This window comes from Hydra vulgaris, chromosome 08 (genome assembly GCF_038396675.1).
Source record: "Hydra vulgaris chromosome 08, alternate assembly HydraT2T_AEP".
Taxonomy (NCBI): domain Eukaryota; kingdom Metazoa; phylum Cnidaria; class Hydrozoa; order Anthoathecata; family Hydridae; genus Hydra; species Hydra vulgaris.
In genome coordinates, this window is record NC_088927.1 from 60580001 (window position 1) to 60710000 (window position 130000).

At 27.5% G+C, this 130000-nt stretch overlaps 3 protein-coding genes across 3 annotated transcripts; all 3 read left to right on the plus strand.

Moving 5' to 3' along the window:
- Nucleotides 1–3946: 3946 nt before the first annotated feature.
- Nucleotides 3947–7026, plus strand: LOC136084036 (metabotropic glutamate receptor 3-like). Its single transcript, XM_065804077.1, has one exon. The coding sequence runs from the start codon at nt 4089–4091 to the stop codon at nt 6744–6746; it is 2658 nt and encodes an 885-aa protein (XP_065660149.1). The 5' UTR covers nt 3947–4088; the 3' UTR covers nt 6747–7026.
- A 26812-nt stretch (nt 7027–33838) lies between these two features.
- LOC100206884 (uncharacterized) lies at nt 33839–91852 on the plus strand. Its single transcript, XM_065804078.1, has 22 exons — nt 33839–34251; nt 34322–34484; nt 43801–43875; nt 49819–49894; nt 51087–51130; nt 53223–53342; nt 56750–56801; nt 57488–57516; nt 57980–58309; nt 60685–60739; nt 63259–63335; nt 73722–73847; nt 74656–74736; nt 77263–77721; nt 79999–80092; nt 80211–80463; nt 84348–84404; nt 84492–84563; nt 86445–86534; nt 90599–90652; nt 91105–91165; nt 91306–91852. Exons 1-22 carry the CDS (start codon nt 33887–33889, stop codon nt 91384–91386), a joined length of 2814 nt encoding a protein of 937 aa, XP_065660150.1. The 5' UTR covers nt 33839–33886; the 3' UTR covers nt 91387–91852.
- On the plus strand, nt 65415–67376 carry LOC136084137 (uncharacterized). The gene is made up of 3 exons (XM_065804283.1): nt 65415–65569; nt 65656–65715; nt 65929–67376. The coding sequence occupies exons 1-3, from the start codon at nt 65415–65417 to the stop codon at nt 67001–67003; spliced, it is 1290 nt and encodes a 429-aa protein (XP_065660355.1). The 3' UTR covers nt 67004–67376.
- Nucleotides 91853–130000: the final 38148 nt, after the last annotated feature.

Here is a 130000-nt window from a genome sequence, read left to right on the forward strand (position 1 = left end):
CAAAGACTTCTACGAATCTGAATTCGAGAACCTAAACTACTGTTCAATAGAAAATAAATTTTCTTCAAATACAGAAAAAATAAAGTTCATCTTGTTTCATTACAACTAGCAGAAAATAATATATCATTACTAATGATAACATAAACATAAAATAGTAGAATCTATTTAAGATTTATCAACGTAGTTTGGTTAAAAAAAGTACAAAAATTTTTAAAAATCGTACCACAAAAATTTATTTTAAAGCCGTTTTAAGTCTTTTTCACGATATAGTCTATATTACGCAATACTTTACACGCTATTTTAAAGCGTTAAAATAAAAAAACGACGAACGTTAGCTGATGATTTTACAAAAGTATTCAATTTAACAATCTTTTTACAACCAATAGCAGTCTATATAGAATAGCTATTCATTGTAAAAAAATTTTAACTCGAATACACCATAGTTGATAACAAATATATTATTATCTTAAAATTTTATATCAAAATTAATATTACAAATAGACCTTCCCAAAACCGAGTTTTATTATGCTCAATTACAGCAGAAATTTAATGTAATTATATATTAAAAATACAGTACACACTTGTTGAACTTCTTGACGAGAAAATCAACTATTTAGAGAATTGGGACAAAAGTTTTCTTCTACATTCAGAATTGCCTAAAATAACCGCGAAGAGTCTAAGATACTGGTGTTATGAAATTTCTTAAATTGGCTTTTGCCAAAAATGTTACTGAAAATCATGCATATCTTCAGATTCTCATTAAGAAAATATCAACAATTCAAATTTCTACTTGGCAGCAAATGTTAAGCTTAAAATCTTGAGCAGTTAAGTGAGGACATGGAAGTAAATACTCTTGTTAATATTGCGTTTTAAAATACCATTGCATAGTATGTTAATTTTGAGGAAAATAATTACTGAAAATGAAGTTGAATTAAAGAATTCTTATTTATAAACATTTTATGTAATAGAAGTGCTATCGATTTAGTTTTTAGTTTTTACTTTGATTTACAAATCCTAAATTTGTGTAAAGATTTATTTCAGCCACGATTTTTCAATGAGGTGGAAAGATTATATTATGAATACTGCCTCATTATTTTCTTTAACAAGATTAGAATGCTATTATGAGTGTTTGCTGATCAATGTTTAGAATCTGTTCATCACTACATGTTTTAAATTCATATTAGAGTTCATCATCATATTTATTCTGCTCATCACAGCTTGTTAAAAACTCTGATTAAATTCTCAACTTTTGAATCTAAACTAAATCAGGAAGAACTTTTAAGAAGAGTGGTATTAGAATACTTAAGGATTAGATATTAAATAACATTATTAGATCAATAATTAAAAAATCTCAAAACAAGGGAAAGATTGAACGATAAGTTTTTATGAATTTCTTATTTGTAATATATACTGATCATATTATATTATAGCTTGTTTTGTCTATTATATATAGACATATTTATCATTTTAATTCAGTGAATTTGTTTGTATGTTTAATACTAAAAATATTTATTAATGGTAAATATTTTCATGTGAAGCACTTTGTTGGTTTAACTTTATATGTTAATATGTAAGTACCAAAATATTTTTTAAAGAAATGATATAATATTACAGTATTGCTCTAAACTATTACAAAAACTTAAAAGAGGGGGTCAAGTTTGCCCCAATTCTCCAAAAAATTTATTTTCTCTTCAGGGTGTACCCCAAACAATTCGTTCTCTTCATAGATCATTCTGCTTATTACTCAATAACATTATGTAATTAAATTTTATGAAGAAATCAAACTTTCAACCTAAACCTACTACATTTGACAAGTGTGCATACCTTCCTCTGCCATATTTAGACGTTTAATTTTTTAAAACTGAACAATTTGGTAGTATAGCCGGAACAGCAACAATCACGAACTTTCGAAACCTTTACGAAAAAGGTTTTCGAAGCCTTTACGAAAAATTATTTTCCAATCTCTACAATACCGCCTATTTTTATAATTTTTACTATATTAAATCAATGTTCAAAAAAACATGAGTAGTATTTAAAAAGGCAACCGGAAAATATTTTTTATAAACTTTTTTATAAAAAATTTTAAATTGTAGAATAAAACTTTAGATTTCCAATAAGTAAAAATAAATTTAAAACAAAATAAAATTCAAACAGCATACTTGAAATTAAAATTTCAAGTATGCTGTTTAAAGTTGATTTATAACCAAATTATTTACATAAAATAGTAGAAAAAAATCATAAAAAACTTGATATTTTCATAATAAATAACTTTTTGACATGTCCCTCGCTTCTATTATTAATGATGATGTATATTAATGTTGAACGTAGCCGACGACACGAGTTTCGAAGTGAAGGGGGGGGGGGGGGGGAATGGATCTCATGGGTAAATTTCAAAAAAAATTCCTCTATATCTATCTAGAATTTTCTTGGGAAAAAAAAAGTAGGGGGGCAGGGCATGTGCTTTCGCCCCTTTCTCCCCCCCCCCCTCCTCCCCTGGGTCGTCGGCTCTGATGAAGTGTATTAATGATGATGTTGACCCGCAAACTTCAACAGTCAATACAGTTAGTGATGTACAAACAAATTCATTGTTCATCAAAAAACTAAATTAAGTTAGGGATCGTCCGTAAACCACGCAACGCCTAAATTTAGTACTCGGCGTAGTTAAGGCAATTTTAAAATATTATAGCGTCTGTATGATACTTTGTTGACTAAGGCATATTTCCATTATATGATCAGGTCTATGAACCACGAAAAGACGAAAAAATTAAAAATGATAAAATTTGCGGTATTATAAAATATAAATGTTTTTAGCGTTTCTTTTTTTTTTTAAAATCTTTTTAAAATCGCAATCGTTCGTCCAATTTGAACAAGATTTAAAATAAATACTTTAATTAGGTAAAATTTTGAAGTTTGATAAAACAAATTGTTTTATCAAACTTCAAAATTCAAATAAAAGAAAACCTACAACAGTACTTTGCAACAGTTGTTGCGACAAAGTCTGGTATATTTAAATCTTTATCAAAGCCAGAATCTGCATGCAAAATATTTAATACTTTGTCAGTTAAATACATAGAGATTATTTTTGCATTTTATTTTAAAACTTTAAAAAAAGCGAGTATAAAATTTCTCTTCAATTACAAACCACGGCTTAAACTTTTAAAGTTTTTTAGCAATAAAATACTTAATAGCTTATCATCTTTTTTAATTCATTTTAATTACAATAAAATTGCAGCGTAATAAAGTTATCATACATGCCATAATTGATTTTTTGCTGCAAATTTTTTACTTGTTTGTAACAGAAACCATAACATTATTTTAAACCAGTCATTGTTTTACTGCTTTTTGTTAACTTATTCAAAAAGTTAATAGGTTTTTGTAATTTCAAAACTGGTTATGAAAATTCTTCGAATAGAAATTCAATTTTATTCTAATTCCACAAAAGTATGTCGAGAATGTAAGATCATTTTAATATTAAGCATAAATCTGACAATCGATAAGTTTTCTTTCTATCTTTTTACTCTTCAAGGTCTCTTTAAAGGGGTATTTTAACTTAACCGTTAACAAAAAATAAATAGGCTCCAGTAAATATGTTTTAAAAAAAGTAATTTTTTGTTAACTATCAGAGTATTAACGGTGTCATGTCCCCATGAAAGATGTAGCTATTAACATGTTCCAATTGAAAGATGTTGCTATTAACATTTAAAATAACTTAACAAAAAGCAGTAAAATGATGAATCTTTATCAATAAATCCACGTTATGGTATCTATTACAAATAAGTAGAAAATTTGCATCACAGAAAATTTTTTTTGATTGTTTTAAGACAGAATATTTTTAGATTAAACAGTTGACTGAATTTTTTTTCATTCAAACCTTATAATGGGCACATTTCTATTATATATATCTTATGAATACATTTCTATATTGTCCTAGTTTTACGCCTCATAATCCGAACTTAACTAATATTATTGTCGATTCACGTATAGCAGTAGTTAAATCAGTAAAAAATAATCTCTTTCTATAAGAATAAAGTTTTTAGCAGCCGCTAAAAATAGTTGTAAATTTGGCATATAAAAATTACTTTTGATAAATGTATTGGGAGTTAGCTTTAGAATTTTTTTGTATGTTTGTTGGTCTTGCTTTAAGTAAATTGTGCATGGAAACAAAAGTAGAAAGTGATATAAAAGGCAACTTCATAATACCAGGCTTATTTCCATTAAGATGCTCCTCGTTGGATGATATTGATATGAGAACTGTTGCATGGATAGAAGCCTTAAAATATACAGTTGAAAAAGAAAACAAGAGACAAAACAAAAGTTTATTCGATTATGTAGTTTATGACACTTACGATTCCACAAATTTTGATAGGACGTCGTTTGCTATACTAGACACTTTAATGTTTTCCCCCAATAATAAAATTGCAACTTGTGCATGCGATGACTTTGTTCAACAAAACAATATATTAGGGTTTTTAGGTCCATCCGAATCAGCTAACTGTATATACGCTCTCGCACTAGCAATGCCTCATACAAACATTCCAATCATTAGTTATTCTGCAACAAGCGTGGAGTTGGATAATAGAATTTTGTATCCAAACTTTTTTCGTACGGTTCCCCCTGACAACTACCAAGCACTATTTATTATAGACATTTTAAAAAATTTTCATTGGACATACGTCGTTGTAATAGCAATAGATAGCTCATACGGCAGAGCAGGAATTGAACAACTTGTAAAAGTTGTTGAGAATGATGTATCTGGTGATAGAATTTGCTTTGCTTTTACAGCAATACTGCCTCAAGTTTATGACCCAAGTAAATATTCAACTGTAGTAAAAAATTTGATAAAAGAAATTGCAGCAAACGTCATAGTAGTTATTGGAACATTCAATCTTGTACAAAATTTATTAAAAGAAACGGATAGTCAAAATTTAACCAGGCGAACGTGGCTATTAAGTGAGGCTACTGGTAAAAACACTTGGTTTTTTGATTATAACAATCATGTTGGGAATAATTTTCTTTTTATTGTCCAGACTGAAGGGGCTGATGATTTATTTAAAAAATACTTTTTTGGCTTAACCTATCAGAATTCAAGTCCATGGTTAAAGGCAGTATTCGAAAAATATGGGGTTAACGAAAGTACAAACAACTTTTCTACAAATAATATATCACAAGTATTTGATCTCAGTATGGTTTCATTTGTTCAAGATGCTGTTAAGGTTTTAATTGAAGCTTTTTATCTCTATCAAAACACATTTTCCACTAACATCACGCAAAAAATTTATAATAGAACAAAGTTCAATGAGCAAATCAAAAAAGTAAATTTTCCTATTTTGAATAATTCTAAAACCTTCAGCTTTAATTCAAATCAAAATCCTGAGTCAGCTTATTTTGAACTCTATACTTTAAGCAATTCTACGTTTGTGAATATTGCATTGTGGTCAAATAACCTTAGTTTAATGTATTTAAAAAAAAACACGGAATTAAATACTATAAAATCAACGTGCTCAACACCTTGTCTTCCGGGAGAAAGAAAGCTAGTAAGTTCAGTCAGTTCACTAAAACAATGTTGCTGGACATGTATTCCGTGTCCGGATAATTCAGTAACTAAATCCTCAAATGATCAAAATTGTACGGTATGCGATGAAAGTATTGATGAATACCCAAACGAAGAAAAAAGTGACTGTATTAAACGCAAACGCTTCTATTGGAATTTAAGTAACAGTCCACAATTACTGCACCAAGTTTTAACTTTAATATTTTGCAGCATAGGGGCCATATTAAGTGCAATTTTTATTTATACATTTGTCATTAAAAAAAAGACTCCGATCATTCGATCTTCAAATTATGAGTTGTCGTTAATTCAGTTGTTTTTTCATTTGATTATGTTTATTCTCCCACTTTTAACATTTCCAGAGGAGACAAGCATAAAATGTGCCGTTAGAATATATTTAGGGAGTTTATTGCACGTGGTTGTAATTACGATTATATTAGTAAAAGTTACTCGTATTGTTGCTGTTTTTAATCTAGTTAATCATCGTAAACTGTCAACAAAAAAAACATTTTATATTCGATCTAAAATCGTTTTACTGCTCGTATTCTTTCCTTGTTTATTTATTGTATTGATTTTCGTTGTACACAAAAGCAAATATGGAGTATATCTTGAAGATGATAAAAGAGAGCCTTTACAGAAATATTGCAATGCGCACAGTTTCTGGTTATTTCACTTATGTTACGTGCTCCTTTTATCTACCTTGTGTGGCTATCAAACATTTAAAGGTAAAAGTCTACCATGGAAATACAACGAAACAAGCAAGATAGCCTATTCTTTATTTTTTTCTAACATAACTTTGTGCGCATTGGTTGGACTTAACTACAGTAGTCTTGATACAAATACAAGAAGATTTACAAGCTGCATCCTTATGAGTGTTTCAATGTTTTTTTTGATGATAATCCTGTTTTTTAGTAAAATTAAAGTTGTATGGTTAAACCCAGAAAAGAATTCCTTATCTGAGTTCCGAAAAAATTCTTTTAAAACTGTGTACTCAAACGAATCTCTTCGTTCTGCATCATCGAATCAAAACGATTTTATTCCGTCTAAATCATTCAATCAAGATGAACATCTTTGCTCTGCAGTATCAAATCAAGACGAATCTTTTCGTTCTAGAGTACTAAACCAAGAGGAATCTCCTCAATTTATAGCACTAAATCAATTTACTATTGAAGATTTGTTAAATATTGAGGCTTGTTAAATATAGTTAATAAAAGTGAAGTAAATACTGAATAATGGAAACAAACAAAATCTCCATAGCAGTAACAGAAAGCCCAAATTTCTTACGAATGTTATACAGGCGCAGATTTTTTTTCAACGGGCGCAGACCCGTTAAAAAAAAAAAACAAAACAACAACAAAAGGAAAGTTTATAAATATTTGTTAAACTTATATTAGTTTGTTTAATTTCTTTTCTTTTTCTTTTTCCATTTTTGCTTTTAATTACACTTTTTTTGGTTTATTAAAAAAAAAAAAAAAAAAGACGCGCATTATTATTTTAATAATACATGCTAAGTTTTTTTTTCAAAAGACAAAATTAATATATTATTAATGAAGAATATTTTTTTAATTTTAATAATTTTTGCAATTTTATTGTAAAACTATTGCATTTATTTTAGTATACTTTGTGTAAAATCCAAAGACAGTTGTTTAACTCCAAAACTACTTATTAAATTTATTTGATGTTTGAATCCTACTTTAGCAACTGTATCCAATATTTTTAACACAGTATTAATATAAAGTAATCTTGAAATATTTGAACAATTTACAAATTATTTTTTTATTGTAAAATTTTTAATGTAAATTTTTTTTTGTAAAATTTTATTGGAAAGTTATTGCATTCATTTTAGTATACTTTGTGTAAAATTCAAAGACAGTTGTTTAACTTTAAAATTACTTATTAATTTATTTGATGTTTAAATCCTACTTTAGCGACTTGATTGCGTCCAATAATTTTAACACATAGTATTAATTTAAAGTAATCTTGCAATATTTGAACAATCCTCAAATTATTTTTTAATCGCTCAATTACATTGAGCAATAAAAAATAGTTACGAATGAAGATATTCGGAGAAATGATTATACAATTTGAGTGTAATTATTATGAAGTGATCACGAGAGCAATTGAGCGTAATCACGAGAGCATTTGAGCGTAATAACGAGACCATTTAAACATTTTTTTAATTCTTCCACGCTTTATAAAAAACTACGCGAGCATTAGTTTTTGTTTAAAGTTTTTTTTTTAAATATTTAAAATAATGGTTAAAGAATATGTAATATTTTCTGCTACAAGGTCAATGTCAAAAACAACAAAATAAATGTTAAAAATGACTAAATGTATCTTAAACGTTGTAAGTGAAACAAAAAACAATTTTATATTATGAAAATTTACCAGAGATCATCAAGTTAAGAGGATCTTCTTACCCAGTGGGTACACCAACGTTGGAACAGCGTTAAACAACGTTGTTATTTAGGTTGTAACAACGTTGGATTAGCGTTGGAAATGGAAAAGATGGATAACGTTAGATTTTCCAACGTTAATCAACGTAAGACTTTTAAAGTAAAACGTATTTTTTAAGTAAAAGTTGGCAGTCATTGGGACTTGAACCCGATCACCCGTCTCATGGAACATCACGCTACACATAAGCTACACATTCATACTAAATATGGAAATATTTACTAATATATAGTAAAATTTTATAAAAAAAAATTTAAGCTTTATAAAATTTACTTTGCTTAGTGGAAAGTTAAAACCATTAAGGTAGATTAGGGTAAAATTAATACCTTCGTAGTTGAGCATTTTTAAAGATTTCTTAGATATAAGTAGTGAAGTCAAAGTTGCTTTGTATTTTTTGAATCAACTTTATGTGGTAATAACAGGAATCAGTACAATTAGCGTAAAGTCATATGCAGTAATTAGCGGCTATCATATAATTAAAATGTTTTAACTATACGATTGCCGCTAAATTTTATGCGTTGTTAAAATAATATCTTCGCGAATGAAATTTTGGCGCTGAAATTAAAAAAAAAATAACTTTCATAAAGAAAAGCTAAGGTAAAAATCCAATCCATTTTTGTTTGAAAAGCAATGCATAGAAGAATTTTGTTTTGACTTTATTTATAGATGCCATTTTTATGTTATGTGTGCAGTAAGGTGATGCTATTTTTTATTTTCTAATGAAACTTTTTCCATAACATGAATAAATGTATTCTAAGAACAGTTTAAAAAAAAGTAATTGAATACTTAAAAATTTTATTAGGTCAAAAAAAAAAGATTACTTTATAGAAATGCAATAAAAATACTTATCAGGATTACTTAACTAAAATTTATCCTTTATTAGAGAATATTTATATCGTTTTTAAATTAGATGAAGTTAATAGTTATTATACTATAAATTTAGCTTAATTATTATGTTCGGAGTAGAAGCAAAGTAATTTTATTTAATTTGGTTATAAATTTATTTCCGTAAATATGTAAGTGCTAATGGAGCCTAAAAGAGAAAGGCAAACAACTCTAGACCACCGTGTTCAAAAGAATCGAGGGAGCTTTTGCTATTAGCTGCTCCATATGGATTACAAACGAAAAGCTTGACTAATTTCAGAACTGTTCTAAAAGTTCGGCACATTTTGGCTACTATCACCATTTAGAACTGTTATAATATTCCCACTCCACATTAATCTACTATTTTTAGAGCTGGTAAAAGGTTGCAAATCTTAACTCTTTGATGGGAACGCTGTGGCACCGTATAATTACGGTATTAAGAAAATGGAACGCATGGTTATTGCCCTTCAATTTGAGGGACCAATTTTATGGTACATTAGCCTTAAAACACTTCATACAAATGGAACTTCTAAAAATCTAGCAGCTATGATAAAGGAAACGTTGTTAGAGTATAATGTTATCGATAAAATATCACGTATCAGATGCAACACCTGCTCTGTCAACATTGGTTCCTAAAGTTAATATTATTATTTATTTATAAATATATAATTACATTTTGTTATAGGTAGAGCTTATGATGGTTCTGGTGGAATAATAGGCATTTTACGAACTGAGCTATTTAACTGACATGATCCGTATAACAGGTGTAATGCTCACATTTTCGACTTTTTTTAAAAAAAAGAAGGCAACTTTCTATTTACCCACACCATCAAAATCACTTGCTCTAACTGATTTTAAGTTTATAAAGAAACTAAAAGATAAGTACCCACAGTTAATAGAATCGTGTAATGTGCTGCATGAAACGCCTCATCCTCTTTCTACGGCAAAAACATGGAGAGATGATTATAGACTATTGGTTAGGTTTGTTTTATTAAACTTTTTTTTTTCAACATCAATTATATGTATGCATTATATATCAATATTGTGTATGCATTTTTTTCTTTAGGTTATGCATTGCCTTTAGGCATTACTTGGATAAGAATATTTTACACAAACTGGAACTACCGACTAAATTGCGATGTTCTCACTCACCAAGATGGAACAGCAATTTATATCTTACTGGGCTACTTTCTAATCTTCGTAGAAAGGCAACCATTGAAAGAAATAGCTAAGTTTATTAGCTTTTCTTGGTCACATGCATGGTTTAAAAGTAGGGGGGAACCCAATTAGGTGAACCTGAAGGAGGCCACATCAGCCTGCATTACAGCCCCAAGAAGCTCTGACCAGACATATTCTTGGTGTTGAAGTTACATTAAAAAATATGCATAGAACGAATGAGGTTGCTGAAAGAAGGCTTCGAACTCTGGATATCCGAGCTTTCCGGGCTAAGTCTGATGATGGATTTGAGAAACTATTCTTAACTGAAATGTTTATTAAAATGTCTAATCAACAATAATCTAACTTGTAAACTTTGTTTTTAAAGATTGAACGGTAAAAAAAAGAAAAAATTAAAATTGGATTTTTTTCTTATTTCTATAAAGTAACCTTTTTATTTGACCTGATAAAATTTTTCAAAATTCAACTATTATTTATTAAATTGTGTTTTGGATACAATTATGCATGTTTTAAATAAGCTTTCACATAGTATTTTAAAAGAAAGTTATTATAACATCACCCTAATCATCATGCTCAAATTACTCAGTGTTTTTCATTGAAATTACCTAAAACAGCAGTGATTTTAATTGCTTTTTAAATTTAAAAAAAAAAACGTAGTAAAAAAATTCTAATATTTTAACAATACTAAATATTTTTTTGTAATTTAAATTTAAAAAAATTAAAATTTTATCGTTCAAAGGATTGAGTTAATAAAATTGAAAAAATAACGAAGTAATTTTTTTTATGGTTGCGAAAACGTAGTAGTATTGTTTCAACAAAAAGTGGTTTAAAATTTGATCTTTTAATAATAAGTTTTGTTAATAACAAATCATTATACTCCAAAAATTAGTTCTAATTGTCATGTTGGTATTTTATTACATAATTAATGTTCTTTTTTTGAGCTAATTTAAAGTGCTCATATTACCAAATGGTCTGGGTACTATGAACACTTTTGTTACTTTTTTAAAACCTCTGTGTTTATAAGAAAAAATTTTGGGTGCCCAAATATCTAAGTGGATCATAAGTAGGTATACCTAAAAATTGTTTATTCGCAAAAGTTTTGGATCGAGCATTGTTTTTTTTGAAAATATTCCAATATTCGCTCAAGTTGCTCATATTACCCTAATTTACCCTAGGTATAATTTAATATTATACTTATTTTTTGAAAATTAAATTTTCAAAAAATTTGATAGCTCAAGATAAAATATATATACACTTTTAAATCACATTAATATTTGCCTTGTCAAATAATAGACGAAATCTTCGTCAAATATATATATATTTATATATATATATTCATTAAAAATAATGTAAGTATAGCTATTATAACGTTGTAACTCGGATAAAATGTTACGTCAATATAGCCAACATCATTAAAACGTTGTAATTCCAATCAAAAATTACGTTAGTATAGCCAACGTTATTACAACGTTGTTATTCCGAAGAAAAATAACGTTAGTGTAACCAACGTTATTCACCTTGGACCAGAGTGACCGCTAGGGTAAGTTGTTCTCCAGATCTAATTTTTCTTTTCCAAAAGGTAGATATACAGTAGTAAACACTTTTTTTGGAATTTAGAACCTCTGGGGTAATGACAATTTAAAAAAACTTTTGCTCAAAATTTAAGTTTGCTAAATCAAAAAATGTTTATAAATTTTTGACAAAAACCGGTAAAAATCCGCGATAAAGTTTGTAAATAGTTGCAAGTTGTTTTTATAAAACGTGCCCTGTTTGGCTCACACAGTTTGGCAAAGTCATCTAAAAGTCAAAAAAATACTCCTGCAGTTGAAAAAAACAAACAAACTTCAGACTTTTGTCTGAAACCAGTAAAATTTAGAGGTAACCAACTATCCTAAAGTTATATAGTAATAAGACCAAGATGAAGTACCTGGGGAAATGGATAAAGAAGATATCTACAAAAAAAATCTATGTTTTGGTTTATCTAAGCTTTGTTTTGTAGTTTATTTTTATTTTTTATTATTAATTTCTAATAAATAATTCTGTTTTATTGACATACATACATTTTCCTATTTAAAAATATGGAACTAATTAATTATTTAATTAAAATAAAAAAACTAAAGGTTTCATAATAACATGTACGTGCTGTTAAAAAAAATCCTACAGTTTTCTCAATGCATGAAATTAAATATATATTTATATACATTTTTATGCATATACAAATGTTTATTCATATACATATATTTGTAGTATAAACATGATATAGATTGAGACATTTAAGTATATAAGTATAAGTATGTATATGCATGAACATGTATTACATAAGTTATACATTACTGGTATATACATGTATAATATACTTACGTTTTTGATGTATGTCATACTTAACTGTACATTCAAGTGTAATGAGATTAAATAGGATGAATAGACTTAATCTCATTGTAATCTCAACACATAATATAGATTGAGGCATTTAAGTATATTATATATCTACGTATATGTATAAACATGTATTGTATTAGTTTTTTTTACACAAATATACATATACAAAAAACTTAAGTTTTTTTAATGTTTATCATACTTAACTGTTCATTTAAGTGTAGTGAAATTACATAGATTGAATAGACTATAACTAAAAGAAACCATAACAGTAACCTTTGGAAGCTTATTGAGCCTCTGAAATTACTAAGTGTAATGCATAACGTTCCATTTGATTTTAAACGCACAAATTTAGTGTTCAGAATAAGTAGTCATGCTGGGAAGTAAGGTTGTTTTTATTATGAGTGATCCTGCACTCTAGAGTCTGGAAAGAAGTGAACTCTTAGTTCATTAGATAAACACAACAGCAACTTCCCCTTGACGGAAAAAATTTAAATATATCACACTTTAATAATGTATAAATATAAGACTTTGTACAAAGGGGAAGATTCCGAAACTCATCTTGAGGAGTTAATTCCTGTTCCTGAGCTCAGTGTTCTAATGGAAACAGTAAGTAAACTTGCAGTTTGCTTACTATTTTCATTAGAAACAAGTAAAACAGTAAGTAAACTGCAAGTTTACCTACTGTTTCTAATGGAGTAGCTTATTGCCTTTGTTTGAGAAATGGTGAAACATAAATTGAATTATATTTAGAGAATAACAAAATGTAGTATTTGATAAAACAATGCAAGTATGTGCCTAAAATTGGTAGATATACGAAAGATATATAATAGATTAATAATAATGAAAAAAATAATTTATTTCTAGTTTTAAACTGTCTTAGAAAGTTTAAATACTCTCTAAAAAACAGAAGTCTTACTCTGATACTAGAAGATAACATTGAAACTGCTGTTTGGGAGTTTAAAGTGTCCTATCTAAAATTTAATTGAGTATGAAGTTTCCATATAATACTGAGTGTTGAACTCAGTATTATATGGAAAGTTTGCATTGCATAAACTTCTTTTTCTTAATTTATATATATATATATATATATATATATATATATATATATATATATATATATATATATATATATATATATATATATATATATATATATATATATATATATATATAAATTATGTTAGTGTATTCTACAAACAGAGTGCTCCATGTTCTATAAGAATATATATATATATATATATATATATATATATATATATATATATATATATATATATATAAAGCCGAGAGAAATTTCAGGCCCTGGGGAAGTTTTCTTAACGGGCCCTCAATATGATCAATCATATACCTAGGACCAGAAAGCGTGCTCTGGTCATTGAAAATTAAAAATGAAAATTAATTAAATCTTTTAAAAATCAAAACTATTTAAATCTTTTAAAAATTAAAGTTAGGAAAAAGTGTATAAAAATAATGTTAAACACTGTTTCATAATAGAACTTTGCGAGCCATTCGACTCGCAAACAAATTAATACCTTTTTCAAAATTAATTTTCATAGCCATTTCGGCTTCAATAGGTAAAAGTCCTTAGTCATTTAAACAATTTTGTGTAATTGATGATCTTAACACGTTTTTTATTATTTTCAACATGCTAAAAGATCTTTCTGCTAGGGCAACTGTCACTGGAATTGTGCAATATAGCCTTATTGCAATTATAATGTTTGGAAACAGAACATCCAGTTGTTTTTTTTTAATTTCATTTAACAATTCAACGGGCTGAATAAAAATATTTTGTATATTGGCATCATAAATTGATTTTAAATGTAGTATTTTATCTCTAAGATGATCATCAATATCATTTTCATACATTTTTTGCAACTTTTCACACTTATTCTGTATTTCTTGATCATTTAAGTCACGGAACAACCATAATACATTGAATAAAGAATCTATTTCTTTTGCTGCATTAATTCTTCTTGTCATATTTCCAATAATGTTATCCATGAAAACATTAAATACATTAATTCTAAATTCTTCTGCCAGTGTCCTTTTTAACTCGTGTGTTGTTTTTTTTCTTTTAACATAATTTTTCCCCGAAATTTCTATGTTTATCTGTAAAGATGTGCCCAAAAATCTACATTCCTTTAAAATAGTATCCCAACTATCTCTTATCGTACTTAGTTCAACAAGAAGATTTGAAAAATTGGTTATTTCTACATCAATTGTTGCATTGCGAGCTTGTAAAACAGTACTTCTGTAGTTTATAGCTGCAAGAACTTTGTGCCATATTTTTGCCAGTACTAAGCATTTAAACGATTCCATATATTTTTTTATTCTGATAAGATCTGATCGAATTTCTGACGTTAAGTTTAATTCCAAATAAGCGTTTATTGCTATTTTAATTTCATTAATTTTTTCAGCAAATGCCTTAACACTTTCAATTCTTGCAGACCACCGTGTATTTGACATAGTGTGCAAAGAATATCCAGTATTATTTTTTAATATTTCCCATCTTTGTGGGCTATTACTAAATATATTGTATAATTTTTGTTTAGTGACGAGAAATCTTACAACATGAATATGAGATTCATGAACATGAATACAAGATTCTGCTGCATAAACACCACATAAATTTAAACTATGACATGCACAAGGAGAAAAAATGGCCAATGGATTAATTTGCAAAATGCGAGCTTGTGCATCTTTATATGATCTACTCATGTTAGATCCGTCATCATATCCTTATAGGATATGAGTCACTTTTAGGAATATTATACCTTTGTAGCGTTTCAAGAATTAAATTAGCAATATCTTCTCCAGTCTTCTTATTGTCAAAAAATGCAAGAAATCTCTCCTTAATTTCGAATTTGTTGTACTTTTGTAGTAACGTACCGTAAAATAAATATAGTTTGTTCTATATGCGCAGAATCGGGTGTTGTGTCTACAATAAGGGAATAATACTTCATAGTTTCTCTTTCCTTTAAAATACAAGTTCTCAAGTAACCTGCACAGCATGATATGAATTCATTTTGAATGTCTGGTGATAAATAATGTACTTGCAATCTCTACTTTTCAATTTGTGTCTGCTTTACGTTTTTTAAATTTTCTTCTAAAAGCGGATCGTAATGACTTAAAAGTTCTAACAATCCTAGAAAAATTTCCATTGTTCGAATCTCCAATCAAATAAGTGACACCTCTAAAGGCCGATCTACGCTCAGCAAGAAACAAAATTAAATCTAATAATCGTTTTAATAAATCTTTCCATTTCTGTGTCTCATTTTGTATTTGTTTTACTAGATAGCAGTCAATTGTGGTATGCTTATTAATATTTTTTTCTAAATTTCGCCACTGGATATAACAAGATTTATGATTACTAGATTTTTCATTCATTCATTCTGTCATATAACTTTTTGTACCCTCTATTAGCCTGCCAACCATTTTCTGTAGCAAAAATTGATCTTTGCTCATGAAATTTATAAAATAAACAACAAGGAAAACAAAACAAAGCATTTTTAGATTTGCTTCAAACTAACCAATCACGAGGAACTAATTCTTTATTTTTTAAACGAAAGCTTAATAAATAGGTAGGGGATTGACAACCGTGTTTATCTACAGGAAATGTTGTTGGGTGTGGTTCTGGACCTCTTAGAATGGAATCTTCTACGTCTTTTGGTGTTACATTTACTTTTACCACTCCAATATCGATGTTGGCAGAGTCGGTATACAAAGAAAGTGTCGAAATATCAGATTGTGCGGAAATTCCAACAAATTCCGTTTCATTCCTTGCGCTTAATGGGTTCAAATCAATGTTTCCATTATCGCAATAGTCATCGTTCTGTGTTTTTGAAGTAATTTTAAACCCCAAATTTTCTAGTGTTCTCATACCTCTAGAACTTTCTTCATTTCCTTTTTGGTCGCTCTTTTTGTTTTTCGTATCCAGATTTATGGCGAAAAATCATATTCTGTATTTCAGAAATTAAAACGTAGCACTTTATACAGAATTTATAAATAAATAATGCAAATTAAAGTTTACGAACTATAACATTTTTTTAATAATATTAATATTTGAATAATAATATTTTTGTATTTAATGCAATTGTAATATTATTCAAAAGTTTTAATTTAAACACAAATATGTTATTTACAAAATGTAAACTAAAATTAAAAATATAAACTTACAAAAAACATCAGCAGTGTCTAAAGTGAAAATTTTAAAATGTAGCATTAACGAGAGATCTTTACAACTGTTAACGTTTTAAAAGAAAATTAACAAATGAAAAGTTAACAGCTATTTCGTCGATTGAAAATATAAACGTCGATTGAAAAAATTCGAATTTTAATATTACAAAAGAAAAATAGCAAGAATAAAAAGAAGCATATTTGTTAAAAATATTTTTTGTCTTTAAGATTTTTTGAAAGCTTTAAATAAGATTAAATAAGTGATGAATAAATAAGACTTCATCAAAAAAAATTATTTGTACACACACGGGGCCCCGGGAATCTTTCCCGTCGACCCCCCTCCCTTCCTTTCGGCGGCCATATATATATATATATATATATATATATATATATATATATATATATATATATATATATATATATATATATATATATATATATATATATATATATAAAATTTCTTCCGAAAACTGTAGTTTTAAAGAGAGCGCTAATAAAATTTATTCAAATGAGAAAAGGTATAGGGAAGAATATCTGGAAAACGTTTTAAGATTGGATAAGACATTTAAAAAAACACATCTAAACTTTTTACAGTATTTGTGTTAATAAGAAGTTTTCTTTTTCTATCGTTTGTGAACGGACGTGTTTTTATCAATCTTATTAAAAAAATAAAATATGGATCTAACGTTAAAAAACATCGAAAAGTTAATAACAACAAAGCTTGAAGAACAAAAAACTTTTATACTATCAGAAACAAGCAAATTATTATAAGAACAAGAACAAAACTTTATATTAATAATAAGTGGAAACTTAAAAATTCTCGCAGAACGACTCGACAAACTTGAATATGAAGCAAAAGAAAGCAATTCAAAAGATGCCATCATTGAAAGACAAATTTACGAAATTAAAGAGAGCTTGAACTTTCAAGAAGAAAATATAAATAAAAAATTGGAAAAAATTACAACAAATTTAGGGTATAATATAAACTATCTAGTAAAAAAAACAGTGGACTTAGAGAACCGCTCACGCAGAAACCATTTAAGGATCGATGCTGTAAAGGAAAAAGAAGGTGAAAGCTGGGATGATTGTTGAAACTCGATAAAGGAATTAATTAAAAACAAACTTAATATATCTGATGAAATTGAAATTGAAAGAGCCCATCCCATTGGAAATACAAGAAATGATAAGTTACCAAGAACAATAATCTTCAAACTGCTGAATTATTCAGATAAAACTAAAGTTCTCAATAACGCAAAAAAATTAAGAGAGACTGGCCTATACATAAACGAAGACTACGCGAAAGAAACAATAGAGCATCGAAAGAAACTGTGGGAGGAAGTTAAACGACTTCGTAAGGCTGATAAGTACGCCATCATTAAATTTGATAAAATTTATTGCAGAGATTTTAAAAAATAAACAGCTGTTTTAAGCTAGCGCATTTTCTAACAAGTTTTTATTTTCTAAATAATCGTTATGGCTTATGAAACAATAGACTTTGAAACGCTGCGTTTAAATATCTTTGAAATTGCTAATAAATTTTTACCACATAATCGTTATGACGACTTTAGCTTTTTAAACGAAAAATACTCCGATTCTGCATATTTTGACATACAAAATTTTAAATTTGAACTAAAAACCACTATAAATAACTTTACGGTAATACACATAAACATCAGAAGTTTACTTATTAATATAGACAAATTAAAAAACTTTCTCCTTGAATGCAAACATGCTTTCAGTATAATCTGCCTTACAGAGACTTGGTGCTCTGACGAAGCAGCAAAAACAAACTCTGACCTCCAAATTCCAAACTATAAATTATTTTTTAAAGGAAGATCAGTTTGCAAAAGAGGAGGAGGAATTGTGAATTATATACGGAATGATCTAAACAATAAGATAAGAAATGACCTTTCAAACTCTGATGGCAATAGTGAGGTCTTCACAATAGAAGTTATAAACACTGCCTCAAAGAACTTTCTAGTTTCTACGTGCTACAGACCACCTGATGGTGATACTTGTGAATTTTCAAATTATATTAAACATATAATTACAAAAAATAGAGAATAGAAAAAGTTATTCATAATTGGCGATATAAACATTAATATTTTAATGTACAACAAGCATGCTATTACTAAAAATTTCTGTGACGACATGTTTCAACTTAATATCTTCCCAATTATCAACAAACCTACCAGGGTAACTTCCAAATCTATTACTGCTATTGACAATATATTAACAAACTAAATACAAGATCCTTCTCTAAAATCAGGAATAATAAAAATAGATATTTCAGATCACTTTCCAATATACTTCTCTCTGTCACAAAATTCCAAAAAAATTGATAATTCAAAAATCTTATGTTATAAAAGAATTATCGATGAAACGTCTACTCAAAAATTTAAAGACTTGCTATCGGCAACAAATTGGCAAACTGTCTACCAAGAATGTAATCAAGGAAACACAAACTCTGCGTACATTTACTTTATAAATTTATTTATCCTACAATATAATAAAAGTTTTCCAATTCAAGAAAAAGAAATAGAAACAAAATATTTAAATTGTCCATGGATAACAAAAGAAATAAGAAAATCCTCAAAACAAAAACAAAAACTATACGTAAAATACTTAAAAAATAGAAGCGAAGCAAACCTTTCCCTTTACAAGCAATACAAAAACCTATTTGAAAAAATAAAATAAAAACACAAAATTTTATACTATTCTAATCAAATACAAAACTTTAATGGTGATCTAAAAAAGACATGAGACATTATGAAGGAAATTATTGGTAAAAGTAAATTTAATGTTAACAAAATGCCTTCTAGAGTAATAATTAATGAAAGTGAATCAAACAACAAGCGAGATATTTCCAATGAATTTAATAAATACTTTGCCAACATTGGTTCTGATCTTGCATCGAAAATTCAATGCCCAAATAATACATTTAAAAGTTACTTAACAGGCTCACACTGCTCTTTAAATTTCAATAAAATAAATCAAGACGAACTTGAAATAACTTAAATTAAGTTAATTAAATTAAATCACTTAAAATTAAGTCCCCAGGAATCGATGATATCTCTTGCAAAGTATTCTCAGATGTTTTTGAGGAAATACGTAATCCAATTTACCAAATATTTAATTCATTAATTTCAACAGGTATTGTACCTGATAAGCTAAAAATCTCTAAAACTATACCAATCTATAAATCAGGAGAAACCAATTCTTTAAACAATTATAGACCAATCTCTATCCTTTCGGTATTCTCAAAACTCCTAGAACGAATAATCTATAATAAATTAAATGAATATTTAAAAACTAACAAAATTATCACTAAAGGTCAATATGGTTTTCAAAAGCTACACTCAACTGAGCATGCAATCCTTGACCTCTCAAATAGGATAAGTAGATCATTAAAAAAAAAAATTCACATTAGGGATCTTTATTGATTTGTCAAAGGCATTTGACACCGTCAACCATGAGATTTCACTAACAAAAATGAAAAACTATGGTATAAAGAATCAAGCTTTAAATTGGTTTAAAAACTACCTTGATAACAGGCAACAGTGTGTTATTATAGATAGAAAAAGCAACTCAAATTTACGCCTCTAATATCTTTAAAACTATAATGTTTGCCGACGATACAAACTTATTTTAATCGTCAAAGACAATCGAAGACCTCTATGAAAAAACAAATGCTAAACTAAAAAAAGTTAACATGGTTTACATCAAATAAACTGTCACTCAATATACAAAAAACTAAGTATATACTATTTCACTCTAATCAACAAATTAAAAAAATACCCCTGAGCCTACCAACAATTAATTTAGAAAATATATCCATCAAAAAAGCTCTGAATACAAAGTTTTTAGGAGTTCTGATTGATGAACACATCTCCTGGAAACCCCACATAAACTACATAAACACAAAAATAGCAAAGAACATAGGTTTACTTTACAAGGCAAGACCATTTTTGTCACAAAAAACTCTCAAACTTATCTACTTCTCATTCATACATAGCTATTTCATGTATTCCAATATAGCATGGGGCAGTACCCACAAATCTAAATTACAACCACTTTACTTACGTCAAAAACACGCTTCAAGACTAGTATACAACAAAAGCAAATTTACTCATGCTCAACACTTACTGGAACAAATGAACGCAATAAATATATTCCAAATAAATATTTTTCAAAATATACTTTTCATGTTTAAATATAAACTAAGTCTGGTTCCAGAGCATTTTACAGCACACTTTTTTAAAAACAATATAAATAAATACAATACAAGAGCAACAGGCAACTTTAAGATACCTTTTGAAACAACAAGACTCTCGAAATTCTCAGTTACATATCGTGATCCCTATTTATTTAACAAATTAGTTTCCAGAAACGAATCACTATTAAACTTAAACAACGAACACTCTCTGAAAAAAAAGCTAAAAACTACAATAATTAAATTAAACAACTGTAAGAAATTTTTTTAAATTTGAATAAATAAATAAATAAATGTAACTTAACTTTTAATACAAATCGATAATAAAAATAATATTAATAACAAGGTATATATGTAACACGTACATATATACCACGTATGCAACTGATTTTTTATGTGAGTTACACGTCTAAGAAATAGGTACTCGATGACAAGACTGACTTAAATCTTCTGCGAGCTTCCTATGACTACAAATAAGTATTTCTTCTTATCAATCTTACACAAATTTTGTTTTTATCATATTTATACACTAACATTATCTTGAAATGTGGTAAATTAACTTATAGTTATATACATCTATATATATATATATACACACATTATATTATATATTATATTATATATTATATATATATACATCTAAACTCTCCTCCAAAAAATCAGCAGATTATTTTTATTTATTGTATTTTTTATTTTAATTGGAGTAATATAGAGATATATTTCTCGGATAATTTTTACTTTAACGTTATTATCTTGTTGTAATTGGTATTCATGTCTCGGAGTTGTAAGCAACTATATTTTTATTTACCTCGTATATTTTGAACTTTATACTTATGATTTAAATTTGTATATCTTTACTGCCAACCAGTGATTGGTAACTTGTAATTAATTTGTAGTTGTAAAATAAAACATGTATAAAAAAAAAAAAAAAAAAACCAGACCAGATAAAGTTTAAAAACTTAAGTAATTTTTTTTCTTCTTAAATAATAGATTGCCTGCCCTTAACAAACCCTCAGTAGATGTAGCAGCACTTCGTTGTTAGTCAGGCTATAAGCTAGTCGATTTAGCAGCACTCCGTTTCGAGTCAAGCTATCAGATAGTCGATGTAGCAACACTCCCTTGTAGCAGCAGGCTATAGATAGTCGATGTTGCAACACTCCGCGCATGTTTAAATAAAATGTTTATAAAAAACAAAAACAAAAACACATTAATTAAAAAACTTTCTTGTCATTATTATTGCAGTTTTTTAAAAAACAATAAAACTTAATTTGCTCCCGGATTATTGCTTTGACTTTTAGACGAATTAAAAATGTAGCTTATTTGTTGAGGTCACGTAATTGTTGTTAAAAGAGACTTTATTTTACTATAAAAGTCTCTTTCGACTACGAGATAAGGATATATATATACAGCGTGGATAATAAGAAATCAAAAGCGAGCGGTCAACTTCACCGGCTAACACGTGCAATTTTTTACTTTGTTTAAATTTTCATCTGACTAATAGTTCTTCATGACTGAAACTAAACACACGCAAAAAACTTAATGCTTGCAAATTAACGAACTTGTATTCTTTTTAAATTAATAATTTTAGATAAAACTTTTAAATTTAAAATTTAAACTCGCATTAATTTGTCTAAAATAACCCTCGTGCACTCAGATTTTCTCTCAATTAAAAAAAAAAGGTTTGAATATATCCGAATAACTTAATGTTGAATTTTATTTTATATATCAATACAAATTTTATGCAATATTAAATAAAGTTTAAACTGAATACTTAATACTAAAAGAAATTGTTTCATGAAATGCTATTGAAAAATGAAATTGCTGTTTATTTGCCTTCATAAAGATCGGTCGGTGTCTGATGATTCTATTACAATTCAACAAAAGATAGAAAAAAAAAGTGTGTAAGCGCGCAATTGATAACTCGTCGTTTATATCAATCATATACTCATCATTTGACTCATCATTTGATTCAAAGGGGAAGTTACAATTTTCTATACTTGCAGCCGGGACAATCAAATTCAAAACCTCAACTGAAAATATTTTGCTTTTTTTTGCAGGCAGTTCTCTAAGTGAATTGATAACAGGGTCTGATGTTATTAAGACCATATTCAGCAAACCTATATTTTTAAAAACAAGTGACTTTTTCCTAGTATGATGTTCACAAAATCTCTTATAATCTTTATTTCGTGCTTCTTGAGATTCTTCTGAGAGCTGGCCAATCGGAAGAATACGCGACTTTATAACTTCCGTGCTATGCATTAAAATTTTATGCTCTGTAGCAGGCATGTAATACCACGAATATAAATGTAAATATAAAGTCTTTGTTTCAGAACAAAGTTTTTCAAATTTGACACACTCAATGTCATGGCCAGAAGATAGCGTTCTTGATAAAACGCTTAATTTTTTAATTAATTCGACGTCTAATCCTGTAATGTCTCCACTTTTTTCTGGATTTAAAAAAAACCTGCGCGCTGTGTTGCCATCATTTTTATTGCCATTATGAGGTTCGGTCTATCCACAATAAGTCCCATTTGTTTTCAATTTGCCACTTTTTAATGTCTAAAAAGTAGCTAATATGTGTTGCAATCATTCAAAAGTTTATATCCAAGCATGCAAGGTAGACAGACCAAAATTGTAATTTTTTTTTTATCAACAATACCTTTTAATTCACCATTCATCATTTTTAGAGTAGCACCACAAATATAACATTTTTGTGTAGAGCGCGTATCGGTTAAAGCATTGCATACTTTTCCGTCTGTCATTGTAAGTAACAGATTGTGTTTCGCAATATATTAATATTAAAATATATTAAATATATTAAACAACTTTTTTGTTACTATCCAAACAAAATTAAACAAAATATATTAAACAAAATATATTAAACAAATTTTTTGTTACTATCCAAAACAAACTTCATAACAAAAACATACCTTCAACATCCAAATTTACTGACTATTTCAACTCTCCAAATTCTAATACGTTCTTTATTGATTCTGTCACAGAGAATGAAATCTCTGGTCTTATTAAAACCACTCTTAAAACTGGAAAAAGCTTTGGTCCTAATAGCCTTCCTACATTCCTTCTTAAACTTATTCCAGACATAATTTCTAAACCTCTCAGTATTATTATAAATAACTCATTTCAAAACGGTTTATTCCCAGATGCTTTCAAAGTTGCTAAAGTCATTCCAATATTTAAGAAAGGTTCTATAATGGATATGTCTAACTACCGATCTATCTCTCTTCTTTCAAACCTAAGCAAACTCTTCGAAAATGCTATGCATAAGAGGCTCTATGCATTTTTGAATAAATTTAAATGCCTTTACAAACACCAGTATGGGTTTCGTGCTAATCATTCCACGACTCACTCACTTATTAAAATTACTGAGTCAATTAGAAAAGCTCTTGATAATAAAAACTTTGCATGTGGTGTCTTTGTAGATCTACAAAAAGCTTTTGATACAGTAGATCATTCTATCCTACTCAAGAAATTAGAATATTATGGAATCAGAGGAATACCTCTTAAATGGTTTACCTCCTATCTTCACAACAGATCTCAGTTTGTCTCAGTCGGTGACTCAAAATCTACTCAAATAAAATGTTCCAACGGTGTTCCTCAAGGCTCAGTATTAGGACCACTACTTTTTCTTCTCTATATTAATGACCTCAATAACTCAATTAAGTATGCAACTCCTTACCACTTTGCTGATGATACTAACTTGCTCATTATCAACAAATCTTTAAAAAAAATTAACAAATACATTAATCATGATCTTGCCAACTTAATTCAGTGGCTTCGCTCAAATAAGCTTTCCCTCAACTGTAACAAAACTGAACTGGTCATATTCAAATCTAAAAAAACAAAAATCAATAAAAATTTAAACTTTAGATTAAGTGGCCAGAAAAATCATTCCTGTAAACTCAATCAAATATCTTGGAATTATAATTGATTCCAACCTATCGTTTGTATCCCACCTCAAAGACTTAGCCTTAAAATTGAGCAGATCAAATGGAATGCTGGCTAAAGTTCGCCATTATGTCAATCTGAAAACATTGTTAAACATATATCATGCCATTTTTGGCTCGCATATACGATATGCTTGTCAAATATGGGGACAATCTCAACAGCAAGAAGTTTTAAGGATATCTCATCTTCAAAACAAAGCTTTAAAAATAATACATTTTCAGAATTACAAATCCAATCCTAATGTGCTTTATCTTACTTCTAAGATCCTTAAACTATGCGACCTTGTTCAATTCTTGAATTGCCAGTTTGTCTGGAACCACCAACACAAAAACCTACCTCTTACCTTCAACAATTTCTTCCCAAAAAATGCAAATAACCGATACTATCTTCGATCAACTGATAATCTCAATCTTGCAGTCTTAAATCATCGTTCTGTTACTTATGGATATAAGTCCATAAAAAACCAAAGTATAAAATCTTGGAATAACCTTCCCTATGACCTGAAAGCTCTCCATTCAGTTTATGTTTTTAAGAGTAACCTATTCCATTCCTTCCTAATCAAATACAGTTTATAAATCCAAAGATATGCGTATCTTTGTATAAGTGTTTGTGATAAGCGCATGTGAGTAAGTGTGAGTGTATATGTATGTATGTATATATGTATACATGGATGTGTATGTGTGTATGTGTATGTTTGTATATATTTATATGTGTATATATATATGTGTGCGTGTGTATGTAAGTATATATATTTATATATATATTTGTGTGTGTATGTGTATGTGTGTGTATGTGTATATATATATATATATATATATATATATATATATATATATATATATATATATATATATATATATATATATATGTATATGTGTATATATGTATATATATATGTATATATATATATATATATGTATATGTGTATATATGTATATATGTATGTGCGTATGTATATATGTGTGTGTGTGTGTGTGTGTGTGTGTGTGTGTGTGTGTGTGTGTGTGTGTATGTGTATATATATGTGTATGTGTATATATATATATATGTATATGTGTATGTATGTGTGTGTATATATGTGTGTTTATATATGTGTCTATATATGTGTGTATGTAACATAATGTGTGTATGAACATAATTTTATATTCTGATATTTTCATAATTACTGTCGTGTAAGGTTTTTATATAACCAACTTTATTAATATATTTGATTATCTATTTGAGTTTATAAATCACAGTATAGTATAAATCACATTAACAAAATATGATAATAAAATAAATCACATTAATAAAAGGTGTATGTGTGTGACTAATACTAAGTGACTATTATTCTTTTTATGATTATTGTAATTATTTTTATTGTTGTCATTTTATTTTTATTATTATCATTATACTTTTATCATTGTATTATTATTATTTAACTACTACCACTCTTATTATTATCATTATTAGTATTTTACTCCTTTAACTTTTAATGTTTGCTTTGTTACAGCTGTGGACGAATATTACTATTAGCATTAACAATATATTTAGTAGCTTTTATTTACAAGGTTTTTACTTAAGATTAGTACATGTACTATTTGTAAACTTCCGTGAATGTAACAACTATTTCAGAATATATGAATTGATTGAATAAATTTAAATTCGCCAACAGTACAGTGTTGGAAAAAGTTCAGATATTTCTTTTAAAACCTTGTCAGGTTCTATTACAGTAAATTCCTGTTTTTTTTTGAAAATATGAATTTAATTGGTCGGCAATAAAGTGTTGACGATGGCCGAGGATTTTGCCAAATAATAGCATTAGAGTCATCACTCAATCTCAACGGGACAAACGCAAACACAAACAGAAACTCATCATTAGCATCGGAGTTCTCAAATCTTTGTTTATAGGTACTGTGGCCAGAACATCCGTCACATCCCCATTTGCTTAATGTAAACAACAAATTAGAGAATGCATTTTTGGGGAATTGACTTAGTGTTTCAATTAAACGATCAGTTGCTTTATTCAATATGGCTTGAAGTTTAATTTCAGCTCGTGTTTCTGAGATAGAAATAAATACTTCTGGGGTAACACAACCTTTTGGATTTACATAAATTATAGTAAGATGGAAACACTTCATGCCCTGCTTTAATTGGCCACTTTCTTGTTTGTTTATAAGAGTGACTAGAACACTTGGAATCTACATAATAAGCAAGTGCCTAACCGCTACTTAACTGGCTGCTACCACAAACAAGATCAGCAGATTTTCTTCGCTCTAAGGTTTCTGTACTTTTTTTAATAAAAGTAGCTACGTTTCTTTGAACCGAAAAACGATGTGCTATTTCAGCAGCTGTTGTTAATTCATTGGCACTCCGCGATTGCAATAAGTCTTTAACTCTACGGCTTTTGGTTTTTAAAATGAGTTTTTAAAGTTTTTTTTTTGGCCGACTTCCTTCAGATGTTGTGTGAGCACGGGACCGATTAAAATTTATTTTAAATTCTAAATTATGCCCTCTAATTTTTATTTTTAATTAAAAAATGATCCATATGTCCAACTTTAATTTTTAATTAAAAAATGATCAATATGTCTATTGGCTGCGTTCTTTGTTTTGCGCAAATTAAGCGGATATGCTTGCCATTTTTAATTATATATTTTTTTCAAATCACTAGTAACATCTTCTGTAGTATAGTATTTCTAAATAAAGTCACACAAAAGAGAATTTTGTCCTTCCTTTGTATTTTTTTGCCATTCCTCAAATAACTCCAATTTTGTAATAGAATACACACGGTCTAAAAAAAATCAAATATAAATGAAACGGGCAGACGCGGGCAGCCAAATTTTTATATTTAGACCCCTTATTGTTGTGGTTATAATATATAAAACAATCAGCTTGGATATATTTGGATAAAATTAGTTACACGCTATGATAATTAAAAAAAATAAAAATAAATATAAATTTTAACATCTACAGAATATCATTTATGCCTATTATTTTAAATAAGTTTTCGATAAAATACAAAGTACAAACCCTACAATGTAAAACTCATCACAACAGAGTTAATTATTATTCACAATAAATTAGTTATACGTTATTTTTACACAGCAAAAAGTTAAGTCTATATGGTACTTTATGTGCTGAAATTAAAAATAAAAAGGTTCTCAAAATATTACTTCACAATACTCGACCGCAGATGTACACAATAAATACAACAAAAATTTTCATTGAATAATATAAAATTTAAGTCTTTAAAATAAAATATTAAACATTTTCTGAATTTCAGCACATTCTGCATATATCAGGGAACACTTGGTCCAAATTTGATAGAAAAAGCTTAAGCACTTGTTTCACAATCCTTGCCAGAAGATCCAAAAACCTTGAGTGGAGAAAATCAAATATAAAGTCAAAAAACAAATTATATTAAATTTAAAATTCTCCTTGTCCATAAACTTTGTCTTCTTTGTCCTTAATTTTGTCATCAAAACCTTTTCTAGTTGCTCTCAATCTCTTTCTTTGTTTTTTTCCTTTGTCTACCTAACTAGCTTTAATGTTCATTTTCTGAATGCGAGTTTTATTTTTCTGATTCAAACCGCGAGTTGAAAAAACTCCTTCAGAGACGTTTAAGTTTTTTAAAACTGACAAAATACCAACTCCTTCATCATTGAATGTCAAAACAGCTGATGCAACTGCTACTTCAATAATGGTCTTACCAACATAAACATTTTTTGGGGCTCGCACCCACACTAGGTTATTTAGCGATTCATTTGCATTTTGTGTTTCTTCATCTAGACATCGTTCAAGTAAACCGCCAGCACCTAAATCCTTCTAAGAGAAAATAGGCTTCATTAACTCACTCATAGCTTTTGGTATGTTTATTGATTTTTTATATTTAGATGTTTTCATTAGTTGATCTAATTGGTATTTACACCAAGTGTTGTTATCCCTTGGGCAGTATTTGTGCCGGTCGTCATCATTATTGTTTACTGAACAGTGATGGATTAGTGCTGCAATTGATTTTTTCATACCATAAAGATTACTTTTGTTCTGTCTTTTGCATATTCCATAATAATTTTGAATACCTTTACCTGTCAATTTCTTGCCATCACTCAACAACTTTCCTTTATATGAATCCTTAAGTGCTCTTAACCGTACACCAACTCGTTTTTGTACATGTCCGACACACTCAGTCTTTTCAATTTTATAACCTGGATATGGATTAGCATCTACAATAGCTTTATAAGATTTGCTATTTCCATCACCTCGATACTTTATATAGCGTAAATTGTATTTTGAAAGAGAACGATTAAACATTTCAAGCACTCCAACAGATTCCATTGCTCCAGAACTACCAAAATGATTAATTGGGCATGTATGAGATACAAACCATTCACTGTACTCTGGGGATCCTTTCTTGGACTCCCAATATTTACAAGATTTACAATTTTTAGCTAAGGTTTGTGTCAATGCATTTATTATTAGAAATTAAAGTAACGACTCCATTTAATGAAGAGAATCCGCAACGCTGCCAAGTTCCATCAACACTAACAGTTACATTTTTTATTTCATTCGCTTCATTGTTAAATGATGGATCACCTGCAAAATTATTGTCAACACATTGCAGAGATGCCACAGACATTGATTCAGAACAAGCTTTTAAATAAGCAGTGTGCATTTTTTCTACAATATCATTATACGTTGGTAAACTCATTGGTGGTGGAATATTCATGACATTACAAAATGTCTCTATGGCACTATGTCCTTTACCAATCTCTCGAAAAGCTACAGTTGATCTAATATTAACATCAAAGGTTTTTCTTCCTCTCTTTGAATCAGGATTGGCAATCTCTTTAGAGCTATACAAGTTTTTTGACCATTTACATACAACACAATGCAAAACAAATAAATGTGACAACCCTTTTTTAGATTCAATTTCATGAGCAAGATTTTTGATTGACAACTGGGACATATTCCAACCAAATTAACAATTGTTCGCAATATATCTGTGTTAATTAAAACATAACATTCAATGTCATCTACAGTTTCAGTTTATTTTATAATTGACGAATCTGAATGCAGCTTCCTGGCTGATGCTGAAGCGGATATGATGAGTGGTGCTGTTATTTGTGTTGATGTTTTGTTTACATCTAGAGACGATCCTGTTTCTGAAGAAGATATATCTATTGATTTTTTACGCCCCCAATACTTTCGAACAGACGATCTTTTTTTTTTCTCTTCTTTTAGAAGAACCCATATAAAAATATTATACCAAGAAAAAATAGTTCTTAAGAAATACTGTTTCTTTAAAACTAACAAACGTGATTAGTGGTTTAAAATTATATCGTTTATTCATTATGTAATAATTTTATATAAAGCTACATACACACTACGTTTTTATAAAGGATAATAAATACAGAATCAATAAAATAAACTACTTTTTATAGGGTTAATGTAAGGTAAAATGTTGTTGCTAAGGGCGTTGCTATGATTTTAAAATAAAGTTCAAAATAACATTTTATTAAAAGATATTACGATAAATAGAATCTAGAGTAAATTTTGAATAGAATAAGTATAGTTTTCAAAAATTGGTTATTTCAGTTTTATATACCTATGTACCACCTTAAATGACATTCTAAAAAGTATATTTTATGAAAGTCTTGATTCCTTCATAGAAGTTTAAAATTGAAACTTATCAATATCATATGAAAAATAAGTATTTAAATTACTTGGTTAATTATACGTATTTGATTCATAAAACGTAGTTAAATATATTTATTATGCAGCGTTTCGTAAGTTTTTTTCCGATAAGAACTGTGGCGCAAGTTGCGGTGCGAAAGAGTTTCGTTTCGAAAGAAATTTGGTTTTTTTTCATTGTTTAAAAAAATAAAACCTTAAAATGTTCATATGTTGCAATACTGAAAACAAAATTTTATTATAAACATTTTGGTATATAAAAATTTTCTTTTTTACAATTATATCCGTTTGACGAACAAAATTTTTTTATAGACTTCAAAACGTCGTTTAGCGAAAGAGCTCGTTTCGCAAGTGCAACTTCCGTAAGCGCTACTTTCTTATGTAGCATAGTAGTTTTATTTCGTAATTCGACTTGCAAAAGGCTGCATTTCGTAAGTTGCATTTGCGAAATGAACATTAACGGTTTTTTTTTTCGTAAAATTTGGTACGAAAAAAAATTTTTTCTAATTCTCAATATCCTTCCAAAAGAAATTTATTTATCTGGAATTGTACGAAATCTTCCGGTAAACAACTCTAATTTAAATATGCTTTTATGTTATCGGAAACAGTTAGAACAAGATTGAAAATGATATTTATTTAAAGTTAAAGTACTATAATACCGATAATGAAACTGACAAATAAACACAGTTTCGTTCAACAAAGCAAAGTGAGATATGTAAAAATATCATCAATTATAATTATGATACAATATTTAATTTTTTAAGTATATTTTTGTGAGGCTCCTTCAAGCGCGAGGCCGTCGGCAGTCGCCGACACCGCCGACGCCTAACGCCGCCACTGAGAATAAACATAATAATTTGGAATTTTCTCCATATCTGGAAGTTAGCTATCTCAAAGACCAAAAATGCTGAATCCGCCCCTGTTTGTAACAACATTAAAATATAACTAATGTTTTGAAAAAGTTGCAATAGTCTTCTCTATCATATTGATAAGTTTATAAATAAAATCTAAAAAAATTATTATTTAAAATTTAATTTAGAGTATTATAATATAATACTTTAAACTAAATTTTAAATGATATATCTCCAAAAAAATGATTTATCACCAAAATTTATGATATATTACCAAATTAAATGATATATCACCAAAGTTTATGAATCGTGTTAATGTACATTCAACTTGTTTGTCGTCTATTAACTTCTCTTCTTCTTCAGTCGAAAAAGCACTGAGAGCACTTAAACCCACCATTTCTACTGGTCTAGATGGTATTCCCAATGTTTTCCTAAAGAATTTTGCTAATAGTTTATCGATTTCCTTTAGCCATTTATTTGATACCTCATTTAAAGATGCTGCTTTACCGTTAGACTGGAAAGTAGCAAGCGTTATTCTAATTCACAAAAGGGACCAACAGTTGAGCCATCTCCTTGATATCTACTTGTTGTCGTGTAATGGAAAGAACCACTTATAACAAAATGATAACTTATTTCTTACTCAATAACCTAATCACAAAAGAGCAGCATGGTTTTATTCGTAAACGTAGTACATGTACAAATATTCTAGAAAGTCTTCATGGCTGGACTTTAAATCTTCAGTGCCACGTTACTATAGATACTATTTATTTTGATGCATATTTTTATTAAGATGCATTCGATTCAGTTTCACATCCCAAGTTACTAGTGAAATTACCCGCGTACGGAATAGTTGGCAATTTCTGAATTAGCGAACTAATTTTCTGCACATGAGATCACAGGTGGTAAAATTAAACAACGTTACTTCCCACGCTATATCTGTAACAAGCGGTGTCCCAGGGAAGCGTTCTAGGACCTACTCTTTTCTTATTATTTATCAATGATGTGAGCCACATTAATAATGAGCTCGATGTCAAACTTAAACTTTTTGCTAATGATATTAAATTATATTCAGTCTATGATGTACGTGGCCCCCAGATCTTCACAGAGCTGTTAATCGTTTGTACGAATGGAGTTGCACTTGGCAACTCCAAATAGCAACTGAAAAATCCTTTGTCTGTACAATTGCTAACCAGAGTCAAAACATAACCCATCGTATTTATAACTTAAATAACTATGATCTTGCTCATATTGACTGTATAAGAGATCTTGGAGTAACCGTTAATAGAAATCTTAAATTTAATTAACATATCAATCTTATCGAACATAAAGCCATGTTAAGAGCCTATCTTATTTTAAAATCTTTTTATTCGCGAGAGAGATTGCTGGTGGTTAAAGCCTACTGTACTTATGTACAACCTATGCTTGGATATTGCTCTCCAGTATGGTCACCTTACACTGTATGCCATATTAATAAAATTGAGAAAGTGCAGCGTTTCTTTACTAAAAGAATTGCTGGTCTGTGGTAAGTTTCCTATGATAACCGTCTAACCATATTAAAGCTCAATACGTTAGAATATCGAAGAATGTTTAAAGATTTATTTTTATGCTGCAAAATTCTTAGCGGTAAACTGGACACTGACCTATCAAGTGTTTTTATTCTTAATTCTTACTTGGGTAAGCGTGGTCATAACTTTAAACTGTACAAACACCATTGTAACTTAAACAGCACAAGTATTTTTTTTCTAATAGAATTGTTAATGCATGGAATAGTTTATTGGAGAATGTGGTTTCTGCATTGTCTATCTCAATGTTTAAGAGCCGTCTTGCTGTACTGCTTCGTTCAACATGAGCTGTACTGCTTTTTTCAAACTTGTTCCATCACTTGATACAATTTAACATTTGAGTAAAAAAAATAAAAATAATTTAGCGTATACTCCAGTATTAGTGGCCTTTGGGTCCTTCTGTTGTTTTCAAACAGATAAATAATTTTTTTAGATTTTATTTATAAACTTAATATTTATAAACTTATTTATAAACTAAATTATATTATAATTTAGAGTATAGAATTTTTTTCAAAAAACACAAGCAAATTTCGAAGCCTCTTATTTTACATTTTATTTTCGTCCATTTATAAAAGGACCACAAGGACTGTGTACCTTAAATAACTAGAAAAAACAAACAAACAAAACGAAACAAAAAAATTAAAACAATACTAAAAAAAAAATAAAAGCATATTTTAGTTGCTAAGATTTGTTGTTCATTGGTCATATATCTTTAACTAAAAAAATATTGCGAAAACTGTTATTATTTACCCGTAGGTATAACCTTACTATAAAGAAATAAATACCATGTGGCTTTTTGGAAAATGAAACAAAAATAAACTCGTCGTATAGATAAATTGATGTATGAAAAATGTTTATCACTAAGTTGTTTAAATATCATAATATAAAAGAATTTAAAATTATTTAGATTTGAGTCATAAAAATAAAATATTAACAGAAATATTGCATGACACTGTAAATAGACAGACAAATTTGCTTAAATCTGACTGTTTTTTATTTCCTTTCAGATTTAATAAACATAGTTAATATGGAAATTGGTATTGAAAGTTTGTTAGATGTTGCCTTAGGAGGACCTGAAATTGGGCCCCTTAATATGTCGGTTCTACATGGATTATTACGAGAAGTTTTTCAAAAATTAAATCTTTTAAATGAAACTTTATTAATTAGTGAAAATGATTCAGACTTTAGTGAATCATTTAACTTTATTAAAAGTAAGTTTGATGCAAATAAAAATCGACCAAGAACTCCACGAGGTAGTTTCAAACTAGGAAGATCAAAAGTCTCTGTAATTGTTAGTGATTATTTTCGCAATCCATTAGGAAATGCAAATCTCTCTGAAAACAATAACAATACCACATCATTAGCTTCAGCAGATGTAGAAGATAGAATTAGGTAATATTGTTTTAGTGTGAATAATCCTAATACAAATTAAAACTTGTTAAGCTATTAACTTATATTATAGATACTTAGAATCACAATTAAAAGGATTAAAAGCATTTCCCTCTGTTAATGAACTACGAGAATGGGCAAGAGATAAAAAAAATCCAGACACAATTGTTACTGATTTATGGCATTTTGTCAGTCTAAATCATAGAATGGATGGGGTAGAAGAAGGAATGGGAAAGGTAAATACTTTTACTTTGAAAATAGGTATTGTTTACAAGAAATTTTTTGAATGATAATGATTATAGAAATAATGAGTTATAAATAGATCAAGTGGTGAAAAATAGAAAAATAAAAAAAAGTGGTAAAAATAGATCAAATGTGAAAAAATTAAAGAATTGTTTTGTCTTATCAGTCAAATTTTCAATCTGTTTAAATCACTTATATGAAATGCATTAAATAATTAAGGTTCATCCATAAAGTAAATAACCTTGTTCCTAGGGAGTAGGGAAAGAAGACTATTGTGTAAGAAGAAATTGGGTGTTTAAGAAATGCTACATAACAAAAAAAAAAAAGAATTAATTTGAGTTCATTTTTTTATGGTATCTAACAAAAACGCAAATAATAAAAAAAAAATTCTGGTATTTTATATCTGGAACAAGTTGACCATTGATCATTTTTCTATATGATGTTTAAATAAATTTTATAGTAATTAGCTGGAAACTATTTTTTTTATACAATATTATGGCAAAAGAATTAAAAAATCATTTTATTAAAAATTTGATTAATTACTAATCAAAAAACTGAAACTATTTTGTTTTAAATGCCAAAAATCATTCAACAATCCCTAAATTGACCAAACCAAGATATATCTTGTTTTCTACTAGAATGCAGTGTATGCTAAGTTTGCATTTGAGTATTTTTGCAATACACTGAAAAATTGGTGTGCGTCTCACCACAACAGCTAATTTGGATTTATTGTTTTGATTGATTGGTAATATAAACCGCTGTTATAGTTAATTTTAAAAATTACAAAAATTTAAATTAAAATTATGAAAATTTAACTCCCCATTATGCCATATAATGGAGTTATGTATATATAAACTTCCAAGTTATAAAAACTTTTTTAGGTCTTTTCACTATAAAAATGACAAATTTGCTTTGAAATCAAAAAACCAAAACTTAGCTTCCTATATACTTTTTTACTTTTTATGTTATAAATAGTCTGGTACAACAAGTTAAATCTAGTATTGATAAATAAAGTATTGATAACCACAGTAATGGTTTGCAGATTTGTCTAGTTAATAAATGGATAAAATTGGTTGAAGTGTAAAATAATGTAATACTGCAAATGTAAAACAATCACTTAAATTTGTGAAAGTATGTTTTTTATTTCAATTACTAATAATGACTTAATTAAGTTTACTGAATATAAAAGAATTGTGTACAAATATATTTGAACAGAAAATGAAACTTTTAATAAAAGAAGGCACTATGAAAACTAATCATCAAATGATAAGAAAAGAAATTTATTTTTGTGTCTATTTTTATTGAATACTATATAATTTATCTTGCCCCTCTTGTTTAAAAGGTTTTCTCTTTTTTAGAATAATATTTTGAAATTTATATTTAAGCGAAATTTATAATTTTTTAACCCATGGTTATATGGTTGACAATATTTTCCACTCTTTGTTTGATAGTTTTTTTTTTAATTTTGTACTTCATGACTGATGAATGTTGTCAAGTAAAATATGCATCTTACTTTAAGTTTTATGACAAAAATATTTTGCTACATTCTAAGTATAAAAGGCTCTAGTGTTGATGGTGAATCCAGGGTAGTAGGGTATTTACTTTCAGGTGGTGGATCTAGGGTGAAGTAAAGTAACTGCTAAAAAAACAAAAGGCAGCTCATAGTTTTTGTTTAAGAAATGGAAATGCTGAAGTTATAAATTGGGTGCATGAAGATGGTAATGGAAATCATTCCAAATAAGAATTTCAATGAAATCGTAAAGCCTTTTGTCACTTTAGATTAGCTCTTAAGTTTGCCGTGGATAGATGATATTTTTCAATGATGAATATTCATCTTTTTTTTTGAGCAGGGGACATGATTTTTTGAAAATGGTAATATACTTTAATTATAATGATGTCTTTGACATTAAGGTTTCTTATGTAAGACTTCAAAAATTAAAAAGCCACAAAATGACTATTAAGGTAATTTAGTAAATACATTTTTGGTTGACTAACAAGGTCATATCATTAAAAGATATCGTTAGTCAAACAAAAACTTGTTTATAATAATATAATATCTTTATAATAATATAATATAAAATTTATAAAAGAATTCTTCTTTTCATTCAAAATTACTTGTTAAAGTAATTTTCAATGGAAAGAATTCTTCTATTAGTAGCACTAAGTGGATTAGTATTGAGTTCTATTCTTACCACAAAAAATCTTATTGGATCCTATCATTTTTTCATTCTTCTTAATAATCATAAGACAGCTGTGGAGAACTATTTATAAAAAATTTGCTGACAATGAAAACATTCGACTAGTAAACAAAAGCTTATGCTAGTACTAAGAATATTTTTAGAATGTTTCTTTACCACTCCTATTAGAAAAATTTCCACCTTCAATATTTTTATTTAAGTTTTTAAGTTTTTTTAAAGTTTAATTTTAGCCTAAATGATAGATGAATATGGATGCTTACTGACATTGATCAATCAATTCTATTAGTCACTAGTTCTACTATTTGCTACAAAGTGCTACTGGTTACAGGAAGTAATGTTTATTAATTTTTAGAAATCTTTCATACCAACTATGAGTTTATCAAGACCGCCATAATCCCCTTCCCCCTGTCACTCTCACAATTTCTTATTTTTATTTGTTATTAACAAAGAAACTGTGTAGCATCTCAAAACAGAAAAACCTTAAGAATAAATCAACCTTAAAAATTAAAAAATATAAACTCATTATTAGAAACAAATTCTTTCAGTGTAATCTTTGAAAATCATAAGCTTAGTTGAAAATGAGCTTTTTCAGTTACTTCAAAAGCCTAATATTTAGAAGTTTATTAATTTAAAAAAAAAAGTTCTACCTTTTATTATAATACCCTGTTCTTAAGATCTGGACAAAAATTCCTACCCACCCTTTTGTTCCCACCCCATCTTGTATTAGGCACCTGAGAGTACTTGTACATTTATTTAGATGACTTTCTGCGCAACATCACATCTTTTTGTAAATAACATGAACACGTATACTTGTATGCAGAAAACATTCAAACTTTATAAGAATATATTCATAAGTTTATATAAAAACACACAACAAGTGTTTTTTGCATTTCTTTTCATTAAATTTCAAGTAGTTCTTCTGCAAATTTTAAATTCAGATTGCTCTCGTAAAAAATAAACAATAAAATTCTTATAAGTTTTGTAAATTTTGTTTTTTGAAATTCTTTTAAACTTAATTAAATAACATCATAAGTGAAATATTTTATTCTGTAAAATTGCTAATTGTTACCACGAGTAGTGACAAATCATAAGAAAATGTTAGGAAAGTTTACAGCATATTCAAAAGACCTAGTTTTGGAAAAACTATACCATTATAAAAAATTTTAGTAATTAAAAAAAAGACAAATTAAAACTATTACCCTCCTTTAAATATATTAAAATTTTTAACCTGTAAAAATGCTTTTCTATAAATTACCTTCTAGAAAAGCAAATTGCTAGGCATTCTGTGAAATTCAGAGAATTAAATAATTTTTGCAAAAGTCAAGGAATTTTGATTGATTTCAACGGAAAATTAGAAAATTTTTGTGTCAGGGAAAGTTCATGGAAAATGAACATAAAAATTTGCTGGCCACCCTGGTAATATATATTCAAATTAATTAACTACACCCACATTATAATGAACATTATTATATTAAACACGGATTTATCTAATAAATTGAGTGCTCCACACAGTCATAAATAATGGGAACGTTTTAAACATCAATTTCTTCTATTCACTTGTGTACGAACATTAGAAAGCTGTCTAGATTACTTTGCCTCCAGATAATTATACTCTTATGTAAAAGCTATGATTTTTAATGTTGCCCTTATTGCCCTTTAATATTAAATCCTACATGTAGTCAATCAATTGTAGTAAATTAAAACTCAAACTGGTATAGAAAACTTTATTCAGCAAGTTAATACAGTCAAATTACAAGATACAGTCAAATTATTTTAGATAAAAGAAACACAATAGTTATCAAATAACAGTAGTAAGCAATAGGAATCAGCACACTCTGGAAGCAAGTATATAGCCACTAGGTTTAAGGTTCTGATAAAAGTTCATTTTGATATAGAAAACTGTCTGATGCACAACCACTCCAGCCAGCTGATAATAAACTTTGCTTCAGCAAACTAATTGCTGTTTTTTAGTTTTCAAATCTTTTTGAGTAACTAGCTACACAACAACTTCTTTTTGTTAAAAAATTAAACAGTGAATAAATTTCCTAACAGAACATACAAGTATCACATGTTTTTACTAGAAAAATTTTGAATATTAATTTTTTCTGCCTACAAGTATGTGCATTCATCTTTTTTTAAAAACAAGAATGTAAACAATCGCAAGTCATTTATAGTTTAAACTGATCACTAAGTGAACTAAATCATCTACTAACTTTTAATGAGACAGAATTTTGTTTCTTATTTTTTTTTTATTTTATTGGTAATTTTTTTATAGTTTTTAACTGATTTTATTTTATCTAAATTAATAATAATGCCGAATAAATAATAATACTAAGACAGATTTTCCAGTAGGCTATGTTTATATTTCAAAGTTAAAGAGTTGAGAGAGGTGAATAACATTAAAAAAGATGTTTTACTTCATTTTGTAAACAAAAATAGAATGTAAAAATTTTAGAATTTTTGCATATTGCCAAGTTGTAAACTTTTGGTAAATTCATTTAACTTTAGAATAATAGTATTTGTTTCTAATTTTTATTAAAAATATTATTCAAATATTATTAAACTTATTGTGCAAATTTAAAAAAAAACAGTTACAATGCAAAACTAAAGCATCAATAAACTTACCTATTTTTTAAAAAAAATAGGTTTAGTGATGCTATTCATTTAATTCTTTTTCTCTTTAATTCCTTTGAGAATTAAATTCTATATAAAAAATTCATTTCGATTTTAAATCAAATAAAAAACTTTTTAATTTTATTTAAAAATAAGTCGTAGAGTAAAAATAAAGTTTTCAAAAGAGGCAGAAAGTTTTCAATATATCAAATATCATGTCCAGTTTTTGAAAGCTTCAGAAAGAGGCAGAAAGTTTTCGAAAGCTTCAGAAAGAGGCAGAAAGCTGTTGAAAAAGTTGTAAAAGAATACAAGAACAAATGTACACTGGAAGAGTGTGGCTTCGATAAAGTTAAACACAAAAAAAGGCGTCTAATAACTATACGTCTGACCAAGTAGTCAAGATACAGGTTTACAGCTTTATTTTTTTATTCACAATCATATATTTTTAATTTCATTCCAAAATATAAAAATAATTCTTTTTTAGAGGGACCATGCTACCAACAGCGTTGACGAACCGTTGAGTCCAAGAAAGCCATCTTCCCCTTCAAATTTTGCAACGGTCACTGAACAAGATGATGATTGGGTGAATTTGGGACGCATTCTTATTTTATGAAGTTACTGCAGATATTAAAAACATACAAAGGATCCGAAATCAAGAAAAAATGGAATCAAGAGAGATCGAGAAAAAACTCTGTCAGAGTCAAGAAAAAATCAGAGTTCAAAATCGATAACATTTTGTTATAAATTAAAAAATTAAACTATCTAGTTCATAATTAAACATTGTTCTTTGTATTTTTTTTAATTTGGATATTTCGATGTATAATTCATTATGAATCTTTAAAAAATTTATATTTTTATATTTCTTAGTACTTAAATATTTTTTTTATCACAACTTTTTAATGAATAAGTTTTATCTAATAAATGGGTTTCTAGCCGGCATTGGTTAAGAAGAAGGCGTGAGCTTTCAGTTTAATGCCCTTCCACTGTGCTTAAATATGGTACCCAATTTCATCATCCACCTACAGCTGTCCACCTACAGCTGTCCATCCTACATCCACCTACAGCTGTCCATAGTTTTACCTGTAATATCTTCACTGTCTTTACCAAATGCTTTTAATTTTTCCATATCAAAATGTTTAATGTTTCGGCAGAACCAGGAGATGGCAATTTTACCATTCCTAAACAATACGTTTTGTTGTGGTGAACATTTAAATTGTAGTATCTTTTACCTTATGTATTGTTACACCATTCATCACCTGTTATTCCAAAGTTTTCTCCTTTTGCTTTCAATGCAGCCAATTCAGTGATCATTAGATGTTTGGTTTCAGCATGAACTATCCTAATTTTTTCTGAAATTGTGGACACTGACTTGGGCAAATTATGCCCATAATTTTCAAAAAGCATTCTTACTGTTTCAGATTGAGTTATGGACATAATCAAATATCCGTCAAAAGCTGTCAACTTGGTAAGAAGATGGTCTGGAACTGGATGGTTTTAAATCTATTTTCTTGCAACTTTTGACTTGTCCAGTTAGGTTGTTTGTGCTGCATCCTGAACAAGCAATTCTTTTATGACATTTTTTGCAATCTCCGTATTATTCATCATTTACCACAACTTTATCAAAATAATTCCAGGCTTCCGAAACCATTTTCCTCTATGAAAAAAAAAATTATCAATTTAATTATGACCTCAGATATTTGTTTTAATTTTATTTTAATTGTGATAAGTTATCACATTTTAATTAATAATTAAGTTATTTAATCTAATAAGTAAGTATACTTTAACATTAATTATTATCACTTGTTATCACTGATAACATTTTGTTACACAATTTTGACACAATGCAGTGGGCCAGATTTAAGACTTATGGTGGACAAAATTATTTTGATCGTACGATATACGACACTACTTGTACAAAATAAAAATATTACATGTTTAAAACTTACCTCGTTCTTTTACGACCAGTTTTTGTCTATATTTTAAATAATTAACTTGACTAAATATTTTTTTTTGTAAACTATTGAATAGTTAAAATATATTAACTAATATCACATATGCATAATATTTTAAAAGTTGCTGTTTAATATATATCTTTGCTTAAAAATTAAAAAATTCTTTTTTGACAAAAATAAGATATTTTATTATGCATTACGTTTTATTATACAGAAAATAGTTTTTGTGGATTTAATAAGATACTATTATTAAAAAGGTTTCATTATATTCAAAAGACTTTTTGAAATAGTAAAAGTACAAGTATGTTTTATTATATGGTTTTGAATATAATAAGCTTTTTTTTTGAGGATTTTTCCACAACCACCACCTGCATTACTAATTGCTTTGGGATGTAAATTAGTGTTGTTATTGAACAAAGAGAACACTTACATTTGAAAAAAACTAGAACTATAGTAAAAACTGCTTAGAAATAAAATAAGAATTTAATTATTTTACCAGTAAAAAACTGATATTTTCTAAAAACTTTGTTGAAGTTTCGTCGAAGTTTCTTGGTTTCTCTCGAACTCCGAAACTCCAAAAAAATGAGAAAAAAAACGAAAAAAGAGAGTTTTTGAGCTTTTAAACTAAAGCTGCAAAAGCTTTTGTTTCTTTTCCCTGCTCTATTTTTGGTCAAAAGTATAGTTCTGGCCCTGGATTTCAGTCTTTCCTCTTGATGTGTAATGGCAGAATAAAAGATAATTGGGAAAAGCTAGGTGAAAAGATTAAAACATTGTAATATTCAACACAGAAATCACTATGTTGTCTGGAAATCAGCCTTTGAAGCCTTGAAAAATCAGAATAGGACTAATTGAGAACTTAAAAAGTCAAGAAGAAATGAGGCATTTAATTGGTATGAAATTTTACTTTCTCCTACACTCTCTATTTAGCTTCGAGAAGTCTAAGTTTTTGAGGTGTGTCAGCAGTTTATGTTCATAAAATAATTTTACTGTTGCTTGGAATATTAATCTAGATTTATTCTTTATTTCAATATTTGTGTAGGTTCATCAAACATGCTGGGCGAGTATGATAATAGTAATTTATTAGCCACCCTTGAACTATTGAGGAAACACAATAAGAAAATATAGTTCCATCTAGAAGAAGTTTCTCGACACCAAAAACAAGTAACAAGAATGCAAGCGCACTATTTGAGCTGGAGAACTCAAAATGAGTTCATTATGGCATGTGGTGAAACTGCGTTTGTTGCTTTTATCAAAGAGGTCCACACAGCTACATATTTTTTCATTATTGTTGATGGAACTCCGGACGTGCCTCATACGGAATAAATTACTTTTGTTCTTTGATTTGTCCTCCTCGGATCTGACAACCAATGGATAGTAAAAGAGTGTTTTCTGAAGGTAAAAAATCTAAAGAAAAAAAGAGTTCTGACATTACGAAGATGGTTATAGACGTTTTGGATCAAAGCCGAATTGATTTAAAGAACTGTAGGGGCCAGTGCTATGATAACAGGACTAATATGTCTGGTGTATACAAAGGAGTGCAGACCATCATTCTCTAGAAAATCTTCAAACTTTGATCATGCCTTGCAGTGGGTATAATCTCAATCTAGCTGGCGTTCATACTGCAGAATCTTCTACTGTTGTCAAGAACTATTTCAGCAACATCCAATCATTGTACAACCTTTTTAGTAGTAGTCCCATGTGCTGGAAAATTTTGACTGAAGCAGCTAGGCAGTCCCTTCACCAAATAAAAGGAGTGCGCACATAGAGTCTGTCCGGCCATTTCTTTTGATCTGCATTTTGCTTCGCATTTTTAACACAATCTTGGTTTCAGTGGCTGAAGGAGAGCGCTCTTTCAGTAAGCTTGCTCTTATTAAATCCAAATTGCGATGAACAATGACTGAAGAATGCCTTACTTAACTTTTATTGACTTCAATTAAAAATGACCCTGCCAAGACTTTATAATACGAAGATGTTATCTCTAGTTTTGCAAAGAAGAAAGCCTGCAAAGTGAAATTAGTGTGATCTGACGAAATATATAATTTCATTCATTTTAAATTGTATTTGTATTTTCTTTTTATCATATATAACCAAGTTCAATTATAGAGTGGTTATGTGCAGTGATAGTTGATACAAAAATAATTATTGTTTTCATTAAAGTGATAGTAGACATACGGACAATTAACAGTGAAATTTATGCTTAATTTAATATACCCATGAATCCAAAGTTTGGGGCACCTAACAAAAATTGACCCTGGGCACCACTAAGTCTCTGTGCGAGTCTTCTACAAGAATATTAGGCACAGTACTTAGTAAGAACTGAGAATTGTTTATATAAAATAAGATATAATGTATAACATGTAATATAAGATAAGCAATTTTAGGATTTAATTTAAACAGAAAAAACAGCTAACAACCTAAAACTTAAAACTTTTTTGTAATCATAAATTAAGCCCATAAAGTGTTTTTGCTTAAGGCCCAATATCCCTAAGTCTGTCACTGATAATATATTGATATATAAATATAATCTAATTATTGTTTTTATTTAGTTAAGCGAGCTGGTGGATAAATTAATTCCAGAGTTAAAAATGAATTTTGAAGATCTAAGAAAAATTAAAGGACAGGTAAATTTTAAAATTCTTAGTAGTTTTTATGCCTTCATTGGTTTTTTCTTTTCTTATATTATTTATTAACAATTTTATATAATAATTCTGAATTTTTTCCAATTATAGGTAAATCTATAAAATTTAGAAAATCTAAATGATCAAATTCAAAATACATGAAGTTTTTAAAAAGAAATTTAGGTAGTTTGCATGCCAGTAGAACTATTAACTATGAATTACAAAAAGTAATGAATTGATAAGTTAAAAATCAAAGAAAAACTTATAAAGATGCTAATGCTTTAGAAAGTGGTTTTAAAAGCACCTTTATCAAATTTAAACTATATAAAAAAAAAAAGACTGAAAATAATAGAATGTGCTTTAGGCCTTGCTCTATTTAATAAAAAAATTAAACAATGTTGCAAAATTATGTTTAATATTTAAAAACATTAACTATTTGGTAAAAAATTTCACCAAATGTGTGATGATTTCTCTTTTTTTTTCAGATACGCTTGATTTTTATTTAATTTAATCAAAATACAATTTTTAAGACAAAAAAAACAGAAACTAACCTTTCCCTGTCTTTTCCCAAGTTACTGGAATTGGTGTAAAAATGATATTAGAGCAAATTGATCATTAACATCAAAGATGTTAATGATCAATTTGCTCATTAACATCTTTGAGGTTATTAAGTTATAATGTAGAACTATATTATTACCAGCAGCATCACAAGTAATTGAAGCCTTTACTCGATGTCTTGCATATATAAAAACATTTTTTTTTCAAACATAAGAATCCTCAGACCTCCAATACTGGATGTTATCTTCTTCCTTGAATGACCTGGCTTTTGTTTTTTGACCATAAAATTAAAACTTTTCTTGTGAGTTTATATTGTTAATTTATGATAATGACTTTAGTGAGTTTTTCATGAAGTCATAATTTTCACTTCTATTTCTATTGAAAGCTTCATATATAGCAGTTTTGTTTTAGTATCAATTTTGCCAACAGCTTTTTTCTTTCTGTTGATTTGCGCAGAACATTTTTTTGTTTTGATGGAACTTTTTAATCCTTTTGAAAAGCACGCATCATAGTTTTTACACTAAAGAAATGTCAAAAGTTTGAGTCAGTTATGAAGATTTCAATTTTGTTCAGGTATTGAGACCTTTCTTTGAAACTCCTTTATAAATGGTTTCATAAGTAGTTTATATTTAAAATGACAATTTAGTGTTTCAGCTATTATTACTAGAAATAATGTTTGGTGTCATGTTGTCTCAAGATTAACTTATATCTCACTGATTGTTTGATTAACTGTTGCCTCTGTAGTGTTACCTTTAGGCATTTTTCTTCTTACTGATATAAAACATTTTATGATGTCTGCTTATGTTGGTAAAATATTTATCTTGATCTATGAAATGATGCAGTGGTTATAGTTCTGGCTCAGATTCAGGAGTTCAGAGGTTCGACGCCAACTCTAGGCTAATAAATGACATTGGTAAGGAAGGAGGCGTGAACTTCCTAATTAAATGCTCTTCACAGTGCTATGTGATAAAATTGTGAGGACTTCTGGGAACACCTTAATAACCACAAAAAAAAAGTATACTTTTTGCACAACCAGGCTAGATGAATTCAAAAAAAAAAGATTCACTTTACCCTTTTGTCATTACAGGGTTGCCACTCAACCTGGAAAACCTGGAAATAGCATGAATCCCAGGGAAAACCTGGAAAACTCAGGGAATTTTTTTTTTCTTTTAAATCAGGGAATACTCAGGGAAATTTTTTTTCCCATTTTTGTAAAATAGTTATTTATCAAATTATTTACAATAGTTTAAACTAGTTAAAATTCATAATGTATATTATTAGTAAGTTTTTATATAATTGTACAATTTATTTTAAATTTGGTTTGGTTTAATCTCACAATGATGTTTATAACATTTTTACTTTTCAAAAGTGTTGCCACACTTTTAAAAAAATAAAATAAAAAATATTATCTCAAAATAACTTCATAAAAGTATTGAAATAAAAAATCTAGAAAGTGACATCCTTTTCTGATAACCTTCCTTTCCCTTGTACTTTTTTTTCCCTTTTTATCTTGACCACAACCCTATTTGAGTGATATCCTTTATGGATGGACCCGAAATAAAATAATATAAAAATGTATTATATTCAATTTTATAATTTGTAATCATTTTATCTATAAATAAATAATATGGTTGTAAGAAGAATGCATTTTTTTAGAGTTGTAATAATAAATAAAATGGATCAAACATTTTTTTCAAATGATTGGCTTACTCATCCAGAATATAAAGAATGGCTTGTAAAGACTAATGAAAATAAATTTGCTAGATGTAGCAGTTGCTGCAAAACCTTTAACTTGTCAAATATGGGAGTTCAAGCAGTTAAGAGTCATAATGAAGGTAAAAAGCACCAAGTTAATATTTTAGCTAAATCCGGAAGTCACTTTTTCAAACCTGTTGCAAAAAATTCTACTATTACACCAACAGCACCCCTGCCAGTCAGTCAAAGAACTTTAGAACTTGTTGTTGCTTCTAATGAAGAAACAAGATCTGAAATTAAATGGGCTCTTGCAACTGTTATGTATGGATTGTCAAACAATGCTTCTGCTAATATGAGCCAATTATTTACTAGTATGTTTCCAGATAGTAAAGTTGCAAAAGGACTAACATTAGGAAGAACAAAAATAGGGTATATGATTAATTTTGGGTTAGCACCATATTTTAAATCGTTAGTTCTTAAAACCATCAAAAGTTCACCATGTTATGTTGTCTCGTTTGATGAAAGTTTAAACAAAGTTACACAAAATTGTCAAATGGATATTATTGTTAGAATATGGAATACTCTAGAAAACCAGGTTAATGTGCGATATTTGAATTCAGTTTTTCTTGGACACTCTTCTGCAGCACATATACTTAAAGGTTTTAATAAAAAAATAGAATGTCTGGACTTATCAAAAATGATCCAAGTATCCATGGATGGGCCTAATACAAATTGGAAGTTTTTAAAGAACTTTCTATACACCGAAATGAGTGTGAATTAAATTCTTTATTTGACGTTGGGAGTTGTAGTTTGCATTCAATACACAGAGTTTTTAAGATCGGTTCTGAGTCTACATCATGGAATTTAAAAAGTATTCTTAAGGGAGCATATCAAATATTGCATGATACTCCTGCGAGAAGAGATGACTATAGTAGCCAGTGTCACTGGGTCAAATCACTATCCATGAAGTTTCTGTTTAACTAGATGGATTGAAGAGTTGTTTCAGATCGTTTAATTGAAATATGGGACGACATTGTAAAATTAATTAAATTTTGGGAAAAATTGTCCAAACAGCCTTCCTCAAAAAGTTTTTTTAATGTTCAAAAAGCGTTGAATGACTTCTTGACTTTTCAAAATTACAATTTTTCAGTTATGTTGCCAGTTTGTTCAAAACCTACTTGACACTCTATCAGACTAATCAACCAATGATTCCATATATGTACAATGATCTTAGGGAATTGATAACAAATATTTTAACTTTATTCATTAAACCATCAGTAATTCAAAGTTGCAAAAAAGCTAGTGATTTAAAAAAATTAGATCTCTATAAAAAAGATTATTTGCTTCACAGGAAAGATGTTATTATAGGTTTTGCCGCCAAAGTTTCAATAAAAGAACTTTTAAAAAAAGATAAAATCACACTTAATGAAGTAAAACAGTTTAGAAATGAATGTGTTTTATTTCTCACAAAAACCATGGCAAATCTGTTGAAACGCATCCCGCTAGACTCTGCAATCATAGCAAATGCAAGTTGTTTTGAACCAATCGAACTCAAAGCATCATCAATCGAGTTTAATCAAAATAAACTAAAAAGGTTGTTACATTATCTTGTTAGTTTAAAGATTATATCTGCAACACAAAGTGATAAAGTCATGCTTCAGTATTCTATACTTTTAAGAAATGACATAAAAATAAATATAGAAAAATTTCTTAATTTTGATAAAAAAATCACTTGTTTAGATACCTTCTTTTTTCATCAACTGGATATAGCCAAACATAAGGAACTTTCTTATATTATCAAAATGATTTTAACTGTAAGTCATGGTCAAGCTTTTGTAGAAAGGGCTTTTAGCATAAACAAATCAATTCTAAACGAAAATATTCAGTCAGACTCAATAGTTTCGCATCGCATTATAAGAGATCATATGAGTTCACAAAAAGTTCAAGCTGACACTATAAATATCACAAACGCATTAATGTTATTAGTTAAGTCAGCCAGACAACAGTACCAAATGAGTTTAACAGAGAAAATTAATTCAAGGAAAGAGTGTGAATCAAACCACCAAAGAGCAATCTTATTAGAAGAAATTGAAGAAGTAGAAAAAAAAAGACTTTACTTGTAACAGCGTGTTTTATATTAAACAAAGATTTTATTCAATCTGTTGAAGATGCTGACAAAAAAAAAAAGATTTAACAATGCTTAAAAAAGCAACTGCTTTAAAAAGAAAATGCGATGAAACAGAAAAAGAATCAATGGAGTTAGATTCAGTTTTAGAACTATTAAATGCAAAGAAGAAACTTATTGATAAAGTTTCTTACTAAAAACTGTTTTTTGTGTTAAATTTTAGAATTGATGAAAAATATTTGCTTTGTTTCATTGTATTTAGTACATTTAGAATCTATTTAAATTATTTATAAATACATTTATATATATTTAATTATATATATATATATATATATATATATAAAAAATATATATATATTTATATTTTTATAAATATATATATATTTTTATAAATATATATATATTTTATATATATATATTTATAAAAATATATATATATATATATATATATATATATATATATATATATATAAATATATATATATATATGTATATATATATATATATATATAAATATATATATATATATATATATATATATATAGGATATGGAAATCTCAGGGAAAACGTAGGTAATATAAAAAGCTAAACTCAGGGAAAAACATTATTTACTCAGGGAAAACTCAGGGAAAAACTTAAAATTATAGTGGCAACCCTGCATTAATTTAATATAATTAGTGTTGCCTTTCTGTTTTTGTCTGACAACTGTCTAAATTTGCATTGTTTTAAAACCAATTCTTTATTATCATTATTTATTTCAATCTTTCCTCAGACACTTACTGCTTGTATGTGACTGTTTGGTAAATTTATATACCAATATGTTTAATGTAATTGTAATATGTGTTAATTAAAGAAATATTTATTCATAAATTTTAACAAATTTTGTTTTTTTTTATTTTTAATTTTTTGACTGCTTTTTTTTTTTTTTTTTATTATTTCTACTTTTCTTTTAGTTGTTATTTTCAAAGTTTATTTCAAATAAAAATTATAATATAAGTCATAAAATTTATTATAAAGTTTAATGATAAAAGTTTCAAATATGTTCTTATTTCAAAATTTAATGTTATAATGTTATGATAATGTTATTTTTATGTTATAATTTCAAAATTAAAATCATTAATTAAAATCATTGAGATTAAATCATGAAGGACAAAATCATTGTTCTTCAATGTAAGGTAAATCAATTTATAAAGATCAGAAACCAAAAATGTCAATTTTAAAGAAAGTTTTTTTTGCAAAAAAAAAAAAGTATTAACATTCTGAATTTGATTTAAAAAAATGTTTTGAATCAATTATTTAATGATTTCAAATTTTTATTTCAAGTTATTATTTTGTTTTTAATTTTAATTTATCATTAATTTCAAATCTTATTTAGACTGACAAGACGTACCAAAGTATGCTTCTGTTCATACTCAATAACAAATGTGTTTGCTCCCATTTGTTTACAGAAATTTTTTTTATTTTAAGAACTGCTTAGATATAAAATAATAACTAAATAAAATATTATGAAATATTATTTATATTCTGTAATTGTTGAGTTCCTGAAATTTATCAAATTTTTTTTTCAGATAGATGATCTATATAATCAATGTAGTACTCTATCAGATCGTGTATCACAGGTTGATGAAAGAATTGATAATGGAGGTTTTTAATTTTTTATACATATATTTTTTGATTTTTTTTGAACCGAAATCAGATTTTAAATGTCTATAAACATAAATATTTAAAATTTTATGATTTACAACAATATAACAATATCAATACTGTCTTTTAATACTAATAATGAAGTAAATTTATACTAATTACAAAGAAGTAAATTGATAGTAATGACAAGAAAGTAAATAAATTAATGTTTGGTTTATTTACTTTCTTTCATTGTCATTAACAATTCAATGTCATTAATATCAATTTACTTCCTTATCATTAAATGACAAGAAAGTAAACCAATATGAATTACATTGGAAAATATATACAAGGATAAAATAAATAAATAATATAAATTAATATAATAGAAAACCAAGTAAATGTAAATTAATGACTATAAAGTATATAGGTTTTAATGACAGTGAAGTAAATATGTAATTATGACAATAAAGTAAATGTATCCATGATCAATGTATGAAAGATACAATGTTAGACCTAATTATATTAATGACGTTGTTAAAGATTTCTTAGAAGTTTCTAGAACTCAATTTCTGAGATTAAATATGATATTTAAAAAAATTATTGTTACAAATTACTGTAACAAGTAAAATCATTATTAAGTTTTCAATATTCTTGTGTAATTAGGTAGCTCTCTGTTTAATGAATTATTCAAATTTTGTTGTGTTTAAGAATAATCAAATGAACTTTTAAAATAAATTTTTCCTAAGCTGAAGTAAGCAAAAAAAAATATATACTTTTTAAGAACCAAAAATCAAACAACTAACCAACAACATATCAAAACAACTCTTGTATAACTTTGATTTATATAGAGCATATAAAAGATTATTGATGTAATTATGTATATATGTATTTATGCATATGTATATATATATACATAAACAATCATATTAATTATTAGTTTAATAATCACCATAGTTTTAGTATAAAGTCTGTTGTTGTTTCAAAGATTAAAAGTTAATGTCAGGTTTAATGGTCGATCTCAACCTGAAACAAGCTGCCATTGTGTCAGGTTGAGATTAATATAACTAATTGTGTTTTGCTGAAACAAAATAGAAATAATATTCATTAAAAATTATGTCTTTTATTGAGTAAATTATATTGTTATAAATAAATTAAGAAATCATTATGATAAAAAAAAATATAAATATTTTTTAATGGTTTTTTTTTTTAGTTGTAAAAGCTGAAGAAAAATTGCAGGAAATTTATAATAATGAGGTTTGATTAAAATTTTATTTTCATTTATTTTTTTAGTGTTTTTATTTCTCTTATTTTTAAAGTTCATTTGATATTTGAATTTTTTCTTCTAATAGATTAAAATTGGTTGTATTTATTAATTGGGAATTTTCATAAATTTTATAAAAAAAGTTTTGGGGTTTACATTGGGACATTACCTAAATAAAACAATCTGTAGAAAAAATAACATTAATTTTGAGAAAAACAAACAAAAAATTTTTTACACAACAATATTATTTAAGTTTATACTTAAAGTAAAGTGGTGCTGCTTGATTTATATCGATAACAACATACAGTAACAGATATCATACATACAGTAACTACAAACAGTAGACTTTTTTTTGTAGTTATGTATTGCTTTTTAAATGTGCAAATAAAAAGATCAGTTGCTCATAAAGTATGATAAAATATGTTTAAATTTTTTTTTCACTATTGCATTTTTTTGTAAAATTTTCACAAAAGATTTTAAAAACATGTTGAGCCTCTTCAGAAAATGTACCTAATAATGAAATAAAGAATTCACTTATTTTTGATTCGTAGGATACCAATTGTACAAGTTTAAAGAAATTTTTTAATTTTGAAGAATCAATAATATAACCACATGGTATTGTGTTAAAATGATATTAGCCTTTTTCATGAAATAAAATAAAAGTTAGATTTTTTAATACACAAAAATCTTGATGGTGTTTGGATGATCATTTTTTGAATCAAGCAGTAAAATACATAAAAAACATGTTGAATGGTTATTTTTCTATCTATTATATTGTTTATGTTATTATATTTGTTATTGTTATTAGGTCTAGAAGTTATTTACCGCATTATTTTATGCTTTTTGAACTATGTGAAACTAGACAAACTAAAAACAATACTTTAATCGAAATGAATTCCTTTATTAATAATAACATTTTTCTAAAGTTTGGGGAATTTATGGATTCCTTCATAATAAAATTTTTCTGGTTTGGCTGCCATCCTTTTATCAAGCGATTTTTCAATGTCTTGACGATCTTAACCATGAGCTATTGATGGGAAAAGGTGAAAATCCGATGGGGCAATATCCGAAGAGTATGGCAGATGCGTAAGACTTCCCATTTGAACTCTTTTAGCATGTCTTTTACTGCTTTTGTAACATGCAGCCTTGCCTTATCATGAAGCAGTATGAGTTTGTCGTGTCAATCTGCCCATTCTGGTCTCTTTACTGCAATTTCATGACGCAACTGCGCTAATTGATATTGATAGCAATTCGCACTGATTATTTTGCCAGTTTGGTGAAGCTCATTGTACAGTATGCCGGATTGATCCCACCATATGCACAGTAAGACATTCTTCCTGTGGATTTTTGGTTTTGTGGTCAAAGTTGTTGGTTCACCGGGACTAACCCACGATTTTCTTTGCTTTGGTTTGTGGTAGTATACCCATTTTTAATCACCAGTTATGATGCGGTGTGGATGCGATGCAGTCCAAAAATAAATTTCTTTGGAATCTGTCCAGCAAGTTTTATGAAGTTATTTTTCTCTGCTTTTTGTTGCGTTCTGATAGCTCATAGTGCTCTCATATTCCTTCCTTCTGAATCTTCCCTATTGTTTTCAATCGAAGAGAAACAGCTTTTTGTGTGATACCAAGTGATGCTGCGAGTTGCTCCTGTTTTTGAGCCGAATCTTCATCCAATAAAGCTTGAAGTTGTTCGTCTTCAAATTTTTTTGGCTGTCCTTGCCGATCTTCGTTGTGGGTGTCGAAAGCGCCCAATTTAAAACACTGAAACCATTTTTGGCAGGTCACAAAAGTTGACATCTTTTTATCTAAAAATAACACATATTTATAACATTATATAGGGAAAGTCATATATTGATAGAACGCTGATAATACAGAGAACATTATAACCAAAATTCGTCAAATAAAAATAGTTTTATTTTGACAAAGTAGAACAACAACAAAAAACGTGGAAATTAACTTCTAGACCTAATATTTATTTTGTTATTTGTTTTATAGTCTTAATTTTTCTTTTATTTAAAGAAGAATCAAATACTAAGATATTTATTTATTTATTAGTAACAAAAATCTTAATTTCATTAAACAGAATGAGTTACACAAAATGTTGAATAGTTATGCAAAAGTTTCTGATCTGGAAAGTTATACACCTACTCAAGTTTTTAATGATGCTCAAGAAAAAGCATTGGCTCTTTTTGGAGAAATAAAGGTAAAAATCTCATTCATCAAAAAAAATTAGCGTCTGTGTGGTGTCTATTTGTTTAATTTTACAGTATTTTTTATTACTTTATTATTTATTTGTTATTTATAACTTATTTACTGCAGTTTATTGAAATATTTTTTATTTATATAAATTTTTGAAATAATAACTTAAAAAAATAACACTTAATAAATAATGTTACATACTTTTTTTTTAACTTTATTACTTTATTAAAATATTTGTGGAAAACAAAAAGTTTTATTTTTGTATTTATTTATATGTATTATGTCAGGGTGTTCGTCAGCTTGATGGTATCACGTATAATGCAGAATTCCCAATTGGTTTAAAATTCCCAAAGGTTCAAAAGATCATAGTAAAAAAAAAAAAAACTATTTCGGTCTCAGATTTAAAGTGGAAATTAGTAGGCTCAATGAAGAAATTAATTGAGTTGATTGATTTTTTTTTATGTGTAAAAAACCGTTGTCATTAACAAGCAAGATCATTTACTCAAAAGTTAAAAAAAAAAATCATTTTTTAATTGACGTCAGTCTCTAGTTTAGATTTTTTCAATATGTTTCATAAATTTTTTTAGTTTATTCTTATTATTCAAAAACTCTTTATTTTCATTTTTACTGTTTATCTTAAGTTAAGAAAGTTACAAAAAAATTAAAAAAAAAAGTAAATTTTGTATAAAAAGTAAATTAAAAAAAAAATTGAAATTTTGTATACTAAATATTTAAATGTGCTGATTATATTCACTTGCTTCCCTTTTGCGGTCAACAAGTCTCATTCTGCCCCTTAAATGTCTTTGTTGCTTATTTAAATTAACTCTAAAATAGAATATTGCAACGAAAGTTCTTTTAGCTAACATTCTATACGACGAAAATTGGCAAGCCAACCAAGTTTCTCATTTAAAAGCAATCAATTTAAATAAGTTTTTTTACTTTTTGCTTATGACATTTTAAAACTTAAAAAATCATATTAAATGCAATTTAAATCATCATAAATTCATTTAAAATTTACATATAAAAATTTATTTAATGATAAAAAACATAATATAAAATTAGAAGAACAAAAATATAAATAAATCTATGTAAAACAAACAACATTTTTTTTAGTATTTTTAAATTTTTAGTTTTAAAATTATATAAAAATATTTAAAAACCTAAATGTTCAAAAACTTATCATATTATATATGTGTTTTTATCGACCAAATAAAATGTGGTTTCAGCTATTTAATAAGTTACAAGAGGATCTTGGAAATTGTCAAAAATGTTTAGTTAAAAATTTAATACTATTTAGCAATAATTTTTTTTACAAAAATGAAAATAAAATTAAAAGTAGACAATGTATGTAACTAATTTATTAAACCTTTTAAAAGTCAGGTCAGGCTATCCTGCTATTGGTAACAGTAACCCAGTAATACCTGTTTCATGTCCTGCTGCCTTGTAGGATGCGCTTTTATTAGCAAAGGGTAGGAAGAGCCAATTCCGCTTTAAAACACTTGGGGATCTTGGTCGAGTAAAGGTTAGAGATGGTGCCTTGATAAAAATACTTACTTTGGGCATATGTTAAAAGCATCTGGCTACTGTCTTGTATAAGGGTTCCTGGACAAAGACGTAAGGGGTAAACTGAGTCTATCTGTTAATCAGCCTCACACCCCTTCCTCATCTATTAGACTGGCGTAGATGTATTTATAATACATTGTTTCCAGTTTAGGATGTGCATGGGGATGTTGCTTGTCTCTGTTTTAATGACTAGGCAACTCATTCTGTTATCTCCTAATGAGGGTACAGCTCTAAAACTCAGTTTTATGGTTCTGAGGCCTGCTGGTAGTCAGGTTTCTTGAACTCTGTGGTTGCTCTCAGAGAGGCTGATTCCATCAATATCTGTAAAATATCAGAGTACTAGCAGTGCCATGTTGCGCATGGATGGTGTCCCTGTTTGTACTTTTGGTGTGCATTGTTGAGGCCAAATTTGAAACCCTTTGTTATGGCTTAGGGTTTATTAATAGTAATGAGGCAATTGCTTGGATTATAAAATAGTGTACTGAGTACTATCTGTGCTATGAGTCAAGTTTTTAAAAAAATTTAAAAATGACTAAAGCACAAAAAAATATAAAACACAAAAAACCATCGTCATCACCAAGTTCTCCAAATCTATCATTCACTAATATTCATAGTCTTCCAAGTAACTTTTCTTCTGTTGAGTCTTATCTCTTGCAAAGTTCACCAGACCTTATTGCTCTTTGAAAGGCTAATTTAAGTTTGGTTGTCTCATCTTGTGATCTTAGTGTTAATAGTTATCTTTCTTTAATTTTTAAAGACTCCAATAGTCACATGCTTGGTCTGGGCATTTACATTTGTAATAATTTACCCTTTTGTTGGGAAACTAGGTTATTTCTGATCAAATTGACCAAGCCCTTTTTCTTTATCCTTCAGCTAATATCGTTGTTGTTGGTAACTTTAATGCTCATCACACTGAATGGCTTTACTCTAGTGTCAGTGACTCTGCAGGCAGTAAGGCCCACAACTTTTGCCTTTCTCAATTTCTAAAAAATTCAAATATTCAACTTTCCAACTCGCTTTCCAGACATTCTGAATCATTTACCTTTTCTACTCAACATGTGTCTTGTTTCTGATCCTAGTCAGTGCTCAATTTCTCCACATCCACTTAGGTGCTTCTGATCACAGTTTGATCTCTCTAAAACTATAATCACATTCTTCTTCATCATCAGAATCCCTATAATCGTATAATTAATAATCGTATATAATTTTAAATCTAACTAGGACTTTTTTTGTGATTTTCTTTGTGGTGGCCCTTGGGTAGAAATCTTTTGTCTTCCTGCTGCCAAATGTGCTTTTTATGTAACTTCTTGGATTCAGGCTGGCATAGAATCTTTTATTCACTCTAGACGATTCCAAGTCAAGATTTGGTCTTCTCTATGGTTTTCCTTTCATTGTGCTGCTGCAATTTCCAATTGTAACCATTACTTTCATACCTATCAACAATTTTCTTGATAACTCTGATATCTCTTTTTACTATTGCTAGAAACCATTGTAAAAAGGTTTTGTATAACGTTAAAGCCCGCTAATCTCAGGTCACGAAATCTTGTATTTATATATATATATATATATATCTTGTATATATATATATATATATATATATATATATATATATATATATATATATATATATATATACATATATATATATATATATATATATATATATATATATATATATATATATATATATATATATATATATATAACTAACTGCCGACCTTTTTTTATTAATATATATATATATATATATATAGTCTAATTTTTATATTTATATATTTATTTTATAATTTATAAGGAGATTGAATTTAGTGTCTTTTTAAAACCATTACTAGTTTTATTTAATATTAGGAGGATATAGCTTCTAATGTCTCAGCTGAATTGCATAATAAAGTGGACAAAGGTTTTTAAATTTAACTATTTTTTTAATTTTTTTTTTACAATTTTTTTCTTGTTTTATTAACTATCTTTTTAAGAATAACTATAATGATATTATTATATATGAATAATATAATATAATGATATTATTATATATGAATATAGATTTAGATATTTTGATGTTGTAATAAAAGAACTCAAATAAGCTAAATTTGGTTCTCTTTGATATTTTTTCCTTTTTACAAAATGGTCCACAAAAAAGATCTTTATAACTTTTCATTTTTTTTAATTTTTTCAATTGTTTCTACTCTTATAATACTACAAATCAAAAAAACATTTTGAGCATGTTGATTTTTTCAATGAATATAGAAGAATTTTAAAATTTTTTTGCATTAATTTGTATAAATAAATTAATATTTATGAATATTTTTTTTAACTTCAAACTAAATATTAAAACAAAACTAAAAAAAGAAAAACTAAAATGTTTTTGAGATTTCCTAAATTTTCTTTAAACTTTTTCAATTATTTTAACTTTTATGGTGTTGAATAAAAACTGTAGTATAAATAAATTTAAAGTAATTGAAACAAGTAATAATAAAAATAAGTAATAACAAAAAAGTAATATAAACATTTATATTATTTATAGTATATAAAAAGTATAATTTATCTAAATTATCAATCATACCAAATAATTTTCTAAATTTTTTTTAGGTGAAGTAGAAATGTTATCTAATTGGGTGGTAAGTTTTTTAGCTAGATAAAAGTTCATTTATTGGGTACTGGGTTGTTTTCCTTTAAGTGCTAAGTTATTTTAGTTAGCTATAACTTTGTTTAATTGGCAATGGGTTGTTTTTTAGATGATAAGTTTTTTGATTTAAAAGTTTTTCAGTTAGGTGATAAGTGTATATGTGATAAGTGTTAGGTGATAAGTGGTATTTTTTTAATAAATTAAAAAAAAAATCAGTTTGCAAATTATCCCTTGATGTTGAGGGTCTAATTAAATAGTTTTTTTGTTTGAAAACAAAAATAAAATTTTTGTTTATTATTTACATAGTTTATATATAATTAAAATACTGATTAGGATGAGTTTAATTTTGTTTTAAATTTTGTTTAATAATAACAATTATTCTAGCAGTAATAATGTTTATAGAATTAAAAAAAAAAAAGCAGAACTAATTCTTTTCTTTTTTTTAACAATTTTAGAAAATTTTAAGAGCTCAAATGGAAACTGTTCCTTCCAAAGATGATTTGCTGCATATGGATTTGTATGTAAAATGGCCACAACTTGAAGATGCATTAACCACAAGTTACTCAAGTAGACCATGCAGTCGACAAGGTTGTTGTAAAAGTATGAATAGAATGGCTGGGTATGAAAAAAACTCTGATACTGGTAATGAACTAGTGTGTCCAGAAATTTTAACAATGTGTCACAAGAAAAAGTTTCCAACAGCATCATGTTTGCAAAGACTTCAAGATTTGGGAACAATTGTAGAAAAACAAGCATCTTTAATGGATGCTTTGCAATCAACAAGGGTAAAGTTTAGTCTTAAATTTAGTTTATATATATATATATATATATATATATATATATATATATATATATATATATATATATATATATATATATATATATATATATATATATATTAGGAGTTTTCACTATGCAAAAAAACTACAAAATCACCCAAATTGTATTTTTTTCTATTTCTTGTGTTTGTTTGCAATGTAAAAAATTTATTAACACATTTTAATAACTATTCCAGAGCCCCCCCCCCCCCCCCCCTTAAAGCCCTTAAAGATAAGCCTCAATTTCCTGTATAAAACAGTATCTTTTTTTAGTTAAAACACGGATAAGTAAGTACACCTAATCATATTTTGTAAGTATTTAAAAAATTAATAACAGAAATCAAGCCAAACAAAAGTAGCTTATATAATATATGCTATATTATCGAGTTAAACCAAGCTAGTTCTGCGTTTTTTTGTTAACAGTTAGAATGTTGTTTCATTTTCATAGAGTTTTTTTTCCAAAATCAGGATATTGCTGCCTGTAATTTTCAACACCCTGCAGTAACCATTCTCTTTGTTGTAGATCGCTGGTTATGATTGTGGCAAATTCTGAAATTACATTTACAACTTTTACTGTACAAACAAATTTTTCAGCATCTTGATATCCTGGTTCCTTTTTCCACTGTTCAATTGGTTTTGCAAGCCAATCTGTTTTGGTGCCAAGAATGCTGAACAATGTGGAACTAACATGTTTGCTAAAAAAATGAAACTACCTCTTCTATCAAATACCATCGGTGATTGGTTATTTTGGAAAGAAAAACATCAGCAACTTCTTTTTATTTGATCTAATTTTATGTAGTCCATCATGTCGTAGATAAATTGCAGATCATCCATAGGTGCATCTTTTGTCCAAGCTGATGTGTGGAAAAGAAAAAGATACCTGTTCATTCTAAAAAGTTTGGTTGCCATCCTCTGATCATAAGGCAATTGTTTAGAAAACAGACCAAGGATGCCCAAGGATGGTGAGTGTGTTCTCGGCACATTCACAGTAGTTATCTGATGGAAATGTTGTAGTATCTTCATTAGCAAGTAGATATGTCAAATGCTGTATGTTCTGTACTTTGAGATTTTGCAACCAGGTATCTTTAACAGCTAATGCTTCGATTGGCAAATATTTATTCAATGTTGGCCAGGCAGTTTTAAATTCACCAAAGAATTTATTCTCTAGGCAAAAAATGCAGGAACATTGAGCAACTTTCATTCACTGTATTCTGGAGCACAAAGCTAGCTGTTCATGTTACACACAGTAACTTCTTACACACAGTAATTTCTAGTATTTCTTTTAACAATCCGTCCCATTGAACAATCCATCCCAGTAAACAATCTGTCACTGTTAACAATCTGTCTCAGTGAAGGCCACCAAACTGAGGTAGGTTGAGCCTCACATTTTCTATAACACTCTCAGCTATCCTCTGTTGATTTAACATTCTGCTTTTACAAGATGTCAATGTAGAGATATCAAAACAGTTCAAGTTTCCACTAGCAGCTTTAATTATAGCAGACACAATCATAGTTGCTGTATTATAAGGCGATTTCAGCCTGTCTGCTGCAGAAGTGATTTTATTGCATAATTCTTTTGGGGAGGTGTAGAGTAACAAAATCTGATTGACTTTCCGTATAAGGTTCATAATTCAAGTCACAGTCCCACCCTAAACCGACATCTATTTCAGCAACATCAATACATTCCTTAATATTCTGTTCTTTGTCAGTAACTTTCATGTCCTCATTATCATGATCAATACTGTCTACCTTCAATTTCTTCTTTTTCATTTTCTTTATAGCTGAGTATGATATTCCGATTATATCTGACTTCTTGCATTTTTGCTTTAATCTCAAAGATTTTGTCTTGCCGGCCATGGTTGCCTTTTTGTTTGTTTTTTAATCTTAATAGAATGCAATTTTCCTTTGACAGTCAGAAGCCTGAATTTTGTGATTTTCTGTATTTTGAGACTTATCTTTAGGGGCTTTTGGAAATTGAAGCTTATCTTTAGGAAAATTAGGAAAATTGAGGTAGGCAATAATTTGCCGACCTCAATCTTTTAGAGGTCGGCATCAGGTCGGGAAAAGTTATTTGATACAAAGGTCTTACCATAAAACATAGAAACGAGGTCGGCAATTTTTTGCCAACCTCAAACATTTTCAGGTTGGTAGTTAGGTTGGCATTGCTGAATGCTAACCCTAGTTCCGAGGGTTGATATATATATATATATATATATATATATATATATATATATATATATATATATATATATGTATATATGTATGTATTCAAATATTAAATGTATTAATGTAAATTTTAAATATATACAAATATTAAATGATACATAATATATTAAATACAGGTAGAGTTGCAAGATAAAGCTTCTAAAAGTGACTTGGAAAAATATGTACTCCAAGGTTAATTTTTATGTTTTTTGTTTGTATTGTTAAAAAAAAATTATTTTTTTAATTTGGTTTGCTGGAAAGTTTGCTGGAAAGTTTGCTGGAAAGTTTGCTGGAAAGTTTGCTGGAAAGTTTGCTGGAAATTTGGAAATTCTTGTCTTTAAAAAATGTCAACAAATAGAAGTTTTTTAATCATTTCTTTTTTATTTCAAAATTTGTTTTAAAATAAAAAAAATAAAAGTTTGATGAATCAAGAACTTTTTGTTAAACTTGCATTTTTTATAAATTGCACTGTGTTAATTTTTATTTTGAATTATTTTGTAATTCATTTAGAAATTACATTTCTTAATGTATTACACATCTTCATGTAAATTATATTCTTTGCATTTTCTGTTAGTTTAAATGTAAAATAAAAATTTTGCTGTGAGTTAAAAATTTTGCTGTGAGTTAAAAATTTTAACTCACAGCTAAATATTATTTTCTTATTTACATAATGTAAAGTACACTATTCTCATTTATGAATTTCGAAAATTTTAACATAAAATCTCATTTATGAACTTGAGAAATATTTAACATGAAATATTTTTATTTTTTATGCATTTTCAATAAGTTTATTTCAATTTTTTTGTGCAGCAAAATCAGTGTCATAGTATTTTCAAGCATTTAATATAAATATAAAATATAAATACAATCTACAAAAGAAATTTTGTTTGAATACTTCCTTATGTTTCTACTTTTTTTAAATTTTTACCTAGTTATTAGTTGTTTTATCGCTATTAGATGTTATTATCTGTGTTATCGGTGTTTTTGCTTTGAGTAGTTGTAATATTACTTTCTTGCTTATTCCTGCAATTCTCTCTTAAAGTGTGTGTTTGTGCAACCAATGACTTTTTACATGTGATTGGGCAATAGTGTGATGGACTAGTGGGCCAATAGTGTGACATTTTCAAGCAAAAACCAAAAAAACTAAAATTTTATGAAATTTTTTTAATTAAAAACCAACACTAAGTTGGACTATGACAAGACCTATCCCTTTTTGATATTCAGTTCAGACTTCAACTTTTCTCAATATAGTGTAATTTTATACTTGATTCAAAACCAATAATAAATGAATAACGTATTCAATTTCTCTTTGAATCCAAATGTAATTTTTGGCAGAGAGATAAAAGACATCAGCCTAACAAAAAAAAATCCCATTTAGGTAAAGACTATCCTAATTAGTTATAAGTGAGAAGTACGATAATAGTGTGAATCTTATGTAGAAGAAGTTTGTTAAGATAAGATAGAAGATAGTTTGTAATAATTTAATAATTTGAAAATATGTGCTGGTTAGTTAACAAGTTATAGAGCCATTCATTCATTGAGTCATTCAGTGTTATGAGCAGTCACCAAAAACAATACTGAGAAAGGGCTTGTTCAATTTGGTTATAAACAACATCAAAATGAATGCATCCTTGGCGAGAAGAAGAATAATAAGGAACAAAAAAATTAAATAAGTGAAGAAGGGCAACAACATTATAGTGAGAGGATTCAAATCTGATTTCACAACAAATAGCTGAATCAAAATGTAAGTATATACCTAGGTCACTCATGTGACTATAAGATCTGATATCTTATAGTCAATCATGTGACTATAAAATATTGAATCAAAGTTGTAACAAAACCCTCTTAACGCAGTCTCAACAATGTTCTTCAAAAACACTAACAGGAACACCTTTAATGCATAATATGGCAGTGTTTGATACTAACATAATATGAAAGAAAACTAACCTAATAAAAAAAAGGGTATGAAGTTGGTCAGCACAAATTTTCTGTAAAGTTTTTCTTTAAAGGCGTTCTGCAAAACAGTTTCAAGATGTAGCTAACCCGGGTGTCCACTCTGCTGGTAAAAATTAAATAACTAGAAAAGACTGTTTTTGAAAAACCTGCTACAAAAGCTGTTACTTTACTATTACTAGGAAGAGCCTACAAGAACTTTGGCTTAAAATATGGACTCTTGGTAAGTAAAGATTAAAAATAATGTTTTTTTTTGTGAATCATTGAATCAATGATGCACAAAAAATACATTTTCCACTTTGTTTTTTAAAAAAAGCCCTTTACATTCTTTCCAGCAGAGTGGACACCCTGTTAACATTTCCCCAGTATGAATAAATATTTATTAAAACATTATTTTTAATCTTTACTTAACCAAGAGTCTATATTTTAAGCCAAAGTTCTTATAGGCTCTGCCAAGTAACAGTAAAGTATCAGGAAGCAGGGCGTTAGTCAAGTTGTAATAGATTACAAGTTATCAGCAGCATAGTGATCACGATGACTTTAATCCCAATCTGACCTAATGATTACTGAAAATATTGCTGAAACAAATTGCACTTGAAAAATTATTTGAACATATAACTAGAAAAATATTATATAATTCTTATCAACATTTAGGTCGGATGTCAAATTTGACTCCAACAAAAATAAGCACATCAACAAGTGAAATTGTTATCAAAATATTACGAATTTTATTTTTTGAAATGACTTTTTTTTTACAGAAGATTTGCAGCACGTATTGTCCATGCTTACAAACTTGAGACAAGAAGTCAACAGCATTCAAAACTGGAGAGAAAGTGTAAGTTTAAAAAATTTAAAAATATTAAATATATTTATGTTGCATATATATATTTTTTTGTGTGTATGTAATATATATATATATATATATATATATATATATATATATATATATATATATATATATATATATATATATATATATATATATATATATATATATATATGTATATATAAATGTATGTATATATATGTGTGTGTGTATATATAAATATAGGTATGTATGTATATATGTATATGTATGTTTATATATATTTGTATATATATATATATTTATATATATATATATATATATATATATATATATATGTGAGTTTATATATATATATATATATATATATATATATATATATATATATATATATAGGTATATATATACTAATAATCTAAGTTTGATTCCCACATCATCTCCAGTAGTACTGCTCTTAACTTATTTCTCTGTGCAGCGGCCTTGTTTATCAAGGTTTGTTTCTGAGTTTATATGTTGGAAGAGGGTTGTTTAACTATTTAAAAAAAAAGGCATCCTGGACTGTAGTGGCCCCCACAGCCATAGAAAAGAAATTAAAATATATACATATATATATATGTATATATATATATATATATATATATATATATATATATATATATATACATACATATATATATATATATATATATATATATATATATATATATATATATTATATATATATATATGTGTATATATATATATGTGTATATATATATATACATATATATATTAGGGTGTCCCAAAAAACAATATTTTTGAAAAATATATGCAGAGACCCCCTTAATGTGTTCTATCTAATACAAAAACACTAGATTTAAAATTTTTCTGAATAAAAAATATTTTAAGGGGTCCCTCAAGACCCTCGAATATTTAATGGGTCCCTAGAATTTTCAAAAAAAAAGTTTCTTAAAAGTGTCAAACCTGGTACTCAAATGAAGCAAAATTATATAAAATTTTCAAAAATAATATTTGATTATATATATATATATATATATATATATATATATATATATATATATATATATATATATATATATATATATATATATATATGTATATATATATATATTTATATATATATATATATATATATATATATATATGTAAATTATGTCAGTGTATTCTACAAATAGAGTGCTCAATGTTCTTAAAGGACAGAGCAATAATAAACTAGTAAAAACACTTATCTAACTTTTATCTTCGACAGCATGTTTCTCCATCAGTAGGTTCATCAGGAAGACTTCCTGATTAACCCACTGTCACATGAAACATGCTGTCGAAGATAAAAGTTAGAAAAGTGTTTTTTCTAATTTATATTTATATATACATATATAATGTATACATATATATATATATATTAGGGTGTTTCATATTTTATCAATTTTTGAAATCGAACTTGCGAATCGATTTATAAATTGACTATTTGTTTAAAAATAAGTTTGAGCAAAAAAAAATAAAAAAAATTTAATTTTTAGGGTCCCTGTCAGTTCGATTTTGGGCCAAAATTGTCGGGTGTTTTAAACGCCTGGCGGGGACCTTAAAATTTATCTAAATTTATCTTTTTTTTTTTTAAATGTTATATGTTGGATTGAATGTTTATCACATAAAAGGAGCATGTCGAAAAAATAAAGAAATTAGTCTACATAATATTTTGAAATTGGTGAAAAATCCAAATTTAATTTCACAAAAACCTATTTTATTACTCGGTGGCGTATAAAAAACTTTTTTTATACCCTAATAAACTGTTTCCAAACCCGGAAAAAACTATAATTTGAATAGTTTTTTTATTAGTGTTAAATGAAGTCTAAAAAAAATAATAATTGGATCCATGGAGTAACATGCCCCGGACACTAACCTTAATGGCCCCTACTTAATAAACATTAGAGAGCAATAAATTGAAAATCTGGAAATTTGATCGGAAAATATTTTTAGAAAATGTATATACCAAGGTACTCAAATAATAATTTAAAATTTAACAACTACTTTCCAATGCGAAGACAAAGTATTTAAACTAAATTTGCGTTACTAATAATAAGTGCTTTATTTTTTTTTTAAATAATATTCAAAATGGCTAAAATTACGAGACTAAAAGCTAGAGCTTATTTATTTGAAGAAGAAAGCCTGATAGAAAACTTAACTCAGATAACTTTTGCAACAAATAAAGAATTAATTCTTAACTTTCAGTTTAAAAGATCTAGTAACAAGTTAACTCCATCCAAAAGGTTTATTGGTTGTACTGATGGGCCCGATAAATTCGCAAAGTGCTCCGGACTTGTCAATTGCCCTGACAACTGTATTCTTTTTGCAGAAAAAAACCATGGTTAGACGGAGGTTATAAAGATGGATTATTAACGGATAAATCTATAAGGTAAGTTTTATAATTTCAATTTATAATAAAATATTTGTATAATCATTCGAACTTAATAAGCTAGTAGATGATTAAGGTTTTTTTGTAGTACCACTGCAACTAATTTTTTTAGTTGTTGTTACGTGTGGATTATAGCTTAATAATGCAAAATATAAGGTGCATATTAAAGTTAATATTTCTATTTTATTTAATGTATTATCTTAATTTTTTCAGGAATAATATTACTCGTTTAATCGATAGTTGGGAGACATTAAAGAAAAGTAAGAATAAAGACTCTAAAGCAGCAGAGAAATCTAGGGAAGAATTCAAAAAGAAGGGGGAGCAGGTATTTTGGATTGGTAAAGATAATATTAAGGAAATCTTAAAAAAAACGAGCCTTGATAAACCTTCACACTATGTTGATATCCAATTTTTAAAAGACCAAAAGTCCAGTCGTCTAATGACTTTGGGGAGCAAAGACATGAGATATAAAAGGGTAAATAAAGATAAGAAGCCTTTAAAAAGTTGTAATATTAAACAGTTACTCCAAATAGACGAATCAACTACAGATCTAGAGCTTCTCTCAGATATCAGTGACGTGAGTACAGAATCAGATATTTCTTTTGATTTATCGCAACCCGGCCCAAGTAACGCAAAACAAGAGTTAAAGAAAGGTTTTGTTAAAGATATTGCCATGACATCAGTCTCAAAAAATATTTCATCAAGAGATCTAGTGCATGTATGTACGGATTTAATCGTAAGTTCAGGCGGAAATGTGGCTGATTTTTCAGTGTCTCATTCAACTATTTGGCGAGCTCAAAAAAAATCTATTCGGGAAAATGCTGAACAATATAAGAAAAATGTAAAAATTGCTACCGCTAAAGCTACTTTTCCCATAATAGCACATTTTGATGGAAAAATTATCGAAGACATCACAGAGGGTATAAAATCAAAAAGAGATCGATTTGCGGTCTCGGTAAATATTGATGGTAAAATGAAGCTCCTTGGCATTCCAGCAATTGATCATGGTACTGGACAAGCTCAATACGATGCTTTAGTTAAAATACTGGATGAGTATGGAATATGTGATGACGTGAAAGGTTTATGTTTTGATACAACAGCTACAAATACAGGAAGACTTTCTGGTACAAATGTCAGGTTTAGTCATAAACAAAACTCAATTCTACTAGAGCTGGCTTGCAGGAGGCATGTTTATGAGTTACATCTAAAACACTTCTGTGAAAGACAGTGCAGTGGAAAAACTAAATCTCCAGAAAACCTAATGTTTAAACGGTTCCAATTAAACTAGAATGACATTAAAAGTAGCATTGACTCTTCAAAGTTTGTAAAATATGACACTCAATCTATTGCTACCACTTTCTTAGAAATCCAACTCGATGCTGTAAAATATTGCGAGATTGCTCTAAAAAAAAACACTTTTCCCAGAGGAGACTACAAGGAGCTATTGAAACTAACCATAATGTACTTATGCCCTGAAAGAGATTTTAAAATTCAAGCTCCAGGGTGCGTGTCTCATGCACGTTTTATGTCCAAAGCTATTTATTATCTCAAGATTCGGATATTGAGTTTGCAACTGTCTTATGAATTGACAGACGATCAAAAGAACGAAGTGCAGTCTACTGCTGAGTTTATCTCAATCTTTTATACCGTCTGGTTTTTAAAAACCTCTTTACATTAAGCTGCCCCTTACCAAGATATAAAAGCCTATTGGCAAATGACAAAATATAGAGGTTACGTAGAACAATATGTTCAGAATTCTGAAACAATTTTAAATGGAATTGATGCCACAATGGTTTCAATGGAATCACATTTATGGTACCTTGATGAAACTTTAATTCCGCTGGCTCTTCTAGACCAAGGTATTTCTGTTGCAGAGAGAGAAGAAGTTGCAAAAATGGTCTTTTCGAAACCAGTTCCTGAATTTTTTCGGCATTCCGAAAAATTAAATTTGTTAAAAACTCTTAACTTTAACCTAGAAAAACCACCAAGTATTGCCCAACTAGTGGGAGAAAACTCTTGGTTCATATTTAGTTTGTTAAACCTTACTAAGCTAAATGATAAACTTTGGTTAAACAGCCCGGCACCACTATGGGAGTTTATTGAACAGTTTAAGATTTTTTCCCAGTTTGTTTCCAACCTTGCAGTGGTTAACGACGTTTCTGAAAGATCTATTAAAGTTGTATCAGACTTTGTAAATAACGTTCACAATGAAGACGATCGTCAGGACTTACTGCTAGCTATTCACCAAAGGAGAGAAAACCTTAACAAGGCAAAGACTAAAGAAGATTTGCAATTAGCATATCAAGCAATTGCAAAATAGATAATATAGTTTTTAAATGATGACTTTTATTTAATGATGTAATATTGATTTGTAAATATGTATTTTTTATTTAATTATACTTAAACATATCATTCTTTTTTATTTTTTATTTTTTACAAAACCAAAAAAAACTTTGCAACAATACCAAGAAAATCATTTAAAGTTGAAAAGCTACCATATACTTTCTAATCTTGAGGCAATAAAACTAATAACAACAATACCACTTTTAACAATGTTGCAGTAAGATCATTAAGTCTTTTTTATTATAAAAATAACTAAAATAAACAATTGTTATTAGGCTATTAAGGTTAGCGTAAGGGTTAGGTTACCTCGAAGGAAAAAAGAAATTTTTTTTTAAACCTGTATATACCTCATTTGACACTATTATTAAAAAAATCTAGGTTATTGATTTTTCCGCGTCTTGAAACAGTTTATTAGAAAATCAAAAATGTTTTTTATACGCGATTGAGTGATAAAATAGATTTTTAAGATGGAAAATTTGCATTTTTCACCAATTTTGAAAGATTCTGTAGACTAATTTCTTAATTTTTTCAACATGCTCCATTTATGTGATTAATATTCAATCCAACATATAACATTTAAAAAAATAAATAAAAAATTTCGATAAATTTTAAGGTCCCCGCCAGGCCTTTAAAACACCCATCATTTTTGGCCCAAAATCGAACTGGCGGGGACCCTGAAAAATTGAATTTTTTTTTTTTTTGCTCAAACTTATTTTTATACAAATAGTCAATTCATAAATCGATTCGCGAGTTCGATTTCAAAAATTGATAAAATATGAAACACCCTAATGTATATATATATATATATATATATATATATATATATATATATATATATATATATATATATATATATATATATATATATATATATATATATATATATAGTATATATATATATATATATATATATATATATATATATATATATATATAGATATATATCTATATATATATGTATATATATATATAATATATATGTTTGTATATATATATATATATATACATTAGGGTGGTCCTTATTTTCGAAAGTTCATATTTTTTCAAAATTATTTGTAATTTTGTTCAGTTACACCAAAAGATTAAAAATACAAAATTTCAGCTCAATCCGATAATATTAACACGTGCCGCATTGGCCTTAAAGTTTCATGCATCTGACTGTCTAACATGCTATGACGATGCTATGCGCAACAAACCACCAAGTGCATTCTGAATTCGCTACAAGCGCAACTACAAGTCTCTACAAGTCAATTTTGTTTTTACATATTATTTGTTCAATGCTGCATTCGTTTTAGTTTCGCACATGAAGTGCATAAGAAAAGACGTGCTATATAAGTAATTGATAAAAGTGCTAAAATGTCCACTTTTCGGAAAAATATTTATCTTGTTGGAGTGATGAAAAATCAAATCTGCGGTAGTAAATTACCATGTAAACGAGATGTTTTGAATGTACTTTTTTATAACATGAGAGTGGTAAATTTAAATCTTAATGACAGCAGTGCTTTAGTTATTGATGAAGTGGTCGTTTTTTGGAAAAAAGCTAGAATCCCAGTTCAAAACTGTTCAAACTGTATTTTGAAATTAAAATCTTCGTACGATAATGCCAGAAATTTAGAAAAATCTGAAAATAGAGATACTGAACGGCAGAGAGAAAAAAAAAATGATTTTAAAGAAGATTTAGACAACCTTTTCGATATTGCCACCTTAAATGCGTTAAATGAGATTAAAATCGTCGAAGATAGAGAATTTTTAATTAAGCAAAGGGAGAAAGGTAGAGTTGGTTGTATATTGGGAGTAGATATCAAATTATTACATAAGGAAAATCGGAAAGAAGAACGCACAGCTGCAAAGTTGAAAAGAAAAGAAGATTTGTTGGAAAATTCTAGTTGTTCGTTAGTGAAAAAAGTGATAAATCAAGACAACAGTGAAGATGACACATATTTAATATCGGAATCTGAACAGGGTCCATGCTGCCTTGGACAAATGTAAAGTGAGTGACAGGGATGCAATGCATATTATTTCTGCCGTCCTAGAAGCTCTTAATATAGATATCACCGAGTTTGTTCTCAATAGATCGTCTATCAAAAGAAATAGAGAGATTTTGCGGAAAATAAAATATTCATCAATAAAATTGGTAGGAAATGATATCACAAAAAATGAGAAAATTGATCGGCTTCCTTTGATCGCGGTTGGTTTAGATTTTGAACAATTATTAGGAGTACCTGGAATTGCATCATCAGGAGGATCGGAAGTTTGCTCTGCTGTGTTCCATATCACTGATGAATGGAATTTAACCAAAAAAATTTCAAGCCTTTTGTTTTGATACTACAGCATCAAACACTGGACGTATAAAAGGAGCTGCAGTTCTGCTTCAACAAAGGTTAGGGCGAGATATTTTGTGGCTTCCATGCCGACACCATATATTTGAGGTCGTTTTATTGATAAAATGAAATTTTTAGATTATACCAGCGATGAAGCTGTTTATAATGCACTGAAAGATGTAGCGCCCGAAATTATTTATTTTGTGAAACAGAAACTTGCATAAGAGCAACCACGTGATGACTACAAAGAGTTTTTGCAATTGACGCTCATTTTTTTGGGAGATAAAACAAATGTGAGTTTTAGGGCCCCCGGTATCATTTAGCGAGATGGATGTCTAAAGCGATTTATTGTTTAAAACTTTTTTTATTTCCCGATCAAATGAAAATGAGAAAGGATAATTCAAAACTGAATGCAGAAATTTGCGTTTTCGTTGTATACTGTTATGTAGAGGCCTGGTTTTCAGCAACGAATACTACAGGAGCACCCCTAAATGATATATATTTTTTGAGAAAATTGGTTAAATTTAAAAATATTTATGAAAACATTGCAACCATTGCAATAACAAAATTTTTAAACCATTTATGGTATCTAAGTGAAGAGTGTGCTGCCATGGCAATATTTGACGATAGAATTGAGAGAGTTGAAAAAATTAGAATGGCTCAAAAAATTATGGAATGTGCAAGTAAAAACATAGAGACTGTGAATGAAAAAAGAAGAAGAAAATGAAGAGACAGAAGTCATTGAGAAAAAACTGTCGTTGCAAATCCGAAATGTCCAAAATTTTGTTCAAAAAGATCTACCAACTGAATTATTGTCCGCCAATTCACTTCAGTTATTTAAACGATTCGGTATTTGTGTTGAATTTCTTCAGGACGATCCGCTGAATTGGGAAAACAGAGAGGATTATCGCACAGGAAAAAAATATCATTTCAACCTTAAAATGTACAAATGATATTGCAGAAAGAGGAGTGAAGTTTATCGAGGATTACAATGAAAAAATGACGAAAAATGAGCATCAAAAACAATTTTTGATACAGGTATGTATAAACAAATTTAATTTTTTGATACTTTTTCCTTGAACACAATCTATAGGCTAGGTTTAGAAAACACATTCAATATTATTTTTATTTTATTCAGGTTGTTCAGGAGTTCAGAATTCCCAGTCGCCACAAAAGGAGGCTTACTTTAATCCAAAATATGTATCTGAAGTGGATGTATCATTTCAATAAATAAAAAATATAGTATTAGGATAAACTATATCTTTATTTTACGTTTTCATTTTAATTAGTATGTTTTTATACTAAAATTAAAAAAAAATTAATTTTATGTTTCCAGTCGAGCGTACATTGTCGTTCTTATAGGTAACTGCCTTACATTGAATCTCACAACTTCAGCGTCGATGCGGCACGTGTTAATATTAACCGATTGAGCTGAAATTTGATATATTTTCATGTCTTATATAAAGGTACATTCTGGCTAATAATTTCAAAACAATTCAAAAAAAAAATTTTTTCCTTATAAATAAGGACCACCCTAATATATGTATGTATATGTTTACATATATATATATATATATATATATATATATATATATATATATATATATATATATATATATATATATATATATATATATATATATATATATATATATATATTTCTGCAAATTTTTAAAATGTTTCAAACTATTGATTGCGACTGTTTATGTACACATATCAGGGACGAACCCAGACCTGTTTAGTACCGCTGGTGGGGTATGGGTGCCCAAAAGCAAGTGCCCAAAAATTATTTTTATTTTTTTATTTTTTATATTTTTATTTTGCTTTTTTATTAAAAAAAGAAAAAAATTTCAGTTTTAAATGCAGTAGTATATAAGTAATTTTCAGTTTATTTTAGCTACCTCATTTTTCTTTCAGTTAATAAAATGAATTTAAGAAATATAGCTTTTTTACGTAATTATGTGACATAACTTCAGTTATAAACTGAACGTTATTTTTAAAAAAACGAAAGTGGTTAAAAAACTTAATTTGAAAAACTTGTGGCAAAATTTTATAACAATAGAATGTATAAAAAATCTGCTTTGAAAAAATATTAAAAAAACTCATTGCTTCCTTAATGGATGTAGCAGCCTCCTTTGCATGTACTCTTTATAACTGTTAAAGTATGTACTGAAGTCTCTGGTAACTTTCAATTTCAGTACAATGTCAGAATACTGATCTAAGTAGAGGAGACTGAGTTGATGTTGCATCATTTGTATGTTGCAACAACAACAACAACAAGTCCCAAACCCCAAATGTCAGCTATAAAAAACTTATAATAATAAATCAAAAATTTCAAAAGTAATAACATAATTATAATATATATATAAAGATATAAAATTTTATTTTTATTTTCAAAGATTTTTTATTTTCATTTTTATTTTCAATTTTTATTTTCAAAGTTTTACCGTAAACTTAAAAGTATATAATCATAATAAAACAATAGTAAGTTAAAAAAATCTTTTTTTAAATACAAAAAGTTAAAAAAAATTTGATTTATATAATTTCAATAATTATATATATTAATTCGAGCAATCATAATGCCTACATGGTTAGTTGCAACAATTTGTTTGGGCTAAGTTGACTCATAAAATAACTGCGAGTTCTATTGATTCTAAGCACTTTTCTAAATATTTCTTAAGTAATAGAGGTTTTATTATAGGACAAATCAGTCCTAGAAATCAGAATTAGTTCTTTATTTTCTTCAATATTTGTTTAATTTTTAATGAAAGTTTGTTGCTAGGAAATTCTTTTTTTTTTTATCTAAATTTGATTTTTGTTTTTATCAAATTTTGTTTATTTGATTTATTATTTTACATTTTAGTTTTTTTTTTTTTAATAAAATAATATTGTTTTTATATTCTAAAAACAGAACTTAAATAACATATAAACTATAAACTTTTCTTGCATTTATCTAAACAAATTTATTGTTTATTGACTATAATATATATATATATATATATATATATATATATATATATATATATATATATATATATATATATATATATATATATATATATATATATATATATATATATATATATATATATATATGTATATATATATATATATATATTTATATATATATATATGTATGTATATATATATATGTATGTTTATTTATTTATATATTTATTTATTTATATATATATATATTTATTTATATATGTATATGTATATATTTATATATATGTTTATATATATTTATATATATATATATATATATATTATATATATATATATATATATATATATATAAATACACACATGTAATGTTAAAACAGATATTGTTGTTTTTAGGTTGATGAAGAAAAAATCCCTGCAATTCGTGAATTGATAGCTGTTCTAGAAAAACAAGCATCAGATCTTTTGGCAACTCTTGAACATCTTAATTGTGATAGAAATCAAAAAGATAAGCAAATTGATGTAATATAATTGTTAACATTACACTAATAATAATTGATAAATATTAGATTATACATTAATAATAATTAACTATTAATATAACTATTATTATACACTAATAATAATTAATTGTGAATATAACTATTATTGCACTTGTAATATTAAAGAAGAATCATCGCCATTCAATAACATACATTTGTTGACTGGGGTTATTGGTACATTTATTGACTTGTTATATTTATACACTCCTGCCTTCTAACGGATTTTTGTTTATCATTTTTACTCTTTTTTTGCAATATATAAAATATTTTTATTATAGTATTATTTTGCAATATATACAATATAATTTTATTAATAATAATTAAATAATATTTTAATAATGAAAATAATAATAATGAAATATAATAATATTGATAATAAATATTTACATATTTAACTAAATATTTATATAATATTTCAATAATAATATGAAAATATTTTAATAATAGTAATAATAACAACAATATTAATAATAATAATGATATTTAAAGTAAATAAGTAAATAGTTAGTAATAATTGTTACATATTTACTTTAAATATCATAATATGGCATGAATGCTAATAATGATAATAAATGAATAATAAATGAATAATAATACGGAATAATAATTAGTTTTTATTATAAAAGTTTTTACGATAAAATAATTTGATATTATTTTTAAAATTCAATACTGTTTTTTAGTTAAATAACTATTACATTGAATGTTAGTAACATAAATATGAATCATAATATGACATGAAACACAATATTTAATTGTTGCATATTTTATTTAATTTTTTATTTCTTTAGAATCTTTTTACATTTGTTGAACGTCTTGAGCAGTGTAAGCTGGATAAAAATGATTCTTGCCTTGAACAGTTTGCTAGAAAGGTATTCTTAGAAATATTTTTTTAGAAATGTTTGTGTATGTTGCACAAAGATAATAAATATATTTTTTGAACTTATTGGTTAATTATTTCTCATTCTGTGAATTGGTCATTTATTACCCTTTCTGTGAATTGAGTATTAACCTTAATTAAGTCACAAATTAAGCAAAAGGAAAAAAAAAATCACTCAAAAAAAAAAAACATTTAAAAATTAGTTAAAGGAATAGATTATTGCCTATTTCATAAACTTGTATTATAATTCCCCAAATAAATTATATTATACCGAAATTAAATTATAAAGCCCCAAGTCATGAGCTTGCAAAAAGTTTTTAGGTTTTTGAAATATTGTACAAAATTCTTATTTCTTCAAAACCAATTTTATTTATTAATCATCCTACTTCTTTATTAATTTTTTTCAATCATGCTTGAATTATCAAATTACTCTTTTTCTCTATTATTAAACTTTTTCTTTTTATATTTTTTTATATTTTAAAAATGTCTATTGATATTATTTATTTTATTTTAAAACTTTGGCATAAGATATTTTTAATTTTGAAGGTAGATAAATTCTTATACTTTAAACAAAATAAAAATAAAAACCAACAATATTGTAACCTCTTTTAACTTTTTTTTAAAGAAACTTTCTACTCGTTTCTTAAAAATTTATCTTCTATTGTTTACTTACTATTAGTAGTATCTATACAAATATAAAATGATATTTTCTTTTCATGCCATGTTTATGGCCGCTATTGTTAGGGGTTGCCTTGTATGATGCAATGAGCACAAAAGTTGCTTTAACAAAAGTTACTTATTTCTAGGTTCTGGCATATATATATTTATAATCATGTTTTTGTAAATCCATAATTTTGTTGTTTTTTTCAAAATATTCTAAAATTTAAAAAAGAAAACAATTTAAATCCATCACTTTTAAGCCATGTTATATTTAACCTGACTTTTTTACACAATGGCTCTTAAAATATTTACTATGTAGAAAAATATTTTTTTAATTTATTTTATAGTTAACTAGTTATTTTCTATATTAAATAATTTTTAAAGTCCAAGTAGGTTATTTATTATTATGATTTTTGTAAGTCTAAATGCTATAACACAAGCTTTCCCAGTAAGCGGATGTGGTCGCACACCTTGTTCGTCCACATTTAAAGTCATTTTTTTAAACACTTACCACAGCATTTTTTAACTTTGAAGAAAGCATTTCAATAATTCAAGGCAAAAAACTAAACTTATCTACTAAGAAAAAAAAACCAATAATAAAAAAAAGGAACAAAGTTGTAACAAAATATCAAATTTTAATTAAATAGAAAAATTTTTAATTAACTTGAAAAATTTAAAAATTTAAGAAAAAATAATTTTAAAAATATAATTTAAAATTTAAATTTTAAAACTAAAATTTTAAAATTTAAAAAAATAGTTTAATAATTTAAGAAAACTTTAAAAAAAAAAATTTTTTTTTAAATAAAGTTTTTATACAGCTTTTGTATTTTTTTTTTGGGTGGTTGTTATTTTTAGCTACAGAATTTGGTACAAGTTGAGGAAAATACATATTTTATAACAACAATTTTCTAATTTTATAACAACTATTGAATGCTTTGATCAGCAATTTATTCATAATTTTTACAAAACTAATTTGCTATGAACTCTAGTACTATGAGAAACTTTGTTAATTTTTTTTCTTACATTTATTCGTTTTCACATCATTTAGTTTTTAAAAAAATGTTAATGCTGTATTTGACATTTTTTCTCAATACTTATATAATAGGAAAATAAGAAAATAAATTTCTATTATTATGTAAAATATATTATTTTATTAATAATTTTGTAATTATGGAAGAAACTAAATAAAAGAATACCATGGTTTATTTTTTTTTACAAGCATGCAGCGCTCAAGGTGTGCGACCACATACGCTTTCCAGGAAAGCTTACTATAATAATTTTACACAAAATCTTTTTAAAAGACTTTGTGTAAAATTATTATAGTAATCACTTGGTTTGTGATTGATAATTGTCTTTTTAATTATTAGCTGAATGGAGATTTGAGAATAACAGTTACTGTCTTTATTAAGTAAAGTATTTGAAGTTTCTTAGCTACTCAAAGCCTTTTTGATTGCCTTGATGTTTCTCTTCAGAACTGCATAATCTTTAAAATTATGTTACATCAATCTCTAAAATTACCTGGTACATTAATTTTTTGATTTAAATATTTTTTAGTGAAGTTATTAGTAAAGTTTTTTTAAATAATGCATTTAAGACATTTTATATTTTTATGCTTTAATAATTGGTTTAATTAAGTTTTAACAGCCGTGGCATTTTTAGGTGTTTTCCTAAATTAGTTCTCTTTAATATAAAAATTTTTTTACTCCATTGTTTAAACTATTGTTTTTTATTATATTGTTCTGTTATATTGTTTTGTTAATATTACTATAACATAGTTAATTATTTTACTATTATTACTGTTGTTATTATATTTTTATTGTTGTTAAAGTTATAACAGTTATAAGCAATATGATTTTAGGCATCTATTCAACCTGCTGTTGAAGATTTTATGGCTGAAAAGCTTCCTCAATTAAACTCACAAAGTGGAATATTTAATCAAAATATACCTCCTTTTGGTAACAAGAAATACACACCTTCTTATGATAATGAAATTGAGCTTTTAAATAAATCTTTGTCAATTAGCTCGGTCTCACCAAATGACTTTATAAATACAAAACTAACTAACCATAATGAAGAGCTTTTATTTGATAATAGTTATAATGATAAATTTTACAAAGAAAATGAAGAAAATTATAAAGATAAAGAAGAATCTTTAAGCGATTTAGATGATGAAATTGATGAATTGAATTTGTGCAAAGAATCGGATTACACAGATGCTAAACCAGAAGGCTGTAATGTAGAAAAAAAATTATTTGACCAAACCATTTCCAAGTTAGAAAGTTTGTTAAAAAAGATTGCTCTAAAACTTAAAAGTCATGTAAGTTTGCTTTTAAAATTTATATATATATATATCAGACACTTTAAAGTATTTTTATGTGCTTGCTTTATTTATAATTGTGTTTTCATTATGTTTTCGTTTTAAATGTGATTGCTACATTGGCAAGTTTAGCAGGATACTGATTTTTTTTTAATGGTGTCAGTGTTTTAATTATCATCATTTTAACCATTTCAAGTGTTATCAATTTCAAATGTCAACACAAGTTTTTTTCATCAAAAGTGTCAATTTTGTAAATTTTGTTTATAACTAAAAACTTAAAATGATAAATAAACATTTAATTTTTTTCGAATTGTAAATGTTTGTAATTAATAGTTGGTTTGTGATTATTACTTATATTGTGATCAATACTGAGAAGATATGATTAATACATATGATGAGATTGATACTTATTTTGTAATTGATATGTGGCTTGTGATTGATACTTAGCTTGTGGTTGGCTTATAGCTTGTGATTAACACTTGGCTTATAATTGATGCTTGTCTTGTAATTGATAACTGGCTTGTGATTGATACTTAGCCTGTGATTGACACTTGGTTTGTGATTGACACTTAGCTTGTGATTAACACTTGGCTTGTAATTGATACTTGTCTTGTAATTGATACCTGGCTTGTGATTGATACTTAGCCTGTGATTGACACTTGGTTTGTGATTGACACTTAGCTTGTGTTTGATGATTGGCTTGTGATTAATACTTGGCTTGTGATCAATAGTTGGTCTGTGATTGATACTTAGCCTGTGATTGACACTTGGTTTGTGATTGACACTTAGCTTGTGATTAACACTTGGCTTGTAATTGATACTTGTCTTGTAATTGATAACTGGCTTGTGATTGATACTTAGCCTGTGATTGACACTTGGTTTGTGATTGACACTTTGCTTGTGTTTGATGATTGGCTTGTGATTAATACTTGGCTTGTGATCAATAATTGGTCTGTGATTGATACTTGGTATGTGATTGTTTTGGCTTGTTTATTCTTTTATGATAATCACAACAATAAATGATGTAAACACTCATTTGATATTACATATAAAATGTACTTATAAGTTCAATGTTAAAAGTTCAATGTTGCTTTTTTCCTATGTTTATTTTTACTTTATCCACAACAATAAAAAATATGTATTTGAGAAAAATATGGTGCAAAAGGTCCTCCACAAAGTTGTGACCCCCCAAATGGCTGCAGTAAAAGCGCATTTGTTATAATGTGTCTTACTAATGATCTTACATCAAATACAAATCTACTTTTCTTTGATGACTATTTTGCATCACCAGAGCTAGTGATATGTCTGAAAGATACTAAGAAAAGTTGGGATTTGTCTACCATGAATGCAAATTGTACTTGAGCATTTCCAATCCCAAATAAATCAAGAAAGAATAAGGCAAGAAAAATATTGATGTCAGTTGATGCACCACTGTCAAAATTTATAACACCCTCATGGGGTCTTGAAAAATCAGATATGTTTTTGTCACTGTCACTTTTTTTGTCATACAAATACAGATCAAGAAAGTAGTTACATTGAGTTGCATTTCATCTGTTCAGTTTGACCATAACAAGTGCTTTGGTGATCTACCAGTAGATTGGTAGGAATAAACTTAGTTAAGTTTTTAGCTAATGTATGTACCTCTCTAATAAATGGAGTTGATCACAAATCAGTGTGATCAAGGACACTTTTTTCTTCACAAAAGCATTATATAAATTGAAAAAAATAGCAATGAATTTAGGTTATAAAAAGCAATTTAACATACCTGTAAAAAAATTGTGAAAGTAAATAATGATTAAAGCTCCCATGCGTTATAGGGTTAAAGACATGTTGCCATGGTGCAATTTTTAAAAAATAAAACCGGAAACTTAAAATTTAAATAATTTTAATTTTTTCAAGTTAAATATAATTACCAAATTTTAATTAAGAAAAGTCTTATTAAAAAGTGCTGAAAGATTTTTACTTGGAATTAACTCTACTTTAATGGCTGCTGTGAGTTCCATGTCAAACTCGCACAAATGAGCATTTATAAGTTCCTTACTATATAATAATATAATGTAACTATAATATAGTATTAGAATTCATGTGTGTGTGCATATATATATATATATATATATATATATATATATATATATATATATATATATATATATATATATATATATATATATACATATATATATATATATATATTATATATATATATATATATATATATATATATATATATATATATATATATATATATTTAATCTAAATGATGAATTTTTGTATTAGAAAAAAATATGTGAAAAAAATTTGTCAAGAGTTTTTGGCAGCTTGGATAATAAACTAGATCGATGGGAACTTCAACCACTTCAAGATTATTTAGGTAAAAATCGTAATTAAAAAAATGAATAATTATATATAATGGTATTTTAATTTTTAAGTATTATAAAAATCATATAGGTTTACATAAAGGTGCATACTTTATGTTTTTAAATGTTTAGAAGAACGGTGTAATTCGTTGTCACAACAACAGGAGGAGTTTCAAAATGAAATCCCTAATTCAAGCAAACTTCAGAAAAAAAGTTCCTGGTTAGAAGGATCTCAAAACAATTCAAGTAATATACATAAACGAACAGGGAAATCTTTTAAAGACAAAGCTTCTTCTAAAAATCATTCACCTAATATAGTTTGTACTCATCCTCATTATGGTAATGGTTTTCTTCCTCAGGAAAAAGAGGCAGCAGTTGTCCGAAAGTAAAGTTTTATAAAGTTATGATATATATTTTATATATATATATATATATATATATATATATATATATATATATATATATATATATATATTCATATATATATATATATATATATATATATATACATATATATACATATAAATATATATATATATACATATTATATACATATATATATATATATGTATATATATATATATATATATATATATATATATATATATATATATATATATATATATATATATATATATATATATATAAATATATGTAGTATGTATGTATGATTGAAAAAGTTTTTATAATATACATTAACTTCTTTAATGAATTATTAACTTATCAGAAAGTTATCCTCAGCTAATTCATATTCACATTTTATCTCTATAAGGCTATATAAGTTGCAGAACTCTCTTTAGTGCCAGATAGTTTCATATCATGATTACTATTTGTAATCAATGTTGCATTTTTAATATTATTCAATATATAATTAAAGATATTAAATAATATTATTAAAGGATTATTAATAATGTTATTATTTATTATTATTGGTTGAGATCTAAAGGTTTAAAATCTTTTTGTTTAAAAAATCATATACCATCTAATTGAATCATTAAAAGCTTATTTAATTTAAGAACATACAAGATACTAATTTCAAAATGTTTTCTTTCGAAAAAATTTCAAACCAAATAGTTTTGTTATTTGGAGTTAACTTTTGAGAGTTTTTATTGTCTAAATATTTGATGAAATGGAAAGTATGCATCTAAACCAAAAGGGTTGGTAACCTGATAATTGAGTAGCTTGACAGTCAGTAAATCTATTTGATTGTTTTGTAGTGTTTCTGGTTAATATTATGGTTATTAGTTATAACCATAAAATCAATCAGAACTACCATTTCTTTTAATGCAGCTTTTTTTTACAAAAACAAAATTAATTTGTCAACATTTGTAAGCATTTATTGTGACACATAAAAGATGTCCTGGGTTCTACATCATTTTTTTGTTTTTAAATGATAAACTTCAGGCTTAATTTTAGGCTTATCAACTATCAAGTAAGCATTTTGGGAGAAATATTCCTAATTTTTTAATTACTTTACTGGGGCAATTTTCCTAGGTTTTTGTAATATGGCAGAAAGGAGAAACTGCAGCTTTTTACTTAAATTTGCTGAAAAATTATGAAGTTGATTATAGTTGAAATTAATAGTAGAAAGTAACAATAACAAAGCAAAAATAAACTTAAGATGCTTTTGTTACCCTAAATTGCTTTTTTAAAGTTCAGTTTTGCTTGTCTGCATCATTAAATTTAAAATCTTGATGAATCAGTTATACAAAAACATTTACATGAAAATAATCAATTTATTAAAATAATAATAGTTAATAAAAAAATTAAATGCAATTAATAACTTTGAGTACAGTGTTGCTCCAAGTTGCTCTAAGAACTCAGTACATGACGTAATTGACTCTTTTTTTTTTGCGTAAGAGATTGGCTTTGTAAACAAACAAAAAAGTTAAGGATGTCAAAACGTGCTTGAATAAATTATCAAGTCTGTAGATTGTGGCGTATATTATGCTGACTTTTTGGCTTTTAACAAAATGAAGGAGGTGAGCTTTGACTAAAATAAAAAAGTTATTTTTTCTTGGTATGCATTTATTCTTTTGATTTAATCAAAAAAAGTTAGCCTAAACATTTTTTTTTAATCATTCTGTTTAATATGAACACAACTCTTTAATATGAACACGTCTCGGAGGTTTGGGATCCCTTTAAGTTTCTTACAGGAGTAATTTTATAAAAAAAATGATCTTTTCAGAAAAAAATAGAATATGAATTTTCTTTTTTCTTTTCAAATAATTTTCCTTTGTTTACTCTTAAATTACTTATACTGAGGATTCAGGCAATGAAATATTAAAAATCTAAAAATTCAATGAAATAGTATAAAAATAGTGGAGAAAATAAAAATTATTTGATCTATACTTTTTTTTTTTTTTTTTTTTCAGGTAAACGCCATATTTTTGAATAGTACATATACATACATATATACATAGTAGTATATATAAAAATGCTATATAAAACAAACTGTAGGCATTACAAAAAAACAAAGATTGATAAATAAATTAGTTACAAGCCAATAAAAATTTTATTTCAAATTATAGCATGATAAATAGCTATAAAAAATAAAAATAGTTATGAAAATTCAGTTTATAAATTTAAAATATAATGAAATGTTTATTTAAAAAAAGGTTTCTCTTTTAATGTGAAGTGCATCTTTTTTTTTAATTTGTTTTTGAAAGTCCAATAAACAAAATTTAATATGTTTAATTTTAGGATTATCAAGAGAATTTAAAACAGAATAATATTATTTTCTTATAAATATAATTAAAAATATTATTATTGTACCATTTTGAATAATTTTTTATTTGACATAAAATTTAATTTTGGTTTCAATAATTTCATAATCTTATAAATGTAAATAAAAATATTATAATTGTACCATTTAAAATAACTTTTTTTATCAACATATGATTTGATTTTGGTGTTAATAACATTTTGTGAAAGTTGAAATTTTTTTAAAACCGTAATAAGATTTCAAATCAAAGCCATATATTTTTTATTGTCTAATCCATCAAACCACATATTTCAATCAAACTGCATATTTCAATCAACCACGTTTTTTAATCAAACCACGTATTTCGATCAAACCACATATTTCAATCAAACCACATATTAGACGTTTTTTAACAGGAAGGAATCAAACTTTAAACGAGGCTTTTAAAATACCAATGATATTTTTTTAGCTTCTAAGCTTCAAACTCTGAATTAAAAATAATGTCAACTGCATAATATTTATGTTTTTTACGTCATCCATTTAATATTTAGAGTTTTTTTTATCATCGGCATATTTAAAATGACATTATTACTATATATACCAAAAATAGAAAGATGAGTAATTATTAACCCAAGTTTGCTCATAAAACCTTATAAAAAAATATTTGGTAAATTTAGTGTTGAAAGAAACCTATAGTAGCATAATTCAATTGATAAAAATATTTTCTTTTATATATAAAATAAGAACCATATGTTAAGATTTGAAGTAAATTGTTTATCTGAGTTTTAGAAAAATATTCAAAATTTTATTTTTAAAAACAACTTATGAGCTGTTTTTGTTGTTTTTTAATTGCAAAATAAGAAGGTTAAAAGTGAACTTCCTTTATTTTTTATTACACACAAAATAATAATACTTTATTCAATAATTTCCTAAATCAGTCAACTCTGTGCTTATCAATACTTATCCTCCTATAATAAATCAATACTTATTCTCTTATAAGAAAGCAATACTTGTTCTCCTATAGGAAATGAGTGTCATTATTTACAAACTAATGCAAAGTTTAAAATACACTTAAAATTGAGCATGAATTTGGAATATCTACTTATACTTTTGGAATATTTTGTTTTATGCAAACGTGTGTAAGTAAAATGTAGTGTAAACTTTATACTACACAAAAGTCAACTTTTAAATTTTATAATATGAAGTTGTATTTAGAAAGATCACATCTGTTATATTATAAAATTTTGGAATCTGAAATTAGAAAAAAAAAGTAAAAAAAAAATCATTGAAGTCCTATTTTTTTCTTATTTACAAGACTTAGAAAAAGTACTAAACAGTGTTTTTCCTAAAAAGGTTCTTTAAAATTCTAAACAGAATTTTTAAGAACAATTTGTCACTTGTGGAATATTAATTGTTAACACTATTACGCTACTGTCAACAGCAACTACGCTACTGTTAACAAAATGTGTTGGCTTTAAAAATTTGTTGAACATTGGTATAATATATAACATATTATCAATATATTTATAAGATTAGTTATTTCCTATACATTTTTATTTTTAAAGGCAAATGAATTTTAACTGCTTATCATGTGACCGACCTCTAATTCTTCAAACTAACAAGTAAAGTACATGTTTTTGCTCATTATATATATTTTTGTTCTTTTGTTTTTTTAAGTGCGATTAATAATTTGCTTTTTTTTGAATAAGTCACTTACAAACTATTCGTGGTCGACCTTTTAATGCTTATGAGTTGGATCAGTTAAAATTACTACAAAAAGTGTAAGTTTGAAATGTTTTATTTGTTATTTGTAAGTAATTATTCTATATTTTGAATACAACTAATAATAAAAGTCTTGATTCAAAATGAATCATAAAATTAGTGTATAAATGAGTAGACATAGAGTTGACAAAGAGTTGACAAAGAGTTGACATGCAAGTTAATAAAGAAAGATTCTATTCAGCATTTATTAAAAATCTGATTGAGTTTTAGTCTTCCATTTTTTACAAATGTCTAGTTTAGTTTTTGTTTTTATTTTCAATTGTACTTAATCAATAACTTAGTGTTACAATTTATTTTAGTAAAATAATAATACTTTACTAAAATAAATTGTTTTCAAATTTAATTACTTTTATATATATATATATATATATATATATATATATATATATATATATATATATATATATATATATATATATATATATATATATTATATATATATATATATATATATTATATATATATATATTATATATATATATATATATTTATATATTATATATACAATATATAAATATATATATATTTATATAATTATATATACAATATATGAATGTATATATACAATATATAAATGTATATATATAATATATAAATGTATGTATTTATATATATATATATATATATATATATATATATATATATATATATATATATATATATATATATATATATATACATATATATATATTTATATACTATATGTATATATATTTATATATATACATATGTTTATATGTAAATGTATATATATATATGTATATTACATATATTTACATATATATATATATATATATATATATATATATTTATATATATATATATATATATATATATATATATATATATATATATATATATATATATATAGTTCTATAGATTGTTGCATTTGGGAGTACGGAAGGAAAAAATTGATTCTTATGCCAACAAATACGTCACTTTTAATTACTTTCGACTTTCATCCAACATTTACGTGTTGTCAGAAAGTTAAAACCATTAATTTAATTACAAATTAATTGTTTTTTAAAAAAACCACAAAATTGCAATTTAATTGACCAGAATGTTTTAAAAAATATTTTTTTTTTGCTGTAAATCATGCACGGAGTGTTGCTACATCAACTATCTTATAGCCTGACTTGCAATAAAGTGCTGCTACATTGACTGACAAATAGCCTGACTCACAACGGAAAGCTGCTACATCGACTGACAAATAGCCTGACTCGCAGCAGAGTGTTGCTACACCAGCTATCTTATAGCCTGACTCACAATGGAGTGCTGCTATATCGACTGAGGGTTTGGTTGGGGCAGGCAGTCTATCAAGTAACAAAGAAAAATTCCGGTCTTGCATTTTTATTTTTACTTTTTGTCAACAAAACTTTCTGACAAAAAGTTAAGAGTTAAAAAAAAAAAGAATATATAAAAATTTTAACTTTCAGGTAGATTTACTGCTCATGATACATTATATTTAATATGTTGTTCTGTTAAGTAAACTTACATTTAAGAAATTTTATTATCCTAAAAAAGACAACAAAAATCTTTAGACACTAGAGTTTTACTCAAAGCTTTTGTCCATAGGTCCAAAGTAATCACATTTCATGGTACTTTATTAAATTTTCTTTTATATAGAAACGAAACTCAAATTCAAAATTTAATATAACGTCATATAACAAGCCTTTATAATAGATCTGTTTAAAATATTAATAATAGCAAATTATTAATTAGTACACAATTAATTAGTTTTCCCTTACCGCTGATCAATATGTAGTTTTGTCTTTTTATAATTTTTAATAGTTTAAAACTAACAAAAAATAAATTTTATAATTAATAATATTTTTAGTTAATAAAATTGTTAGAAGTTTTTATTTGTATAATATTGTCAGTTTGCGTGGAGATAATTCCAAGCAGAATCGATCATGTGGAGGAGAGTATACGCTCAATACACCAATGCAGAAGTTAAATATTCGATTAAAGTGAGTAATAAAATCATTAAAAATATTTTTTTTGTTTGTTTATTTGAGTTTCCTCTGTGTTTGATTTTTACATTTTACTATTTAGTGGAAAACAGGGCAAATGTATTTTAAATATTGTTAACGTGAATCTATATGCTTAATAAGTTTTTTTTTCCATTCAAAAAAAAAAAATTCTGTTAAGGGTTGTTGCAAATGGGTTGTGTTCTACCTTTTTTTAGGATATTTTTTTGTGACGCTTTTAAATTTTGTGATTCATTAGGTAAGTTAGTCAGTAGTTTAAAAAAAATATATAGTTAAAGATAAAAAACAAATTGTTGTTTATCTTCAAGGGCAGATTACAGGTACCCAGGGCCAAAGGCACAAATAATTTGGAGCCATTTTGACTAAAGAAAAAGTGATAGGCATGCAGCATTTAATATTTCAGTCTTGTATTTAAAAATTAAAGTGACATTTTCTGGATTTTTGTCTGGCAAATTGATCAACAATGTCATCAAATGAGAGTTGTCTGGTCACCTCGCTTTTTAATACACATCAGAGAAAGCATATTGAGCCGCTCTTGATTAATTTTAGTACAGCATTCATTTTTTATACACTTGAATTGCAAGAAACTTCTTTCTCCCGCACAATTGGCCACCATTATGCTGAGGCAAATTGTAAAAGCGACTAAAATATTCAGAAAAGTTTCTACCAAACCATAATTTGCAAATTGTGGTACATCAACAACTCCTTGCTTGTCTTTGTATCATTAGAATTTATTTGTGTGACTTTGTTCAACCAAAATTGAACCATTTCCTCTCCCAAGCTAACTTCAATTTCATTGGAGTAATTTGCTGCTAAAGTATAACAATGTTTTATCACTTCCATACAAGTCAATCTTTGCAAGTTAATCATGAATCCAAATCTGCTGGTCACATCTGAATATGCAGCAGATCTGTGAGCCAATGCTTAATGATAAAACCAAACAAAAGTGCAGGTCTTGATGGTATAATCCTTTGGGTTGTTAAAGAAGTTTTTGATACTATTGAATACCCCTTACTTATTATTTTTAATCTATCATTTAAAAATATAGTTTTTTCTGACCTCTTGAAATTAACTAGAGTAGTTATACTTAAAGATACTTAAAGAAGGTATCAAAGATATCTAATTATAGGCCAATTTCAATTCTCTGATGTTTTTCTAAAATTCTAGAGCAAATAATGCATAACAGGCTTTACAACTATCTTACAACCACAAAGTTCTTAATAATTATTAGTACGGATTTAGAAAATACAAAACATCCAGTAATTCAATTAGTTAAAGAAATTTTAAATGACTTTGAAAACAGTCAATGTACTCTTGGAGTGTTTATTGACCTTTCAAAAGCCTTTGATACTGTAGACCATTATTTTTTTCAGTACAAACTTAAAAGTTATGAAGTCAAAAATAATAATTTTAAATAGATTTGTTCCTATCTTAAAAATCGCAAACAATCTGTATCCTATGATAAAACCTACACTAAATTAGAAAACATTACCTGTGGAGTTCCTCAGGTATTTATTCTAGGGTTTTTTTTGTTTATTATTTATATCAACAATATTTACTTATCATTTAGTATACTACACTTGAATTTTTTTGCTGACAACACTCAAGTTTTTTATACCCACTCTAACATTAAGACAATCTATACCGCTATGAATGGAGTTTAAAGCCAACAAACTTTCTTCTAACAGAAACAAAAGCAAATATACTCTCTTTTCTAAATTGTAAAACTCCTGGATATTTTAATAGAAAAAACCAAGTTGTAACAGGCATTCTGTGTTAAATTCTTAGGCGTTTTAATTGATGAGCAAATAAGTTAGAAAGAGCTCATTAATCTAATAGAAAATAAAATTTCGAAAAGTATTGAAATTATGTATAAAACTAGATATATGTTGGATAAAAACTGTTTGGAATCTATTTACTTTTCATTTATTCATAACTATATTATTTATTGTAACATTGCCGAGCAAGCACTTCGCTGTCAAGACTAACGTGTTTCTTAAAAAAAAAAAAAAAAAAAAGAAGCTGCCTTATAATAAATGCTAATAAATACACCAGTGCCAATCCACTGCTTAGAAAGCTTGGAGTGCTGAATGTTTGTCAATTAAATATTCATAATACTCTTTTATTCATGTTTAGGTTAAAATATCATACACTGCCTAATATTTTTGAAGACCTTTTTTTAATATTGATCATAAGTATCAAACAAAGCATTTGTTGCCTATTTATCATATACTAAAATCTTTGTTTAAATAATCCGAATTCTCAATGACATACCGAGACTCATGTAACTCATTTCTCACATATAATAGTAAAACAACAATTTCAATTCAAATTTATAAAATTTAACCGTTTTTTTAAAATTTTAAAAAACAGTTACTTGATTATGACATATCTCGAATTCCATTTTTCTTTTAATTTTTATTTTATTCTCTTTTATATTTCAACTTTTCCTTCTGTTAAAAAGCGATATCACTCTTTACATCATTACTTATCTTTAAATTTTATTTACTTTTTTTTATTTTGAGTTGTATTGTATTCAGCAAAAAAAAAAGAAAAAAAAGTAGAACACTTTTTATTTAAAAGTATTTAATATTGTTTTACTGAGGCTGTAATTTTTATTTTTTTATATGATAGTTTATTATTTGTTTAATATGTAAATTATACAATTGGACTGGATGATAAGACTTTTGTCTTCGGCCTGCTCCCGTCACATCTTAACTAAAAAAAATTGTAAATGATTTATTATGAAGATGTCGAAATATATATTCAAAAAAAAAAATGCTGCTTTTAATTGATCGATAATAACAATTAGCACATTAACTAGAAATTTATCTTTTACAAGCAGGAGAATTTTTTCAGAAGTACCTTCATTGAACTGTTGCTTTCTTTTTCTGACTCTTTTGACTTTATTTTTATATACTTTACATTTGGACAACTTTATTTCTCAAATTTATCAAATTCTGTCGAACATCTTAACAAGTAAACATACTCAGACGATGAATGCAACAAACCAACAGCTTTATTCAAATCTAAAGTAGCACCTTGTAAAGTTAGACTTGTTTTATTGAATCTTTGAGTATCATGTCCCAAAAGACAGTCAAAGTACCAGTTTCCAGTTCACCAGACATTTTGGTAGTCCAAGGGCCTCTTGTCGAGTTTCACCTTTTGTATGTTCATCAGTTGCAATGGTATCTCGACCAGATTGAATGTTCTTGTAACCCTTCTGCAAAGCATTTGTTACATTAGCATGTTCTGATCAACGTGTGTCTGAGTTTTTTAGGCACTGGTATCTTGTCTTTGGCTAGCGCTTTTGTCAGGATTGTCCATCGATGAGTGGAGGCACTAAAAAATGTGTAGATCTGTTGCACAATAACAAAAAAACCAACTGCTGCACGTCAACAAACAACATCATTTTTCCCAACTAAATTTAATGAATGAGCAGAACAAAGTGTGTAAAAAGCTTCTGCCATTGCGGAAGTCACTGCAGCAAATTTCAACTCTCTCTCTCAACTCTCAATTGTTCTTGCTTTCTTGTTTTTTTTTTTCCAATGACATATGATTTTAAATACTTCAAGTAAAAAAACTTGCTTTTTCAAAAATTGTGTTAACAAAATTTGGAGGCCAGACGATTAGGGGGTCAGAGGCACATGCCTGAATTACTTCAGTTATAATCCGCCCCTGGTCATCTTATCCTATTCACGTGACCAGATGACAATTTTACGAATTTTACATCTGAATTTTTATTACAAATTTTTCTAGTTGCAAACTAAAATCCATGAAAGCAAAAAATATATTTGACAAAATATTATTTCATGACCGACAGTTTTGAAAAAAACTAAGGATTTTCAAAGCGTTCCCCATCTTGCCCCGTTTTCTCCTACATCTAGTTGCATTGTATTTTATTTTTTTTGCTAAGAAGTTAAGACCCAGTGCTCCTTTTTTACATATGTTTTTGAACTTTTTTTTACCTAACAATTTTGTACTAGTATTCTGTTTTATAGCAAAAATTGTTTTTAAATACTTCAAAGTTTTTATTTTAATAGTACTGGTATGAGCCTTCCATCAGTTCCAAAAGAAACTAACCAATCATTTATTGAGTAAGTTACCTTCTTTATAAAGTAAAGAAATTAATTAATAAGGTTCCTCCTATATAATGGGCAAACTATTGGAACCCATAATTTGGGCAAATTATTGGAGCTATTTTCTCCTCTTTTTTTGTTATTCTGACATGAATTTTTTTTTTTATTTAATAAAATTTATAATCAAACACGTATTGTGATTTGTAATGCCGTATATACCGTTATATATTCTGTTTATAATCATACAATAATTTTTTTTATTAAAGACTTATTTAAATCAATTTTGTTTGTCAATTTACTTTTCTATTTTTACTTTCAAAAATCTGAATAAAAAAATCATATTCAAAGAATTAGTGAACTCGATACTTAAGTGCAATACACCTGTAACCAAGGCTTTCCATTTTCATAACGGTATCTATGGTACACATGTATAAATTATTTTAAGTAAAAGCGTTTTAAAATTGTTTTAGCAACGAAATTGATATAGAAGGTGTTGACGGTCGCCTTTACAGGGGTCTTTTATCAAGAAGGGTAAAATTAAAATATTAGGATTATTTCATTTTAAAAACATCTTTCCTAAATTACATTAGTTTAATATTGTGAATGTTATGTTATTTGATAATTCTTTTTTTTTTCTTTTCAAATTTATCAATATGAACAATTTGTTTCAGGATTTAAGTAAACAGCACTCCCGAAGTAAATCGGAAACAGCTGAGTTGCGTACTGTAAGCCCTCGAATTTCATCTGGATGAAAAATTTTATTTAAAAAATGAGTTTTTGCGTTTGTTAAAAATTTGCATTACGAAATAAACAAGGTTAAATATTTTACGCTGAATATAGCTAAACAATATCTTAGAAATATATTTATATAAATAGACAAGTTTAAATATTTTGTTTCTTGTTGTTTTGTGTCTTTTTTTTTTTGTTATATCATATTTAAAACTTTGCAAATCCATGTCAATAATGAAGGATGTAAGTAGAAAATTGTTTTTGATTAATAGGTAATAATTATTTTTATTATTTATGGGCAATAATTTTTATTTAAAAAAATTTATTATTTTAAATTATTTTTTTAAACACAAAATGTTATTAAAATTTTTTACACGCAATATACAACGTATATGTTGGGAAATGTATATAAGTTAATAGAATTTAAATATATATGCAAATATAAAGAAAAATTAATATATTTTTATGAAATAAAAAAAGTATATCAAACATGTTTTTTAAACTAAACGAAACACATAAACAAACGTACGTTACAAGTAAAAAAATTATCGAAAAATATTTTTGTCATCCCGAGTGGCATACTGTTTTGACGCGATATTGTTTATGGTATGAAAAATAAATAAACAATGTTGCGTCAATATCGTTTGCTACTCGGGATGTTTATTAGGTCAAGAACTGTCACAAACAAGGCGCTCTTTAAGTGACATGTATAAGGCAGAGAATTAGAAGGGCCGAAATTTGATAATCAGCTTTTCAAATAAAATTTGTTATAAAAGACAGTCTTCGCAAAATTAAATATGAGAAATACAATCAAAGTTTAAACTTAATAAGTTTTTTTTTAATTTTTAGCAATAAACTTAATTTTATTGTTTGATTTCGTACAGTTGCCAAAAAATGTAGTAAAAAAAGGTGTTGAGTAAAACTAAATAAATGGTTGAGTGGTTAAGTTTTGATCAACATTATAATAAAAATATAAACATATATTGATAAAAAATACTTTAAAAATTTAAAGCAAAAAGTTTAATAATATTGTAGAATTAATTAACTTAAACAATAATTTAATCAAAAATGCAAACAAAATTTGTTGTAGAATAGCTTTTCTAAAATGTTTACAGCGGTTGTTTTTTTTAATTTAAATAGTATGTTGCCATGTTTTTGTTACATACCAACATCGTGATGTTCAGTGCCGGATTAGTGCCCCTTAGGCAAATAAGGCACTTGCCTTAAGGCCAGCAAAAAATCCAGGCCACAAAAAATTTATACATAAATTTATATTTATGTCTTATCTCTATTGATGAAATTATTATAAATATTCTAATTATTATACACATTTTGTTCATATATCAATTTTACGATGTCAAAAATTGTAACTAATTCATCCTTATAAGGGATAATTTTTTTCTTCTAAAATATCGATTTAAAAATATTTCGAATAAAATATTCGAAAAATATTGTGTTTTTTTATATTTTTGAAATTCGATAACGTTTGTTTTAAACAGTGGAACTCTTTCGTAAACAATAACAAAGCGTAGTAATAAAATTAATAGTTTTAGGAAATGAATATACTTTTAGATATAACTATTGTTATGAAATTGTAATCCTTTAAATTTATTAGTAGGTTTAAAGAAGAAAAAAGCATCACATTTACTACAGAAAGAACTGGGTATAGCTTTTTTGTTCAACATGCCATGTTTTAAATGTTTCTATCAAAACATATTTGTCACATAGTTTATTTATTGTTGATATTAATATAATAAAGCTCACTAATATAATATGGATTAGATCCATGTATCTCAACTATACTGAGTGACTTTCATTTTGACTTTCACTATCATACATTATTATCATATACATATGTATGATTTTTTATCGTATATATATAAAACAATATGTATATATATATACGATATATAAACATATTGTTTTATCCATTTTACATAATCTAATTAATATTATTTTAATTTATAAATTAGTTCTCGCTATAACATAGAAAACGTATATACACTATACATGTAGAACTTCAGTTCTGTGACCTAGGGGTATAAGAAGCAGATCATTAATAAGTCAAACAATCAATCCCAATGAGTAATTTGCATGAATTTTCGAACACCATGTTCCTGAAATAAACAAAAATAAAATCCTTCACTTATAGGAATCTATAATTTTTAATGAATTATGTTGACGCTGTCATCATTATTGTTAGATTTCTGTTGTAATTATTATTTTAATTGAACAAAATATAAATTCTGATCTTTCCAAGTTAAGTCTTTGTCTATTTATTGATGGATTACCTCTCTTTAACAGCACAGTGAAATGTTTTTGGGTTATATGTGGGTGCATTCTAGAAATCCTATCATCTGAATTCATAATTGGTGTTTATTCTGGTAGTTCAAAACCAAATTCATCAAATGATTTTCTTCTGGTATACTGGTAGTTTGATTTTAAATTATTATTTCGAACATTAAAATCTATATTATATATAGGTTTTGTATGTTCTTATCATGCAGTTCACAAGAAATCAATTTTTAAAATTTTACATTAGTTTATGATATGACTTTATGAATCAGTTATTTTTAAATCGAATAATTATGCTACTGAATACATAAAAATACGTTTTTAAAGATCACTTTTACGTTTTACTTTTAGATTAATGTCAACACGTAAAGGTGGTTGGGAGCGAGCGAAGGAGTTAGAGAAGAAAATGCATGATGAAGATAAACTGTTAAAGAAAATACCCAAAATCAATTCATTTTTCACTGCCACAAATAAGGTTGATGCTACTGATAATATTACTCTCAATTCCCCACCATCCTCATCAACATCTCAGGTAGGTATTGATCACAAGGAAGAGGCTACAAAAATTGCATTTGAACTTGGACATACTGAAAAATTTGAAGACAGAGCTGATTCTGGTTCAGGAACCATTCCTAATGATGTTGGAAGTTTTGGTGACATAGCAGATCATGTGCGTAACATGTGCATCAGCCTTGGAACAATCCATTTTCGAAACTTGGCAGACAGTTATCCAGAAACAAAGCGGGAATACAGTGGAGTGAATCGTTTCCTAAATTCTAGTGTCTTCAAAAGGGTTTTGCCAAATGGTGATATCGTTGATCGTGACTGGCTTGTTTATTCTACTGCCAAGACATGTGTCTACTACTTTCCCTGCATTCTGTTTTCATCTGACCGGTCACAGTTGTCTGGCTCAGGATTTAAGGATTGGAAGATTATGACACAATACTTAAAATCCCATGAAATCAGTGCAAAGCACATACAATCAGTTCTCACTTTATGTCAAAGAAGTGTTGCTGCTGGGAGAGTTGAGCAATTGCTCAACAATATGTTGGAACAGCGCAATTACTGGAGAAATGTCCTGTCACGCTGTGTTGCAACTATTACTTTTCTTTGTGAGAGAGGTCACCCTCTTCGAGGTAGCAATGAAGTTGTTGGCTCCAGAGAAAATGGGAATTATTTGGGCATCTTGGAGCTGATTGGTCAATTTGATCCATTTTTGTCCCAGCACATCTGTACTCATGGCAATCGCGGACGCGGTCACACATATTTATCAAAAACAATCTGTGAAGAATTAATTGCAATGATGGGTGAACAAGTTATGGGTTTCATAAAGGATGAGATTTCAAAGTCACGGTATTTTTCAGTTTCAGTAGATTCCACTATTACCCATTGTGACCAGCTGACCATCATTCTTCGTTATATTAATATGGTGGATTACCAGCCTGTGGAGCGTTTTATGACATTTATCAATATATCCAATCACACAGGGCAGAATCTTGCTGACACACTACTTCAGTACTTGTCAGATCAAGACATCGACTACTTTGCCGTAAAAATTGCCTTTGTCAGACATATGATAATGCTAGCAATATGTCTGGTAATAATATTGGCATGCAACAAATCCTGAAAAACAAAAACAGTTTAGTGGACTACATTCCTTGTGCTGCCCACTCGTTGAATCTAGTTGGCCAGTCAGATGTGGATTGTTGCGTTGAAGCAGTTTCATTTTTTAACATATTGAATCGCCTGTATACTTTATTTGTAGCATCAACACATCGTTGGGATGTCATGATGACCCATGTTAAAAACCAACCAGAATGCCTTATTCCAAAAAACCCATCAGATACCCGGTGGTCTGCTCGAGTTGATGCTGCAAAAGCAGTGTTCAAGGGGTACCATTAATTACAAAGTGCTCTTCAGAAGATCTCAGGGAATTGTAATCAAAATGATAGCACAAGGAATGAAGCGGGTTTATTGGACAAACACATGGATACTATTGAAGTTGCCCTATTATGTGAACTTTGGAATGACATTCTTTAGAGGTTAATAGCAAGTTATTGCAAAGTTCTACAATCGAATTAACACCAGCTATTGAATGCCGAGAGAAGTTTGATGATTATAATCAGAAGGCAGGTGATTGCTGTGGCAACAGCACATATAAATCTGAAAGTCGAAGACAACCAAAGCGTAAGAGACAAATCAATGATGGAGATGCCGCAGATGCTCTGGAAGGGATGTCAAGCCAGCAAAAGTTCTGACTGAGTATGACTCCATGACCGATGAAGATATTGACATTGCTGTTAAAGGAATGGTTACTGTGTACTCGAAAGACCTTTGTTCTGATTTTCCAACAGATTTTCGACAATTTATGTGCTGGTATAAAGAACAGAGAAACTATGATGAAGGATCAAGTGCACAGAATCAATTTGATTCAAGTGCTCAGAAGATGTTTAAAATGCTGCACAATTCTGGTGTATATCAAGCATTTCCAAATACTGAAATAGCACTCCGGATCTACTTATGTCTGATGTCAACCAATTGTTCAGGAGAACGTTCGTTTTCTCAATTGAAAAGAATTAAAGATGCAAAACGATCAAAAATGGCTCAACGGCGTCTTTCTGTACTTTCACTTCTGTGCATTGAAAGCGATTTGCTCAACAAGGTCAACTTCAAAGAACTAATTGACAAATTTGCAGTTATAAAAGCGCGAAATATTTAAATTACGTAGTTTTTGCCTAATAAATATTCTTTTTTAAATTTTACTTTTCTTCTTTTTGTGGGAAAGTCCGTATTATCTGTATTTTCAGGCCACTTATTAAAATGTGCCTAAGGGCCAGCAAAACCTTAATCCGGCACTGGTGATGTTTCTATATAAATATCAAAGTGTTATCTGACTAACTTTACCTTTAATTGAGTTAAAAATAATAAACCTAATAAAGAATTTTATCAAAAGGAATCTCTATACCAACACTATGAATGACTTTAGATAATGGTCAACATTTTTAAAAACAAATTGTTTTAATCAAGATTTGATCTTTAATAAACAAATTATCATTTTGAGGAATCCAATATGAACAACTTGAATTGTTCAATTATTCTTTTTCTAATGTTGTTGAAAATCTAAGCTGCAGACTTGCCAAAAAAGTTACAAATATTTCCTAACTAGATAGACTACACTAGTGAGATTTGTAGGCAAAAAAACAATAAGAGAAACTCACGACTTTCATTTGAAAAGTTACTATAGATTAACTTACAGTCAACTAATGCATTAAAATTTAAGTTGGGTTATCAAGTAAATTTAACGTTGTGATAACGTTGGCTACACTAACGTTATCTTTCTGTTTTGATATATATATATATATATATATATATATATATATATATATATATATATATATATATATATATATATTTAAACAACTTTAAAAAGTATTCTACACAATAGAGTGCTCAATGTTCTTAAAAGAACAGAGCAATTATATTAGTAGTAGAAAATCACTTAACATAAGTTATTAGCAAATGTTAAGTGATTTTCTACTACTAATATATATATATATATATATATATATATATATATATATATATATATATATATATATATATATATATATATATATATATATATATATATATATATATATATATATATATATATATATATATATAAAAAGTATGTTAGTGTATTCTACAAAGAGAGTACTCAATGTTCTTAAAGAACAGAGCAACAATAAATTAGTAAAAACATTTATCTAATTTTTGCTTTCTTCTACAGAGTGTTTCTCCATCAGTAGGTTCTACTGATGGAGAAACACTCTGTAGAGAAATATATATATATATATATATATATATATATATATATATATATATATATATATATATATATATATATATATATATATATATATATATATATATATTAAATTTATTTCGTCACTATATATTTTACAAACAATTAACTTTATTACATTCATAAATAAAAGTATATTTATACGTATACATTTATAAATAAGATAATAATGACAGGAGCAAGTAGAAGACTGCAGTCTTATGATCAAGCCCCTTTCATTTGCAGCTTTGCAATAAGTTTCACGTGAAATTAACGTGACATTAAAAGTTCATAAGTAGAAATAAAGCACAAACTTAGCCTTGTACGTAAAAAACAAAGCCTTGTACGAAACGATCTGATAGATAAGTTTAAAAAATATATTTATTTAGGGGGGGGGGGGGGTTGGTGCCGCGCTAAGACGCATAGCTTGAGCCATGTTTTTACTGAAACAAAGAAAAATTAACACTAGTAAAGAAATTCATACAATTAAAAAAATTTAGATATAAAGTAAATTTTGTCTAATTAAGAGCCAGCAGACGCGGTAATACTTAAGAAAAAAATTTTTATAAAGAAATAGGTTAACTGTGTATAGGACAAAAATTGTACAATTAAGATTATTGATTTGGTAAAATATACAATAATTAAAAATTTTAAAAATTTTACTAAATAATTAGAAACTTGAATAATTGATAATTAAACAGGATTAGATACCCTGGTAATCTCTTTGTTAATAACTAATCTGAACAGTATACCTACGCAGGTGAAAAACAAATATTTTGGTTGTTTATTTTTCTAATTGGAAGAGTATGTAATTTAATTCGATAATCCGCGAAATACCTTACCTTTTCTTTAAAATACAAGTGTTGCATGGTTGAAAATACAAGTGTTGCATGGTTGTCTTCAGCTCTAACTTATAGTTAAAGAATAATTCTTAAAAGAATAAAGTCAAATACTATGACCTTTATGAAAAGGGATATTATGTACTACAATAAATATTGTAATATAAATTTATATTTGGATAATCAATATAAAGTGATTTGAAAGAGAATTTAATAGTATTTAAAAATATTTTTAATGAATAAGTGCAATTTTAAGTGCAATTTTAATTTTTAATGAATAAGTGCAGTATTAATACAAATAGCCCGTCGCCTTGATCATTAAAGATAGAGTAAGTCGTAACATCGTGTAGGTAAGGGAACTTTTCCTTGTGATTTATAATCCGATTATGAATGGTATTTTTTTTTTTTTCTTTCTATTTTAATAATTTTAGGATTTTTTGATGTGTATTAATTCTTTAAATCCAACTCATTCAGTTTTTTGATAAGTAGCAGTATTTTTTTTTTCTTTTGCTTAATTAATTTTGATTTAGAATTTTTGTTATTATTATTGATAATAATATATGTAGAAGCCTAGTAATTTTATTTTTATTTGTAATAATAATGTTAGACATAATTCAAATTTAAAAAAATTCCTTTAATTTTAATTTTAAATATAATAATCTTATTCGTTATCCCATTCTTTTTAATAATCCAATAAGTTTTTTTCTTTAACTTTTAGACCTATTGAAAAATTATTATATTGAATGTTTATAGCAAACTTTATTTTACTAACTTGATTAGGCTCTAAACCTATAGAAAATCCTTATATATTAATTAGTATAATTTCTAGTTTTCTTATTTTTTCTATTTTTTATTTGTTATTCTAGTAATAGGAAAATTAGAAACTTATAAGTGTATAATTGAATCACACGTTGAATGTTTTCAACTAATTACAAAGATATAGCAACTTTATATATAATTTTTGGAGCATTTTCTGAAATGATAAGAACTGCTTTAAGTATGTTAATTAGAAAAGAACTCTCAGCACCAGGAAGAGTAATAGGAGATGATCATTTATACAATTTCATAGTAACAGCTCATGCTTTTGTAATGATATTTTTTTAGTTATGCCAGTTTTAACATGAGGTTATGGGAATTGATTTGTACCTATATATATATTGATTTGTACCTATATATATAGGAGCACCAGATATGGTCTTTCCTAGACTAAATAATTTAAGTTTTTGATTACTTCTTCCTGCATTAATTTTACTTTTAAGTTCATCTCTAGTTGAACAAGGAGCAGGAACAGGTTGAACTGTTTATCCCCCCTTATCTGGACCTTTAGCTCACTCAGGAGGGTCTGTAGATTTAGCTATTTTTAGTCTTCATTGTGCCGGATTTTCTTCAATTGCATGAGCAATTACTTTTAATACAACTATTTTTAATATGAGAACACCAGGTTTAACATGCTAAACTTCCTTTATTTGTATGATCTGTATTAATAACAGCATTTTTATTACTTCTTTCTCTTACTGTGTTAACAGGACTTTAAGAGTGTTCAGGCTCGGCTCGAGCTCGTTTCGAACATGAGATTCTTTGTTCGAGCTCGGCTCGTTAAGGATTAGTATTGTTTGGTCTCGGCTCGTTTTACATGTTGCTCGAGCTCGACTGGTTTAAAACTCGAAATAATTATTGTAACCTGTTAGTTTAAAGCTCGTTTAGTAAAAAAATTTTTCGTTAAAGGCTCGTCTGTAAATAATGCAAGTCCAATCAACAAACAACATAAACAATCCTACAGTCTATTAAACATGCAAATAAACAACATAATGAAATAATACAATAAACAATAATGAAATAAGATCCCACAAATCTAATAGTTCAAAATAAAAGTTAAATTAATAGTTCAATGTTCAAACTTAATGTTCAAAGTTCAAACATAATGTAAACTCTCATAAACATAATAATTCCTATATAAGTCTTGCTCTCATTGCATTGGATAAAAATATATATATATATATATATATATATATATATATATATATATATATATATATATATATATATATATAATATATATATATATATATGTATATATATTCGAGCTTTAATCGAGCCTATATGAACGAGCCTATGATGTTCAAGCTCGGCTCGTTTAATAAACGAGCCTAATTTTTTGTTCAAGCCCGGCTCGTTTACCATTCGAGCCGAACATGAACGAGCTCTTGTCGAGCCGATCACCGAGCCGTTCACGAACACGAGCCAGGATTTACAGCCCTAAATGCTATGAACTACCGGTTTTGTATTTTTATTCACTTTAGGCGGTTTAACTGGTGTATTTTTAGCTAATGGCTCATTAGATATTTTACTACATAATAAATATTACGTAGTAGCTCATTTTCATTATGTTTTATCAGGTGCAGTATTTGCTATGTTTGGGGAATTTTATTTTTGATTTGGAAAAATTTCCGGATTTGCTATTAATGAAACCTTTGGTAAAATTCACTGTCGAATTACTTTTATAGGAATGAATTTAACTTTTTTTCCACAACATTTCATAGAATTAGCAGGAATGCTTAGAAGATATGCAGATAGATTATTTACTTGAAATACTATTAGTTCGTTAGGTTCAATTATTTCTATCATAAGAGTAGTATGATTTATTTATGTAATTTTTGATGTTTTTTATTCAGAAGAAAAATTTATTTCTTGAAACAATTTAAACATTGAAAAAATAAATCATTTAATTCATTAAAAACTAGGGAATAAAAAAAACTCTTCGGTTTTCTTCTCCTTTAAAAAAGGATCACCCAACCTCTTCCCAGACAGAGCCTTGCACAAAACGATCTGATAGATGAGTTTAGAAATAAAAAACTATTTGTATTGTGATATAATCATCGTTTGCGGTCATCCAAAAAAGATAAATTTGTTTTAGTTAGTTATTATTAATTTGATCTTTAAAAATAAGAGAGTATGTTGACGTCACTTGAGCTAAATAGGCTCTGTTTGACTACTGCTTTAAAGAGACTTGATAACATGTTTATTATTTCCTTTTTAAGGATCGAATTCCATAGCCGCGGACCTCGAGATAAGATAGAGAAGTCAGTTATTTTAAGTAAAGTCTTCGGAATTTTAAAGTTTTGAAAAGACTACTCCATTGGGTATTTGTGATCAACGGTGGAAAATTGATTTTCAAAGTATTTTGGTAGCAAGTTGTTTTGTAATTGAAATATAAATGATAAATTTTGGAGGAGATTAAGTTCATAAATGTTTAGAGCTCCAATTTCCCGTAATAATGGTTTGGCGTGGGTATATCTGCTAGCATTGCATACTATTCGACACGCTTGCTTTTGTTTTACGAATATTTTTTTTAGTACTGAAGAGTATGGGCTTGCCCAAACGATATTGCTATAGTTGATATAACTGTGAATGAACGGATAGTATTTATTTTTTAAGCAAGTTTTATTTTGAAGGTGTTTTATTTTATGCATGATGCCGATTGGAGATTTTATATTCGATGTGCAAAATAAGATTCTTCCAACTAAGATTTTCTTGAAAAATTATTCCCATTACATATTAATGCTGTTGAACATAAGCTGGAGAAGCAGAAGTAGTAAATTAACCGAGTTAGATGGTTTGTGAAATAAAGCATATTTGGTTTTGAGGATGATTAAGGAAAGTTTATTAGCTTTGTATCACTCATTTAAGTTTTGCAGCTCGTCATTAACTGTAGAAGATATTGTTTTTATATTTGAGTGAGTAAAGAAAATATTCGTACCAACAGCAAAAAGAGTAAAATTAAGAATGTTCGAAGTTATTTTGATATCGTTCACATTGGGGTACAACAACTGATGGTTTATAACCGTGTACATTCTGAGTTGTACGACACTATTTATTTCCTGTTATTTAAGTAACATCTGAACCATTTTAGATTGTTGTTTGTTAATTCATATATCTCTAGCTTGTGTAGTAGGATCTCGTGGTCAACTGTATCGAATGCTTTGGTTAAATCAATAAACAAGGCTAGAGTATATTCATTATTTTCAAAACCATTCAAAATTTTATTGACTAATTCAATTTTTGCATGATTTGTTGAATGGCTCGCGCAAAAACCAAACTGTTTGCTTTACAGAATATTATTTATTTCGAGGTAGTTATATAATCTATTATACATGTGACGTTCGAGAAGATTTGAAAAGCAAAAGAAAGTGGATATAGGCCTATAGTTGGATGCTAAAGAGTTGTCGCCATTTTTATAAATAGGGACTACTCTTACTATTCTTAATTAATCAGGACAAACACCAGTTTTTAAGGATAAATTGAATATTGTTAAAAGAGGCGATTCAATAATATCAAATACTGATTTCAAAACAATTGCTTTGATATAGTCGATGCCTGGACTTTTGTTGATATTTTAGTAAATTTAAGGCTGTTCGAAGTTCATCCGAGGATATTTCAAACTCATTCATAACTAAGTATGTTTTTTTTAAAAAAAGACAAACGTCTGTCAAAAACATCTGTGTTCATTTTTGTTTGTAATCGCTTTGGAAAAACAGTGTTGATGTTTAGTTTCTTTTTTCCAGTTACTTCTTTTATTATATCCCTTTTTTTTTCTAGCATTTTCATTTTCTATTGAATTTTCGAGCAGATTTGAGAAATAGTTTTTTTTGAAGATTTTTTAAGCCCTTTTTATCATCCAAGAGTTATGCAGCTTTTTAGAATGGATTGTTTTCTTGGTCTTGGGAAAAGCTTTTTGGTATTGTTTAAAAAACAAGCGTATAAAAAGATCATAAGCATTATTTGCATTGTTGCACTCATGAGATCCCAATTGGTTTCGTGTCTGTACATATATATATATATATATATATATATATATATATATATATATATATATATATATATATATATATATATATATATATATATATATATATATATATATATATATATATATATATATATATATATGTATATATATATATATATATATATATATATATATATATATATATATGTATATATATATATATATATATATATATATATATATATATATATATATATATATATATATATATATATTTATATATATATATATATACATTTATACATATATAAAATAATTTAAAATAACAATTAAAAACGAAAATAAATAGCTTTTTTAAGGTAAAACTCATTTTTTAAATTTAATAATGATAATTCAGTCTTTTCACAAACCTGCCATTTGTCGATGTAAGTACATTTAGGCGATTGCTAATAAACGTTTCATTACAAATCATGAACGATTTGTAAATGTTTATTAGCAATGTTAAATAGCAAGCTGTGTTAAAAATAATAATTTTTTATTTAATATTTTTTATGAGAAACTATATTTTATGAGAGAAAGCAAAGTGCAATTAACTTGGCAACATATTATACAATAACCAACCAACAATACTGAGCATTATGGGCTGAAATCAATGTTGGACAGTACCGACAAACATTTTTCTAGTTCTTTTTTTAAGATATTGGATGTTTTGGATGAGGAAAAGTGACATGAGCAACTTAGTTATTTGATCTGACGACTACGTCCCTCAAAATGGAAACCGTTTAACATCAAAAAGTGTGTTACAATTTTAGAGGGAGATTCCTAGCATTAACTTGAACACTACAAAATAATTACATCCTAGCCATTTTTATAGTCCACTTGTATTGATAAGGACCCTTATCAATACAAGTGGATAAGTTAACGGAAAAAATCCTCATCATTATTAATATGTTATTCACAAGACTTCTACGACTATTGTTTAACAGCAAAGCTATTTAACTACAAGTTAGTTCTTTTTTCTAACATTTTTGTGCTAAAATTATCTATCCATGATTGAAATGAACCTATTACTTGTGCTAATGTCAAGTTTAATGAAATAACCTGACATAAAAAATACCGGCTCTAGCCCAACAACTTCTAGAATTTTGAATGTTAAACCAAAGATTTAAACTTGCACAGCTTAAGGCTTATTTTCTTTTGTGTCTCTCCAGAACCGAGAATACTAACCAGTCGTTCTTCCTCTATAAAATGACAGGATGCGCTGAAAAGCTTTAAAGCCATAATCTAATAGTTATTAAATATAATGGTCGAATCTTTTTAGATAATATGGTAATTCCCGTTTACTATACTATTATTTCAGTTACAAAATTTAAAAGTAGTTAACTACTTCAATTACAAATTTTTAAAGCTAAAATATTTCTAACTACCGTTAAAACCGCAGTTAGAACTTTGTCATAGTGAAGATATGACTATTTCACTATGACAAGGTTCTAACTGCATTTTTGGGGTATTCATTTTTCAATAAAGATTAAAACATTTTTTAAATACAAATAGTGATATTAAAAGCAAATGGTTATGTTATCATAGGTAAAAAATATTATCAATTGATATTATTGAATTTTCATGGTTTGAAAATAATAACTTTTGACATCGATTTACTCAAAACTACTTACGGATCAGTTAGAACCTTGTCAAACCAACGCAACAAACTTTTATTTTCTTAGTCATACATTCATATTTTTGGTTAGTGATGTAATATTACTTATTATTCTATTTTTTTACTATTATAACTATTATTTTATATTAGTTTGTTCATTAAAACTGCTTAATTTATTACTATTATTATTTTTATTACTGTTACTATTATAACTACTATTTATAATATTGTATCGTTATTATTTTTCATTGTTATTTTCATTATTATTTTCATATTTTTCTTTTAAAACTTAACAACTTCAAGCTTTCTTCTAAATTTAGCAGAATTTTTCTTTTTTTATCGTTCTCATTAGATTTACTTAGACCTTTAATTTTCGGGGAGTATGCACTGCATGTACAAAAAAAGTTAATAAAAGTTGCCGTGCAATTCAATGTATGTTTGTTTTGGACTCATACAAAATGTAGCAGGCCCTACAATCATGGGTACAATTTAACACAATCAAAACTCTCAACATGGTTGTGTGTAAATTGTACTAAAGGTGTCTTTCCATATACTAATGTATCTGATAATGAATTTAAACTAATCTTTTCTTCAAATAAAATTATTATAACTGTTGATCATTTGATTTAGATTGTCAATATTATGATATTAATAAATTTTGTTCTCATAACTTCAATTTCTTAAACTCTATTTCTATTAATCCCTAATCCCTTTTTCTATTTAAACATCCTCTTTGCAAAATCCTTCTTAAAACATCTTCTTTACAAAAGCACTTTAAAGATCTGAACATAATCTTATCATTAATTAGTTTTGAAATTAGCATTATTGAAATTACAGAAACAAAGTTAAAAAAATAATCTCCTTCCACACATCCAATTATTATTCAAAATTATAATTATGTGTACACACCAACTGAATCTTCTGGTGGTGGAACCTTGTTAGGGTAGAGCGGGGCAAATTGGGACACTTAAGCAACAAATGCTAGTTGTGGATAAACTAATCATAATTAAAACTATTTTTCATAAGTTTTCTAAAATTCATTGATATAAGAAAACGGAAAAGCAAAAAAAAAAAATTCTAAAAAATAAGCTATGACAACCAAAGTAACAAAACTCTAGACTAGCAAAGTTTCTACATTTTGCAAGTGGGTGGGGCAAAGTGGGTGGGGCAAAGTGGGTGGGGCAAAGCGGGACAGTTAAAAAGCAGCAGTTATTCATTAACTATAAAGCTTAAAAAGTGAATGCATTTTATCATTTAAACATGATCAGACATTAAAATCTCAAAAAAGTTACATACCCATACAAATTACACACCCATACACCCATACACCACAAAACAACGAATAACAACTAAAATAAAAAAACTTTTGGAGTTTCATTATAAAATACTCTTAAACAAACAAACTTAAGAAATTGTTCTAAAATTTAAGTAGGGAAAAACTAGTATATATTATTATATTGAAACTACTACTAAAATTAAACAAAAAATGTTATCACATAAATCATTCAAAAAATATCAAAAAATGTTATTAAATAATGAATATATTATTTCGTAATATTTTTGATAAGATGGCTAATTAGCATGATATGCCAATATATAGCAAATTTAAATATGCCATATGCATCGAATTCTAAGTCCTTTTTTGTTCACAGCTAAAACTGCATTTCATTTCCTTTTGGATGATTGATCCTTCTTATATAATTTCTTACCATCGTTGTTTACATTAAATACTATTAATAATCGAAGTTAAGTTATAAAAAGAACAATTTCTTTGAACTTATTACTAATATTGCATTTCTAAATAATTGAAATAATATTTTAGACTAAAAATAAAATCATCAAACTGTCGACAAAATGGTAGTAATATAGTCAATTATTTAAATATCTTGTGGTCCCGATATGCCCCACATAAGTCATTTTACTGAAATTAAAACTATTCAAAAAGTTTAATTCCAAATATTTTTCTAAATCTAGATTCTAAAAGAGGATAAAAAATATTGACAGAATAATATAAACTTTTTATAAATAAATAAAGCAAATTAGCAATAGTTCAAGATAAATCATTTGTCGTTGTATCGCTAACGAATATAAGCTAAAAATTTTGGTATTTGTAATGCATTTCGGTTTTGTATAAAATTAATTTTTTTTACTATAATGAAGCATAATAGTTTGAAATGTTTTATCAAAAAAAATTTTGGAAAAAAATTAGTTTTTAGCTGAGATATAAGGTTTCAGGCATAACTGTCCCGTTATGCCCCACTGTCCCAATATGCGACATTAGCAAGCACCTTGAAAAATTGATGTTTTCTAGATTATACTTATTTTGAGTTCTTATAACTGTTTAAATGATTTTCAGTTTGGATTTCGATCAAAACACTCTACTTGCCACGCTTTAATAAGTATAACCGAAAAAATAAAAAAGGCACTGGATACTGGTCATTTCGTTGGTGGTGTTTTTATCAACTTACAATAAGCGTTCGATACTGTTAATTATATCATTTTAATTTATAAACTTGAACATTACAGAATCCAAGTTGCTTGTAATTGGTTTCAATCTTATCTTTCAAATCAGAAGCAGTTTGTTAACATTAATGGTTACAAATCAAATAACAAGAGCATAGGTTGTGGTGTTCCCCAGGGTTCTGTTCTTGGCCCTTTATTATTTTCGATTATTAATGATCTAAATAACTCAGTCCACACCTCATCAGTCCATTTGCTTGCTGATGATACTTATATTTTGCATATTTATTAGTCTCATCATTCCTTGTGCAAGATTATAAACTTAGATCGAAAAGGTTTAGTTCATTGGCTAAATGCAAACTTATTTTCTCTGAACTTGGAAAAAACTGAACTAATATTTTTTTCATCTCCAAGACAAAACCTTCTATACAACAATCATATAACTAAAACCAAAATTAATAATAGACGTTTGTATCCAACACACGTTGTTAAATATCTTGGTATTTTTATAGATTTGAACATCTCATGGAACTTTCATATAGATGCACTCCGTAAAAAACTTAATCAAGCAAATGGCATGCTTTCAATAAATCGCCATTATGTTGATAAAACTATCCTTAAGATTCTCTGATTTGCAATTTTTCAGTCTTATCTCAATTACTGTTGTCAGGTTTGGTGACAAATTGGCAACTGTAATATTAATATATTGTTATAAAGATGTAATAAAGATTTATTGTTATAAAGATGTAATAAAGATATATTGTTATCTTTGTTGAAATCAAAAAAAGACATAATTTAAGTGATTATATAATAAAATGATTATATAATAAAATTGATTATATAATAAAATGCCTATATAATAAAATGCCTAAAAATAGCTCTTACTTGTTTTAAAATAAAATAATTTTATGTTTAGTCAGTTTCAATTTTTAATGGTGCTCTGTTATAAACTCCTTTGCTTTTATTACCTCAATAACAAGTAAATTAAAAAAAAATTTAAACACATACTTTTCAATGATTTTTTCTTAAATGTTATCCTTGATAAATAAAAAAAGTTGGGGTGGGAGGGTTCTAAGGGTATTTGTTGCCCCTGTACCATTGGCCCTGAAAAATGCTTTGATTTTCAACATCTCAACGTTATTGGAACTATACAACTGCTGAAATTTTTATAACTCTAGCTGTTTCGCAGAGAAGTAAAAAATCCGTTGCAAGATTTTATAGCAAAAAAACGGGCGCGTGCAATACGAACCTTCCCCGTGTCTTCGCCCGTAGAAAAAATTTCAACATTGAAGCTCACCAGGACTATACAAGCGTTAAAAAAATCAGAGCTGTAGCTAGTGTGAGATAAGTAGCGATAAATTAATTGCAAAATTAAGTAAGAACTGACAACAGCCAAACAACACTTAAAGTTCAGTTAAAATTTGTAATGGAACCAAATATTTTACTAAGTTTTTATATATGAGAATATAAATAGTAAACCTCCATTTCTGCTAAGCCAAAGGCAATTAACAACCGAGTCGGAAGTTAACCGAAGTCGGTACTTGATAAATATAAATATATATATAAACACTGGCATAGAGACATGTTGCGGAGGGAGCGTTGCCCTTTCCCTCAAAACTAACTCAAAGTTTCAGTTTTTTTCTATTTAAATTTTTTAAGCCCTCTTAATTTCTGTTTCAGCCCCCCCCCTCTTCCTGCATCCTAACCTTCTTAACCTTTCTAGGCCACTGTATAAGTATATATATATATATATATATATATATATATATATATATATATATATATATATATATATATATATATATATATATATATATATATATATATATACATATATATATATATATATATATATATATATATATATATATATATATATATATATATATATATATATATATATATATAAATAAACTGTTATACAAAAAACTCTTATTACATATTATTTCAATAAAATAATGTTGGTAAATGATATATATATATATATATATATATATATATATATATATATATATATAAATAAACTGTTATGCAAAAAACTCTTATTACTTATTATTTCAATAAAATAATGTTGGTAAATGATATATATATATATATATATATATATATATATATATATATATATATATATATATATATATATATATATACATATATATATATATATATATATATATATATATATATATATATATATATATATATATATATATATATGTATATATATATATATATATATATATATATATATATATATATATATATATATATATATATATATATATATATATAATTTAACCACATTATTTTATTGATATAATAAGTAATAAGAGTTTTTTGTATAACAGTTTAATGAATGCATTCGAGTCTATTCCGTAAGCGCACTATTCGAAACGCTCCTTCTGTAAGGAACTGTTTCGCACGTATTCTTTCGAAATGATTTGTTTCGCAAGTTTCTTTTCGTAAATAGTTATAACGGAATTATTATTATTTATTTTTTTCGTATAATGCATTACGGAAGATGAGTTTGCAAATACAACTTCCGCAATAGCAACCTGAAATACGGAAGATAAAATTGCGAAATTTTCCTATTTAAAATTTATTTTAAATAGGAAATTATTAGTAAAACAATAATAAAATCTGAGAAATGAAAATGAATTCGAATTCAAATTGAAGTTTTTTTTTATTATAACCTAACTAACTTAGTTAATCAAGTTAAAATTCAAATATTAAATATCGTAAAATCGCCATGCAACTTCAGTTATTTAAGAAAAAATATAAAAAAAGCATGCTTAAACTCAAATTTTACAAACTTTTTTTTATCAAAATAATATTTGTAATTAGTTCGTAAATACTGATCCAATGGCGGATCCAGCATTTTTTGATCTTTGAGATAGTTAACTTCCAGACATGGAGCTAACTCCAAAAAGCCCCAAAATATTTGCTACACCTGCTATTATCTCTCCGCGTTCAAAAATTATGACCATATAAAGTTCAAACCCCCCTCAATTTGAGGGGGTTGTAATTTTTATATGGTCATAATTTTTGAACGCTGTGTGGATCTCGCTGTTCTACTATGATCAACTATACGTGGAATTGCCAATAATCATACAAAGCTCATTTAAAGCAAAGTAGTTTTTTTTTGTTAATTGAAGAAAGCTATTTAACTTAATTGAAAAATATATTTTCAATTTTATTACAAATGACGTAGCAAATGTGATAATGGCCGAAGTAATAAAATAATTGACTAATTACAACAAAAATTAAAAAAACTACTCCTTATATATTTAAAAAAGCCTTATTTTATGTGCTCCTTCTTGTTTCCTTTGGAGCTTTAAAAGAATTTTTTTTTTAAGCCCGGGGCGATGCCCTTCTTAGTTTATTACTGGTATTACCTGAATTTATATCATAATTTTACAATAAGACAACATTTAAAAATTAGCTTTCGTTATTTTGTGACGTTAAGTTTGTGATACGTCATTAGTATTTATATAGCGGCCGAACTGATGAGATGGTATTGAAAGTTCGGTCGAAGTAGATGTTTTCATTTTAAATTAAATATTGAGTACTAGTTTTTATTTTTCATTTTTTTTATTTTTACAATAGCACTTATCAATATAATTTTCTCTATGTTTCAGGAAAAAAAATTGAAAATTTTTTATTTATGCGAGATAAATTAATGTTCAAAGCTTAAGTGACCGAACTTAAGCGATTTGAGGTTTTAGTGCAATTATTTAAGCAATTTGTTTGTAATTGTAAGTTTTGCGATCTATTATAAAAACAATGACGAAGTGAATATTACAAACTGTTATAAATAAAATTTAACTTTTTATTTAAATAACTACAAGTAAATTTAAAAAGTTAATTAAAAATGTTCTACTTTTTTGTGACTATCTTGACCTAAAGTTAATACCATAAAAAAATATAATTAAAATCAAAACTTTCATGCAATCACCTAACTATAATTTTTTTCATTAGGCCAAACATAAGTCCAAAATCATGTCTGGAAAACCAACGAGAGACAGAGATATAGGAAGAACATGATGCACCGAAAAGAAAAATAAAGACTGAAACAGAGAAATCAAACCAAGCGATGAGTTTCATTATGATGAAACTTCTTAATAAACCATTTCAACTGTTACTGCTCCAGAGTCCTCTGATGAATCCATTGGCCAAGTTTCTTTGGTTTCTTAAACAGAACCAGCTTCAGAGTCATATGCATCAGTTGTGACCCAAAAGTTTAAACGCAATAAAGATTCGGCAAGTGATAAAATTTGTGACTCAGTAAATCAAGAGCAAGCAATTCATTTGAGTGATTCATATATAAACTTGAAAATGAACATTTCCAATAACCGACTCTCAGTGTTATGACTTAATTCAAAACAGTCCTCATCAAAATATAGAAAAATTTGATAAAAATTTACCCCAAAGACGCAAATAACAGACATTTTTCTAAATTTCATTTTACACGAAAACTGATTAGCGGCGAAAAAGAACACTGCAGATGGTTAGTTTACTTCTTGTCAAAAGATAAAGTTTGTTGCTTTCCTTGTAGACTTTTGTCGCATAGACAGATACAGATGGTGAATGAAGGATGTTGTGACTGGAATGATCTGAGTCGGATACTGCATAAACATAGAAAAAAATCAAGGACACATGGAGAGCATGGTTTAAATGGTTAGAATTTTATAAAAGAAACAAAAACCGTAAAACAATAGATGAGAAAAATGAGGGATTGATTAGGAAATCTAAAAAAAATTGGTATAATTTGTTTGAAAGATTGATTGATGATATAAACTTTTTAGTCTCACACAATTTAGCATTTAGAGGTCATTGCGAATCACTTAACCTGGACAATAGCAGAAACAGTGGTAACTTTATAGACTTATTTAAGTTGTTATCCAAATATGATCTGACGCTAAAGGAGGCTAAATCAAGATTTTTTTTTAAAAGTTTTTTTTACATAAAAGGTCCTCGCAAAGTTAATTTCGACGATGTATACAGTTTTCCTAACGCCGCCGCTGTTTATACTTATGTTAAGTAAGGATGCTTTAAAAAAAGTTGCGATGATTGGAGCCTTGGAACTTAAAATTTTTCCCCCTGACCGAAGCGTGAGAGCAACAAGTTGATAAAATATTTTTTGCATTATTCTCAACTAGATTTATATTCATCTATAAATTTAGGTTTCATAGTATAATATTTAGCGTTCAAAAATTATGATTATTGAAAGTTTGAACCCCCCTCAACTTGAGGGGGTGACAAATTTTATATGGTCATAATTTTTGAACGCTGAGAAAATATTCTATGAAACTTAAAATTTATTGATGAATATAAGTCTGCTTAAAAGTAGTACAAATACATTTTATCAATTTGTTGCTCTAACCTTTTGGGCAGGGGAAGGTGTAAAATGAAAATTTCACACCTTTTCCCTGATTTTTTGTTTCCAGGCTTCAATCATTGCAATTTTCTGCGAAGCATCTTTATTTGACCAAAGTATAAACATAAAAATGTTTGGGGTTGACCCATGGCTTGTGAATAAAAAAAGTAATTGCTTTTACTCAGCGTTTTCGAAGAATTAACTTAGCTTTACAAAAATCAAAATTTGAGCAAAGTTGCTCAAATTTTTATTCTTGTAAAGCTGAGCAATTACTCTAGAAATGCTAAGTAAAAGCAACTGCTACCCAGTGGCAAAGAACGTCTTATGACGTTCTGACTTGTGACGTCTGCCGGACGTCTTATAGACGTCCTGCAAACGTCTGTGCCTGCTGGGCTTTTTTTTATTCACCAGGGCTATAAGGCTAAATCTAAAATTTAGCTACCTCACAGATCAAAAAATGATAGATCCGCCCCTGGTTATAAACCTTAAAAAACAGTATGACGCTAAAACACAAACCTTGACAAAAAACTTAACTTGCTGTGCAAAAAAAGGTCTCAAAATCCCTATTTTGTTGACTAGAGATAAATACCCCAAGTCCCATTTTGCCAACTGATTCTTAAAAAAGGTCCCAATTTGCCGACTGAAAGCATAAAAAGATCCTGTTTTGATGCCTAATCATAGAACAAAAATTCATTGATGGGAGGAGGAAGATAAGTTACACCCACCCACACTATCTATAGAGCCGGCTTTTAATATAATACTACTAGAAATGTGCTGGGTGCAATATGCTTTGGATTAAATTTGGAAAAAACGAAAAGTGATCAAACAACAATACAATAGAAGCTGTTTAAAATAATATTTTATACAGCTTTAGATTAGACAATGTAAATTTTCAAACATTTTACAAAAGTTTTATATATAAATAAGTGAAAACGAATTCTGAGCTTAAACATAAAAACATAATTAACATAAACTTTGAGCTAAAAAACATAAAATCAGATTATGAGCCTAAACAATGAATTTTTGTAGCGCTGCCTTTTGATCTAAACAGTTGTGATAGAAATATCGTAATCTCGGATTGTGAAGAGCTAAAAAACTTCTCAATTTAAAAAATCAACAGTTCCTGACTTTTAGATTTTAAAAGTTATATTTTTTGTATATTATAAATTTATATTTATAGTTATATTATTACAAGTGCTTTCTTACTAACTATTGGTAATAAAAAAAGTTGGGAAAGGGGGGAGGGGTACAATGAATAAAAGGCATTTTCTCAAAAATTAAAATTTTGTTCATCATGATAATGTAATCCTTTTTATGTACTCATATATGAGCCATCTTTACTTATTTTTATTACCACATAATTTTTGAAAACCGGTTTTTGGTAGGTATTTTTTGTTTTTAGCTAACTAAAGTAAATTTTCTTGCCTTCCATATGTTTGTTAAGAACATCATGGTTGAGATAATTTTAAAAGTTGAAGGTTTTTATTTGGATTATTGATATTAATGCATCATATATATATATAAAACAAATTTTATATACACGAATATTAATAAAATACCAGTAAACCACATGACATCTTTAAGACGTCGTGTGGTTTTTTATTTATAGTCGTATAAAAAAAGCTTGCTAAAGAATACGTTGTGTAAGCATTTTGCATCACCTGCCTCATCAAATGAGGCAGGTGATGCAAACTTCTTGAATCGTGACTTAATAGATAGTGAAATCGATAGCACCAGTAGTTACCTTGTTTTTCAAACCAAAAAAAAATGATTCTCAGTCATTAAGTTTCAGTCAAAATTACTACTAAAAAAATTTAGTTATTTATGTTGATAAAATTATTAGCACTCAGCACAGTTATGACATGTGTGAGAACCTTTTTGAGATATCGTTTTTTCAACGAAAAAAAAGCCTCTATTTTTTATTATTCTTTCAACAGTTGATCATATTTCTGTGTAACTTCAAGATATTCTTGGAAAATTACCCAGACCAGGTAATGTTCCAAGAATGGAGTAAATGCTAGAGTTCCTCGTCATTTTATCTTTTCTGTAGACTTAACAGCTTATGATGATGCACTCTGTTATATCGTTTTCTTAAAAAAAAATTGTTTTTATTTTAGATGTTTAAATAAGTTTTGTTATCAATAAATTTTTTTTTTCTTTCTCAATATTTAAAACATCTGTTTTTTAAATTTTATACTAATCTAACTGTACAGTGTCTTCACTCTCTCAGCCTCAAAATTATTTGGCTACACCCCAATTTACTACCGTTAATTCAAAGCTGTGTTTATTGATTCACTGTTCCCAATTTAGCGATTCACTGTAGCCCAGTACTGAGGTAAAGTGAACACAACTCACTTTAAACCTTTCTTTGAGCCATTAGATAATAAATATTTGGGTTTTAGTGATTTTTTATCATGAAGGACATATATCTTAATCCTTTCGCCTTGAAAAAGATAAATATATATATTTTAACTTATGTTTAATTTAAAAAAAAAAAATAAATTCAATCTACTGTGCACCAACTAAATAATTAAATTTACAGTCAAAAGTTAAATATTTTTTATTATTGGTCGTAGATTTTATAAAATTAAAAACAAAAATATATTTTAGAAATTTCAAAAAGCTATTTATTTTTACCAATGTAAGTACTACTAAAAATTACTATATATAATACCAATACACTCATCCTGACTGACCCATTATCCTCCAATTTTATTTTTTAGTTCGATAACTGCAAATATTTGATGAGCCAGATTCCTTGAAAATAATTTCTATAAAATTTGCACCACATTATATACATAAATTAAAAGTTGAGGTTTTTTGTTAAAATCAACAAGCACTTAATAATGGATTGTTATCTTGCTTGTTAGCTGCATTAAAAATCAAATTAAAAAAACAACACTTTAACAATGAATTAAACTGCTATGCCTACAAATATGGTATAGCTATTCGTTAAGATAATATAAAACAGGTATACTAAACTGTATCATAACTTTTAATATACTAAATGTACGGTAAAGAACACCGTAAAGTTAATAAACCGTAAATTGTAACCGGAAATTACATATATAACCATTTACATAGTATGTAAATGGTTATATATGTAATTTGATATGAATTAGTTTATGGTTGTACATGTAAATATGTATAATAATAAACTAATGTGATGTGTCACCATTTATAAAGATGTTTAACCACATGTAAAAATAAAATTAAAACTTGTTTGTTAAAAGTGATGAATAAAGTAATCTTTCTAGTCATCAACATCACCGCCATTATAAATACCACCATCTTGAACACCATTGTCATCAGCAGAGTTGTTATTCTAAAATTTTTTGCGGGTACATAATTTTAAACATTTATAAAAATGAATTTACACACAAACAGCAATTTTTCTCCCAGCAAAAATTAAAGTTATACTTAACAAACTTAAAGATACTACGTAAATAATAAATTCATTCAGTGGTTACTTGAATGATAGTTCATTTCTGCTTTACTAATCAATCATTTATGTTTTTAAAGACGATCAAAGTTATGCATACGTTTAATTGCATTTTGCCATATTGTATAACTAGTAAGTAACTTGCATAATATGACCACAAAGAGCATCCCCAAAGTTGACGGAAAAAGTACTCCATCATATGAATTTTCAAAAATTCGTATCTCATTTGTTTAAAGAATTACAATTAGAATTTTATTGATATATAAAACATTCTTAAATCAAAAACAATTTGCTTAACCGACAAAATCTAGAAAGAATTTTTGGATACTTAAAAAAGACAGTAAGGGGCAGCACCATAATCTTTTACCATTAATAAGTTTGTTGTGTCAAAAGCTAAAGCTCAAAATAGTATTACAGGGTAAATAATTTTAATTATTCTGCAAAGTAATCTTGCATGTTTTTGTTTACGTATTTTTTAAAATCATCATTAATAAAAATGTCTTGTAGTAACTAATTAAAAGATTCTTCTGCACAACATCACAAAATAAATTAAAATGATTATTTGATACTATGCAACTTACTTTATAGTTTTAGACCGAATTTGGTTGCATGCATGTAAAATTAAAAAATCTATTGAAAAATAATTCATAATGTATACAAATATATATATGTATACAACAAACAAAGAGTACAATAAACAAATATATAATAATAACAAAAAAATAATATATAATGATAACAAAATAAAAAAAAAAAATATAATATTAACAAAAGTAATATATAATAATAACAAAATAAAAAACATAATAGTTAATAATAACAAAAATAATTTACAATAATAACAAAAAAATTATAACAAAATAATATGTATACAATAAACAAATATACACAATATAATATATATATATATATATATATATATATATATATATATATATATATATATATATATATATATATATATCATATATATATATATATATATATATATATATATATATATATATATATATATATATATATATATATAGATGCAAAAAAACGTGTTTTTTTGCTATCGTGTTTTTTTCACCCAAAAAAACGTGTTTTTTTGAGGTTTTTTTAGAGTTTTTTTGATTTTTACAAATCCTTTTAGTGTTTTTTTTTACTTACTTTTAACTTTTTTTAAATGTTTCCAACTTATCTAAAATGTTACTATTTAGTTTTGTTTGAGTATTTTAGATTCTATATTTGATTATATTAAAATTAATTTATTAAAGCATAAACAGAGTTCACAAAAGAGTTAAATTAATGATTTTTTTATTGCTAAAATGCTTAACAAACTATTTGTTCTTTTCAAAATTTGAATTCAAAAATTGATAAGAAACAATTCTATTTTAAGTTTTTTAATCTAAAACAACATTCTTGGTCAAGTGACTCAAATTCTTGTTCAGGTGACTCTTCATCCGAAACATTTATTGATTCGTGAGTTTTATCTGAAATATTCATTAGTTCTTTAGGCAGAATTGGTTATTGTGTTGCACAGATATCCATTGCTTCAAGTTTGAAATTTTGCGATACAAACACTAATTTTGCTGCTCTTTCATTTGTTAATCTGTTTCGTTTGGCACTGTGAATATTTGCATAACTGCTAAAACTTCTTTCGCAAGCAGCACTTGTAGCAGAAAGCTGAAGAAATGAGATTGGGACATGACTGTGTCATCATTTAAAAATTTGTGTTTGACTTCAACTGGACATTTTCTACATTTCTTAATATGCAAGGCCATTCGTATTTCACTTTTCGACATAACTCATTGCAAAAAGAACATTGAACTCTTTCTGCTTTGCTCACCTGGCTTGCTGGCTTAAATAAAATGCTCACAGATGTTTTCTTTCTACCCCCAGTGAGGCCACAGACTACTCTCTTATTACTACTCATTAGTATGTCCTAATCAAACAACTAAATGATGTGACTATTTTGATTAGAAAACTGTTTAATTAATGCTTACAATACCTTGTAATGGCTATAAAATAATTTCATAATTCAGTAATATTATTAAAAAACTACTAATAATAATTGTATCACTAAAAATTTACTTTACTAAAAATTATGATAAACTGGTACATTAAGTATTTTCAAAACAACAATATATCATCATTAATAATCTTATGTTTTAAAACTATTAACATAAAGGTATAAAATTAAAAAATAAAAATACTACAACACACTTATGCAATATTATTTATATTATGATTGAAAATACTATTTCCGCTTTCTGAAATTAATTGTTGACAAATTTAATTTATTTGCAATTGCAGAAATAAAACTAAAAAGCAAAAAGCATAAAATAAAATAGCAAAATTAAAAAAAAAAAATTAAAACTATGCAAAACTTATACAATACATATAAATTCTGCATTGCAGTGTTACTTCATTTATAAATTAAAAACTTCATTTATAAATTATAAAGTTCTTATTCATTCTACAAATTGCGGTAGTGGTGTAGTGGTAAAGCGCTCGCTTTATAAGCGAGAGGTTCCGAGTTCGATCCCCACCACGTCCCTGGTAGTACCGCGCTCAACTTGTTTCTCCGCGCAGCGGCCTTGTTCCTCAAGGTTCGTGTTTCGGAGTTATAGAGTTGAGAGAGGGTTATAACCACAATTAAGTAGCCTCCTCATCTGTAGTGGCCATCTGGGCCTTGGGGAGGTGAAATAACAAAAAAAAAAAAAAAAAAAAAAAAAAAATTACAATAATTAGTTTTCATTCATTCTTTTGAAAAATTTGTTTTTAACGTTAAGGAAAAATAGTTTTGAACTCAAAAAACATATCTACATAAAAAAACAAACAAAAAAAGACCCTTTACTTATGATGTCTTTGTATTTTATAAAAAAAAAGTTTCTTTAAATAACTTTTTTAATTTTATTTTAGCTTAATATAAGTAAGTTATTGAAGAAAAATTATTAAAGTTATTTGATGAACATTTGAAGAAATTGTATGTTAAATAGGAGAATGACAAAGTCTTTTAATAAATATCTCCTAAAAACACACTGTTGAGGTGATATTTATTTAAATGTTAAAGTTCAAGGTGTTAAAGTAGTTAGTTAAAAAAATACACACAAATAAAAAAAGGAGGGGGGGGGGATCTGTTACTTGAAGAACTTTAGGCAATTCTAATAAAATCATATGTTAAATAAAAGTATGAAAACTCTCCTTTAATAAATAACACCTAAAAACAAAATTTTAAAATTATTTCAGTGTTTAAAATAAGAAAAAGAGTAATTAAAAAAAAACAACCAAAAAAACCAAAAAACGAAGCAGTTTGTTTTTTTGGCAAAAAAAACGGGTTTTTTGCAAAAAAACAAGAACCAGAAAAACGACTCACATCTCTAAAAAGAAGAAATGGAAAGAGTGATAAAAGGGAACGTCGATCGTCTTTTCAATGAATTGAAAACAAGAAGCGTTCGATTAATGGAAATTGATGAAAAATTTGGATTTCTTCATTTGATGTGGAAGGGTTGTGCTCAATACGGAAATCAATCACTTAAAAGATCAATATAAAAAGTTTGGCAAAGTCTACAGTTCTGATGTGGATGGACGAGAACTGTACGAAGAAAGTTTGGACTGTAGAATGATGCTTACTAGCCGTAAGGAAAAAATATCAAGTCCGAGCAACTACTTATGTTTATAGTTGAATATGGAGACGAAAACGTTTTTCCTAATATGCGTATAGCATTGCAAATATTGCTAACAATAGCTGTGTTTGTAGCTAGTTGTGAAAGATCATTCGGTAAACTTAAACTGATTAACTCTTACTTAAGAGCTTCGATAGGCCAAAGCCATCTCTGTGATCTCGCTTTACTAAGCATAGAGCGAGAAATTACCGAGGAAATTGATTTGATAATGTTATTAAGAAATTTATAGCAATTAAAGCCAGAAAAATAAATTTGTAATATATGTTACATAAACAAATTGTTTATTTATAATAAATAATAAAGCTTTATTAAAAGTTTGTGTCATCATTTATTAAAAATTGTAATTAAGCACTTTATGTGGGGGAGGAGGGGCGCGAAATTGGTGTTTTCTCCCCAGGCGCTATTTACCCTAGGTACGCCACTGGTCATTTATACACACACACACACATACACACACACACACACACACAAAATTAAACTTACATATATATATATATATATATATATATATATATATATATATATATATATATATATATATATATATATATATATATATATATATATATATATATATATATATATATATATATATATATATATATAAGTTTAATTTTGCTGTGAGCATTTATTCAGCACCAAAACCAAACCACGGTCGCAAATAGTTATAGTTTTATAATTGTTTTTGAACGCCACGATGTTTATTGAGTATATTTTTTAACGAAAAAAACAATGCATTTTTTAACTGATGATTGCATGAAACTTATATTGGTAAAAATCTTGTAGTTATTTTTATTTAATCTCGTCAAAAAATCAGTTTTATATATATATATATATATATATATATATATATATATATATATATATATATATATATATATATATATATATATATATATATATATATATATATATATATATATGTGTATATATATATATGTATATATATATATATTTATATATGTATATATATATGAGACGTTGAGAACGAAAGGGGCACACCAACCAATTTTCAAAAATCCGTTTTCTTTAACCATTTTTTACTTTAGTCTGTCATCTACAATATAACACAAGATCAACGTGTCAGTGGGCCTCTTTCTGACTAAAAATCCCTTGTTATTTACACGTGATAAAATCTGAAGAAACACACTTTGTAACGAGTAAAACGATCGTTCAAAAACCATGTGTTAGATTAAGGGGTGATGAGTGGTCTGAAAAAAACCAATAACTACCACAGAGGGGGAGGGGGTGTATACTCTTCTATCACGTGGTAGGAAAAAATGTAATTTCGCGTGCTTACTCAAAACTTGATTTTGGTTGGTGTGCCTCTTTACAAATTTCAGTCTAGAAACTTCAAACGCGATTTACTCAAAACTTGATTTTGGTTGGTGTGCCCCTTTCGTTCGCAACGGCCCATCTATATTTTGGAAGTACAGTCCTCCTTTTTTAAGTCCTTTCCTACCTTGATCAGTGTCTTCCTTCTTGTCCTCCTTTTTGATATCTTAAAATTAATCTAATATTTTAAAACTAATTGCAACTAAGCTGTTTATTATAAGTGATTTCTGACTAGTGGTAATTCACTGTTTATTTCTTATTCTTTTGTTGAGCGTCAATCGTTTAAGGTGGTCCTATACTAAAAAAAAATTAAAAAAATTGATTCACCAAAAATTGCATATTTTTGAAGCCCAATCATTCTACATTTTAAATGTATATAGATCATTAGAGGGAGTGAATTTAAAAATGCTCTAAAAGTTTCACAGTAAAGTTAAATAATTTTCTTAGCAACGGCCTTAGCAACGGGTTGTTAAAATTTGACAAAAGTTTTTTAGAGTGTTGCGCCATTTACTTTTAGTTTTTGACATTGGTGCCAGTAACTGTTCCATGTTTATTTTTCTAAATAAGCCATAACATTTCAGTACAATTACTATGTTTACCAATATTACTTATAAAAAAACTTAAAGTATAACACCAGCCTTGTGTTATACTTTATTTGTCTCTTGGTTATTTTTATTATGGGTAAAAATAAATGTGATTTAAATTTAAGAAGGAAAGCAGGTGGCAACAGGATTTTCATAAAAAAAATACCTTAGAGGAAATCAATTTTCCTCAGCATCAACAGTCAGCATTAATTTAACTTCTCAATCGGAAATCACTAACTCAACTCAATCAAAAATCTCGACATCAACATCTTCAAAAAAGTTCAAATCACGTAGCAGTAAAAGTAGTAATGCAAAAATTAATAATTCAAAAAAATTGCCTTCATTCTTTATACTTGTTGACACAGACCTTTTAGAATTAATTGTTACTTTAATTGGAATGCCATAATAATTCAATTGAAATCTCAACTGATTTATCAAAAAAAGGCTTCTCTTTTTATTCTAGCAAAGAGATCGAAAAGCAAGGTCCAGGAATGTCACCATTTAAAATAAATTATAGATTTGTTGTTGCCATGAGAGAAATAGGAAAAGATCATTCTGGTTTGGGAAAATTTTGCGGTCTAATGAACTTAGCTCCTCCAATGAACATAAAAGCATTTAATGATATTCAAGATAAACTTCATATCATATACCAACGTGTAGCTGATGTGATATCTAACCAAATGATTTTGATATTAATGTAGTAGCTGATGTTGTTGTTTCCTGTGATGGAACTTGAAAAAAAGAGGTCATTCCTTACTTAATGGTACTGTGTTACTTGCTTGTGAATCAGGGAAATGTGTTGACCATCGAGTTCTTTCAAAAATATGCTATGCCTGTACATCATGGGAATCAAAAAAGATAGCGATCCAGAACTTTATAAAAAGTTTTTGGAAATCCATGATTGTTTAAATAATCAAAAAGGTTCTGCTGTATCTATGGAAGTTTCTGGAATTGTAGATTGTTTTATGAAATCTATAGACAAAAGGGGATTTCGATATACTCATTACATTGGAGACGGGAATTCTAAAGCACATGCTGAGGTTTTTAAAAAGTGATCCCTACCCAGGTTTGATTGTTGAAAAATTAGAATATGTAGGACATATGCAAAAACGAGTTGGTAATAGACTACGTAAACTCAAATTCACCGAAAAAACCAAGTTGGCAGATGGCAAATCATTAGGAGGTAAAGGTCGATTAACTAATAAGTTGATTAATAAACTTCAAAATTATTATGGTATTGCAGTGCGGAAAAGTACCGGTTCAACAGTTTACCAAATGAAAAAAGCAATTGGTGCTGCTTTGTTTCACTGCTCAGATGCTTTGAGTTTGGAATTACGACACTATGTGTCCTCAAACTAATGACTTTTTGTTTAAATATCATTGTGATAAAATTAATAACATAAAAACTTACAAGGAAAAACCTGGAATATCAATTATTATTAGGGATAAAATTAAACCCATTTTTCTTGACCTTAGTGATGATAAGCTTCTTAGTAGATTTTACATCTACTACGAAAATTATCATCACTAAGCAAAACTAAAAACTCAAGTGAGTCCATTAATGCTATCATTTGGAAGCGTTGTCCTGATAAGATTTTTTGTTTACCGTACCACTTTAGAAATAAGTGCTGCATTAGCAGTAATTTCATTTAATGATGGTATTTCTGGTATATTGAACATATTTTAATATTTAAATACTATACCAGGTGCATTTGCTACTCGGTACTGTACCAAAATAGACCAAGAAAGAATAAAGATGATGGAAAAGATGTCGCTTGACTCAATAAAGCAAAGAAAAAAGCTGCTACGTGCACAACGAAAAGGTTTTACAGATATAGTAATTGAAAGTGAAGGTATATCTTATGAAGCAGGAGTTTTTTAAATAATACTTTTTTGTTATTTTTAAAACAAAAATTATGTTTAGGCAGTTATTGTATTTTGTAACGTAGTTATTGCATATTATCTTTTTATATTCAAGCTTTATTTCATTGATTGAATAATTCTATTTTGGTTAAATGTTTTTCAAATATTAGAGTTTTAAAATTTTTATTATATTAGAGTTAGTTTTTATAATATTAGAGTTTTAACGTTTTTCTTTTTTCTGTGTTTTCAATAATTTTTTGACCTTTTTATATATTAATTTTTTTTTTCATTAAAAATCTTTATTATCGTTTTTCTCAATATATGAGGTTTTTGCTGCGATAAATATCTTGAGATTGGTTTGTCTGATTGTGTTGAAATTTTCAGGGGTTGTTTATTATATATGCACATTCATCTTACCAAAAGAATTCATGTAAGTTAACTGGTTCTAAAAATAAGGTCTAGGTTCTAAGCCATTTTGTGTTTTTTTTTTTAACTTTAAACCGGTTTTTTTACAAAAGCTTTGATAGTTTGTTAAGTTATTTGATTTTGGCAGGGTGGTTGTAATCATCTGATTAAAAAGCTGTGAAAATTTCATGATCATACCATTATTAGTTTACAGGCTGTTTATCGCAGCGCGTAGTCCACATTTAGGGTCCATGGACCCAAAATTTTGACCAAAAAAAAATTTTAACTTTTTTTTCCTTTACTGTGCTTTAAATATAAATAATATTTCTAATATGAAAATCATTTACAGTTTGCATAGCTTTAAGTTATAGCTCAATTTAGGGTTTAAGTTTACTATCCGAGTTACCGAGTACTATCCGAGTTACCGAGTACCCCAAAAATGTTAATAGTTAAAGTAAGTGGAGCATCTGAACACTTCATTTTCATATTTAGAAAAATCTGGTAGGAACCACATTTTTAGAAAATTGGCATTGAAAGTCTGCTAAAAGGTCATTATTTTCGCAGTTAAAAAACTAAATATAATGATAGAAAGTTGAAGTTTTTTAAAAAAAATGTCCATATACTAACTTTAACAGGTCTTTAATTTAATATTTTTAGAATACTCAAAGTATAATATATTATATATCTATGGCTACTCTGCTCTCTAAGGAGAGTACAGAATATCATTTTAAAGCGATCATGTACTTTTTAAAAGATCATCTGCTGTTGCTGCCTTGAAAGAACAATTAATGCATTCCAGTTAATAAAATTTTTGAAGGTCTCGTTCAAGTTTTCTGCAAGCCTGAGTTTTCACTGAAAGTATTTTCCTACCCTACAGAATTATGCCCAGGTTGTACAAAAAATTTATATCTATGTAAGGCTGGTACAACTATTGCAGGCACAGTTACTCTAAAATGGAAAAATGCTGATTTGTCTAGCAAGCAAACTTCTAGAGATTGCTCAATATTATGCAGTATATGCAGTCAAGGAAGAAATAGATTTTTAAATAAAAGAATGAAAAAGCGAACTAGCTTAACACTGAAACTTTGCCAAATATGCTTCTGTGAAATTTCTAAAGGTAAACCCTACAAATGTTCACCTTTTAAGACTAGCACAAATCTTTCACTCAAAAATCAAAAAAATTCACTTGAATAATAGTTTATTCTGACACAACTGATATAGTTTTTCATTAACAAGATGGAAATAATAAATACTTTCTTAAATAATTCTTTTAGTTATTCTAAGCCAAAACACAAAAACAACCTCTTGATTCTAAACACATAAAGAGCAAATGGTACATAAAATAAATTCTTCTCAATATTTGATTCTTCACAAATGCTTGCTGTTGTAGTCCACAACACATGAAAGAAGCCTCTTTGCATACTCAGGATGATTGCGGTCTCTTTTGTATCTCTGCCAATGTGAGCTGAAATTATGATGCATTGATTCTGTTGCCTGCTCACTAAAGATCTCCAAGGGAGCCCTTTTGATCTCAATGAATTGCTTCACATGGAAGAAAACAGCATGAACTTTTGGAGTCACACTGATGTTCATGATTGCCAAATATGAGTCTCTGAAGCGATCAATTTTTTCAGAAAAGTCATCCTCCAGAACCATACCAAAACATGCTGTCACCACAAACTTAAACTTTCGAAGGGCATCAATGATTCCAAAGACTTGAAAAGCAGACTCAGTCTCTGCAATTCTTTGAAGGAGGTCAAGATTGCTGAGAAGCTTGTGACAGGCATTCCCTGCAAACTGCCCACCATGGTATGGTTCTTGTTGAATGTGGAGAGCTGAGGGCCACTTGACAACATTGGGCCAAACTTCTGTCATGGCTTTGTACATGTGAGTGACCACACCAAGGAGAAGATGAAGTTCCATTGGTGGTATGAGCTCCAAGATGAGTTTGTTTTCAGAACCAGATAGCAAAGGCTCATGCACTACATTGCCAAAAGATCTTTCCTTTTTGATATCACCACCAGACTTAGCAAACTCTTGATAACAGGCAACAAGTGAGCCTAGTGTCCTCAAAGATCCTGATTGAGAAAGATGCTTTGATTCTGTGTTGTACCAAGAGCAAGGGTGAGTACTTGCATGGCTCTGAAGGCCACAAAGGATGTTGGCAAGTTTCATGTTGCATGAGACAACAAAGTTGACTTTGTCTAACTTAATTAAAGACAAGATCTGCCTCACATTTTCAAAGTTTTCTGGTAGTCCTTCTGATAAAGCCACAAGCATTTGACGCTTTACACTTCTGTCTTTGGCAGTCCTCTGAGTTAAAAGTTTTTTCCGTGGTGGTGACCTTGAATCACAGTGAGAATCCAACTCCATGATGCCAAGAGAAACTTTCAGAAATCCTCCACCTCCATCAATTCCCAACTTGACAATATGATTCTGGAAAACTCTTCGAGAAAGCAGGACTTCATTCAAAAGCTCGGCAAGATCCTTGCAATGCACAACCACAAAGTCAGTGGAGTTACTCTCTGATAAAACTTGGATGCTGCTTTGAGTAAAAAACTCAGACAACTGTTTGCGAATGGCTTCAAACTTAGCAAGAAAACTAGTCTCCACAATCTTGGTGTCACTGACTCTGTTGATGGTTGATGTCAATTTCTTCATGCCAAGGTTGGACAGTCCTGTGTTTAGCTGAACTTGTACAAGATCTTCAGTTTTCATGCTGGGTTCAGGAAAAAGAGCTCTTGCACTTAAGCTTCCTAAAAATGAAATTATATTAACACTTTTTGTAATTATAAGTTTTAAAATTAAAGGTATTCCCTCTAAACCTGCCATCTTTATATGTATATATAAAAGTATCACCTGTTTTAACTCTAAGTGGTGGGCCGCCTTTAGGATGCGATATTTTGACAGTACCACCAGGTGTGGAAGGTTTAGTAGAGATGACTTGAGTAGCTATTTGCTCTGCAGCGAGTGGATCAGCTGTAGCTACCTGCTTGAGATTCTCTCTAAAAGTAAATGGAGTGCACTGATGTGGCAGACCTCTTCCAACTAGACTCAAACAATCACCACATCTTTGAGGGGTACAATCTTCCATAGGTTTATAATAGTCCACTGGGCTCTTTTCATTCAACTTCAAATGTACAACTTGACAAATAAAACAGTTGCAACCTTGATATCTTGTTGGTGGTATAACTTTTATAGATGAGAAAGGAAACAAAGGTGGCAGGTTAACATCTTTTCCTTCATCTTTTCTCCGAAGAATTGTTCGACATGAGTCACAAATGCCTCTTGGCACTCTGGTATCAGTCAAATCAAGACTTGTATGGTAATGCTTGAGGATCTTTTCAACAAGGAACTGTGTCAACTTTTGAGAGCACTTCTTCAGACACAAGACACAGACAGATTTCCGACAATCTTCATGATTTTTTGAAAAATTTGGCATTTTGAAATTTTTCTCACACAACTGATAAGTGAAACACTTTAAATAAACATGTTCACTGCCAATTTCCGGAATTTTTAGCTTGTTTACAATTTTGATGCAAAACTTAAAACAAACATTTTGCAGCGGAAACAACAAATGCAACTTTTTTGGTTTGTTTTATTTTCTTAAGTCTGGTTCGTGTCAACGTCACGGAAGTTTTTTAATAATTAAAGGAAGTATCCACAAGTTTCCAGAAGAAGCATCTGGAAGCATCAAGTAGCACCCAGAAGTATCCAGAAACATTCAGAAGCATCCAAACGCATCCAGAACCTTCCAGAAGCATCGAAAAGAAGCATCAAGAATTTTCCAGAACAGGTTCACACAGATTCATTTTTCTTTATAAGAGACATGTAAATCGATATGTAATTCAGTCAGTATATGGAAGTCAATCAGTCAGTATTATCAAGACAGTTTATCAAAGTGAGTTTTATCAAAGTGTTTTATCGAAGAACATCAATACAAGAAGTGAAATACAGCAAGTGTTTCATCACATCAATACAGTCCACATCCAACCAAGACGTTGTGTTCCACAGAGCATTATTATATCATCACAAGGTAAATGTAACACGGTAAGCCTTGAGAAGCGTGATTATTTATTATTTTTATGACTTCAAGTGCAAAAATGGCTCCCAACAGTCTTGGATTGAAACTAAGAAAGAAAATTATTGGCGATTACGTAAGTGGAATGTCACAAAAAAGTATTTGTGATAAATATCGCGTGAAAAAATGGACCGTATCAAGACTGTGTTCTAAATATCGTTCTACGGGGAAGTTGGCAGCAGATAACAAAGGTGGAAGACCGCGTTCCACCACTTCTAGAGAGGATTCTATGATTGTCAGATCCGTCAAGAAGGATCCCTGGATATGATCAGCCGAGATACAAAAGCAATTAGAGCTGCCTGTATCGGACCGAACAATCAGACGACGTGCTGTTGAAGCCGAATTGTTTTCTCGACGCCCTGCAAAAAAACCGCTGATTTCATTAAAAAACCAGAAGAAAAGACTCCTGTTTGCTACATCTCATATTGACTGGAATGTGCAGAAATGACGAACTGTCCTGTTCAGTGATGAATCAAAGTTCAACATCATTGGAAGCGATAGCATTTGCCGTGTACGTCGACCGGCCGGAAAACGCCTTAGTTTACGTTACTGCCATAAGACCGTAAAGCATGGTGGAGGCAATGCAATGGTCTGGGAGTGTTTTTATGCTAACGGTCTAGGTCCAATACATCGAAACGATGTAATAATGGACTGTTTCATGTATAAAAACATCCTGAAAGATGTTATGTTACCTCATGCTGAATGGAATATTCCAATAAAGTGCGTTTTTCAGCAAGACAACGATCCGAAACACACTGCAAAAGTATTCAAGCAGTGGTTTCAAGACGACCACCTATCGGTGATGGATTGGCCGCCTCAATTTCCGGATCTCAACTCTATCGAGAACCTGTGGGAGATCGTCAACCGCAGAATTAATCGTGAAGGTGTTCGTAATAAGGATCAACTGTTTGAACAAATCCAAAAGGCCTGGGCAGCGATTCCACAAAGTTTCATTGATCACCTGATCGAATCTATGCCTGAAAGATGCAAGGCTGTGATCGACAACAAAAGATTCGCCACGAAATATTGATAGCAAAATACAGCTTGGTCAACATTTTGTCGAGTTGCACTTGTTTTGCCAAGAAGGAAATCAACTTTTTAATAATTTTGATTATTTATTAATTTTCGTGTACAAATAATGAACTTTGTGATAAATAAAACTTGAAGAACTTTGTATCTAAACAGTTACATAGTTATTTCTCTAAATTGAAAAAATGCAGCACTTTTATATAAAGAAACTAAATTAGCATTATTTGGTTGCACTCGTTTTGTCCGATACTGTATATACTATCAATTTGTTCTGCTTTACTTAGCATATTATTTTCGTAAATTAATTCTAGCATATCTAACTTTAGAGCAATCTATGAGCTGTCTAATGATGTTGATGTGTAATTAAAAAATTAAAGAGCAAAAAACTTGGAATATAAATTTATTTTATATTGTCTTTACTATTCTGTCAGTATATTTAGTTTATTTAAATACGAAAATTTTCTATGTCAATTTTCTAAAATTGTGATACCTCCCAGATTTTTTTAAATATGAAAATGAAGTGTCTAGATGCCCCACTTACTATAATTACTAACAATTTTGGGGTACTCGGATAGTAAACTTAAACCCTAAAATTCTGAACTGTGTATGGGACCTTAACTTGTTTGAAGTATTACTTTTTTAAAATTTGAAAATATTTTACTCAAGTAATTCGGATCGGTATGATTTATTCTTGAATTCAGAATTTTATTTATACATAAAATGTTTACATTATTACTATCTTATTTCATTTAAAGAATGGAAAAATCAAACAAGAGAAAATGTCATTTCAATGATCAATTTAAAAACGAATTTGATTTCCTCATATCAAAGAGTGAAACCATTGTTTTTTGAAATATTTGCAGAGGAGAATTTTGTATTGCAGTTGGAGTGAGAAGTGGTATCACGAAAAACTTAAAGATCAATAAACATAAGAAATCATTACATGTTTTAGCTTCCACTAGAAAAGTAACAATTTTTTTTAAATTG

Bases quoted from the DNA above. Each gene is read 5' to 3' on its own strand.
- LOC136084036 (XM_065804077.1), top strand. From the start codon at position 4,089: ATGTATTGGGAGTTAGCTTTAGAATTTTTTTGTATGTTTGTTGGTCTT.
- LOC100206884 (XM_065804078.1), top strand. From the start codon at position 33,887: ATGGAAATTGGTATTGAAAGTTTGTTAGATGTTGCCTTAGGAGGACCT. The intron at 51,131-53,222 runs GTTTGATTAAAA...TTCATTAAACAG, and splicing joins AGGAAATTTATAATAATGAG to AATGAGTTACACAAAATGTT. The intron at 63,336-73,721 runs GTAAGTTTAAAA...TGTTGTTTTTAG, and splicing joins TTCAAAACTGGAGAGAAAGT to GTTGATGAAGAAAAAATCCC.
- LOC136084137 (XM_065804283.1), top strand. From the start codon at position 65,415: ATGGCTAAAATTACGAGACTAAAAGCTAGAGCTTATTTATTTGAAGAA. The intron at 65,570-65,655 runs GTTTATTGGTTG...TTCTTTTTGCAG, and splicing joins AAGTTAACTCCATCCAAAAG to AAAAAAACCATGGTTAGACG. The intron at 65,716-65,928 runs GTAAGTTTTATA...TAATTTTTTCAG, and splicing joins TTAACGGATAAATCTATAAG to GAATAATATTACTCGTTTAA.